The following is a 141,591-nucleotide window of genomic DNA, read 5'->3' as shown; positions in this document are numbered from 1 at the left end:
TTCCAGAAAGTGGCATGCAAATGAATGCAAAGTAATATGCAAATAAACCAGCCCAGGCTTGGCAGCTTTGGCTGGGAGGATGAGACGTCACCTCCTTCCATGTTGGCCTCCCACCCCTTCTGCCCCAGCCCCCGGGACAGCCAGAGTAGCCTGGTCTGCTGCTCTGAACACTCCAGCATGCCTGAACCACAGGACTGTGGCCTCTAGGGTTGGGGCCATGGGCTCCCTGTCAGCAGCCCCATCCTCTCGGGGAAGTAGATATATTTAGTAACAGGGATGTTTTCAACACATTTATCTCCCATTGTTCAGCTGCCCGTTCCCTGGGAAAGGCCAGGTCCCCAGGGATGTGACCCACTTCTTTAAGTCCCTGAAGTCACCCTTCTCACTGCCTACCCTGAAAAACAGGGAGCAGTGGGGGCTTGGTGCAAGAAGGGATTTCAGTTAGACAACTGGGAGGACTTCCCAACAGTGTGGTTGCTGAGATATGAGAACCCTGGGGCTTCCAGGCTGTCACTCTTTGGATGGCTATCTTGGGTTCAGAGGGGAGCTTTGAAAACAGGATTGAGAAGGTGGTAGACAGACATAGTTACCAGTTTCAGTAACTTTATTCTGTGCAGCCCTGGGTGACTTAACTTCTCTGAATCCCATGTGAATAATGGAGTGGGAATAACAGTACTTTCTTCAGGATGACTGAAGAATCTGGAAGTGGAGCGCTTAGCACCAGGCATGCAGCAGGTGCTCATAAAGGTTAGCTGCTGCCATTATGAAACACCCACATTCACCTACACTTTTAGAAAGATTCAATGAGGGGCTGGAGGGGGAGAGACCAGAGCTAGAGAGCCCAGAAGCTGTCATCCTGTGGGTGAGACAAGGAAGTCTGAAATGGAGCCGTGATGGTGGGAATGGTGAGAAGTGTGGATGCTCTGTGGGAGGAGCTGAGGGGCCTTAGAGACATGTAACCACCTCCCTGGGCTGCTTGGTCTGGGCCGAGATTAATCCCCAGGGAAAACAATGGCAGAAAGGGCTTGATGAGGGCTTAAATCTGTGGCCACGCCCATGACAGTCTGTGAGTCATTCTGGGAGTTGTAGTCTCGAGTGAACTTGCAGTGAGTATGTTTTGTACTGCCACCTTGGATCCAAATCCACGCCCTGCTGCTGAGGCTGGCTGGGGCAGACCCTGGTGAATGCTGGAACATTCGAGGCCCCAAAGGTGAAGCAGCCTGCATCCCTTCCCTCAGGGGTCACTCAGCCTGCTGAGTGTTGGCAGGTGCAGGGGGCAGGGATAAAAGGATTAAGCCACAATTATGACTCTTCACACGTTCACAGAGAAATTTACAGCTTCCAGAGCACTGTTTTCACATCTATGATCTCATTTAATCCTCACCACAAACCCAAGAGACTGCCATCTTCTAGATGAAGAGACAGAGGATCTGAGAGGGGAAATAACTGGCCCAGAGGTATTCAGCTAATCCCTAGAGCACAGATCTGTCATTGTTGTTCAGTTGCTAAGTGTACAACTGTTTGTTTCTGACCCTATGGACTGCAGCACACCCTGTCCTCCACTATATCCCAGAGTTTGCTCCAGTTCATGTCCATTGAGTTGGTGATGCACAGGTCTGTCTGCCCCTAAAGCTCCTGCCCTTTCCATGAATTATTGTCCCAGATGGCAAAGGCCAGGCTTCAAAGGACAGACAAGATATGGACGATTAGACATCTCAGCAGAGGAACAGCTGAGCAAAGACCTGGCTCAAAGGTGAGAAGGCCAGGGTTGGGCTCCTTGGGATGTGAGTCTAAGAGATGGACTGGTCAACCCCAGAGGCCTAGCTCCAGACTCAGTTTGGCCTTCTTGCTGTGGCTCACCAGGATTTACCCAAGGGTTTTAAGCAGAGGCAGGAACTGATTAGAGTTGGTCTTGGGGAAGCTTGGACTGATTGGATGGAGGTGGAGAAACCCGAGATGGCCTGAGGCTTCTGAACTCCACTCCTGGTGCTCCCAGAATTTTGCTCTTGTTCCTCTGGTATTCTTCTTCTCAACCTCTCCTTCCTCCTCCCGCGCTTCCTCTTCTTCCTCTCCCTTCTAACTGTTGCCCTCCACCGCAGCCTGGGGAGTGATGACCAGGTTACGTTAGAGCTGTGCTGTAATGCCACATATCTCCAGCAGGAGTGCTATCACATAAGTCCATTCTAGCCTGGGTCTTCAAGTTTAAAGGATAAGGAGTAGAGATGAAGGGTGGAGAGAGGAGAACCCATTGTTCTCCACTTGAGTTGTGTTGGAAGGTGAGAGGGCCCTGCTGAAATAACCTAGGGAGATAGGGAGGCTGAAGAGAGGCTGGATCCCATGCAACAGGGACAGACACACTGGAGTGGTTGAGCCTGGAGGCAAGAAATTTGTTCCTCACAGTTCTGGGGCAGGTTTAGATTTGGAAATGGATTTAGATTGAAATAATAGATAGTGTCTGGATTTCTACTGGATGGCGATTTCCCTGCTACTGATGTAAGGGTGAGGTTGGTTGCTTTCTTTGTGTTTCTGTGTGTGTTAAAGTGACCTTCCAGTCGTATGATATATGGCTCTGAGAAGGTGAGAACATTCAGACCAGTGTTTGTATAGAAGTGTGGGCATATTTATATATGTAACCATGTGACTGTCCATTCTTATGCCCGGTTTATTGTTAGATGGTTATATGCATGCTGGTGTGGCTTGTGTGTATGTGTGCCTGTGTATAGAGTGTTATGCACGTTGTTCTGGTAAAACTGTGTGTAGACGTCTGTGTCTGTGTATGTGGGTGTCCATGTCCAAGCAGGAGGGCACAGATGAGGGGGTATGTATGAAGGCTCAAATACCTGCTCTGCTGACAGCAAGGCCACACCCAAAGTATAGCTGCTGCTGCTGCTGCTGCTAAGTCACTTCAGTCGTGTCCGACTCTGTGCAACAACACTTTGTCTCCTGGGTACCACCTGTCTAAAGAAAGAGAAAAGATGTGTGTAGACTTAGGCTGAATGGACTGTCATGTGTGGGACTGGGCTTCCCTTTGGGAACTTAGGCCTGCTCCTAGTCAGTGAAGGCCCTGGAAGGAGAAGATTGTCTCTATATTCAGACTCAGGTAGGGAGAGCCACGATACTGAGCCATCATATTGACATGCTGGACATAGCCGAGAGGTGTCTAGCTTCCATTCTCCTGGGAACTCTTAATGGCCACACCTGTGCCCTATTAGAAAGTTTCAGGGACTCTCAGCCCAATCTTCTCATTATGTAAATGCAAATATTGAAGCCCAGAGAGAGGCTAGTGGTTAACCCAAGATTACACTGCAGGATCCAGGGAAAGGTGTCAGGGCCTAGAGCAGAGAGAGGGGTTATGTCTAGCCTGGGAGACCTCCCTCCCTCTAGCCTGGAGCAGGAGGAGAGCTCAGGGTAGAGAGTCAAGTCTGTGGCAGGAGGCCACCCCTGTACCTGGCATTTCCACCCCTCTCAGGCCTCAGATGCTGCCTTTGAAGTTTCTACCCAGAGCTTCTGCCTGCTGGGAGAGTCCTCCCAGGAACCTATGAAGTCTGTCTCTCTGCAGAGCATAGAGGCTCAATGGAGGAGAGTCCAGCAGTGGGGCAGGACCAGGGAGGGGTCTCCTCTAAGAAGCCTCAGTGTCCTCATCTTTGCATTAGACACCTTTTTAGGTTTCAAGTGTTCTAACATTCTAGGCTTTTCCTAAAATCTCTCCATGGGCTCTTAGTACTGAGATAGTGCTGGGCCCTGGGGGAGTCCTGGAGGCCCAGCTTGGCTCAATGTTGGGGGGCAGGGCAGCCCCACAGCGGGAGGGTCTGCCCTGGGGAAGGAAGGATGAGCTTCCTGTCCATGGGGCGGGCAGGTATGAGCAGGGGCTAGGCAGCCTGGTTAGGGAGGCAGCCAGTGAGACTCCTGTCCTAACAGGGAAGTTGGTGGCAAAGTCTCTGAAGTTCGTTCAGTCTGTAGCTGCCATGGAGGAGCCAGAGAAGGACATGCCTTTGCCCCTGCCATCAGGCAAGGGGAGGTTTTTGAACTCCAGAGTGCTCCCCCTGGCAGCCTGGGCAGCAGGAAGATGTGAGATGAGACCATCCAGCTGGTGGCAGAGAGCTCCCCTTCCTTGAGGGAATGTGAGATAAATCTGTCTTATTGGAGATTTGGGGTTGGAGGCAGGGGAACTGGCCATGAGGATGCTCTGGTGGAGATGGGAGTGCAATGGCTAGGGCTGGGCCACTCTGCAAAGGTTTTGTTGGTTCAGCACTGGTGGGGAGGGAGCAGACAGCAGGCAGGCAGACAGGAGGCAGCTTCCTTTGTGCTGAGTCGTGGGGAGTCTAGGGTGAGAGGCTGCTGGCTGGGGGCTCAGACTTTAAGCGAGGCAATGTGGAGGCTTCCTAGGGCTAGGGGCTGGGCAGGAATTAAGGTAGGAGAGGAGAGGAGCAGGCAGCCCAGTATTGCATCCTTCCAAAGCCAGAGAGAATGCAGAGCTATCTTAAAACTTCAAGTGGGATGGGGCTTGGGGGCTAGATGAAGAGAACTAATGTTTACAGAGTGCCCTTTGTATTCTGGTGGGGGGACGGTTCCAGGATCCTCTGTGGACACCAAACTCCAAGAAAGCTCAAGTCCCTTATCATTTTAGTTGCTCAGTTGTGTCCGACTCTTTGCGACCCCATGGGCTGCAGTATGCCAGGTTTCCCTGTCCATCACCAATTCCCGGAGCTTGCTCAAATTCGTGTCCGTCAAGTCAATGGTACAAGTCCCTTGTAGAAAGTGTCATAGTATCTGCACATAACCTCCCATGTATTTACTTTAAATCAGCTCTAAATTACTTACAGTACCTAATACAATGTAAACACTCTGTAAATAGTTGTAAATACAATGTCAATACTATGTAAATGGTTGCAGCAAGTGGCAAATTCAAGTTTTGCCTTGTGGAACTTTTTGGATTTTTTTTTTTCCAAATATTTCCGATCCATTGTTGGCTGAATACATGGATGCAGAACCTGCAGATATGGAGGGCCAACTGTAGATTTAAATCACCTTTAATCACCTCAACTATCCTTCATGGAGCTAACACTGTTTTGTGGAGGGGAAACAGATGACACACTCAGGTGGTTTAATTGAAGGCAGTTTGATGAAGCAATGCTTACAGAGGTGGGGTAGGATTAAGAGAATGAACAGGGCATGTGGAGGCACTTAAGACTAGCATCTGAGAGACCCAAAGAGGAAGGAGGCTCTAGACCCAGGCTGGGGTTCTGGATGAGGGCTGCCCTACAGAGGCCATCATAGGAGTTGGGGGGGTGAGGGTGTCAATACCATGGGTCCTCTTACTTCTCACCACCCCCTCCCACCCTCACTGGCAGAACCAGATTGGAGGCCAGAGAATAAGGGAGACTGTTGAAGCAGCACTGGACATCAGCCTTGGGGCACAGAAAATGGCAGGAAATGATGAAGAGTTGGAGGGGCAAATGGAAGATGGGAAACTGAAACCCAGAGACGGTGCCCACTTGCCCAAGGTCACACAGCCAATAGGTCTCAGAGCTGGAGCCAGAAACCAGGCCCTGCCTCTGAACACCCACTTTGTCATGTCCAGTGGGGCATGGTGAGTGACCTAGTTATCTGCTCTTGGGCTTGAGCCGCTTCCCTATCTGAGCAGCACCAGGGCTGCTGAAGAGTGTCATCCAGGCTATGGTGAACTTTGGGTTTAGGAAGTCCTAAGTTAAGGGAGAACTAAAGAGCCTCTTGATGAAAGTGAAAGAGGAGAGTGAAAAAGTTGGCTTAAAGCTCAACATTCAGAAAACTAAGATCATGGCATCCGGTCCCATCACTTCATGGCAAATAGATGGGAAAACAGTGGAAACAGTGGCTGACTTTATTTTTCTGGGCTCCAAAATCACTGCAGATGGTGACTGCAGCCATGAAATTAAAAGACGCTCACTCCTTGGAAGGAAAGTTATGACCAACCTAGACAGCATATTAAAAAGCAGAGACATTACTTTGCCAGCAAAGGTCTGTCTAGTCAAGGCTATGGTTTTTCCAGTGGTCATGAATGGATGTGAGAGTTGGACTGTGAAGAAAGCTGATCACCGAAGAATTGATGCTTTTGAACTCTGGTGTTGAACAAGACGTTTGAGAGTCCCTTGGACTACAAAGAGATCCACCCAGTACATCCTAAAGGAGATCAGTCCTGGGTGTTCATTGGAGGGAGTGATGTAGAAGCTGAAACTCCAATACTTTGGCCACCTGATGCGAAGAGCTGACTCATTTGAAAAGACCCTTTGCTGGGAAAGATTGAGGGCAGGAGGAGAAGGGGACGACAGAGGATGAGATGGTTTTATGGCATCACCGACTCGATGGACATGAGTTTGAGTGAACTCCGGGAGTTGGTGATGGACAGGGAGGCCTGGCGTGCTGCGGTTCATGGGGTCGCAAAGAGTCGGACACAACTGAGCGTCTGAACTGAAATGAAGGGAGAGTTGGAGGAGCCAGTGAGGAGACTGGTGTGGAGACCCAAGCGAGGGGCAAAAAGGTTGCATCAGGGGTGGCTGGACACATGAGTGGCATTGACAGGTCAGGGGAGGAGTGACAGCACCCACCCCCAGCTCACCTGCCTGAGCTAGGGCCCTAGTTCCCGTTGTCTGCCCACCTATGCAAGGATGTGTGACAACTCGAGATCCCCCTCCAGGAGAACTCCTCCCTGATTCATCCTGCCTGGGGCTTCCACACTCCACAGCACCCATCCATGGCACCCATAAGCCACCCCCTCAGACTATGGCCCCCCAGGAAGAAAGTTATGTCACTGCTGCCTCATCACTTAATAACACTGTGACCTGTCCACTGCCAAATCGGATTAAAGTCCTCCCATTTGAGACCTTCCTGCTGGAGTTTGATCTCAATCCTTCTTGCTGCTCAGAATCTGGTCCTTGGGCCTCCCTGGGAGATGAGTCAGTGAGATGGCCCCTCTTGGTGCTGGGATGGTGAGGGGCCTTGGCCCAGCCAGCTCATCTGAGTGCCCTGTACCAATGGGGACCCACTCTCAGCCTCTGCTGGGCCTCAGGCCGCTGACTCATTATCAGTGATAATTAGCATCTCCAGGGCAGCCTTCCACCCCACTAAGTGCTTGACAGTCATTAGGTGCTATTGTGAGCGGCTGCATTGCCACCCCCAGCCCCAGGCTGCTCCTCCCGTACCAAGTGCCCTGGCCACAGACACACAGCTCCAGGCCTAGGGGAAACAAATGCAAGCAAAGAGAAAAGCAACACAAGAAGCAGCAGACCACGGCCCACAGGCATGGAGAGCCCCACACAGAAACATCAAAATACACCAGGAAACAGACACAGGATGAATTTACAGTTTGACCTGAATGCAAAAGAAACCAGAGTGAACTGCAGTACCCTTGCATACAACCCAGGTATCCAGAGGCAGACACGCAACACAGATGTGGATTCAGCACACACACACAGAAACACTTGTACTCCGCATAAACACAGAATACCCGTCAGGTGGCCAGGTCAAGCTCCCTTGGGTTCCCCACCTGCCCAGCATCTCTCACTCTGGGCTGTCGCATATGTTGTTCCTTTTGTCTGGAACACCCTTCCTCAATGGCCCCTCCTTTCATGGCTAACTCCTATCATTTTCCAGGTCTCGGTGGCCCTTCCATACTCCCCAACCTTGGAGCTCCCCTCTGCCACATAGCATCACTGATGGTTTTCCAACCAGTCTTTACAAGTTTGGGGATGAAGGCTTTTTGCCTGTGCCGGGTGAGGTGATGACTAAATTCTGAGTGGGCGATTAGGGCCGAGAAACTTTGGGAAGAGTGAGTCAGGAATAGCCGTGAGAAGCCCTGGCTACTCAGGGCCTGAATAAGCATTTAACATACCAGCCAGCATAGCTGTATGCCCTCTATCTCATTTTTCAGATCCTGATTCCTTTTGCCTTTCTTCCAGGCTTGTTGCCTGACCCAGTTCCCTCCTTCCCAGAGCCGGCTCAGCCTCTTGCCACCTCTCTGAGCTCAGTCACAGGCTCATTTGCCATCTTCACTTGGGTGTGCTCCACCTCCACTTCTAATCCTAGTGAAAACCTCATTAATGAAGGCCTTGGGTCAGAGGCACATCCTCCGTGTATGGCTTCCTAACCCCTGCCACTTAGTGTAGGAAAGGGAGGTGGCAGAGACGAGTGATTATGAGCCCAAGCCTTGGGCACTGCCTCCTGGTTCAGCTCTCAACTCCTCCACTTCTTAGCTGAAGTTAGTGTGCTGAGTTCTGCCACTTTTGTTCCCTCTTCTGTAGAAAGGGGACAATAATAGAGCCCCCCTCATTAGGGCTGCTGTGGGGATGAACTGAGACAAAGCGTGTGATGCACCTGTGCTCAGTTCAGCTCCCTCCCCGGGGCCCGCGTGAGAGCAGGGGAGCTAATGAGATCAAGCCGAGTGCACCCAGGAGGTGCCTAGTGAGTCCTTGCTAATTGGAACTGAGTGAAACCAACATCTGTGGTGTGAACACCTACTGTGTGCCTTCTGCAGCTGGTTTTCTACACCTCCCTGCCTCAGTTTCCGCATGGTTGCCAGTTATGCATGGCTTTTACACTATGGCCCAGAAGGTGGGGGTGTGACTTCTTTTAAAAGTTCTTCACATCCATTTCATTGAGGTATAACTTATATACAGTAAAATCACCAATTTAAACTGTATGATTCCATGAGTTTTGCTGAATCTATACAGTCATATAACCATCGTTATTTCAATCACAAAAAGATTATTTTTATCATCTCCTGAGACTTTCCCTGTGCCCTTTGCAGTCAGTATCCCTTGGGGGTGATGTCTTCCAGGGCTGTGAGAGGTGCTGGGTTTTCCTTAAGCTGGTAAGCTGGGCACAGTGAGGACTGCTTCTGCATGCTGGGAGATACTGAGGACCGGCTTGCGCTCTCTGAGCCTTGGTTCCTGTGGATTGGTGAGGAGTCGGAGGTCAGGGAAGGGAAGGGATTCTCGGGCCACAGTGTCCTGAGGGTCAGCCCTGCGTCTCAGGGCTGGGTCAACTGGGAGTGGTGGCCTCAGAAATCCACAGTGTGGATGACAGAGATTAGGGAGTTGGTGTTCCGCAAAACCCTCCCCTCCTGGAATCAGACGTGCCCCGTGGCCCAGGTGGAAATGGCCACATATTGTCCACGCAGGGGCTTGTGCAACATGATTTCACTTCTTATCTCCCCCACCAGGGGCCATAAACCCCTCTGGGGACCAGAGATTCCCCTAAAAGAAGGGGGCTCTTTGGTTCCCCACTCTCAGAACCAAATATTAAAGCAATTATGTAACTAGCAATAAATTACTTAAAGTAGTGACTCACTCAGCTTAATTAGAGCACAAGCAGGGAGAGATTAAGGTATTTTTAGAGCACACACCTCACTCCCTCCTGTGGAGGGAGGCCTCTGAGCAAGGTGGGGGTGGAGAAAAGACTGGGAGCTCATAGGAGGACCCCAGGTGTCTGCAAGGAGATGAAAGCTGGTCCTCTGCCCACTGAGATCCCAACAAAGATAGGGCAAGTCAGAGCTGCAGCAGAAGGGATTCAGACGAGACTCAAGGAACACTTCCCAGTGGTTCTCCTTGAAGAGCTGGGACAGGTAAACTAGATTATGAGCTCTCTGAGGGTAGATACTATGTCTGTGAGCCCCTCTCCACCCAGGAACAGAATAAGAATGAGACTTGGGGTCAGACAGGGATTCCCAGGTGGTACAGTAGTAAAGAATCCGCCTGCCAATGCAGGAGATGCAAGAGACGCAGATTCAATCCCTGAGTCAGGAAGATCCCCTGGAGTAAGAAATGGCAACCTACTCCAGAATTCTTGCCTGGAAAATCCCACGGACAGAGGAACCTGGTGGGCTATAAGCCATGGGGTCACAGAATCAGACACGACTGAGTGACTGACATACTTGGGGTCAGACAAGTCTTGGTTTGAATCCCACCTTTACTGTGTACTAGCTGTCTGCCCTTGGGCAGTTCCTTTATCACCCCCAAGCTTCTATTTTCTTCACTGGGCATAATAATATCCCCCTTTGTATATATTGTAAGGATCAAATGGATTACTGTGACATGTGAAGCAAACCCCAGTACTGACTTTACAGGACCCAAACCTCCAAAAGGGCAGGAATCAAGTCTGTTTTTTGTAATGTATCCCACACTCCATTCACAGGGCCACACATAGTGGGCGTTCAATAAATGCTTATTGAGTGAATAGATGTTTCATTTCCATTGTCCAGATCCATATGGGCTCCTTGTTTTGAGGTTTTGTGAATAAAGGAACTTGGTGAGTAGAGGGCAGGGGTGCCTGACAGGTGGCATTTGGCCTTTCTCTCTCAGGCAGAGAGGAACAGGTGACTTCCAACAGAAAAGAGGCAGACTTCCAGGGAGAGGCCTGGGATGGTTCAGGACCACGGACAGCCCCGACCTGTGTCTCCTGTGTGACCAGGAGACTTGCTAGGATGAAAGGGTCTACCATAAGTGCCCTCCACAACCCTGGTGGGAGGAGGAGCCAGCAGTCCAGTCTGACTCGGGAGACCAGGACCTCCACCCACCGTCACTGGGAGTTCAGAAGAGGGGGCCATGTGGGGCGTCCTGAGCAGCCAGGCATCTGCAAAATGCGGTAGCAGTTCTGACTCTGTAGGCATCCTGGGGGGATTAAATGAGTTGCTTCTTAGGAATGCCTGGCACATGCCTGCCTGGAGAGGGCACCACGTGGGTTCCCTTCCCTCCACCCCTTCTCAACCCCTGTGGCATGAGGAGGGACGTCCCCCTGCTCTGTTGAGGGCCTGGACATCTGCTCACAGGCCCCAGGGTGGGAACTTCCTATTCCAGCCTGCACTGACCCCCACCTCTGAGGTTGGGCTGAGATAGGCACAGAGTAGGTGCAAAGGACAGCCCGGGGAAAGGTGTGCCCTACTCTTTCCTACCAGAGCATTGGGAAGCTGAGAGAAGGTCACAGATGACCCTCCCCCAGGCCCAGAGCCCCAAGGCCCCTGCCCCGAGTGACCGCTCTGATCAGTTCTGACCAGCTCTCCTCACACCTCGCTGGCCTTCCAGGGCTCAGGCGATGAATTAGTGATGACAGCATCTCAGCATCACTATGACGACCAGGCATGTCCTTAGCCTCCAGTCAGAGTGCAGTGGCAGAGGCCAGAGACCCCTTTGACTCTGGGCCTTGGGACTGGTGTGTGTGTGTGACAGTGGCCAAAGGGGAGAGAGGGTGGGGCAGGACCAGGCACGGGGCTCCATCTGGAGAGGACTGGAGTGCATTCAGATTGTTAGCTCCACAGGGACCTTGGAGACAGCTGTTTCTCTCTCTCCTTCCTTTCTCATCTCTTTCTTCTCATTCCTCCCTCCCTCATCGCTTCCTTCCATATCCCTAAGCCCCTTCTCTATCCAAGGTCCTGAGCTGCCCACCACCTTCACACACACCTCTCAGTTGGGGAATGAGGCCCAGCCCGACCCTCACCCGTGGGAGCTCAGGTGAGATGGGGACATAGACACTTCCTGGTCTAGGCTCCAGAGAAGGTGTGTTGGCCGCTGGTGGCTCTGTGGAGGGGCTGGTCCTGGCTTAGTCCCGCCAGGGTCTGTGCAAATGGCTTTGCAGAGGAGGTGATACCTCTTCCAGGCCTGTTGATTGAGGAGGGGATTTTTCCAATAGAGAGACAGAGGTCCAGGGAATTCCCGGGCAGTCCCTGGCAATGGTTAGGACTCGGTGCTTTCACTGCCAGGACCCTTAGTTCCCATTCTGCAAGTCACACAACTCATCAGAAAAAGAGGAGAGAGAGACATATGTCCAGATGTGAACTGGTTAAACCACGAGGTGTAAGTCTATAGGTGAAACATAAAGAGGGATGAGGGACTGATGAAAGTCCAGAGCAGCCTAAGTGTGGAGTCTGCCGTGGGGAGCACAGGAGGAATGGAGCCTGGGGAAGGATTGGGAAGGAGTGGATGCAGTGAGGAGTTTGCCGTTTGTCTCACAGGGTAAAAGGAGCCCCCGAAGAATGTTGTTGTTGTTGCTTGTTCCCATCCCATTTTAGGGATGGGAAAACTGAGGCCCAGAGAGGGAAAGTGACTGCATTCAACTCAATGAGGTCCTCAGGGACAGCCTGAGACTATGGGCTCTGCTAGGGTCCACTAGACCCCAGCTAGGGCTTCTTGCCCCAGACTTGCTGACCTGAATTTTCCCAGGTAACCACTACCTCCACTGGGTGGGGAGGCCCGTGGGTGACTTTGCCCTCCGATATAAGGAAATTTGCATAGGCATGGGTTATGCTTATGGCCCTTCCTGCCTGGAAGGATTGGGTGTGGGTGGGAAAGTAGTGGAGGAGGGCATCCAGGTAAGGCCCTGGAGGAATTCAGGGGCTTGGCTAAGGTCAGCAAGAAATTAGAATTAGAAATTGAATCAAGCTTGGGTCTTTGGACTCCCAGTCCCACACAGTGCCACGTCCCCTTACTTTACACCTTCAGGGATCTTCGGCTGAGTTGGGCACGGATATAAGAGGTAAAGGCCTCTCTGAGCCCATGCTCCCCTCAGGGTTCTTCCTGGTCCTGGCATCTGCTGAGGCTGGAACTCATCTGGGCTGAGAGGAGACATTTGGTTCCACTGTTCTGCTGAAGACACTGAGGTTCCAAGGTAACAGTGACTCTCTCAGTAACAGGTCAGAACCAGACTGGGCCTGACCGCCTGGCCCTTAGCTTGTCCACACTTCCCCCACCCAAAGCTGTCCCTTGCTTCTCTTTATCCCGCCGTGCAGCCTTGCTGGGCCTGCCAGCTTTGATGGATGGCTCCACGTCTCAGCCTCCCTTCCATTCCTTTCCGGATGCTGGGCTGTTAGCCTCCTAATCACCAGTCCTGCCTGTGGTTCACCAAGCCATCCATCTCTCCACAAAACCTCACCCAGTGCAGGTTGGTTTTTTGGGGTGCAGCAGGTCCCCCTTCCCTAAGGCCAAGCTGAAAGGGGAGTCAGGGGTCAGGAAGCTGTTTATACCCCGTTGCTAGAGGGCCAGAAATCCCCACCAGAACTTCCAAGGAAACTTGTACATGCATACACACATGTGAGCACACACACTTGCTCACAGTAACAGTATTGAAGGCATTCATGTATCAAAAAATACTGTGTGCCAAGCATTGTGCCAGAGCTCTGCAAGTATGATCTCATTCAGTTAGTTGACTTCTGTTGCTAACCCCAATGTACAGATAATGAAACTGAGGCTCAGAGAGGTTAAGTGACTTGCACAGAGTCACATATCCAGAAGATGGAGGAAATGGGATTTGAACCCAGGTCATATTGGCTCACTTTGGTATTTGCCACTTCTCTGTTCTACTGACTTATGCATGCACACAAGTGCACACACGCACATGAGCACATGCACACATGCATGCACGAACATCAGCCTCCGTGTGGACCCCTGCCCTGCCTGTCTCCCTGGACCTGGTTCCTAAGGAGTAGAGAGAGTGCTGGGCTGAGGAAGAGATGAGGGGTCACTACTTATTGTCCACAGGCTGCCCCCAGACTCTCACCTTGACAGTGACACTGATCAGTCATGGAGGCTGCATGGAGGAGGCAGTCTCCAGGCAGTAAGAAGAAGAGGCTGAGAGGCAGTCAATCAATTGATTACCCCTTCCAGGAACCTGGGCCCAGGGGAGTGTGGCGCCATGGGTCGATCATCTGGGATGCAGCCCAGGTTCCACGTGTGGGGGGTGTGAATGTGGAGTGAGGCTGGCATAGGTCCCCTGCCTGCTCTCTTCCCCCTACTTTGCCAACCCTATACCTTCTCCCTGCTCTCCCCGCTGCCCCCCACCATGGGCACTGCAGCTGGGAGTGCCGGTTCCCAGACACCTATGTGCACCCACTCCTGTGGGATTACTGTGCTCCAGAGGCTGATCCTGGGATTGCTGCTTCGAGGTCAGGAGAGGTCAGGCAGGGAGGTCAGGGGCCAGGAGTTGCAGCGGGTGGGAGTGAGCCTTCGTAGACCTCTATGGCCAATTTAATAAGATAATGAACGTAAAGTGCTTCATACCACTAAGGCATGCAATGGGAGCTTAGTCTTTGCTGGTTCCTCCCTCAGGAGTCTGCAGAGAGTGAGGCTGATGGGGGTGGATGGGGTGCCTCTGAGGGCACCTGAGCTCCCAGAGGAACTGTCGGATGCCACTGACAGTGTTAACAATGGCAGAAACGATTTGGCTCTGAGAGAGAAAGAGGGAGAGAGATTAGTACCTGACAAGTGACAGAGTCTAGCCAAGCATTATCATCTTTCTGACACAGGGAGGGGAACAGCTGGTGCTGGGAGGAGTGGTTGGGAACCCTCCCCACCTTCCTACTGGGAAGGGCCCCTGAACAGGTCTGGGTTGCCCCCTTCCTGGAGCTGCTTCCATTCTGGCAGAGGGACCTCCACCAGGCCCTCCAACTTGCACTGGTCCCCAAGAGACCTGGGTTCAAGTCCTGGTTCAGGCGCCTGCTGGTTGGTGCTGGTTAGGGCAAGTCACTTTCCACCTGTCTTCTCTGTGGCAGGCCTCTCTGGAGGCCTCTGTCTTCTCATCTGTGACAGGTCCCCAAGAGGATTAAATGAGATGTCACCTGTCCAGTGCCTGCCATTTCCCTGCCTACAAAGGACCATGCCCCCTGGGCTCCCCAGAGCCTGCCTTCCCTGTTCACAGCCCCAAGAGCCACAGCTGTGGTCCATCTCTACCCTGGATGCCATCCACTCCACCTTTGGTCCCCACTGTCCTGACACAGAGCCTGTTGTTGAGGAAGAAGGTAGTAAGGGGATCCCATCGCAGGCTCTTTCGTCTTCTCTCTTACTCTGGGGAGGACAGTGGACCTCTCTGTACTGATGGAGACCCCATGGGTCACCAAGGCCCGGTCTGACTCCAATAGGTGTTAGCACGGGGCTCAGGACTGGGATTCCCAGGGCCTGACTTCCTACTGTTCCAGACACTGCCTTACTGTACGAGCTTGGGCAAGACTTGTCCTGGGGGGTGGGGTAAGAGAGACATGGAACCTCTCTGACCAGCCTCTCTTCTGAGGGTCTGTACCTGGACGATTCTGTGTTCTGGGGAAGAGGCTGGGTGGTGAGGTGGTGGTACAAGGCTGGTGACCTCCATGCCACAGATGGGCAGACCCAGGAGGAGGGGCTGGGGCCTGGGGCCGGCCTAGGACTCCTGTGATCCCGGTGCCTTTTTTCCCCATCCTGCCCCTGCCACTGTCTGCTCTGCCCCCAGTCCCGGTGCCCCCCACCCCCCACCCCGCTCCTCCATTCCTAGTCGTCTCTTCCTTTATTATGTCTCTGTACTGCCTCCTGCCTTGGGCTTATCTCTCTGTCACACTTCCATCCATCTCTGTCATCCCCCTGCAGCTGCCTCCTGCTCCCTGGCACACCCTTTCCCTCTGCAGGAGTTGGGCTTGTCTGAGAGTCAGTTCCTCTCTACCACTCGCGTGTCTCAGTGGTCTCAGCCTTCCTCCGCCTTCCTGAATCTCCCTCTCTCTGATGGGGTCTCTGTCTTTTGCTGCCTCTGAACCCCCTTAGTCTGTCTCTGTAAGTCTCTCTCTGGCCTTGTCTCTGGGTCTCTGTCTCCTTAGGACCCGCCTGCTCCCGTCTTCTCTGCCTCCCTTCCTCCCCTCGCAAGCCCACCCAGAGCAGCGGGTACAGCCTTCCAGCCTGGAAAGTGGAGTGGTCCACCCTCCCTCTCTCTCTTGCTGGTTGCCTTCGAGGCCCCTGACAATTGCCCTCCGCCCCGCACCACTCAGGGCCTTGTTGCTAGGCCTTGGGCTGACAGCACCTGGCTTCCATAGCGACGGGTGCCTAGAAACAAAATGCCACGTCTGCCGGTCCCACACGGAGTCTTGGCGGATCGAGCTCCTTTCGATCAATCAGGACAGGAAACGTGGCCGTCTCTGGGCTGCCTCCAGCTTGAAGAGGCGAGAACAGGAGACCACAGTCTCTGCCTTCTGGAACTTGGGGTGCCACTGGGGTGAGATGAACTGCTCCAGTGTGGTCCTGAAGTCAAAGAGGGAGCCCTCTCCCTTCTGGGCTCTTCTCAGAGGCATGCGTTTGCAAGTCTACTATTTCTAGCTGTGTGACTTTAGACAAATGACCTCCTGTCCTGGGACCGCGGTTTTATCAACTGTAAAGTTGGACTAATAATATATAATGATGATTAAATAAGAGAATCACTTGTGTGGGCCTGGCACTTAGTAGGTAGTCCCTGACGGCATTGTTGTTCCTGCCCCTTCAAAGTTGTCTCAGATTTAATTAGCAGAGATGAGGGCGATGGAACTTTAGGCATGGATAGTGGTGTGAACAAAAAGGTGGAGGCTGGAAGGCAAGTGTGGGGGCTCACAGGGGCCCTCTCCTCACCAGTATTCACAGAGACACAGCCCACAGCCCAGCAAGCTCTGAGGGCTGTAGAAACCCTGGAGCTGGAGTCCTAGAGTCTTGGTGCTATAGGCAGTTAGAATAATAGAGTGTTAGGATCTTGGGTTCTGACCTTCTCAGGGCTCCAGGCTCTCACATTCATAGGGTGTAAAAAGCACAGATTTTTCTAATAAAGGGATTTACAATAGAAGCTCTGATTTTCTTAGATCACAAAGCTCTGGGAGTTCTTGGATCTGGAAGCCACAAACTGGGTCTCCCTCTATGACTGTGTCTGAACAGGCAGAGAGTTTTCAGAACATGGGGCTTTGGATTCCTGTTGCTTAGAATTTCTTGTGTCTTGGCACCCCTCATGGGCTCAGCTCTGAGCAGTCCTGGTGTGTGTGTGTGTGTGCGCCCACACTGGGATCAGTGACCAACTGCAGCCCGAGGCACCTCTGGAGAAGGGCCAGCCCAGGAATAGCTGGTGAAGGAAAGCTGGGCAGCTCGTGCACTGCAGCTGTCCAGGTGGTGCTGGGTGGGTCTCTGGAAGCCACCCGTGGTCGAGGACCTGCTTGCCTTCATCCACCCAGCCTGCCCAACAGAACTCAGGAGGAAGCATCCATGGGACATCCTAAGGTTGGAGTTATAGCAGCTCCTTGGGGTCCTGCAGACTGGAGGGCAGGAGGCACCTGTGAGGGGAAGAAATGGGGTAGGTGGGAGCTTGGGGGATGAGAGAAAGAGTGGGCTCAGTGAGGGGATAGTGCCCAGTGGAGTCTATGGTAGTGATTCTCAGCACGGCACTCTCTCTGCACTGCCCCAGGCTCCTGGGGATAGTGGTTTGGGTTGGGGGAGCCTAAGCCCCCTGAAGCCCCCTGCCTATAGTAGCCTGGGGTAGTCTCAGAGGAACGAGCTCCTTTTCCCACCTCTTCCCAAAGCTGGAAAGGCTGGTGGAGCTGTTGAGAAAGCTGGAATCTGCCTTTCCTTTTGCTCATCTTCCTTCCCAGTTTCCATGGGAATCATGGCTCAGGATGATCAGGATTTGATGGGATGGTGCTGTGGGAGGAGTCAGCATCAGGCAGAGCCATCCCACATGGGCAGGATTCTGCTGCCAGGAAAGCGAGCTCCCCGGAAAGCGAGCTCCCCATCCCTGGGAGCATGCAAGCAGAGGCTGGATTGCCAGCCTCTGGATTGTCTCAGGGTGACTTCAGAAATGAGCTTAAGTGGGGAAAGGTGGGCTTTGTATGATTGGCCCAGGTGGCTGCCCCTTCTAGACATCCCTGTGCTTCGTTAAGGCGTGACCACCATCTGCCCCCATCCCCTGCTCCTGCTCTGTGTTGCCTGGCCCTGTGCCAGAAACAGACATGGACACAGACACGTGGAGCTGAATTAGACCCCAGTCTCTTTCGGGTCTGGTGGGAGAGGCACTTAAGGAAACAAATACAGCTGGGCAAGTCCTTCAAAAGTGGCAGATCAGGCTGGGTGGAAGTTTCTACCACTGATCCCTGCAGTCCACAGATGTCTTTTTGAGCAATTCCTCTGGGTCAAGCCTTGTTCTAGGTGTGGAGCCACAGCAATAATCAAAACAGAGAGCCCTGTCCCCTGGAGCTGACAGCATAGTGCTGGCAAAAGTACAGAGGTGCTGGTTGGAGGATTGGTGAATGGTGAGGGGTGTGGCCAGAAGACAGAGAATGAAAGAATGAAATGGAGAATGAAAGGATGGTTTGGAGACGGGGTTAAGGAGGATGAAGGCCAGGACCAGAACTCCAACTTTACCCAATGGGCAGTGGGGAGCCATGTGGGTGTGGGTGAGGAAGAGTCAGACTTGAGGGATGAAAAGATCACTCCAGCAGATATGGACATTGGAGAGAAGACACAGTGGTCCCCAAAGGAGGCAGTCGGGCAGCTGTGCCCATTAGTGTTCCATGTGCTGGAGCCATGTGAGCATGTGTAAAGGGATGAGTCTGTGTATAGGAGTGTGTGTGTGTGTGTAGGAGTGACGGGAGTGTGTATGCATATCTATAAAAAGATAGGAATTGTATAGATGACTGTGTGTCTCCTGGGACAGCTTTGTGTGGCAGAAGACTCTTGGGGTTTGTAGAAATTAGGGGGCAGATACTGAGGTGTGCCAAGGCCCGAGTCCCCTGGATCTCAGCCCATATGTGAGTTGGCAGGTCCTGGACTAGTCTAGACTAGAATCCTTCAGGCTCCCTTCCCCCTCTAAGGTCATGGAGCTGGCCATCTGCTGCAGAGAAGACAAATGTGTATGGAAATAACATGGGGATGGATGAGACCTGTGGTTGACCAACCCCCCACCCCTTGTCCCTTGAGCCTGAGTTCACTCAGCCTGTGTTCTTTCCCACTCAGAGCTGCTGTGGGGGCTCTGGGAGCTGGGCCTGCCCACTCTGAACCCAGATCCACATTGTTCCCAGCACCTGCCTGTGGCCAGATCCTTTCTCTATAGGGGTCACCCCCACATCTGGGGCTAGTGCCTGTGGACACCCACAGCTGACCTGGGCTAGTGGACATGAGTGAATTTGAGTACACACAGACTCACACACTTGCACATACATTTATACATGAATGCATCTATGGGCCATATATGGACACTTGTGCACACACACCACTGTGCATATATACTTGCATGTGTTCATACACACACGCCTGTGCACACATACCTGTCTGCATACACATATATGCATATTTCTGTAGACACACATCTCTGTACACATACAGGAGTTCGTCTCTACCTTGGAAGCACTGCACATCCTTACAGATACAAAGTTACAAACCTGTACTCTGCCTCTTCTGCCCTCACCCACATCATGCTCACAGCCTGTGTGCACACAGTGTGTGTGTGCACACACCAGGGCTAACCAAGGGTGGCTCACCAAGGTGTGCCTTCTCTGGGCTGAAGCACTGAGGGCGGGCTCTAGCTGGATGCACAACCCGCAGGAATGTCAGTTCCTTCAAGATGCCTCTCGGATTGTTCCCTGGCAGGGCCCCTGGGGTGGTGGAGCTCCCTGTAAGTCCATGGGCTCCACCTTCAGTCACAGAGAGACTGAGTCTCGCACATTGCCTCCTGAGAAGCCCCCATGTTGGGATCTGGCCCTTGCTCACAGTCCTTGGGCCTAGCATGACCAGGCAGGCTTGCCTGCCCCAGAGAGCTGCTTTCTGCTGGCTAGGCCTCTCTGGACACTGCCTTCCTCCACCTGAACTGCCCGAGTCCTCAGAGAGAACCAGGCCAAACTTCACAGGGCCAGAACTCTGCCTGAGGTCACCCAGCACTCTGGACAGGGCTCAGCTTGAACATGGGGCTTCCAGGAGTCTGACCACACTCAGCAACCAGAGGATAGATGCATGTCAGGTGCACAGATGGGCTCCTGGAAGCCAGACACATGGTCCTGGGGGATGGGAGCAGATTTGGGGTCTATTGAGGATCTGCTGGCATCACACCTGAAATGGAGAGATGGTGAGGAGGAAAGTCTGCTCTTCAGACCCAGGTGAGGAAGTGCTTTGTAAGTGCAGTGTCCAGAGAGGGGTCATTATTAGGAACAGAGACGGGCTGGTTCTTGGACAGGGCCTGAGGTTGAGAGGCCCAGTACTCAGGCTGACAGGCTCTCAGCTGAGACACCTTGTCTTAAAATACCCAGTCTGAAGTAGCTGGGCCCCTGGGTAGCTTAGTGTGACCTGTAAGGTAGAGAGATGAAAAGAGGTGGCTGCAGGTCTGGGTTGCTGCTGCTGCTGCTGCTAAGTCACTTCAGTCGTGTCTGACTCTGTGTGACCCCATAGAAGCCCACCAGGCTCCCCCTTCCCTGGGATTCTCCAGGCAAGAACACTGGAGTGGGTTGCCATTTCCTTCTCCAATGTATGAAAGTGAAAAGTGAAAGTTAAGTCGCTCAGTCGTGTCTGACCCTTAGCGACCCCACGGACTGCAGCCTACCAGGTTCCTCCATCCATGGGATTTTCTAGGCAAGAGAACTGGAGTGGCTTGCCATTGCCTTCTGCGAGGTCTGGGTTAGGCACCCCTAAAACTGAGCTTCCTCATGGCAGAGGTGGGCATAGGGCTCAGGGCCTGGGAGTATAGGACCCTGACTTCATTCCTGGGAACAATAGGAGAGCCGGGAAAATTAGATTTTCTCTCATGCCATTCCTTAAGAGACAGCATGAATATAAAGCACAGATTGGAGCCAGATGGCCAGATGGTTTGACTTTTGGCTCTACTACTTATTAACTCTGCGACTGTGGGCAAGTTACTTAGTCTCTCTGTGCCTCAGTTTTCTTTATCTGTTAAATGTGACTAATAATGGGTCCTGCCTTCTAGCATTGTTGAGAAGACAGACTATGAGGCACAGAGTAAGTGCTCAGCAAATGTTAAAGCCCAAGAGATGCTGGCTGTGCCAGGCCAGGGTTGGCCGTTGACTCTGGAGTCTGAAATATCCTTTCCTGAAGAACAGATAGCTCCGGCCTGTGGCTGTAACAGATATCTTCCTGGATACCTTGTCCTACCTGCACTGTCTGGAGCCCAGGATTGAGTTGATAATAGATGGTCAGGATTTACCAAAGGATTTGTGTACTGGTTTCAGACTCAGTCCTTATAATAGCCCTTACATGAGTCACCTCCCTAACAGAGCAAGAAGCTGAGGCCAAAAAAAGAGAAGGGAGGCCTTCTCTTTTTGGTCAGAACCTTTGCACATCTTAGCCCATGTAATATTTTCTACAGCGTTAATAAGTAGGACAAGTTGCCCCCAGTCTGAAGATACAGTAACAAACACTGACTTGGCCTGGATTACTTGGTGACAAAGGAGTTTCCCATCCCTCTCTGTGCCCCTAGACATGACTCCTAGGAAAGAAGCAAGAAGGGGGACCCAGAGGACTAAGGTAGCACCCAGGGAAGGCCTACTGGTGGAGGTGGCATCTGACTGGCCCCTGAAAGATAAGCAGGCCCAGAGGGCATGGGGGTTGGGGTGGTGAGTTAAGGCCTGAAGGTGAGAATGAGTCAGTCACCCAGCTGAATAGAGAAGGCAGTATAAATTTGAGGAATGGTGGTGAGAGGGTCAAAGCCGAAACAGCAAGTTGGCCCTAAGTTATAGAGGGTCTGCCATGTCAGACTGAGGATTTGGGCTTTACTGTGCTGCCAGCAGGGAGTCACTGAAGGTGTGTGAGCAGGGGAAGAGGCATGTCCAGAGATGGACCACAGAAAGAGAGGTGGGAGAACTCTTGGCTCCCCCTGAACTGGTGGCACAGCCGGGGCTCTGCCCAGCCTGTGTGCCTGGTGCCTGGACTGTGTCCAGGACTGGGTTCAATGACTCAACCTTGAGGAAATCACTCCCCAGGGAGAAAGGACCCAGATGAATCAGCCCCGTAAGGTGGGGAGCTGGGAAGCTGGGGGTTCACTGAGCTACCCTCCAAGAGGGGCCAGGGGGGTGGGGGATAAGGGGAGAGTTGCAGAAAGAGGGGACTGCAGTGCAGTGGGAAGGATTCAGGTCAGACCACAGCGAGGGCTGTCAGGGGACTCTGGCTGCCTTCCCACCATTGTGTGGTTGATTCTCCTGGCAGTCTTGTGAAAGAGATGGGAAAACTGAAGCCCAGAAACCAACTGGGGAGGGGATCTGACCAAGGTCATGCAGTAAGCAGCTAGCTGGCAAAGGCGAAGAGAGACCCAAGAGCACCCTCCAATCCAGACACGTCCCACCGCCTCAGCCGTCCTCGTGCCAAGCGGAGGCTAGGAATGGGGTGGGTCCAGGCAGGGAGTTGGCCCAGGTGACCCCTTCCCCCTCGAAACACCCCCACACCCTTCGCAGATGGCAAATCGGGCCGGGCCGCGCCGCCGCGATGGGACAGCAGAGGGCGCAGGAGCGTCACAGCTGCCGCAGGCGCCTGAGCGCAGAGGCCGCTCTGCGGAGAACTGCGCTCCGAGCTCGCAAGTCCCAACGCGGAACCGTGGACTGTGTGGCCCTGGGGCCTGCACCCTCTCCGGCTTGCGGGGACGCTCACGAAGACCTACCTGACCAGTGCTGGGGGCCCAGTGCCTCTACCCTCGATTCAGGAATGGTGCGCCTATCTGTGCGCTCGCGTGTCGGTGCACACGTGTCTCCCTCCCAGATTTGCTACTGTTCCCAGAGCCTGTCCGGCTCTGAGCGACCTCTAAAATTTTCCCTCATTCCCCTCTTTTTCCTGGAAGAAGAGCAAGCCCAGGATTCCGTATGTCGTGCCAGTGGTCCCTTCCCTTCTATCTCCCCTTGCGGACCGCCCTCCACTCCCTCACTGCACTGGTCTTTCTGCCTTGGGGCTGTGGCCCGGCTCCAGGACTTTATAAGTAAGTGGTGGGGGGTGTGGTGGAGGATGTGATCAGCCAGAAGAGGGGCTCAGAGAAGCGACCCCTGAGAGGTAGTGAAAGGAGTAGCGGAGGAGCAAGAGAAGGGAGCGAAGGAGGAAAGCCGGCTACCTGGCGGGGGATCCCAGTAGCTGGAAGAATCTTGAGAGCGGAGAGATTAGGGAAGTGACAGCTGGTGGGGGGCTCTGATGGGGGTCCGAAGATCGGACAAGCTGAGAGGTGCTGTCCACGGATGCGCGGAGGTGGGCGGGGCCGGGGCGGTCGAGGGGCGGGGACGTGGGCGGTTCGGGGCGGGGCCCGGCGGTCGAGGGGCGGGAAGTGGGCGGTTCGGGGCGGGGCCGGGGCGGACACTCGCGCGGACCCGGCGAAGCTGTCGCGGACGCGCCGACCGAGCGCAGCGGCCGGGCCGGCGGGCGGGCGGGCGGCTGCGAGCATGGTCCTGGTGCTGCACCACATCCTCATCGCTGTTGTCCAATTCTTCAGGCGGGGCCAGCAGGTCTTCCTCAAGCCGGACGAGCCGCCGCCGCCGCCGCAGCCATGCGCCGACAGCCTGCAGGTAGGGAGCGCGGGCCCGCTCTGGGCACGAGGGGAACCGGGTGCTGGGTAGCGCCCGGCCCGGTCCTCCGCTGAGCGTGCTGTCGCCGGCCCCATGGTCCACCCTGCTCCTCAACCCTCCTAGGGTGATGAAACCCCCACCCCCACCCCGCCCAGTTGTGAGTCCCACTTCTGTGCTGGGACTGCAGCCCATACCGAGACCTTGAATGCCCAGCTCACAGTTCAAAACCTCATACCAGACTCTGAACCCGTTTCAAACCTGGGACTCCACCCCAAGCACTGAACTCCCAATCCACAGTGGGACCCCCTGGCACACCCAAGAATTCTGCCAGAGCCTGGAACCCCCTGACTCCCGTAATAGTAGAGGACCCCTGCCCATACCCCTGGACCCCCAATACATTTTCAGATTCCAGATACACCCAGAACACCTGGATCCCAACTGTCAGCCAGGACCCCACCTCAGAGCTGGAGCCTCACCTCGTGGCCCTGAGCCCCTACTCCACGGCCTCATCTATGCCCCCATCCAGGTTCCTCCTCAAACATCTGGACTCAGTCCTCACACGAGACCCCACCCCTGAGTCTAAATGCCCTTTCCATCTCGGTTTCTCTCTCCTTCTCTGCAGGGTCCCCCTCCCACTCTGCTCCTGCTCTCCCTCCTCCCTCCTGTATCAGAGATCTTGGTCTTTTCTGGCTTGTCTGTCCCTCTCCTCTTGTTTCTCTCTGGGTATGTTGGCTCCAGTTTATTCTCCGGTTTCTTTTCTGGCTTCTCCGAGTCTTTCTGGGCTTCCTCTCTCTCTCTGCCCCTCTGCTTCTCTCCTGTTTGGTCTCTCTTGCCCATGTGCCCACCTCTCTCGGTCTGCCCATCACTCCTCCAAGGTCTCCAGGTCTCTATCTTCGTTCTAGGGCCTTTCCATGTGGTCATCCTTCCCCTTATGTCAGCCTCTGATTTTGGGCGGTGAGGGGACTGGCTCAGAATGCCAGGCCAGTGTCCCCGGAGCCTCCACCCCTACCCATGTTGTCATGGTGTGGGTGCTGGTAGAAGGGGCTAAACATGTAGCACACAGCCCTTGGGCGGTGCCCAGGGATTTAAGACGGGTGGGGATTGTGCAGTAGGGCACTGGGGTTCACGTGAATGATGAGTATATGGCACTGCATGGCACGAGCAGCTGGGGAGGCTGAGCTGTGAGTGTGGAGTGGTAGCTGTTCATATGACTGTTGAGTGTGTGGGGAACTTATGGGTACATGGTGTGTATCTGTCTTCATGGGGTGGAGGAGTAGTAGGGGCCACTTACACTGGGGACTGTGTGTATATATATGTTATAAACTGTTGTATGTAACCAGGAAAAGCCACTGCTGGGCCCTGATGAAAGGTTTTACTGGATGTCTTACTTGAAGGGGGTGGGGAGAGGGTCGCTGTGAATGTGTGAGTATGTTTGCAGCCAAGGTGACTGGCTTCGAGTCACCAAGTTACATCCTGGTGTTGGTCAGGAAATATATGGGGACATGTGTGTTGGTGTTTGAGTGTCATATGTCTATGTGATGGCTGTTGGTACAACTCTGGGTAGGAAAGAGTGCAGTGGCCAGGGCCCAGGGGTCCAAGGCAAAAACTTGTTGACTAAGTGCATGTGTGTATGTGCACACACAAGTGTGTGTGGGGAGGAGGCAGTGTGCAGGCAGGACTGGTGTGCTAAGGAGCTGTGTGTCCTCATAAACATGTGATATTTTGATGTGACATTAGGTATGCACATTATTTATGCAGGGTGTGTCTGTGTCTGGTGGTATGTGTGTGTTGAATTTAATTGGATGTGTTTGTGCTTGGAGAGGTGAGTACAGGGTGTGAGAGGTGCGTGTGGGAGGTTGAGTGTGAGTGTGGTGTGAAGTGTGGGTGTGTGAGCTGGATGACTTTTCCGTGTGATGTGGATTATGTGATCTTTTCTCCCTGTGAGCTGTTTATGTATGAAGGGTGTCCAGGGAGCGAGGGTATGTGTGGGGGTGAGGCAGTGTGGAGGCCTATGGAGGGTGCTGCAGGGGGTGAGGGAGTGTGTGTCTAGGTGTTTGGGGTGAAGAACAAGATGTGTGATGTTCAAGTGTGCAGAATACAGCAGGTGTCCCAAAAATGTGTGTGTATGAGGAGGGCTTGACTGCCATCCTGTCCTTGCTTTCCTCCCAGTTAGGTCCCCAGAGATGCCCAAGCCAGGCTGCCTCTACCCTTTGCCCTTCATGCTCCTCGCTTTCACCGGGGCCTTTGTCTTGGGTTTCCGGTCAAGCAGGCGCTGGACAGGCGGGCGGCGGGTGATGTCGAGGTCCAGGAACCTTTGTTCTTTTCCTCTTAGCCTGTCTCGTGTTTGGGGCCGGGATTGGAAGGGGTGGAGAGAGGATGCACATGTCTCGGGGTCACTGTGTTTCACTACCAGCTCACAGTGTTCTGCAGAGGGTGGGGATTCAGGCACAGGTACTGAGGCCAGGGTGATATCCCCCGTGGTGCCTTCTAGACACAAGAGCAGCTGGGGCTGGGTTGGAGTTGCACAGGTTTGCCAACTGTGAGGTCTTAGTCCCGAGCATGGCCCAGTGCCCTTCCTGCTCACGTCATCTCCGGGGTGCTGAGCAGTCCTGTTCCCTCTTCTGCAGGCTGGCTGGTCCTCTTCCCTTCTCTGTTTGGTGCCCGGAGAGGGTTCCCGGGCTGGGAGACAACCAAGAAGACCTCCACCAATCTCCACCCATACTGATCCCACATCTGATGGGGGAATAGTTTCTGTCTGCCCCGGGGATTTAATCTAAAAAAGGAGGCCGGGTCACACCTTTTTGGGATCTTCTTGTTTGATGGACCCAGTAGGAGGATCCAGGTCATACTCTCCAGAGAAAGCTATGGGGAGACCTTAGTGGGCAGCTTTCCAAAAGGGACTCGAGAGGACGAAAAGACAGGGCTCCTGATGGTTGGGAGCCACAGAGACCTTCAGAGTCAGTCAGGGGATGGGGCTCAGGGCCACTGCCTCAGCACCACATTCCAGAAGGTTCTCTGAAGTGAGTGAGCTTGAGCTGAGCCCTGGAGGGGATGTAGAGAAGTACAGCCTAAGGCTGAGGATGATTCTGGCCCAGTTGGAAGAAAGGGATCTTGAAGGCTGTTGAACATTCCCAAGCAATCCTGTCTGACTTCAGGTGGCCATCTCTGGGCCTCCTCCCTTCTCAAGTTTTCAGGTCTGGCCCATCCCAATTGTCTTTGGCCAGAATCATCATTGTCATTAGCTTCATCATCAGCTTTAGGCAGCTCTTTCCAGATTCCAAGCTCCTTTCACAAATGTCTCCTTTAACAGATGAGCTCATTCCATTGTCTGAAAGCATTTATTGAGCGCCTGCTAGGCCTCAGGCAGGCACGGTGTTAAGTGCTGGGGGTATAGCAGTGACCAAATGGGCCTCTTGGGGCTCCCATTTTCTGTGTCTAAGGAACCCCGTCTTTGTGGCCCATCCACACTGTCAGCCCCTCCAGCCCTGGGCAGACAGCCCTCTTTCTGTGTTTTCCCGCAGCCTGATGTGTGCTTGATGTGCTGCAGGCAGGCATCCCGTGGTGTAGGGGTCTGGCTCCCACTAGAACATGAGCTCTTCAGAGGCTGGGCAGGGTCTGCCCATCCCATGTGTCCTGACCTGAGCTTAGCCTAGTCCAGATGCTCATACTGATTATCAGAGGTCCCAACCCCCTGTAGGGTTGGCAGCTCTGCTGCCATCTAGGGAAACTGAGGCCTAGAGTGGGGAGGTCTTTAGGGAGCCTCCTCTTAAGACCCTCCTTTGCCCAGTGTTGCCAGAGACCGAGAGGTCAGGTGACTTTTGCAGGTTTCACAGCAAGGTGGCAGGGCTGGTCCTAGAATACAGCTCTCTGGCTGCCAGGCTGGGCTCCGGCCCCAGCACCATGCTGCTCCCTGGCTGGCCTCTGGGCTGCCTGTGGCGGGTAAATGATTATTAATGACCCCCCTGGCAAGGAGACAGGAAACATTTCCCGACCACAGCTGGGGACCTGCTCCCTGCCAGCCTCAGCCATCCATACCCGCCCTGGCCATGGGTCAGCATTGATGTTATCACTATGCCGCCTTGGCCTTTTGTCTGTCTTCCTGCCCATCTGATTCCCACCTCCCTTTCCTCTAAGGGATAAAGGACAAGACGGAACAGAGCTTTCTCTTTCACATCTCTGTCTCCAATTTGCTTCATCTCCACCTTCTCCCTTGCCCCAAACCAGCCAGAAGTATTCTCTCCTCCAGGAAGTCTTCCCTGAATGCACCACCAGCCCCTTCTTCCAGTGGCCTTGTCCTGGGCTCTGGTCACTGAATCTCCCTCATTGCAGACTCTGGTCTCACTCTGATGGTTTGCTCTGATGGTCCTAATGCTGGACTGGTGACTTCCTGTGTGGCCTGTCCTCAATTGCTGTCTAAGGACTGACACGTGGAGTATTGTCCCAGATGCTTTCTCCAGGAAGTCCCAGCCCAACCCAGGGACTCTCACTTCCTCTGACTATCCCAGTGCTCCCTGTCTGTGCCACGACTTTGTACTGCCAGGCCTTTATGAGCACCTACTATGTGCCCAATAGAGATGGTAGGTAGACAGAACACAGTGCAAACCTTAAACTTCAGCCACACATTGCCCCAAGTCTGAGCAACAAGGCATCTGCCTCTTGGCAGGTGGACAGACCCAGGTACCAGGGCCAATGGTGGTCTGGTGATGGGGTGATGGCGGGGCACAGACACAGATGGATGCTGATAGATTGTGTGGGGAGGGCAACGCTGGAGAGAAACTTGGGGGCCATGGTGGGACAGGGCAGGGGCCCCTAATTCAGCCCAAAGTTGCAGGGGAAGGCAGGTTGGGGAGCTTCCAGGAGGAAGTATAGCTAAAGCGGGAGCTGAGGGATGAGCCAGGAGAGAGTTCTGGACAGAGAGAGAAGGAGAGAATCAGAATGTGAAGGCTTGCTGGTGACAGACAGAGGGAGGGAAGCGTTCTGTGGAGCTGGGTGCTGGACTGCCAGAGCGGCTGAGTGATGGGATGGCTGGGGGGAGGGGTGGTGCTGAAGCATCAGGAGATGAGGCTAGTGAGGCTGGCAGGGGCCAAATTGTGCAGGACTTTTATGCCATGTCAAGGAGTTTGGACTTTCTCCAGAGGGAACTGGGCACTAGGAGAAGAGTTGAAAGCAGGACAGTGACTGCTCAGACCTGCGTGTTCTGAAGCTCCCTGGGCCAGGGTTGGGGAGTTCATAGAAGGGGTGAGGTGAGAGGCTGGGGCAGTTCCTTCAGGTGTGGGATGATGAAACTGAACAGGGAAAAGCCTGAGTTGGAAGGGAGGGGACAGACGAGCAGAGGTGAAGGAGGAAGCCGGTCAGCTGTAGAAGAGGAGAAGAGAGAGCCACCCTGGGGTCTGGGTGGCCCAGTGAGGGAAGACAGGGCTTGAGAGCACATGACTGGGCCTGGGTCAGGGCCCTCTGTGGAGCAGAAGGTCTCAGGATGGCTTCACAGGTTAGGAGTTTTGAGGGTAAACGGAGACCAGGAGACCTGGATACCACTGGGGGTTGTCACATCCTTGTCTGTAGTGTGGGGACTTGGGATCTGCCCTGGGCAAAGAGTATTCAGCATTCAAAAATTAAAACAATCTGTAAAATGTAATATTTAATAAAATTCAAATTCAAAAATATATGAGTACATTCGAAAATGAGTTAAAATGTAAATTTATGAAAATGCTAAGCATACATCCATGAGGGTTCTAATATCAACTGTATGCCTTCACTGCTTCCCACCCCTTTGGATCCAGCTTTCTTGAAGCTACTGCTCTGGTGTCGCAGGACACCCGCCCCGGGGTAGGGTAGGGGGTGGTCTAAGACCCTCTGGCCTCTTGTCAGGGCACCTCCGCTGGGAAGTCTGCTCACTGGCTGGTGGTTTCCTGCGGCAGGTGTTTTGCTTTTCCCGTCCCTCGTGAGGGACGTGACCCCTTGAACTTCACCCATTTTGGGGAGGGGAGATGGTGAGGGAGTTTCAAGAACCAAGGCGAGGGTGAGGGGTCAGAGAGAAGAGGTGTCCGCTTTAGGACCCAGTAGGGGTAGGGCGGGAAGTGGGGGAGGTGGGTTGGGACAGGGGTGGGGGGTGGGGGTGGGGGCTGGGAGGCAGGAGATGTGAGCAAAGCTAAAAGAACAGCATTACTCCAACTTGAATATCTGTATTTCCTAATGTAAAAGTTGCACCATTTCTGGAAGACCAGATGTTGAGGGCACATCTTACAATCTCAGGATTGGCCATTGCTTGGCTCCTACTGTCCCATGATCTTGCATAGCACCACTTTTTAGGCTGCATTTTCTCACCTGTAAAAAGAGGAAGTCGGGTGAGATGAGCTCTCAGGAGCATCTGGCATTGTCAGTGTGTGGGGTTCCAGCTTTTCATGGCTCTCAGCTCCCAGCCAGGGCTGTGTGGATGCCTAGCTGTGTGGTTCTGACATTCTGTGACTTTAAGATGCTGAGACTCTAGGAGCCGAAGAAGCAGACTTTCTGTGATGCTAAGATTCTAGGATTTGATGATTCAATGATTCTAAATGGGGTTTCTGGGAAGAGCTGCAACCACCTGCCTCGTTAATGTTGATGTTCAGTTATTAAAAACATAGCAAGAAGCAATGGAGACAGCTTGGGGCCAGGGGCAGCCCCTACCCCCAGGGAGGGAGTGGAAGAGGGGCTGGGTTGGTAGTTAGTGGGGAAGGAGACCCTCTCAGTCTGGGTTGCACAGACCGTTTCTCCTGCACCAGCAGAACTGGTGTACCTGCACATGCGAGATCCACCACTCCCTAAGCTTGCAGGGTAAAGGGTCATTTCCTTCATCCCTCTGTCCCTAATCATTTCAGACTATGGCAGAGAGAGAAGTGCCCTTTCCTCCCAATGCCTAAAGCCTGTGGGAGAAATGTCCACAGTGGAGGAAGGAGAGGCCTGCTTACCCCCACCCCCTCCTTCCCTGGCAGCCCCGGCCTGAGGGGGAAAACAGGACATGAACACTTCCTGGACACAGACATGGGAGTGCACGAAGCTCTGCCTGTGAGGCTCAAGTACAAAGGGCCTCTGACTGGGGCAGAGGCCAAGCAGCTAGAGGGGCAGTGTGGGCATCGGTTAGGGACCCATCAGCACCCCTTGAGGACAGGCCAAGGAGGGTGGACCCTGTTTGTGCCCTGGGAGTGGCTGTGAGAAGGACTTAAGGAAGGGAGGTCCCAGGCTAGGGGGTCTGAAGGGCTAATGACTGATGTGGGCTCAGGCCACCAGCCCAGCACAAGGCCAGCTCATTGGTCCAGCAGTTCGTTGCCTCTTGGGTTGTGCACAGTCTCAGCACCCACAGCAGAGGTGGAGAAATAACCTCCAGGTAGGGGAGAAAGATCTCAGCCCTCTAGACAGCCCACCCTGGCCAGGTCCCTCAGAGCTTAGTACCCCTGTCCAAGACCCAGCCTGGTGGGTTCACGGATCCAGTGACAGAGGCTGGGACCCAGACCCATCACACAGCGGGGCCTGAAAGTACAGGTAGGACTTGGGTCCGGGGAAGAGTGCCTTTGTCTGTCACCTGCCATCTTTTTCCTCCCACAGGCCAGGAGGCAGGTGGGGTGGTGACAATTGCTCACTGTCATCTACGAGGCTACATGGTCTACCACAGCCTGTCCTGGCCCTGCGGCTAGGGTCCCCAGCAGGAAATCCCTCCCCAGCTGCCCGACCCACAGGCGGCCTCCCTGGGGTTCTCCTCCCTCATCTTCCTGCTGCCACACCCCTCACTCTCCTCTGCTTCTCCTTGGACTCTCTCCCCATCCTTATAAGTTTCTGTCTCTGGCCATCTTTGTATGTCAGTCTCTCCAGAAGATTGTTAGACTTGGTAGGGCCCTAGGAGATCATCAGGTCCACCCCTTTTATTCCTCAGGTGAGGGCGGTAGCTCAGAGAGGGGAGGGTCCTGTCCGAGGTTGCACAGTAGGCTACAGTGGAGCCCAGGTCATGAAGGCACAGTCTTGGCATCAGGCATCTAGGGTTTCAGGACTGCCTGTGTCATGGCTAACCCGACAGGCTTCTCTCCTCAGGTCTGAGCTGTTCTCCCTTCTTTTCCTTTGCCCTCTTCTCTGCTGCCTGGCTGACCCCTACCTTGGGCAGACACTGCCAATGGAACACAGACCAGAGCCTAGGACTCTATGACTGGGGTGCATACCCATGCACATATGGATACACAGACACTTGCAACTGTATGTAAGTCCCAGGGGCAAACCTCTATTATGTAGTTGGGAGGCTGTCCTGGAACCTAGTTTCTCTTCCTGTGAGGCACTGCACACCTCTTCCAGGAAGCCCCTGGGGACTTCTCTGCAGAGTCCCTTTCCCACCAGTCCCTTTGTGATAACTGAGTTCTGTTGCACCTAGGTTCCTCCTCTGTGACCCCAAGGGCACGGCTGAGTCTCCCTCTGGCCCTGGAGCCCTTCCTTCAGTGTTCCCTCCTTCTGTCTCCAGGAGGGGCTCGGCTTCCTGTGGCTGGGTGGGGAGAGTCCTGAGGTCCCTAGAGGACAGTGGGACAATGGGGAGGCGGTGACAGATGAGACATTGCGTCTTTCCCAAAGTAGGCGCCACCCTCCCCTGACCTCCTGGCCGGTGTCTGGGGCACAGCCCTGGCCTGTGGGTCCCTTAGGACTAGGGTCCTGGTCTGACTCTCCCCCTCCCCCTCCCTCTCTGAGCAGAGGTCTCAGCATCAGAGCTCCTGACCCAGCAGCAGCTCTCTAATTGGAAAGGTGTGGAGTCCTGGTCCCCAGAGTGGCAGCAGCACATTAACAGGATGGTGTAGACTCCTGGGGCCTCTGGTAGGGGTGAGCTGGACTGCTCTGAGTAGGAAGGTGATAAACATGAAGTTTGGGGTAGGATTATGGAGGCACTGTGAATGCCTAGCTGAGACTCCCACCCCCAATCCTATCCACCTTCCTTGTGCTTGAGCTGGGTGACGGGGAACCAGAGGGCATGGGGCAGGACCCTTTCCAGGGAGTGGAGAACCTGGGGTGCAGTTAGAATTGAGTGAAACTACCAGTGCCTCTTCTCAGGTGGGGGAGGGGGCTGCCCCAGGGCAACTCAGTGGTGGTGGTGGGTGGACCATCGGAGGCCAGGGTGGAAAAGAAGGCTTAGGCTTGTGGACAAAGGGATGGGCCCTTAGGTCAGACACTTATCTTGGCCCGCGTCATTTCCTCTGCCGGACATGGCTGGGTTAGCGGGGTCATCACACAGAGGGAAGGAACAGGCCGAGCCAACGCACATGAAGCCCTGCACTAGACTCAGGCACATGGGTGAACTTGTCACGCCCTGGGCTGCAGTCAGTCCCCCATCGAGGCCCAGCCGCGGAGCCACAGTCACCCTGGGAGTTGGCGCCATCTAGACCATCACCCCCTCAGCCTCTAGACCCAGGCATCCTTGGCAACACTCGGGCCCAGCTGAAGGCACTGCTGAGGAGGGAGACCCCACGGGACATAGGGACACGTAGGACAAGCAGACACTCTGCCAGAGCCCCCCCACCACAAGCGTCCACACACCAGGTGCAGCTACTGTCACCCCGAGGGTGACCCAGGCAGAGCCACAGATTCCAGCAGGTGTCCAGAGCCTGAGTGAGATGAAAGGAGCAACAGGCAGGGAACCCAGAACTGCCCCCTGCCCCTACCCCGCGCTGACTGTGCCCTCCCCACCAGCTCGCTGAGTGCCCGAGGCTGTTTATTTCCTAGCAGGGATGGGTGTCTCATCCCCACCCGCTCCCCCTCCCCACCACACTCTTGCCAAGCTGCCAAATCAAATCAGCCCCTGCGCGCGCGCCAGGCGGGCACGGCGGCCAGCAGCTGACGGGAACGAAGCCAGGCTCAGAATATCCCGCCGCCTGTGCCTGTCCGATGCCTGGGTGCGCTTGTGGGTGGGGGTGGGGAGGGACAGCCAGCCCCTGGGCAGCGCCTCCCAGAGTGGATCTGATTCTAGATGCCCCCCTGGGTGGTGGGCACCCACGAACGAGTAAGCAGGTCCTGGTGTGTCTTCCAGCCCATGAGGAGTTGTGGAATAGAGCTGATAGGATGCAGGTTGGGGGTCTGATTGGAGCCCAGACGTCTGGGCACTGGGCTGGGCTTGAAGACTCACATGTATGATCCCATTCACTTGCCAGCAACCCCAGCTGGGAGCACAACCCAGTAGCTGTGAGCTGGACAATACAAACCCCATTTTATAGATGGGAAGCCGAGGCTCAGACAGCAGAGTAAAGGGAGAGAAGCAGAAGCGGAGGGGACCTCAGGAGGGGTAAAAGTGTGGTCATGTCCACCCCTGAGGAGCCCCAGGCTGAAGGAAAGCATTTGGCTCTATTCTCAGAGTTGAGCCAGATGCACCCATGGGAAGCAGGGGCCATCACAAGGCTCCCTGGAGGTTCTGGGTCTACTGGGGGTAGGGGCCGCCTGGGGAGACGGGGGAGGGCCTGGCCGGCCTCAGCCCCTGGCTTTCTTGTCTCTGCAGCCAGCCAGGACCTCCTTGCACAGGAGCCGGTGTCCCCCGGGAGTGGAGATGGCACACTGCAGGTGAGAGCTCAGTGGAGGGAAGGACGACTGGGGTGGGCTTCAGGGTGGGGATGGGGGACACAGGCTGGGGGCCAGTCTGAGTGCTACCCCCACCCCTGGGAGGACTGGGAGGCTGGAGCTGAATCCCAGCCCCACCCCCTCCAGTCTAGGGTCACCCCAGATCAAGACCACCTCTCCCTCCCTATTCCTGCCCAGTTCTCTCCCCGTGAGGATTCACCCTCCTCCGGAGTCACCTGGGTGTCACTGGGGCTCCTCCCTCATCCTCCCCACCCTCACCCAACAATTCCCTGTTGATTCTCTGCCCTGAGTATCTGGTGAACTCCTCTCCAGCTCCCCCACTGCCTACCTGGGTCTGGGACGGGTCACCTTTCCCCTGGATGGCTTACTGGCTGTCTCCTCTCAGTTGCCCCCTTCTCCAAGTGACTGCCAGAAACATCTTCCTAACACACAAACCTGAACTTGTCACTTTTCAGCTTAAAAATTCTCCTTGCTCCCCCTCCCCCTGCTCCCTCTGTAGCCCTAGCCAGGTCACAGTCCCCCCTTCATTCACCCCTGCCTCCATAGCACCATTCTGGCTGGCCTTTTCCCCTTTCAGCTTCCCAAATCCTTCTGGGCTCAGCTCTAGCCTCACCTCCTCCAGGAAGCCCTCCCTGCCTTTCATGCTCCCTCCTCTGAGCTCTCCTGCTTTGGCTGTCAGCTGCTAGGACATTCTGCTGCCTGTGCCATTAGCACCCTATTTTCTCCATCTTGTGACTGGGATGTCTCCCACTCTGAACTGTGAGCACCCTGAGCCTAGGGATGTGCCTTGTTCATTCCTCCAAAGGGTGCCTGAGGAGGGCTCAGTGAGTGCCTTTCCTTTGAGATGAGGGGTGCCATCTCAGTCCCTGACCATGCCTTTGCAGGGGTGCTTCATAGGAACTGTCAAGTGTCTGTGGGATCCTGAGTCACAATGGGGTGGGCTGGGGTTGGTGAAGGTTGGCACAGGGGAGGAGTGTGTGTGAGCTCAGAGAAACTTGGATGAGCCTCCCCTGTGCCCTGGGGTCCTGGCTGAGAGGAAGGGGAGACTGTGGCTGTATCAGCCCCTCCTCTGGGCCAGGAGCTGTAGATCCACTTCCCCATTTAATCCCCACAAGGATTAAATGGAAGGCAGGGGCTGTGATTCTTCTACTTAGGGGAAGCTGAGGCCCAGCGGGGTCACACAGGGAGTGAATCAGAGGCAGAGCTGAAAGTGGACCTATGTCATGTATTCAACCTTGGCTCTCTCCCTGCCCTTGGGTGAGATGGCCGAAGATGCCCACGCGGGGCCTGATGCCCAGTGGGATCAGCATGGGCTCACTTCTGGACATGGAGCCCAGCCCTGAAGATGTGCCTGCAGCTGGGTGCTAGGCGAGGGAGAGGGGGGGGCCTGGAGAGTCATTATTAATTTATTTCTGGCTGTGGCATTCCCCGTGGGGCGGGGGCTCCCCCGGGAGCTGGGACAGATGGTGTTCCTGGGAGCCAGCAGTGTCTCGGCAGCCGCTGCCACCCGTCAGGAAAGACTGGATTTGTCATCCTCCCAGGAAGCTGAGAGGGGAGAGGGCTTTGGAGAAGCTGAGCCCGTCCTGGGCGATGGGAGTGGGGCTGCAAGGGCAGGAGCCGGGCCCAGGCTTCTCGTTTCTTTCTCTGTGCACAGCCCCCTCTCCTTTGGCCCTTGGCTCTGCTCCCTGCAAGTTCAAGTTCTGCCTCCTTCCTCACCTTCCCCAGAGGCTTCCCCAGATCATCCACATTTTTTCCTGCTGCCTTTCCTTTTCCTGGGTCCCGCTGCCCCCTCTCTCAGCCCGAAGATATGGGCTATGAGCCCCCCAGGGTCTCAGTTCCTTCCCCCTAGTCCCACACCCATCACGGAGATGGCAGGTGTCTGCCTGGCCTCTGAGTAGCGCCCGCTGTGTTTCTGGGTTCACTTAGCACTCCTTCCTGAGTGCCCAGACCCATGCTCAGCCCTGCTGGAAAGAGACAGGTTGCTGCCCCTGGGGACCCCCTAACACAGAAAGGCTAGGATTGGAGAGAGTAGGAACCCTAGGGTGTGGCTCAAACTATTGGGACCCCTGGAGGGAAAGAGGGATGGGAGACTGATGAGGAGCCTCCTGTGAGGGTGGAACCTGGGGAGGTGAATGCACTCATCCAGTGGACAGACCATGGGGTCAGGTGGGCATGAGTTCAAGTACCAGCTTCACCACTTCCTAGGGGTGTGACCTTGGGCCAGTCCCTTAACCAACCTGAGCATCAGTTCCCTCACCTGTCAAAAAGGGATAAGAAACTTCACCATCATTGGACATAATCACTATTATTGGATGTAATAATCTTGGCAGTCCTGTTGGGAGAAGTTACAAAGATAGTATGTGTGAGGCACCTGTCCAAGGCCTGGCCCGCAGAGAGTCCCCGAGGGAGTTTGCAGCCTCCCTGCTTCCCTCAGGGTTGAGATCCTTGGAGCCAGGTCTAGATGGCTCTGCTTTGTGAGACCAGGTGCCCCAGGGGGCTGGGTGGGCACAGCTCATTCTCCTGCCGCTGGCAGCACAACAACCACGAGAGCAGGACTGCCAGCTCCCATGCCCTCCCAACGGATGTCTGTTCAGCACACCTTCTTTGGATGGCTCCCTAGCCCCTGTGCCAGCTGGCTGGCTTGGAGGAGGGGCTCTTCAGGCACCATCTGGAATCCTCCTTAAGCGCCAGGGCCATTACTCTCTCTGGATGTCAGGGTTGAGGCAGTTTAAGCAGTGAGCTGAGCACTCTGGGTGAATGCCCTCTCTGTGCTGGGTCTCAGGGCCCAGACGAGGTTTAGGAAACCCAACTGGGGCAGGGGCTGGGAAGAGGCAAGCATGAACAAGTGCACGGATATCCATACCAAGCGCCCTAATGCTCTGCCCAGCACTGGCTCCTCTATGGCTTCCCGCTGGATAAGGAAAGACCACACCTTTGCCATGGCATTGCCAGCTGTACCTGCTGGACCCCCTCGTGTCCACCCCTTGCCCCCAGACATGGCAGTGCTCACTTCTGAGACACCTGCTCTTCCCAACCTCCCTGACTTTGTTCACACTGACCCCTTTCTCTTCAATGCCTTTCCCTTTTCCCTCTACCTATTCCTTTTGGCGCTAATGGTAAAGAATCCGCCTGCCAGTGCAGGAGACATGAGACTCAGGTTTGATCCCTGGGTCAAGAAGATCCCCTGGAAAAGAGCATGGCAACCTACTCCAGTATTCTTGCCCGGAGAATCCCATGGACAGTGGAGCCTGGTGGGCTACAGCCCACAGGGTCACAAAGAGTTGAATAAGACTGAAGCAACTTAGCACGCAGGCACACACGCACTTTTTTTTCAAGCCCCAGATTAGGTGCCACATCCTTTGTGAAGTCCTCTCAGATTGTTCCCTCCAACTCAGGTCAAGTTGGCCTTCCCCCCCGCTCCTGGGCACTCACACCTCCAAGCTTCCCCGAACTTACAGTCAGACAGCTTGTCACACCATGTGGTTATATGTCCTTTCCCATGTAGTTGTATCTGGCTGGTAGGAACCAAGGCTGAGTCTTCTTAGTCTCTCCTGGGCTCATGTGGGGCCTGGCATAGGCCTGGTATATAGTAGGTGACCAATAAATGCTTCTTGATCCAAAAAGAATGGCTATGAGATGAGGGTGAAGTAGTTCTAAGAACTGTATTGCTGTATTGGGTGCAGTCTTGGAGACTTCCTGGAGGGGGCACCTTGGAACTTTGAAGGATGAGGAGGGTTCAAGTCAGTGACTAATGAGACCAGAGATCAGCTGGATGTCAGGGAGGTCCTCGTGGCTGGCTTCTGAGAGGACCCCCTGAGGGCAACAAAGACGGGGATCAAGCACACAGAGAAGCCTGGAACAAGGACGTAGAGGGGGCTGCAGGAGGCTGGCTCCGTGCTGAGAACCCAGCTCCAAAAACCTTTTCGCCCTTGGATCCTGGTCTGAGGAATGCTTGATCTCCGAGTCTAGAGTGAGGCTGAGACTCGCAATGGTCAATAAATGGGCCCCGGTGGTGGGCTAGCTATAGGCAGGGGCAGGAGCCAGGGTGGTCCTGTTGGGTAGGACTGCGGTGGGGGTTGGGAAAGGCTTCGGGCGTGAGATGAGCGGCTTGTGCAAGGGCATGTGGGTAGGATGTCCCTGGGTCTGCACGGGAGAAGGCCGACATGTCAGTGGAGGTTACTGTGCTGGGATCGTTTGGGGTGAGGCTGGAGGGACTACTGCAGGCAGCTCTTCCCATGCTCGTATTTAAGATTCTTAAGTGACTGCTCTGAGCTGGGAGACCTGCCAGCCTCCTCCTGGATTCCGCACATCAGGAGCAAGTGGCCTCAAAGCTGCCCTATGGCCCGCAGGGAGCCGCTGCCAACAAGTTGGCCGTAGCATCTGGTGTCCACAGGGGCCCCCAGGCCCTGCCATCTGTCTGCGCCCACCTGTCAGGCTGCACAGGCCCAGGGTGTGCAGGGACCTGGGCCAGGGAGGCGATTTCAGCTGCCACCCCAGCCTGTCTGTCGGTCTGTCCATCCATCTGTCCACATCCCTGACTGACCAAGAACGAGGCAGAGATGGGCAGATGCAAGTCCTGCCGTTGGAGAAGCCTAGTCTGCAGGGGTAGGCATCAAGCACTAGGCATTCACACCCAGGGAAGACACAGCTGAGCCTGGGCCAGACTTTTTGGCCAGCTAAGTCTCCAGGTGGTCCTCTCAAGCGCTTGAAATGGAGGCTCAGAGGAGGTGGGGAATGGCTGTGAGGCAGACAGTAGGTCAAGGCCGATGCTGGGCCAGATGCTGTGGCCCCGGGCTGGAGGCTTCTCTGGCTGGCCCCTCCCCCACCGCCCTGCCTGGCCCTTGGCTGTAAACATAGAGAGAACAAGTTCCGTTTCCCGGGAAATATTTATCTCAGGCCGTGTGGGGAGCGTGCGCTGGCCTCCGCCTGTCCTTCCTGCGGGCTGGCCTGGGGCAGGAGGTGAGGGGGCTTGGTGGCCTTGGGGGGCAATCTGTGGGGCCCCCGAAGCCTGAGCCAGGAAGGGTGTGCCCTGCGGCTCCCACCGGAGCTGGAGTCTGAACGCTGGCGCGCGCGGGGAGAGGAGGCAGCTGATAGGAGAGAAGTCGCCGCATAACCTCCCTTCTGTCACGTTCCTATTTTCATCCCTGTCAACCCGTCTCCTCCGGTTCCTGCCTCCAAGCCTTTGCTCCTGTCTGCTGCCCCCACCTGGGATGCCGTTTCTTCCACTTCCTTGTGTGTCCCAGCTCTCAGCTGGCTTCCTCTGGGAAGTCTTCCCTGACTCCCTAAACCCCTAACCCTATCTCCCCCGCCCAGGAGCCTGTCCTTCTGCTCTGGCTCCCAGCAGCTTCAGAATGAGCCCCACAGATCAGCCAAGGTCTTGTTCCAAGCCGCTCAGACAGTCCAGACAGCTGTGTCCAGGCTGCCTAAGAGTCCCCTTCCTAGGAAACACAGGTCTGGGCCCCCTGGGGGTGAGGCAGGGCCCAGAAGTCACTTTTCAGTGATTCAGGACAAGCCCAGGCACACCGGGGAGCCAGGCTGATTGAACAGGGTGCTGGAGAATCCCACATGAGCCCAGCAAGGATGGGGGCAGGTAGAGGGGCCCCAGGTCCCTGCCGGGGCAGGGGCCAACTCTTGGGCTTTAGGCTGTGTATCCCTGATGGGGGCCCTGACAACAGGAAATCCTTGAAGGAACAGGCAGTGGCTGAGGACTCTGAGCACAACAACAGGAAACAGCCTTGACACGGGGCAGCAGCTCTGGTGACGGGACCTGGTGGGGTGGGGGCGGGGACAGCGTGTGGGTCCCAGGGTGATGCCGAGGGTGACACTGAGACACTGGCAATGGGACAGTGGGGGTTCTGCTGTGTGACAGCAAGTTTGTGAAATCATGGGACACTGTGTGGAGAGTGGGTGAGTCATTGAGTGTGACACCAAATGGCACACAGCAAATGTGTGCCACCACTTGTCCAAGCCTGTGAGACAGTGGACGTGCTGCTGATGGTGTGACCCTGTGATGCTGACTGTGTGGTGCTGAGTGACACTACGCGTGACGCTGAAGGTGTGACACAGTGAGGATCAAATATGTAAACACGGGTGAGTGACACTGTGCAGTAACAAGTGTGGTCCTGAGTTTGGGGGCTCAAGTGTCTGCCACTGAATTGTCAGTGTGGGCCCTACGCGTATAGGGGAGGCTGAGTGTGCAACCAAGGGTGTAACGCAGAGTGACCTCGTGTGTGAAAACCAGCGTGTGACACTGTGCAATCCTGTAATGCTTGTGACACTGTGAGCTGTTCGCACACAACCCTGTGTAAGATGCCGTCATGGGAAGACCCTGATGGGTTCAGGCAGGGAAGTGACATGGTCTGATTTGTGGTTTTGAAAGAGTCTATACTTTTGTTGCAGAGTGTACGATGGGGAACCAGTTGGAGGGGCTGAGAGGAGGTAGGCAGAGACTTGAAGGCTATTGTAGCCACCCAGGCTGGAGATGGTGGTGCCTGGGCTAAGGGGAGGGCAGAAGAGTTGGAGAGAAATGAACAAACTTTGGAGATATTTGCAGGTAGAAATGACAGAACTTGCTGATGAATCAGAGGATGAACCAGAAGGAAAGAAGGAGAATGGCTCCCAGGTTTCTGATTTGAAGACGCAAAGGATGGTTGGTGGAGATGTTACTGGGAAAGGCATGGGGTGGGAGAGGACAAGGAGACAGAAATTGACAGACCTGTTTTGGACATTAAGTCAAACATCCAGGTGATGGGCGGCTAAGGCCAGGCTGGGGATATATTTGCGAGCCAGCGGGTAGGGCTGATTTATGAAACCGCAGACCTGGCTGGGATGACCTAGGGAGGGACAGTGAGAGAAGAGGTGAGGACTGAGGACTGAACCCTGAAGTGAAGAGCTGCAGCGAGGCAGAGCAGGAGCGGCCAGGGAGGTGGAGGAGACCAGATGGGGTGAAGCTGGCAGTCAGGGAGCGGGAGAGGTTCAACAGGGTGAGATGCTGCCAAGCCGTCAGGTAAGGTGGGAACAGGGAGATCGTGCTGGGCTGGGCCTCGTGCTCAACTGAGCCAGACAAGAACCCTGTTGGTGACACGGTGGGACCAGAAGCCAGATGGCCTGGGCAGGTGATGAGTGGCCGTGAAGACAGAGCGAAGTCAGTCCTCTGGAGACCTTTGGTTGTGAAGGGATGCAGAGAGGACGTGTGGTCGCTCCAAAGGGGTGTGAGGTCAAGGGAAAGTACAATTTTTTCTTATTATGGAATATTTTAAACACGCAATGCTTGGGAGAATAATACAATAAGCTGGTCATATACCCATCACCCCAATATAAGGGTCATTAAGATTTAGACATATTTAGTTCATCGATCCCTCCTTTTTATTTTCGTTTTCCTTTCTTGAAATATTTTGAATTGTGGTAAAATATCCATAATATAAAATTGACGATCTTAACTATCTTTAAGTAGAGAGTTCATTGGTGTTAAATATATTCGCAGGGATGTGCAACCATTTTCCAGAACATTTTTCATTTTGCAAAACTGAAACTTATACCCATTAAACAACTCCCTCTCCCTCTAGCCCCAGGTAACCACTATTCTGTTTTCTGGCTCTATGAATCTGACTATCCTAGGTAACTCATATGAGTGGAATCATATAGTATTTGTCTTTTTGTGATTCTCATTTCATTCAACATAATGTCCTCAATTTTTCATCAAGGCCATGTCATAATATATGTCAGAATTTCCTTCCTTTTTGAGGCTAAATAATATTCTATTGTATGAATAAACCACATTTTGTTTATCAGTTCATCCCTTGATGTACACTTTAGTTGCTCCACCTTTTTGTGAATAATGATGCTGTGAACATGGATGTACAGATATATCTTTAAGATCCTGATTTCAGTTTTTTAGATACATACCCTGAAGGGGAATTGCTGGATCACATGATAATTTAATCTTTAATTTTGAGGAACCACCGTACACTTTTCCGCAGCAGCTGTACAATTTTACATTCCCATTGACGGTGTACCAGGGGTCCAGTTTCTCTGCATCCTCACCAACACCTCTTTTCTGTTTGTTTGTTTTTTAAATAGTGGTCATTTCAATGAATATGAGGTGGCATCTCCCTGCAGTTTTGATTTGTGTGCCCTGATGATTAGTGATGTCGAACATCTTTTCACGTGTTTGTCAGTCATTTGTACACCTTCTTTAGATAAATGTCTATTCAAGGTCTTTGCCCATTTAAAAATCAGGTTGTTTATTTTATGGTTGAGCTATAGGGTTTCTTTGTATATTCTGGATACCAACCCCTTATCAGACATATGATTCTCAAATATTTTCTCCCATTTTGTAGGCTCTTTTGCTGAAGTATTTTAATGCAAATCTCAGAAATAATGTCATTTCATCAAAGGTGGATATTTTTAAGGTCCTGGATGACATGAGACAGTGCAGCCCAGAGCCAGCTTGGAACTGTGTGTGTGTGAGTCTGTGTGAGTGTGTCTTGGGGACCTTGGGAACACGGTGTGTGAGTGACACTGAACGTGGGCCTAGCCCTGAGTGAGGACCAAAGGGATAGTTTCACTGTGTGTGGCCCCGTGGACACCAAGAAATGATTGTGTGTCACTGAGTGTGTGGGACGTGCCATGTGACGGCAGCGGCGATCGTGTCCTCCCTGTTGTCACCCTGAGCCGATGAGCGTGACATACAGAGTGGACGCTGCATGGGATGAGAAGGGTCGCAGGTGTGTTGTGAGTGATGGGGGGGTGTGATTGTGTGGGATCAGCCCAGCCTCGGCTGCTGACCGTCAGACAGGACAGACAGCGCAGAGTGGACGAGCAGGAGCACTCAGTGGGGACAGAAATGGTGTCTGGGCCCAAGTATGAGCTGGCGTGAGGCCTCCTTTCTCTGAGCTCCCCAGGAAGGCTTCCTGGAGGCAGGGTGGGAGCACGGCACTGGGATGCTGTAGATACCCGGTAAGAGCAAGGGCTATGGTGTCTCACCTGACATTTAGCAGGTCATTTTCTCTCTTAAGCCTCAATTCTCTCAAGAATAAAATGGGGCTGGCGGGAGGATTACGTGAAATGGTGCTTTTAAATGAACACAGTGCCTGGCCCTAAGTGAATGCTCAGTGGTCCCTTGGGGAGACCATCTCTTGCATCCCAGTGTCCAGGTACCTGGTGTGCTGTGAGCATCAGTGTGTGTGCAGCGGGGCTGAAGGGAATGAATGAGGTGTTTTGTGTTCACAGCCCTCCACTTTCCCTCTCCCATCCCTTCTGTCCTCTGCTCAGCGTTGTCAGGACCTCCCCATCCCATATTGCTCCCACACCCTCCTCTCCCTGGCTCCTGCCATCCTCACCCGCTGTCAGCCTCCAGCCCAGGCTCCTGCAGCCTCATTCAATTAGGTCGATGCAATTTGCTCAAGAAAAAATGCCATAATGTGGTTATCACACCAGTGGGGGATCTGGCCAGGGTTGCAGTGGGGCGGGGGGGCGGGTGCTGGTGGGTAGGAGACCCACACTCACAGCTGAGGGCTCAGGTCTGGAAGGGCCTTTCTCTTGGATCCCCACCCACTCCCTTGGGCTCCATTTCGGAGCCCACAGAGTCCAGAGCTTGGATCTCCCCAGCTCCAGGTCCAGAGATCTTGAGACAGAAGCTTGCAGTGATTAGGTTCATTGTGTCCATGGAGGGTCCCTGGTCCTCTCCATGTCTCAGTCTCCCTGTCGGACAAGGAGAGTTGTCTCTGGTGAGGGTGGGGGTGGAGTTAGGCGCAGGGGTGGTCTCTGATCCTCTGACTGGCCTAGATCATCTCTGCATCCCTGATCTGGTCAGTCCCCCTCATGGCTTCCGGAGGGCCTTCTCTTAGGCTTTGAAGAAGGCAGGGTAGAGTGTGGGTGACGGGGAAAGAAACCCAGGGGGAGTTTGGTGGGAGTGGGAGTCCTCAGAGCCTTATCTCTGTCCAGAGCCAGAGATCCTCTAGTTCAAGGCTGCACACCTGGAGTGGGGGCAGGAAGAAAGGGAGCTTCTGTTTCCTGGTCACCTTCAGGGCCACAGCTTCTAACCTCACAGGTTGAACTTTACTCACACAGGGTTCCAACAGCGCTGAAACCCAGCGTACACTCGCCCCTGCCCCCTGCCAACCCTTGTCCCTCAGGCTGCATTTGCCCAGAGGGTTGGGATCACCTCTTTGTAACTTGCACAGAAGTGCCCTAGCCCCCTGGTTGGGAGCCACTTAGGCAGGACCGCAAGATTCCTCTTGAGTCTTCTCAGTGGCTCTGGGAGAAGTCACGATTTTATAGATGAGAAAACTGAGCCCAGGGAGATGAAAAGCTTGTCCAGTGCCACACAGGTGACGTGTGGCAGGGAAGACTTGTAAGCCCAGGTCTGCCAGAGGTGATGGGGTGCGCAGGGCAGGTGAATTAAACCCCCCACAGGCACAGATGCCAACACTCAGCCATAAACTCATTCATTCGTTCAGAGACAAGACCAGCCACCGATGCACTCACAGTTCCACAGACAATTACACACTTGCTGTGTGCACCCAGGCCCACATAGACATCACCAACCCACATCACACCCACACAGGCCCCCGCATGCACAGATGGCTTACACACAGACATGGCCTCAGGGGTGTGCTCACACTCCCAGAGTCCCAGACTCACATGCTTTCACACAGACATCCTCCTAATGACCCGAGGGACATATTCTGCTATGGTCATATGATGGTCCATAGGGACATGCATTATGGACAGCTGAGGGACAGGCCACACGTGTGCTCAGATCACCAGCTGAGGAGGAGCTCCCCATAAAGTGGGGGGAAAAGTCAGGTGGGATGAGTGTATCTGGAATTTTGCAGTCAGAAAAGTTAATGCAAAAACAATTCTAGTGTTCATTTCCAAGACAAAATTTAGAAGGTCTGGAAAGGGCATGGCAACCCACTCTAGTATTCTTGCATGGAGAATCCCATGGGCAGAGGAGCCTGGCCGGCTACAGTCCATGGAGTCCAAAGAGTCAGACACGACTGAGCGACTAACACACACTCTGGTGAGGCTGGGGGACAGTCTCATCTTTTTAGGGTTTGGGGGCCTCTAAAAGACCTGCACAGATAGATTCTCACAGGCACAGCAATAGCGCAAGATCTCCTGAGTTCACTTGTTTACCCGGCCCTGAGCTGTGTGTGTGTGTGTGTGTGTGTGTGTGTGTGTGTACACATGCGCTCAGTGGCTCCCGGATTCTTGGGATATGAGGAGGGAAAGTAGGAGAAGTTCCAGAGACTCCGGATGTTTGTTCTGTGGCTTCCTGGGCCCTCCAAAGGCAAATACTTTTGGATGCCAGCCTGCCTGCCGGTGGTGGGTTGTGTGAAGAGCCTGCCTCTGGAGCCCCACGAATGGGGACCCTGCATAACGATGCAGCATGACCGAGGCCCACGGCCAGCTTCCCGTGGACTCGGGGGCCCATCACCTCCCCTCTCTGGGGCTCGGTTCCCCCATCTGAAAAATGGAGGCAGAGAGGAGGTGAGACTGGATGGGCCTTCCCCTCGAGACTGAAATCAAGAGACATTCCAGGCCCAGGGTGCAGAAGAGAAAACCAAAGCTGGTGGGGAGATGCTGGGATCAGGGGAGGGTGTGGGACCCCAGAGCCTGCAGCGTCTCCCCACCAATGACCCCTTCCCTGGAGAAGTGCAGTGCCTCAGAGCTTTGCTCAGGGAGTGGAGGGGGAGGGAGGCCCAGCCCGTGCTGATCTGCCAAGGGGAACAGAGGAGGCAAGGTGGGGGTGAGACTCCCCTGAACCCTGAAGGACTGGATGGGGAGCAAGAGAGCACAGCAGGGGTGGGACACCAGAGCAGACCTGGACTGAGCCTGGAAGGACAGGAGGGGAGAAGTGAGGAAATGGAAATGGAGGAGCCAGGGCCTGGAGGCAGGAGGATGATGGGGTGGTGGGAGGAGAAGGTTGGAGAGTTGGAAAGAGGCTGGAGTGTGGAGCCTGGACCCGGGTGTCAGTAGGAATAGCAGTGGCCTTGTCTGGGGTGCTTCACAAACAATTCCAACAAGTCCTGGAGCTCAGAGCCTATTCTGGGGCCCCGGGAGCCATGGCAGGTGTGTGTGTGTGGGGTGGCTCAGAAAGGCCCCTGCTCTGGGAAACAAAGTCATTGGAAACCCAGAGGCAGGGGCATGCCTGAGATGAACCCTGCCCAGAAGATTTCTCATTCTAACCCTCAATACAGTGGGACTATTTTTAGGAACAATGAAAATGCTCACACATTCCTGCAGGGGCAGGGAGAAGGAAGGGGGGCCAGGAGCCAGTGCCGAGGGGAAGGGTGGACCCCACCCCTCCCTCCAGTTCGGGCTTCATCCTCAGGGCCAGCGAGGTTTGAGGACCCTGGCCAGCCCTGCCTCCCTGGCCCCAGCCCCAAGGCCCCCTCCTGGCTCTTCTTTTGTTCCTCTGCTTCTGAATCGGTCCTTATTTCTGTCCCAGTCTCTTTCTCATACTCACCCTCCCTCCCACCCCCGGTCCATGCGCAGGGAATTGGGGAACAGCTGAGATGGACCAGACCCTGAAGACAGAGCCAAATACAGTCATGGGACCCAGCAGTGAGGCTGTGGGAGAGATGCATGCCAGAGAAGAACAGACTCAGAGAGAGGGACAGACGTGGAAAATCCAGGAAGGCTGGGAGGGAAACAGAGCTCAGGTCAGAGCCTCGAAAGTCCCCTCTGCAGCCTGCTGTCGGCCTTGTGCTGGAGGGGACACCCTGCCTGGCCTGGCCCCTTCACCCCCAGCCCCTCCCCAGGCCAGCCCTTCCTCCCTGCCCTCTGCAGGCCCACACTAACCCTGTGCCAGGCCAGTGCCATCCGTTACTGACTTTCCACTGTGGGCACTGTGCCTGGCACAGGGAGAAACCAGGGGCCCTGTCCCTGACTTGGAGGAAGACACCCAGCCCCTCCCCACATCTGAGAGGGTCTCGGTCCATCCACCAGCCAAGATGGAACCTGAGGGGCAGCTGTGCTCAGCAGGGAGGGAGCCTAGTGTGTCCCGAAGGCCTCTGGCTGGAGCAAGACCTCCTGACTCCAGGTGCATGCATGATTAGTCGCTCAGTCGTGTCCAACTCTTTGTGACCCTGTGGACTGTAGCCCGCTAGGCTCCTCTGTCGATGGGATTCTCCAGGAGAGAATATTGGAGTGGATTGCCACGCCCCCCTCCAGGGGATCTTCCTGACCCAGGGATCAAACCCATGTCTCTTAAGTCTCCTGCATTGGCAGGTGTGTTCTTTACCACTAGTGCCACCTGGGAAGCCTGACTCTGGGTGGGAACTGGGCAAGTCCTCTCCTGCCTCTCCTGGTCAAGCTGGGGACTAGGTTCCATGGACCTGAGGCCCTGTAGACTCTGGTCCTGTGTGAATTCCCAGGAGGGCTCAGAGGAGGACAAGTGACCCACCCAGGAAGGCTGCCTGGAAGAGGCAACCTCACTCATGAAAAGAGGTGATAATGTTAGTGCTCCAGGGAAAGGGCCCCTCCCTCCTGACATACCATCTATCCCCTGCCCTCTCCGCATGGGGAGGTGATCCTGAGGCAGAAGGGCCCCCCAGCCTGCAGAGATGTCTTGGAAATGTTGCCAAAGTCCTCTGTACAAGGTATTCTCATTCCTTAGGCTCCTCTAAGACAGTAACTGTGCTAGACTTGGGAGACTTTGAGAGGACTTAGCTGTCTTCCTGGCCCAGGGTTCTCCAGAAGTCATAGGGTTCACCCCTCTTGCTTGGTAATGGCATATACCCTTCACAGCCCAACAGCCCTGGGCACTTGGGAGTCTAACTGATCATTTGATAGCTCAGTGAATAAATACCTCCTGACACCTGTGATGGGGGTTTCATGATACAGGGGTCCCCAGGAGGAATAGGATACAACCTCTGCCCTCTAAGAGCCCCTGATCTGATGGGGGAGCCAGGTAGACTGTAGTGGGAACTCTGCACGCCATGCCATCATGGGGAGCACAGGCTGTCAGAGCCCTGGGTGGGAGACTCAGACTGGCCTGAGTGAGGGAGCGAAGACAAAATGTTCCTGGAGGGAGGCCCAGAGAAGGGAGTCCAGTTGCTCATTTATTCAATCATTCATGGGTCCAATTGTTCCTTCAACCATCGTTTCCCGAGAGACATTAATTCGTCTCTGACGCTGGTCTCAGCGGGTCACTCGGCTCCATCCTTCTCTCCTGCCTGGGCCACTGTGTCTGCCTCTCAGAGGCTCCTGGACTTGCTTTGTTCAGCTTCCAACCCACCCTGAAGGCCATGTGACAGGGTGAGGCTGAGAAGTGTTCAAAGGCATTAAGGGTCATGGGACCCAGAGGTGAAGGCCAGCCGGGTTCACCCAGTCCTTTGTTGGGGCACAGACTCACTGGGAGGGCCTTGTCCTTGCCTACACACCACTGGGGCAGGCAGCGCACCTCCCTCTGTCCCAGGCTTCTCTTTAGTGGTATGACTGACTCATGGCCAGCTTATACCTGTCTCCCTGGAACTCCCGGGCCATGCCTCGCCTTGCCCGCACGGGCCCTTGGCCAGGAGTCAAGAACAGTAGAGGCATCAGGTGTTGGGGATGGCAGTGATGAGGGGCTGCTGCTGGTGTGCTTGAGAGGAAGGCTGTGACGCTGAGGAGAACGTGAGCAGTGGGGGTGGAGGTCGCTGTTGGCTCTGCCATGAGAACGAGGCAGAGGGGCATGGGGGGCATGCCTAGGCATGAGCCTATCCTCAGCCCCTGACCCCCGCCACAGGCCATCTTCTGCCTCCCCCACTTGGCTCTGGCCTCCGTCCCTCTGCACACTCTGCTGTTCCCTCATCCCATCCTTTCCTCACCCCAGACCCTGTGCTAGAGACTGAGGGGGCCAGGGAGTCAAGAACACAGAGAGCCGACTGGCCGTACAATTCCTGCCTGGCTGAGATGGGCTTGGAATCGGCGAGGGGCTCGTGAGGGGCTGGTTGTGGATGTCGGAGGCACAGAGCCCACGGGATGGGGCTGAGCTCATCAGGGAGCTGCGAAGGGAGTCTCCGGGACTGGGGGTGTGGGGGTGTGGAGGGGGTCTCCAGGACCGGGGGTGTGGGGGTGTGGAGGGGGTCTCCGGGACCGGGGGTGTGGGGGTGTGGAGGGGGTCTCCGGGACCGGGGGTGTGGGGGTGTGGAGGGGGTCTCCGGGACCGGGGGTGTAGGGGTGTGGAGGGGGTCTCCGGGACCGGGGGTGTGGAGGGGGTCTCCGGGACCGGGGTGTGTGGAGGGGGTCTCCGGGACCGGGGATGTGGAGGGGGTCTCCGGGACCGGGGGTGTGGAGGGGGTCTCTGGGACCGGGGTGTGTGGAGGGGGTCTCCGGGACAGGGGGTGTGGGGGTGTGGAGGGGGTCTCCGGGACCGGGGATGTAGAGGGGGTCTCCGGGACCGGGGGTGTAGGGGTGTGGAGGGGGTCTCCAGGACCGGGGGTGTGGAGGGGGTCTCTGGGACCGGGGTGTGTGGAGGGGGTCTCCGGGACAGGGGGTGTGGGGGTGTGGAGGGGGTCTCCGGGACCGGGGATGTGGAGGGGGTCTCCGGGATCGGGGGGTTTGGAGGGGGTCTCTGGGACGGGGGGGTGTGGAGGGGGTCTCCGGGACCAGGCTCAGGTGTATTCTACAGTGCACGTGTCTCCAGTGTGGCTCGGAGGCTGGAGACGCGGCCCTGTTGGAGTAACAACTGAAGCCAGAGTCTGCAAAGGGCAGGGGAGGGGCAGAGAAGGGGATGGTTGGGAGAGAAGGGGACCCAGAGGAGGGAGGAAGGAGCAAGAGAGGGAGGGGAGAGGGCAGGCCCTTCCTTTAGGCCCGGGCCCCTGAGCTCTGAGGGGCCCCCTCCACACACCCTGATCTCTTGTCACCCCCCGGCCCCACCTCACTCTCCTTCCAGGACCTCCGCCTCTCCCTCCCCTGGGAACCTTCTCTGAGGAGTCCCCCTCATATGTGGAAGTGGCATGGACTTGCCAGAAGATGGGTCATTCTCACCCGAGCAAGACCCCTGCCTTCTGATCCATAGTCACATTACCTATGAAACAAGATGGTCAAAACAATCACCTCCCACGGTTCATGGGAGGACTAAAGAGAGTGTGTGTTGCTGGGTCTCCAAGTGTGGTCCCTGGGCCAGTAGCGGGGAGTGTGTTGGAAATGCAAACTCTTAGCCTCATCCCAGACCTACTGCATCAGAAACTCTGGGGGTAGGGCCAGCAACCTGGATGCTCACAAGCCCTCCAGGGGTTCTGGTGCATAGGTTTGAGAACCACTGATGGATGCCCTTAGCACACAGTAGGTGCCTTTTCTTCCCTGAAGCCTGATGCCCGACTCAAGTAGGACTCTGACATGTGAACTTGTCCAACTGAGGCCCAGGCCTCTCTTCTGCCACTTCCTCAAATCAGGTCTCCCAAGGATCACCAAGCCTCTTTCCTCTATTTTCTTGACTCCGATCCAGCTCAGCTTTGTTGAGGGGAGGTCTGGGGCTGCAAGATCTTAGCACTCTTGGGCAGCTCTCCTCTGTGTGTTTAAGGTACCAGATCCATTCAAGGCAGCTCCTTGGGTGCACACCCAGTCTGGGTGGGCAGGAGGGGAGAAAGGAGGAAGGGCCGCCCCTCCTGCTTCCTGGCTGTCTCCTGACTCTATGGGGTGAGCCATGCTGCAAGGACTATGAGAGTCACAGAGTAAGTTCCGGGTGCTCGGTCTTGGCTGGGGTCTGAGGCCCAGTCCCCAGGGGCTTCTCTGGCCTGAGCCCGGGGGCAGCCTCCTTTGGGGGAGCTCTGCCAGTCATGCTGGTGGAGCAGATGGGCTTGCAAGTGCCAGGCGCACGCTGGGTGCAGAGACAGATGGGCTCCTTTGTCCCTGAAGGCCCTGTTCTCTGGGAAGAGGAGAGTACGTGTGTGATGCCCACCAGAACAGGAGGCAGGAAGCGGAAGAATAGATGGCATCTGCCCTGGCACCCCTGACTTCTCCCATCATGGCCACCTTCCTGGGTATCCTCATTCTGGGGATGCCAATCTTGGGTCAGACACTTTCACAAGTTCTCAAGATGACCACCTGGGGGGGTTAGGGAAGGAGTGGGCAGGAGAGACAGGAGTTGAGGGCAGGGAGCAGGAGTGTACAAAACAGAGAGAGGGCAGAGGCCGTCTGAGAGGAGAGAGGATTTGGAGGTGGGAAAAGACATTGAGACTCAGAGGTGGGACACGAGAGCAGCCTGTGACAGACATGGCCCGAGGGAGGCAGGGCAAGAAGGGGAGACCCGCTCGGAGAGATCGGGGAGACACAGCCTGAGAGAGACACACAGGACGAGAGGGAAGGAGAGAAGAATAGAGTGAGAGGGGTTCCGAGGTCCTTGAAGGCCCCTTTTTTAGAGAAAGGGATACCAAAACCCAGAGAAAGAGGGGGTTCCCCAACCTCAGACCACCCAGGGGACCTGGCACAGGGAGAGGTGCATAAATCAGCATGTATGGCCAGTCCCAGTAACGCAGCTTGCTTCAGGAGGAACCTTGCCATTGGCTTTGATGTTATTGCCTTCTTCTAGGTCATTGTGGGGGCACAAGGAGGCTTCCCTCCGGAGAGCAAGGGGTGGGCTCTAGGTTGCCAGCAGCAGGGAAAGCAGTGGGATGGTTGATGGAGGTGACGAGAGACAACGAGACTCACAGAGACAAGACAGGAGAGCAGCATGTGACACTGACCTTGACCTTCAAGAAGGCCATCAGTGCCTCTGCTGGTGGCTCCAGAAAGGATAAGACCAAGGTCTCTGGCTTCATATAATCCGTTAATGAGTTAGAATCATTTTGCCCAGACTCTCTCCCTACTCAAATTGAGTGCAGAAAGGCTGATCCAGTCCCAATGCTGGCTCCAGGGTAGACCTCACTCCAAACAGGCCCCACTTTCTTGCTATCTAGGGTACTTTCTAGAGTGTGTGGGGAGTGGCACCATCTACAGTGCTGAGTGGACCTACCTCCAACCATAGAGCTGCAGGTAGGGAGCTGGGGAAAGTATGAAGGCTCCATCCACCCATCCATCCATTCTTCTACCCATTCATCCATCCATTCACATATCCACTCAGTTCAGTTGCTCAGTCATGTCTGACTCTTTGCAACCCCATAGACTGCAGCATGCCAGGCTTCCCTGTCCATCACCAGCTCCCAGAGTTTACTCAAACTCATGTCCATTGAGTCGGTGATGCCATTCAACCATCTCATCCTCTGTCATCCCCTTCTCCTCCTGCCTTCAATCTTTCCCAGGTTCAGGGTCTTTTCCAATGAGTCAGTTCTTTGCATCAAGTGGCCAAAGGATAGGAGTTTCAACTTCAGCATCAGTCCTTCCAATGAATATTCAGAACTGATTTCCTTTACGATTGACTGGTTGGATCTCCTTGCAGTCCAAGGGACTCTCAAGAGTCTTCTCCAACAGCACAGTTCAAAAGCATCAATTCTTTGGTGCTCAGCTTTCTTTATAGTCCAACTCTCACATCCATACATGACTACTGGAAAAACCATAGCTTTCACTAGATGGACCTTGGTGGGCAAAGTAATGTCTCTGCTTTTTAATATTCTGTCTAGGTTGGTCATAGCTTTTCTTCCAAGGAGCAAGCGACTTTTAATTTCATGGCTGCAGTCACCATCTGCAGTGATTTTGGAGCCCAAGAAAATAAAGTCTGTCACTGTTTCCATTGTTTCTCCATCTATTTGCCTTGGAGTGATGGGACTAGATGCCATAATCTTAGTTTTTTGAATGTTGAGATTTAAGTCAACTTTTTCACTCCTCTTTCACTTTCATCAAGAGCCTCTTTAGTTCCTCCTCACTTTCTGCCACAAGGGTGGTGTCATCTGTATATCTGAGGTTATTGATATTTCTCCCAGCAATTTTGATTCCAGCTTGTGCCTTATCCAGCCTGCCATTTCGCATGATGTACTCTGCATATAAATTAAACAAGCAGGATGACAATATGCAGCCTTGACATATCCATTCACCCATTCTCATTGAATTAAAACACAAAATGGTAGAACTATGTGTTGTTAGCTGGAAGCTGTTGTTAGTGAAGAAACAAACTCAGAAGAGGAAAGGGCCTACTAAGGCCACACAGAATTTCCATAGTCAATCTGGGACACACTGGAAACAGCTGCTCTTCGCTATACACCACAGATTCTCCTCTGGGGTCTGGGAAATTGCTGGCTGTCATGCTGATATTTACACTGATGTTTGTTCACAAAAGCTGCAAGGGCAGGAAATGTGACCTCTTTCACCCCACCCTGAGCTTGGCTGTGTGTGAGTGTGTTTATTTGTGCGTGTGTGTACATGCTTAAGTGTATGTTTATGTGTGCATTGTATATTGCGTGCATGTGTGCTCAGTCATATCCAACTCTTTTTGACCCCATGAACTAAATAAAGCCTGCTAGGCTCCTCTGTCCATGGAATTTTCCAGGCAAAAGTATTGGAGTGGGTGGCCATTTCTATAGGGTTGCATTTTTATCTTTGTGTGAGTCTGTTTTCAGGTGTGTGCATGGCAATGTGTGTATGCGTGACACGTGCATGAGAGCAGGATGGCTCTGTCTGTACTTTTCCTCTCCTCATCCGTTTAAGATTTCTGGGGTTTAAAACCCTTTGACTTGAGCCTCAGTACCATTGACTCTTCTCCCTTCACTGGGGCAGCCACTCTGACCTCTGAGCCTCACCTCATGGTCTGTGGAATGTGAACTATTTCCTCCCTGAGTTGATCCAGGAGGTGAAATTGCTTTGGGATCTTGGCAAGATTCAAGAAGGCAGCATGTGAGCAAATCTTGAAGGCCAAGTGTGAAGTGGCCCTTCCCAGCTATGTTTCCTACACTCAACGCCTGCCATCTTGGGGCAGGCAGGCAGGGCAGGGCCAGGAGGTGGGTGGACAGAAGGATATCAGGCAGAGACCACCCAGGGCTTCATCACCATGCTTCCATCCAGCCCACTGGGCCCCCTCCCTACTGCTCCAACTGTCTTTAAGTTTCCTTCCCAATTCCCCTCTTGCGCCATTATCTTGCCCTTAGCCTAAGGAGTCACAGAAAACTGGCCAATCCAAGCAAAGGCCAGATAAGCATCCACCAATCTCAGTAAAGGACAGGTCAGGGCATTCCCCAGTCCAAGTAAAGGGCAGGTCAAGGAACCACCAGTCAGAACAAAGGACAGACTATTCTCTCTAAGGCCTCTGGGGAGGGAGCTGGGGGTCAGTCCAGAGCAGGAACAAGACAGAGGCTGGAGATCCAGAGAGGTGGGTTCTGGACCTGCCTCTGTCCTGACTGGCTGGCTGACCACAGATGGGGCATTGCTTTCTTTTTGAGCCTCAGTTTCCTCATCTGTCAAATGGGGAGACTTAGCTGTCCTAAGCCTGTGGCTTTGAGACACGTCTCCCCTGACATCAGAGCTCACTCTGTCACCTTGGCCCCTCTTCTCCAACTTCCACACTACACACACAAACTCCATTAGAGGGCAGGGCCCCCCACTTAGCTTATCCTCCCCCACTGCCTCTAGGCAGGAACAGACCTAAACCAGCACTACCTTCTGGGGCCAAGCCCTTGGAACCACTGTCTGAGGAGCCTGGGTTGGCAGACTTTATTTCAGGATTATCTGGGACATCAGCTCTTCCTCGCCTCTTTAGTCTGCAGAATTGATCTAGAAAGGCCATAGTGACCAACCTGTTGCTGAGTCCTGGACCTGTGAATCCATTAGGAATTATCTGCACCTGTGTGAACCTATATGTTTACTTGGAGGGTGTCTGAAGGCAGGCTGGGCTGTTTCTGTGAGAATATGAGGGTCTATGACTGGGTAGCCAAGTATGTGTGGTGCTGAGAGTGTGTGAGCTGTGATGAGGAGTGCCTCGGGATCAGAGGAGAGTTGATCCAATTTGGGGAATTTATTGTGGAGTCGGCAGCTCCTGGTGTCCTAGGGTGGAGACACATCTTCATGACTGAAATATGTCTTCACTTGAGCAGTGGAAGGGATCAAAGGGAGGTTGGGGGTTGAAGAAAATAATGCTATTTGAAGAGAAAACCCAGCATTGCTCCCTCAACCTGGAACACAGGACTGGGTGGGAATGGGAGTAAGGGTAGGGAAGAAAACTGGAGCCAAGAAGGTGCAAGGTGAAATCTGGAGCTGAAGCCCAGACTGTAGGCTTCATCTGGACCCCAGTGCAGGGCTCCCCTCTGTAGCCTTTCTGAAAAATGGGCATCTAGCCAAATTTTGCATACCCCCAAGTATGGGAAGCTCAGTTCCTCGCCTCTCTTCTAGTGGCCTCTGCCTGTGTAGCAAGGTTCTACCTGGAAGAAGATCTTTTACCACTGCCCCACCACCCCCTGGGCCAAGGTCAGCCTCCTGTGAAATCCTATGAGTCTTCAGGCAGTCTCTGGGGCCACAGAGTCCAGTTGCCCTGCCCAGGACAGCCTGAGATATTGGAGTCAAATACTGAGACCCCTGGATCTGTTCTGCTGCAGGCAAGGCATCCCCAGGTTCTCCATGCAGGACTTGGTTTCTTATTCTCTCTTTACATACGTCACCTCCTCTGAATGAGTCTCTTCTTGTCCTTACCTGGGACATAGTGCACTGGGGATGATCTAATCAGCCCACGGACATGGAGGAACTCTCATCTTCCCTAGATAGGGTAACAGATCTTTATTAATATGCCCTGCAGTCTCATCTTTTTAATATATTACCAGCCACATTTATGCTGTGGGCTCATACTGAGCTTGTGGCCCAATAAGAGCCTCAAGCTCACATCACTTTTACAGGAACGGGGGCCACGCCATGTGTCTTCCATCCTACAATTAATCACTTGGCTCTATGAACACAGACCGAGCCATCCACAAGGAAGACATCAGAAAAAACTTGCAGGGGTTAGTGGGGAGGGCCTGGCTGAGTGGATGGTATGAGTCACAGTCCTGCTTTGGCCCTGGATGCACTGTTCTGTTACCTTTCTCTTTGATCCCCATGGTTTTGGCCAAGTTAATAGAGCGAGAAGCAGGGACCTTTCTTGTCTTGGTTCCGGCTCTCCAAGGACGAGGCCTGTTCCTGGGACAGGAAGGCTGTGAGGCAGTCAAGGCTGATTTCTCCTTCCCCTTCTGTCTCACCAGGGGCTGGCCTCACTGTGTTTCTTGAATCTTGTGGGCTCATGTACCCCGTGGACTCTTGCTACTCCCAGCCCCTCACTAGGCTAAAAAATGAGACTGTGCGAGACCACCTCCCTCCTTGGGAAACTGAATGGGACCCAGATTCAGCAAATGTTTCGCTGAGCACGTGTGTGTGTGGGCACTCAGTTTCATTTCATCACCACGTCAGCCTGTAGGGGGAGATAGCCTCAGTTGCCCCCAGTTTACAGATAGAAGACTGAGGCTCAGTGACTTGACTAAGATTCACACTGCTTATAAATAGTGGAGCTAGAATTCAAATTTGGAACTTTTTGTTTACTTGTTTTGTTTTATATTAATGCAGAAGTTTGTACTTTCCCTGCTATGCCTGAGTTGTCCTTGGCTGAAGGACAAGAGACCTAGGGTCTAGATGAGACTTGACCTCTTGACTTACTGTGAGTTCTTTGCTAAGTCCCTGACCCTTCTCTAAGCCCCAGACCCCTCATTGTAAGTTGAAGGGACTTGGACATTTTAAGGCCTTAAGACTGGTTGGGGAAATAAAAAAAGATTGATTGGGGGTAAAAAAAAGAAAAGACTGGTTGGATTCTGAATTCCTAAGATCCTGGGATTCAAGTGTCTGCTAGCCTTGGCCCTGATTTAAGCTGAGAGTTTGTATTCCCAGCCCCTTGGGTAGGGGTGCTGTCCTGGCCTGCCTGGCACAGGTCCTCACTGCCCTTTTCTCTCTTCCAGGATGCTTTGCTGAGCCTGGGCTCCGTCATCGACATTGCAGGCTTGCAACAGGCTGTCAAGGAGGCCCTGTCAGCTGTGCTTCCCAAAGTGGTACGTGCCTTGCTCCATACTTTCCTGCCCCTTAAGCCTTTGCTCAGCTCCTCTTAACCTACAGGGTTGAGAAGGAAAGAAGAAGCAGGGTCTCTGCCCAGAGGACTCTCATGGGGTAGTGAAGGGTTTGGGTGAGTGTTTAAGAGGGCTTCCTGGAGGAGGAGGACTAAAACTAAGCCCCAGTGAATGAACTGATATAGGAATTCTGGAATGTCTGGGACAGAAGGAGCATTAGAGCATAATTGGAAAGATCATGTCTCAGATTATAGAATGGATTCACTTAGGATAATAACCTAATGGGTTCACTAGGTAGGACCTCGTGAGTCTCATGAGGTTTGGAATACATATAGCAGGAAGGATTGAGAGTAGACATGCAGAAGAACTTCCTTGGTACCGGCCATGTGCTGGAATGGGGCTCGGCCTTGATGAATAGATCTGTGCTGAGTTCAGGTGTCCTGTCTAGAGTCAGGAGCCTGGATAGGATGTCCTCTAGAAGCCTCTAGAAGCATTTAAGCTTCTCTCTGACCCATCCCAACACCACAGATGAGATTGCACACCAGGAACAGGTGGAGGGTGGCTGCTTGGGCTCCTGGTCATCTGGTCAGCATGGTTTCCTGGGCCTGGAGTGCCTGGATGAGGAGACTGTACTCCTCTTCAGTTGCCCCAGGCCACTCCTCAACTCAGCTCCAGTGGTCACTATGCATCCCTTATGCAGTAGGGTGGATGAACTGGCTCTCAAGACACAAAGCAGCAGGGTATCAGTTGTGCCAGATAGAAGGGAGCCGGGGACTGTCAGTCTGGGGAGGGGGGCTCTGACACCCTAAGAGGCATGGGAGACTTATCGGAAGAGGAGATGCCTAAACTGAGTCCCCATAGCCTGGGGTGTTCCCCCCTCTACCCTAGACACCAGCCACCAGCAGAGCCCACTGTGTCTGAATCTGCTGGGTGAATGATCCACCCAAGGCCCAGAGAGGGAGGACACTTCCCCCAAGGTCACACAGCATGACAGGAACAAATGGGATTGGCACCTAAGCATCCCCATTCTCTTTCCTCAGCTCTGTCTTTTCAAAACCTCCTGGAAGTTCAGAGCCCAGGAGGAAGACTAATGAGTGAGCTTTATTGAGCGTGAAATTGGTAGGAAGTGGGTGGTGTGTTGGCTCCCAAAATAAATCCTCCCGGAGATGGGATTGAGGCAACATCTGGCCTGGGGTGGAGAAACATCTGGAAAAGAAGAGGTGGGGAGGTTGGCAGGTCAGCATCCACGAGGCTGCCCTGGGAGTGGGGAGGAGGAGGGTCTTCATAGGCAGGATGCTGGTGAATGCCAGCATAGATGCCCTTGTACTGGATTAATTGTATCCCCAAAGCAGGGGACCGGGAAGACAGCTCTGGTCCAGGTGACTAGATCCCTGGGACAGTGGGAAATGTCTGTCTTGGTCCACCCCAAAGACATGCATGAGCTAGGGAAGCCCTGACTTTGGGGAGGGAGCCCTGTCTTGACTGCATGAAGGAGCTCAGCTCTCCAAAGAGGGGTGGGGAGACGGCAGGTCTGCTCCGCCCCTAGGGAGGGGTGGGGAGATGCCAGGGAGGGGAGCTGCTGGCACCTGGCTCCCTCATCAGCACCCATTGTGGCAGGCAGCCGCAAATGCAGATGGGACTGATGTGTCTGAAATGATTCCTCTTTCTCTCCAGTAAACTCAGCTAATTTTAACCCAGAGGGCTTCGAGTGAGGGGGTGGAGGCAGATGGACATCCGGAAGTGAAGTGAGGATCTGCGTGCCTGCCTGCTCCCCACCCTCGGATTGCCCACCCCTCTCTCTGCCAGGGCAGGACTCTGGGTGCTAGGTAGCATCTTAACCTCTTTGGGGGGCCAAATCCTACAGGCCCCTCCCAGGCTGCATAAAGGTTGGTTTACAGGAAGAGGCTGAATGTAGATGAAGCATGAGGGCCTCCTTCCCACCGATTTCTTCATCCCTGAACTCTCCTACTAGACCCTCACCCGGGAGGACAAGGGGGCCCGGGGCTTCCTGTGTCTACCCTGCTCACTCTCCTCAGGCCCTATCATTTCTGGCCCATGCCACTTCTGAGCTTGGCTCAGGTCCTCTGGAGGCGGGACTGAGGCATCTCCTGCGGGTTGGGAGAAGGTGGGGGCTGGCTGGGGACAGCCCAGGGCAACAAGAGTGTCTGACTCTGTGGGTTGTGGACTCTCACGGCTGTGAAAGGCAATGGCTTCCGAGAAGGACTCCATGCTTACTTACTTTAACATGGAGCTTCAGTGTCACCTCTTCCAGAAGCCCTCCCTGATACAGTCAGCAGAGAGGAGAGCCCTCCATTCTCCCACTGAGAAAACAACACCTCTCAGGAGACTGAGCCAAGCACGTGGGTACCCCCTTGATGGGGTGTAGGCTCTGCTGAGCACCTGGGACTCCCTCATCACATGTGCCTCCAGCAGTGGAGACGCTCTGCAGACAGGTTGGCTGTGGGTCTCTAAGAGTGGCCAGTCCTGCTTGGAGAGAATGTGGATTTTCTCTTGTGGGTCAGTGAGGGCAACTGCTTCTGCCAAGACATGGTCTGCAACTGAAACCAAGACTGCTCTGGGGGGCAGTTCCTGACAGTCTAGTGGTTAGGGCTCTGTGCCTTCACTGCCGAGGGTGCAGGTTCAATCCCTGGTCAGGGAACTAAAATCCTGCACACTGAGTGGCATGTCCCCCCACCCCCCAAAAAAGGACTACTCTGGGTCCTTGGGAGGGAGGATTGGCAAGCTGCAGATTTGGTATGCTTCAAACAGAGCTTTGATCTCACTCCAGGGAATGATCATTCCAAAATACAAATCAGCTCCTGTCTCACCAGCTCCTCCCTCCCCAGTAGCAGTCCCTCTCCTCAACAAAACCCTCCCCAAGCTCCCTTCCCACTCAGCACCGCTGATCCCAAACCCACCTCCTGTGCCCCCTCCCTGGCCCCGCCACTGTCGGTTCCATCAATGCTTTGGACTCTGTACACCTACTTACCTATTATTAATACTTGGCCCAGAAGGCATTCTCACCCACTCCCTTTTGTTGTTTAGTTGCTCATTTGTGTCCGACTCTTTTGTGACCCCATGGACTGCAGCACACCAGGATTCCATGTCCTCTACCATCTCCATCTCCAACCTACTCCCCGAATATGTCTAATTCCCATGTCAGTTACAACTTTAAAGTCACTTCCTCCAAGAAGTCCTCCTGGCTTGGCTCACAGTGTGTGATTTCTTGGTTGTGTATCTGAGGTAGGAGGGAAGATTCCAGGGTGTTCAGAGCCTCTTCTGCAGTACAACCCCGAGTGGACGCTTATTGTTTGTTGAGGCTGCAGTCTCTGCAGGGAAATATCTCATGGTTGTGGGGTATTGGCGGATTGTGGTCTGTTCCTTCAGCCCATCAGACCCTCCCCAGAAGAGAGTGAAGTGCTAAGATCACAAGGGAGCTTTCCTACCCTGGCTGCACTTAGAATCACCTGGGGAGTAATGACGGACAAACAGATGCTCATGATCTTGTCACCCAGACCTGTGTCAGACTGGAAGTGGGTGGTGGGAGGGCCTCTCCTCTGGATCTCATGAGTGCCTTCTGTTCTAGGAGACGGTCTACACCTACCTGCTGGACGGGGAGTCCCGGCTGGTGTGTGAGGAGCCCCACCACGAGCTGCCCCAGGAGGGGAAAGTGCGGTGAGCTGCTCTCCACCCATTGCCCTCTCACATGGTCAAGGGAGACCACCAGGTCTGGTCTCACACTCCCCATCTGACCTTGACCTCAGCCTCCCTGCTAGCTGGGGTTCCCGGCCGACTGCAGCATAGAGGGGAGATGCACTGTCTTCTCTTGTGTTGTGTTTGGGGAGTGGATGACACAGGGAAAGTGCCAACTGCAGATTTCCTCCTGGAGAGCTATTCTAAACCACTGCAGCCTCCTCAGCCTGAGTCTCAAAAGGTCAGGGCTACAGTTTGTCAGCTAGAACCCCAGCAGGTTACGAGAACTGCCTGCAGGTTCTCACAGAATCACAGAACTCGGAGTCACAGAATGCCGGACCGATGGTGTCAACTCTGAGAACGGGGAGATCACAGACCACGTCCCGCTGTGGTTTCTGGAGCCCAGCTGCTTGGGTTCAAACCCCAGCTCCAGTTTACTATCCAGGGCAAGGGACTCAGCCTCTCTGTGCCCCGGTTTTCTTGCTTGTAAACTGGCGATAATAATAGTATTCATTTTGTAATACTATTATGGGAGGATTCTTGGGAGGATTAAATGTTTAACACATGTAATACCCTTAAAACTGTATCCATAATGAGTGCTAAATGTCTGTTTTTATTTTCATTATGGTAGAACATTGGAATCACTGACTTCAGGAACACGGGCTCAGTGCCCTATGGTCCCTTGACACCTCTGAGCCTATTGAATTTAGCCTCCCTGTTTTCCAGATGAGCAGACATCATGAGACGTGTCCAATGCCACATACTTGGTGTGAGGCACATCCGGGTCTGGGACACGCTATCCTAGCTCCTGGCTGTCCAGGGAAGAGAGAAGGGAAATGGAGCTTGTCTGATGAGAAAGTGTGGATGGGCAGGAACTCTGGTCCAGAGGAGGGCAGGCCAAGGAGGATATGAGCACTGCCTTCTGGGCAGTGCAGAGGCGTCATGGACCCAGGGAGCACTGGGTCGGGAGCTATAAGGCCTGACTGGACACCAGTGGGGGTGTTACCAGGAGGCAGCGCTCCACTCCAACAGGTCAAGCAGTCAGGGATGTGGCTTTTTCAGGTAGTAGCTGAGGTTGGCAAGACACCTGTCACAGAGGCCATGGAAAGAGCTGCTTTTGGGGGATGCCAGAGGTCCTAATACTGGGGGTGCTGGTGGTCCTGAGACCTCCCCCCCGGCACATGGAACCCTGGCTTCTTTGAAGCTGTTCTATCCTCTGGCACTTCCCCGTGGAAAGGGCTGGTGCCTCTTCAATAGCTCTGAGCCTTCCCACTTCCTTTTCTCCCATTTGATTTTCCCACAGGGTGGGCACGTAGGTGACACTGTCCCCTTTAGCATCGTTTGACAGCTTCTCCGCTAGAGGACTGTGTGAACTAAGGCAGCCATGCTCTTCTCTGGCTTCCAGTGTCCCATCTGTAAGATGGCAGGATAGGCCTGGGAGGTCTTCAGAATCTTAAGGAAAAAAATGCTATAATGTCCCCTCTTCTCCTCTGAGCCTGTACCCCTTACCCCTAATCCTCAAGAACTTTATTTAATATGAGCTTGTCTGATGCAGGAAGTTTCCTTGAGGGAGCCTGGGAAGGCTCTCCTAGGAGAGGGATGCAGGATCATAGACTCAGACGGCAAGAGGGGAGCATCCTTCAGGGTCTGCACTGCTCCTTCTGAGCCTGCGTGAGCTGGAGTAGAGGTGGGGGGCTGTGGTCCAGGCATCTTTGAGGGGCTCAGATCCCCTGCAGCATCAGAAGCCCTTTCAGTATCCCCACCTCCAGCCACTTCAGATTCAGTAATGCCTTTGGAAAAGGTACTAAAAAAAAATAATAATAATAATTAAAAGTAAATGTTCCAATGCAATTAGCCCAGAGTTGAGTGGAGAGGGGGAAGACTGCTGGGACACGAGGCTCAGAAATCCTAGGAGGCCGAGAAGACAAGGCTGGTGAGGCTGGTGGGGTGTCCCACCAGCAAGTAGGGGGGTGAAGTTTCAGGCCAGTCCTCTCTTTTGAAATCTGTGCTCTGCCCACCCAACCACTCACTGTGTGTCTGGTGGTGAGCCCACCTCCTCGGCTTGGACTGAGAGACAGAGGTTTGTGGAAGAGGCAAGGGCACTCAAATGGGAGTCAGACAGGCCTGGATTCTAGCCCTGCCCCATCCCTGCCCCACTGGGGCCCCTTCCAGACCTGTTTTCTCATCTATAGAATGGAGATAACAGTGGGCCCTGCCTATGGGCTTAATGAGATCATAGATGTCAGGGCTTAGCCCAGGGCCAGCACACAGTAGGAGTTTAATGATTGCTGATTGGCCCCCACCCCCAAGTCCCAGCGCATTTACTCACTGGGTGACCTTGAGAAAATTACTTCCCTTCCAGGGCCCTTCTGAAGGTGCCCTCTGTGGCTCTCTGAAGGGCCCTCTGGTGCGCCATCGGGAGACCAGGCACCAGCCCCAGCCCAAGGTGGAGCCTGAGTGCTGGCCATGCCCAGTGGAGGGGGTGCTCCTCCAGGAAACCCTGGAGGGCCAGCAGGGCTAGCAAACAGCAGCAGGTGTGAAGTGAAGGTGGCTCATAAAGACAGATAAGGGCCCAGGGTGGTGTGGGGAGGCAGGGTGGAGATGGGCCGGGGGGACAGGCGGCCCCACCAGCTACCCAGCCCTTCCCGTGATGGCCCACCCCCTCCACGGTCTCACAGGTGCCATTTCATCCCCTCGTGCGTCCCGGGCTCCCTGCCTCCTCGCACTTGCCATGCTGTCTCCTCCCCCCGCAAAGTCCTTCCGTGTACCTTCTCCACCTTGCCGGCCCGTTTCCCTTCTCTGCCAGGGCCCAACCTGAGGGCCACTAGGAAGCCTACTCCATCGATCCCCAGCACTAAGGAGGATTCAGTTTTCAAAAAAAAGGTGTCTGGGCCTTGGCAGCCTCCCTAGGGGATGGGTCTGTCCACGAGAAGAACGCTGGGCTGGGAGCCAGGGCAACGTGGCTGCCATCACAAGCTCATGCTGTCTCCCCGGGCCTCAGTCTATGCTTCTGTGCGCTGATAAGCTGGGGCACTGTGACGTCTGAGGGCTGCTGCTCGGAATCCTGAGGCTGCAAGGGGAAGGGCGGGGAAGGGGGGGTGCTTCAGGGCTGGAGAGGGAGAATCCTGGAGGGCTGCCTGGGTGAGAGGCTTCCTGGAAACCTCTCTTCTCCGTGCCCCGCCTCAATCTCAATCAGCCTATTTCAGTCCTCATTGTGTCTCCTGCCATCTTAAAGCCTCTGATTACTCCCTGCTGAGTACAGTGAAAGCCTTTCTGACTACAGCGGAGACACCGCCCACCCCAGTCCCAGCTGGCTGTCTCCCTCTGCCACAGTTTGGGGGGGCCCAGGGGCCCAACCTTGAGAGAAATTTCTTTCTCAGAGTTGACCGGGTCCTTACTCACTGGAGAATCCGTCTGTCCCTCTGATTGATCTCAAGGGACACAGAGAACAGTCTGTTCCCATCTCTGTGGAGTCTCACTTTCTGGGGGAGGGAGAGAGAGACAGAAAGGAGGGTTGGGGTCTTGGCCTGAATCATAATTTGTCTCCAAGAGGGATGAAAGATGAGAGTGAAGATGAGGCCCCTGGAGGTGGGGGGCTCCATCAGGGGAGGGGGGCCTGACCTAAGAAGGGGCTCAGAGTGGAAGAGGGCCTGGTGCTCTTTCCAGGCCATTGACCCCACCAACAGAGAACCTTTTCCTCTACCCTCCACTAAGCAAATAGTTGTTAACGGGACGGAACCGTCATAAAATCCACGCCCGTTCCTCTCCCTACTCTGTATCCATCTGTCTTTATCTTCACTGGGGCAGCCCGTGACCACCCAGGCACCAGGGCTGAGTCATTAGCCTTCAATCTGGACAGCTGGCCCCGGGGCTGTGGCCTTCCCTCCCCTCCAACATCATCCTGGTTGGAGGGGGCAGTCAGGAGGGGAGAGGAGGCAGGGCGGGGGCGCTGAGTTGAGGGAACGTCATGGGGAATGTGGGGCTTCCCCGGTGGCACAGGGGTAAAGAATCCGCTTGCAATGCAGGAGCCACAGTAGACACGGGTTGGATCCCTGGGTCAGAAAAATCCCCTGGAGGAGGGCACGGCAACCCACTCCAGTATTCTTGCCTGGAGAATCCCATGGACAGAGGAGGCTGACTGGCTATAGTCCATAGGGTCTCAGAGAGTCGGACATGACTGAGTGACTTAGCAGGCAGACAGGCAGGCAGACATGAGGCGGGGACGTGAGCAGTAGATGAAGCCCCAGCCCCGACTGGGTGAAGGAGACACAGCCTTGGAGTCCCCTACCCTCTTCCAGCATCTTTGAAACCTCTAGGGGGACAGCAGTTATGGGAAGGGTGAGGCAGCAGAAAAGGGCTCATAGCAGGGTGGGTTGAGGTGAGCATGGCCTGGCACAGCCCTGCCCAGGGCTCTGGAATGTGACCGGCCAGGAGAGGGTGGGTTACAGAGCAAAGTTCCAAGGTGTGGGGGGACTCCTGAGGATGGAAGATCCTTGGAAGGCTCAGTGCTTGGTGGAAGATCTGGACTCAGTCAAGGCTGACCTGCCTCAGTCCAGCCTCCCTTTTGCTGTTCCAGGGACCTCTGAGACTACAGGCCCTCACTGAGACCCAGTTTCTCTCTCTCAGATTCTCCCTCTCTAGTGAGAGTTTTACTCAGCAGCCAGCATGATCAGCCTGAAATTGAACCTGACCTTCACCTTGTCCTGTTCAAGACCCTGGGTTCCCACTGTCCTCAGGATCAAGCCTAGCTCCTCAGGGTCCTGGCCCTCTGCAGCCGTCAGGCCGGTGGAGCATCCAGCAGACACACATTCTTTCTTTCCTCTGAGCCTTTGCCATGCGGTTCCCTCCACTGCACTTCCTTTCCTGTCTGCCTTGATAACGTCTGTGTGTCCTCTAAGACTCAACTCAGGCATCTCCTCCTCCAGGAAGCCTTCTCCTTTTCTGATCCCACTTCTGTCCTGCACCTGGGTCAGCTGGGGCCTGCTCTTCCTTCATCAGGGCTCCCATCTCTGCACTCAGGTGGGAGTCTGTACTTCATTTGCTGGACGACACCATGACTCCTCTTCTTCTCTCGGTCCTCGGTACCAAACCTGACCCAGAGGGACTCTGTGGAATAAACAAATACTCTGTGGAGTGGCTTTAAGCAGAATGTCCCCATAGTTAGGACATCTGCCCTGACTCTGGTGGGGGCTGGATTTAAGGGACCCGACAGGAGGCAGGAGGAAAGGAGAGAGGCTGCTGCAGGTCTAGGGGAGAGGTGTCTATTTGAGCTGGGCAGTGGTTTGGGAATGGAGAGCAGGGGAGAGTTATGGGGATGCAGGGGCAGTGACTCACCCATTGGATGGGGAGGTGGGAAGAGGGAGACACCCAGGACAGTTTGAGGATAAGCTGCAGGGGACCTTGTGGATGGTTGTGCTACTTCCGGGGAAGCGGTGGAGAGGATTACTTCCGGTTAAGACTGGAGGGGGGGAGTGTCTCTGACTATTTCAGGGACACCCAGGGCAGGCCTTCAGCCGGACTTTTGAGTCCTGGAGCTTAAGAGATTGGGGGCTGGAGAGTCATGAGACCATGAGCACAGAAGGGGAGTTTTGTGCAGAAGAGAAGAAAAGCTCGGGGCAATTCCTTCATCAGGGTCCTGGCTTGGGGCAGAGTGGGGAGGTAGAAGGAGAGAAGCCAGGGCAGCCCACAGTGAGATGAAGCTGCAGCACTTACTGACCAGCAGTGCAGGTACCAGCGCCACCTGGTGGCTGACCGATAACTAGCTTATTTGAGGCCAAATGATTGGGTGGGGTCCACTACAAGGGGTCTGGCTGAGGGTCAACAAGGCCAGTCCCTGTCTCCAAGAAGCCCCAGCTTTTATCAGCTTAGTCACTTGGAAACGTGGCTGCCATTGCCTCCTGCCACCCTAGATCCCTGTTCCTTCCTGGGGTGACTGGCACATTTGGACAGCTCAAAACTGGAATCCGGCCCTCCTAAAGGTCCAGAAACCTAAAGGTCCAGGTGTGAGGGCTGGAAGGTGGGAGACACTAGGTGTTATCGTAGAATCTGAACCGAGGAACCAGGAGCGAATGGGTTGGATTCAGAATGTTGCATAACCCTGATTGAGGCATTCAGCCTCTGGTCCTTAATTTCTCTAGCTGCTGTGACCTGATCTGGGGACTCACAGACTACCCCTCTCGTTTCCTCACCTGACCTTTGCCGGGCTCCCATGAGTGACTCCACATGCACACACCAGAGTCTCAGCCCTGCAAGCGTCTCTTCTCTCCAGGCCAGGCAGTTCCTACAAACACAATTAAGTGGAGGCAGTATGAGGGATGAAGAACCCAGGACAATTAATCATCAGGGAGTGACATTTGGTGAAAACTCAGGCGCTTAATTAAGCAAGAAGAGCCAGAGGCTAGGTGGGTGGGGATGTGTGGTGAAGGCAGAGAGAAGCTCATTCTTCCTACCACAGGCTCCCCTGTCTCAGTTCCCACCCCTACCCCCATCACACCGAAGCCCTATGCCTCCTTGACATTCACATCAGTCCCCATTGGAACCTCAGTCCCCTCTGGTCTTTAGGAAGACTCAAGTGTACGGGTTAGCAGTATGGGCTCTGGTGCCAAATGCCTGGGTTCAAGTCCAGGCTCTACCTCTTGCTAGCTGTGGGACTTTGGACAAGTTACTTAACCTCTCAGCACACTAGTTTCTCCACCTGAAAAATGGAAAAGATAATAGTATTTAATCTATGGGCTCATTGGGAATTCATCTGTGCAGGTTGACTGGACTTCGTGGGCACATCAGTTCAGTTCAGTTGCTCAGTTGTGTCCAATTCTTTGCATCCCCATGGACTGCAGCACACCAGGCCTCCCTGTCCATCACCAACTCCCAGAGTTTACGCAAACTCATGTCCATTTAGTCAGTGATGCCATCCAACCATCTCATCCTCTGTCGTCCCCTTCTCTTCCTGCCTTCAATCTTTCCCAGCATCAGGGTCTTTTCCAATAAATCAGTTCTTTGCATCAGGTGGCCAAAGGATTGGAGTTTCAGCTTCAGCATCAGTCCTTCCAATGAACACCCAGGACTGATCTCCTTTAGGATGCACTGGTTGGATCTCCATGCAGTCCAAGGGACTCTCAAGAGTCTTCTCCAACACCACAGTTCAAAAGCATTAATTCCTCGGCGCTCAGCTTTCTTTATAGTCCAACTCTCACATCCATGCACGACTACTGGAAAACCATAGCTTTGACTAGACAGACCTTTGTTGGAAAAGTAATGTCTCTGCTTTTTAATATACACATAGGGATGCCTAATAAACTTCTGGAGTCCCCCTCCTGTGCTTAGCACCAAAAGTTGCTCCAGATGATTTTCTGAAGATTCTGATGTTTCGGTTTCTACTGTCCCCACCCCAGATCTCCCTTGAAAGCTCAGAGAGATTAGGCCACTTGCCCAAAATCAAGTGGTAACTTTGGCAGGATTTAACCCAGACAGCAAGCCACTCCAGTACTCTTGCCTAGAAAATCCCATGGATGGAGCAGCCTGGTAGGCTGCAGTCCGTGGGGTTGCTAAGGGTCGGACACGACTGAGTGACTTCACTTTCACTTTTCACTTTCACACATTGGAGAAGGAAATGGCAACCCACTCCAGTGTTCTTGCCTGGAGAATCCCAGGGACGGGGGAGCCTGGTGGGCTTCCATCTATGGGGTCACACAGAGTCGGAAACGACTGAAGTGACTTAGCAGCAGCAGCAGCAACCCAGACAGCTTAGCCCTGAGCCCTGGCTTTTACTTGCTGTGTGGGATTTGTGCTGTACCCTGAAGGTACCTTTCCCATATCTACCAGCAGGAGGCACCAGAGGCCAGACTGTAGCTGCTTGCTCCTCTGCATGGGGAGGGCAGAGTCAGGGTCTGAGACTCTGATTTTTTATTTATTTATTTTTTAAGTGAAAGATAATTGCTTTACAGAATTTTGTTGTTTTCTGCCAAACCTCAATATGAATTAGCCATAGGTATACATATGTCCCCTCCCTCTTGAACCTCCTTCCCATCTCCCTCCCCACCCCACCCCTCTAGGTTGATACAGAGCCTCTGTTTGAGTTTCCTGAAACATACAACAAATTCCCATTGGCTATCTGTTTTACATATGGTAATGTAAGTTTCCATGTTACTCTCTGCATATGTCTCACCCTCTCCTCCCCTCTCCCCGTGTCCGTAAGTCTGTCATCTATGTCTGTTTCTCCATTGCTGCCCTGCAAATAAATTCTTCACTACCATCTTTCTAGATTCCGTATATATGTGTTAGTATATGACATTTATCTTTCTCCTTCTGACTTACTTCACTCTGTATAATAGGCTCTACTTTCATCCACCCCATTAGAACTGACTCAGATGTGTTCCTTTTTATGGCTGAGTAATATTCCATTGTGTATATGAACCACAACTTCTTTGTCCATTCATCTGTCGATGGACATCTAGGTTGCTTTCATGTTCTATCTATTGTAAATAGTGCTGCAATGGACATTGGGGTACAGGTGTCTTTTCAGTTTTGGTTTCCTCAGGGTGTATGCCTAGGAGTGGTATTGTTGGGTATATGGTGGTTTTATTTGTAGTTTTTTAAGGAATCTCCATACGGTCTTCCATAGTGGCTGTATCAATTTACATTCCCACCAACAGTGCAGGAGGGTGCCCTTTTCTCCTGAGACTCTGTTTTTGCCTTCATCACATCCACCATGCAGTGGTTCAACTTCTCCAGATCCTCACAGATGTGCGGGGTCTAGCCCGCTGTGTGTCCCCAGGCTGGGACCTGTTCCTCTTTGATCCAGAGACTGAGTGTGCATGCTAAGTCGCTTCAGTCATGTCCGATGCTTTGCAACCCTATGGACCATAGCCCTCCAGGCTCCTCCGTCCATGGGATTCTCCAGGCAAGAATACTGGAGTGGGTTGCAGGGCCTTCTCCATGGGATTTTCCCGACCCAAGGGTTGAACCCTCATCTCTCATGTTCCCTGCTTGGCAGGCGAATTCTTTACCACTCGCACCACCTGGGAAGCCCAGGGACTGAGAGGTAGAATCGTATCCTCTTTTCAGAGAGGCTGTGATCTCCCGGAAGCGGCTGGGCTGCAATGGACTGGGCCCCTCAGACCTGCCTGGGAAGCCCTTGGCAAGGCTGGTGGCTCCACTGGCTCCTGACACCCAAGGTAAGGGCTGGGAGCTGGGCAGGGGCAGGGAGGGACTGTGGCCCCTGCTCCCCAGACCATATCTGTCTTCTATCCCTGTCGCCATCTCTCTGTCTCCTTCTTTCTCTTGCTCTGTGTTTCTAGCAAACCCGTCATCTAATTCTCTCCCTATTGTGCTACTAACCTCTCTGAGCCTCAATTTCCTGGTCTGTAAAATGGGAACAACAGAACCGACCTCGAGGGGGTGTTGCTTGTGCTGGTGGTTAGATGGGCTGTGGTTGCCAGGCTCTCTGTCACTCTCTGGTTCTTTCTTCCTCCCCATGCCCCCGTCCGCATGTCTCTGCTTCGTGTCTCAGTCTCTAGGTCTCTGTCCTCTGTCTCGATGTGGAAAGTGCACAAGACTGGGAGTCAGGAGACCTGACTTGCTGTGTGATCTTGGGCAAGTCACTTCCCCTTTCTGGACCTCAGTTTCCCAATCTGTAAAATAGGGGTGCTCAGCCTTACCTGCCTCCCTCCATCCCAGGGTTGCTGGGAGGATCATGAGAAAGCTGCCAAGCGCGGGGGTTTCCTTCTCTGCAGGGGTTGTTGCTGTGGTCGTTTTTGTCACTGCCTCGGGACCCACCTCTGTCTTTCCGGGTCCCTGGGTCACTCTGTGTCTCTGTCCCAGCCTCTCCCTGTCTGTGTTTTGGCTCCCTCCCTGGGTCCTGGCTCAGCCCCTCTGAGCCTCACTGGCCCCACGGGACCACCTCATTGCCCTCTCCCCCTCAGTGCTGGCCATACCGCTGGTGGACAAGGAGGCCGGGGCTGTGGCAGCTGTCATCTTGGTAAGAGCAGCTGTGGGTGGGATGGGGAAGAGAACAGGGGAGGGAGCAAGGGAGGGTGCACTGGATGGAGCCCCACCGGTGTGTGTGTGTGTGTGTGTGTGCTGAACAGCAAGCTGGGGTGGAGATGGGGAAACGGAGGTCTGGGAGGAGTCTGGGAGGAGCCCTCTGCCCCACCTTGAGTGGGCAGGATGAAGCTGCCTGCCCATCAGTAACTTGTGGAGGGATGTGGGAGCCCCATCTGGACTCTTACCTGATGGAGTCTTGACACAGCCCTGACCAAGACATCCTTCAAGATGGCTTGGGGGCAGTGTCCCAAGAGGCCATGCATACAGCCACGTGGGAAAGGACCGAGTGACCCTGAGGAGGGATGTGCAGATACCACCTGACCGGACCGAGAAATGTGGGAAACCCAGTCAAGATGGGGGTGACTGGGGCTGAGAGGCTTCAGGAGAGGAGGCCCCCGGAGCAGGGCTGCCTGGGAAGGCATCCAGCCCCAGCCAGACCCACATCCGAGGCTGGGAGAGATGCCAAGCTACAGGGCGGGCTTCCTGGGGCGGGTGACTGGAGGGGAGCGGGCCTCAGCTGGAAGGAGGGACGCTGCTGGGTGGAGGGAGTTGGGCCGGCAACCAGAGCCAGGGCCCCTCCTGCTCTCTGCTGCCCCCTCGCGGAGCTCCCCGCTTTCGGCTCCCCCTGTGGGGTTGGGTGAGCTTTGCGGGGTCCCGACTCTGTGTTTCCTCCAGTCTCTTAGGACTGGACACAGGTTTTGAGGGTCCGTGGGGAAGTGCACCCTCAAAATCTGTGTCCAGTCCTAAGAACCGAAGGGTTAGCGCCCTCAAATCGCCGTTATTAGGGATCGACTTCCGCGGAGGGGACCACCGCCTCGGTAAAGGGCGCGGACAGATAAATGAGCCGGTCTCTCGGAGCGCCCGCCCGGGACTCCTCCTGAGCTCATTAAAACGAAATTAAAGGTTTCCGAGGCGCCTGACCTTTCCCGAGCTGCTGGCGGGGGAGGGCGGTGGGCGCGGGGGGCGGCCGCGGGGAGAGGAGAAGAAGGAAGGGACACTTGGCTTGGTCTCCTCGGAGCCCCATCTGCCTGATGGAGGGGGAGGCGGCCCCCTTGGCTTCTCCCGCAAGCTGCTCCGCCACCCCCAGCTTCTGTTCCCGCAGGGAACGGATCTGCCGTTGGCACCCAATTCTCAGCACCGCTTGCCTCCCTCCTCTGGTCCCCATCTGTCCCAGAGCTGGTCGCTTGGAGGAGGACCTCGGTTAGGCACACTGCAGAGTTGGGGTGTGGGAGGCGAAGCCTTGGTCGCCCACCTCTATTGAGGGAAAGGGGTCTGGGGTGCCAAGTTCCTGGAAGGACTTCCTGTTTCGGGGGCTGTGAGGGCTGGGCCAGTAAGGAAGCAGCTCCTACAATGGCAAGATGCTTGGAAGGTTGTCTTGTGGACAGGCAGAAGGATGGATGCTGTGACCGCTGTTCACCGTGGCTCATGTCTGACCAGGAATTCAGGCTTCAGCCTTCTCGTGGGGGTAGGAAAGGCTCTGTGTGTTGGCAATGGGAATTGGTCAGATCACTTAAATTTATGGCACCCAAGCAAAACTCCGCTCTGGGCCCTGCCTGCCCCAGGACAGATGCTGAGGCAGAGGGAGGAGTCGGACTCATTCCTGCCTTCTAGAAGCTCAGTCCCGGGGAAGGCAGGGCCATCCTCAGACCACCACTGGCCAAATGAAATAATGCTGGAGCACCAAGGGGTGCCTCACAGTGGAGACAGTATTTGAGTGGGACTGTGGGACATGGGGAGGAGAGAACAGGCAGAGAAGGGATAGAATATTCTAGGAGTAGCATGAGCTGAGTCAGGGTGCTGGAGTGTGGAGGGGAGCAAGGCTGAGGAGAGGGGTGCGTGCTGGTGAGCAAGATGCTACCTGTGGCTGCCAGGAGTTCCTGACTACTGTCCGCTCACCTCCTCAAACACCCTGGGCAGTGAAGAGCTCTTGAAAAGTATTTGGATTATTTGCAATCTTCCTCTCCTCCAAGCCTGCCCTTCCTACTCAAGTGGAAATGTTCTTCTCTGGGACACCCCCTCCCCAGAGCATACAGGTCTGACACATCCTGTCTGGCTGCTCCCTGCCCCTCCCTGCCCTATTCTCCTGGGGCCACAGGATCTCACATCCTCTGAGAGGCAGCATAGGCATCCCCAGACCTCCCCGCTGCTGCCAGATCCCAAGGACTAAGGTTCTAGAGGGTAAAGGGAGTACCCAGGGCAGATCACTTGGGAGGGCTGACTCACCAGTTCCTTCCTTAACAAGCCCCACTTCCCCTTTCTGGGTCTCTGCTCTTGTATTCATCATCCCTCCATCCATCCACTCACCCATCCATCAATTGAAGGCATATTTCTTGAGCATCGCCAGGCACTGTGCCATGTGAACATAGCAGCAGTGACCGAGACAGACCAGACGGGCCCTGCCTTCACAGATCATACAGTCTGGAGGGGTGAGGGCACTGGACATTAAACAAGTGAGCAAAACAAAGAGAGAACTGCAAATGATGGCAAGTGACAGCAAGGAAACCTGGGAGCCCTTCAAGGAATATTGGGGCCTGATAGAGATGGGGTCAGCAGAGGGCTTTCTGAGGGACATGCTGTCCTGTGCAGAGCTCTGGGCTCCTGCAGCTCGCAGCTCGGGTGACTTGATTGCAGATTCTTTGCAGAGTCTTTGGCTCTGTTCTTCGATTCTGGGATAATAAGTCCCATTGAGGGGCGGGGAGCCTTTGGTCTCTGGCATTTGATGTGTGATTTGTGCCCACTCTTTCCCTGAGCTGTGCCAGCTGTACCAGTTCCTTACTTGGGGGAAGGGGTGTCCTTTAGCTCTGTTGAACTTGGTGAGGGGGGTGGGCCTTTGCTGGGCTTTCAACCTTCTCTGCTGCCCCAGTCCCCACTCTGAGAGCTCCCACTGGGTTGTAGACCCACCCCCTAGTTAGCAAGAGTAGGTACAATTGTGCGTTCTGTTGGTGGGCAAGGAGCCGTCTGTGTGTGTGTGTGTGTGTGTGTGTGTGTGTGTGCGTGCGCGTGTGCACGCTGCTGATTATGTTTGCTTATCGGGAGGGGAAAGGATGGGCAGAAGCGTGTGCATGGCTCTCCAGTATGTGAACTCAAGTATCCTGTGTACAGATATGAATGTGCGCGTGTAGATGGTAGTCACTGTGAGTGTGTGGATGTCTTTGCACTGTGTGTGTGCAGGTATGCACATGCCAGATATCTCTATGGAACAGTGAGTGAGTGTGTGTGTGTGTGTGTGTGTTGGGGGGCACTGAGGGTCTCCATGAAAGTGTGTCCTGTGTTTGTGCATGTGCTGGCTGGGATGGGCTGAGGCAGCCCAGGAGTGCATGCAGGGAAGGGGCAGGCCCAGCAGGTGGAGACGAACGACTCCATGATTCCTTCCTTCCCTCCAGCCCTCTGCGGCTCGTTCAACCTCCCAGCTCTGTCCTGGGACCAGGCTATTTTGCCAACTCCACAGCCCTAGAGGGGTCGCAACCTTCCCTTTTTCTGAGAGAAGAGTTCAGGTGGCAGGAACAAGAAGGATGTCCTCCCCCACCTACTAATAGTAAAATGCCAACCTGTTTCTGTAAACTATATGCAAATGAGCCATGCCCCCAGCCCCTTTCAACAACCTGTCTTATGGGAATCCTAGATGGAGCCTCATCTGGAGCCTAACCTTCCACACCATCCTTGGTGGCCCAGGCCTCTTCCGGGTCTTCCTTCCTCCAGTCTTGCTCCGTCCAGTTCTCCCTGCCTTGTAGACCATGGTCTGCAGATGCTAAAGTCTGCCCTGAATCCCCAGTACAACCAAGCTAAAGTCCAATTCCTTGGCTTTGCTCTCCCCCTGTATCACGGACGGCACCCCTGCCTGGGTCCTCAGCTCCCATACCACCTACTACCCAGCACTGTCAGCACAGCCTCCTGCCTGCAGCATCCTCTCCAGGCTCGGCTTGTCTTCCCAGACTTCAGTGCCAGTTTAGGAAGCTCCCCAGGTGCCCTCCCGCTCTGAGCTCCCACCGCCTTTAAGTTCCCACCCACTCCGTCTGCCCTCTCCTTCCCCAGGTATGAAGTTCTACGCCCCCCTCCATCACATCGCCCTCCTCCATCCCCCCCAGCCAGGCTGTGAGCTTCCTGAGAACCTGCTGGTCTCCTCCTCTCCATCTGCTCCTGGCAGGGGACCTAGAACAGAGGCAGGCAGGCAGGGGTTGCTGCGTGGAGGGGGGGAGGATGAAGGAGGGGACCCCAGTGCAAGCACTGTGGGAAGTCCCGCAGGTGGCGAGCAGCTCTGAGTAGGTGCCCGGAAGCTGGTGACGCAGGTGGGGAGCTTTGCTGTCAGGGCCTGCAGTGCAAACGACCGCCCCCACCATTTTCTTCACCAAGCACCCAAGCAGAGGTGGGAGAAGAGACTTCACAGAGCTTGAAAGATGGGCGGAGGGGACTCCAGGTGGCTGACACAGAGAAGTTGGAGAGGGACAGCACAAGGGGTGGGCTGATGAAGATGGATCTGCAGAGGGGAAGCTGTGGGCAGAGAAGTGGAGGAAATGGGCAGTGCTATCCCAACTCTGCCACTTTCTACTCTGTGACCTTAGGCAAGTCACTCAGCCTTTCTGGGCCTTCCGTCTGAAAGATGGAAGCTTGACCTACAGGCTGGTGAGAATCACATGAAAGGCAAAGTACCTTGTCACTCCATTCATTGACTCCTTCATTTAGCCATCCATTCTCCCGAGTTCTTTAGGCACAACAGATGTATTGTAAACGGTGGACTTCTTCCCCTATCCCAGACTTAGGGTTGGCTCAAATCCCAACTCAGAAAGGATGGAGCTGGGAGGCTGAAGTTAATAACACTGATTATATCATCAGGGCCTGAAAAGCTCCATAGACTGAGAGATGGAGAGGGGGTCCAAGGTCACGCCCTGTCCCTCACTATACAACTGGTTTGTGCTATAGATGGGACAGTGGCTGAAAAGTTAGAGATCAGAAAAGTTCCACTTCTTTGGATTAGCCCTTGAAAGCTTCCTGGAGGAGGGGATTTCCCAGCCATCTGCTTGGTCAGAGGATGGACTTATCATTGAGGCCACAGATTGGAGTGTGTGTGTGTTGGTGGGGACAGGTGTGTGCCAGGCATAGGGAGGGCGATCTGGTAGAGACAAGAGGCTGGGGAGGTCACAGCTGGTTCCCCTCTCCTTCCCCTCCAGGTGCACTGTGGTCAGCTGAGTGACGATGAGGAGTGGAGCCTGCAGGCCGTGGAGAAGCATGTACGTGGGGGTAGGGTTGGGGTAGGATGGGGGCTGCTGAAGACCCTCATCATAACTGATGGGAAGATGATCTGGCCAGGGAGATGGATAGAGCTGGGTTCCAGGGCCGCACTTTCGGGCTGTGTGACCTTGAGCAAGTCGCTTAAGCTCTCTGAGCCTCAGTTTTACATCTGAGAATCAGGATAAGGATAGCACTGACCTACTTAGAGTACTAGTGACATGTGTGTGTGTGTGGTATTAGTCACTCAGTCATGCCCGACTCTTTGCAACCCCATGGACTGCAGCCCTCCAGGCTACTCTGTCCATGAGATTTTCCAGGCAAGGATACTGGAGTGGGTTGCCATTTCCTTCTCCAGATAAGGGGAGTCAAATACTTTGCCACCTGACTCATTTGAAAAGACCCTGATACTGGGAACGATTGAAGGCAGGAGGAGAAGGGGACGACAGAGGATGAGATGCTTGGATGGCATCACCAACTCAATGGACATGAGTTTGAGTAAACTCTGGGAGTTGGTGATGGACAGGGATGCACACCTGGCATGCTGTGGTCCATGGGGTCTGGAAGAGTCAGACACGACTGAGCGACTCACTGAACTGAAGAAGAAATATCTACATAATGATACTGAGGCTCTTCCTTGAGATTATGATTTTGTGACTTTAACAAGAACTCAATGACAATGACTCCCCATGGGTTCTAGAGACAGAGCAATCTGACCCTGTTCTTGCCTTGGAAGAGTCTGGGGGCCAGGGGTGGAGACAAACCCAGTATTTATCTGATCATGGACCAAGGGACGCTCCGGGGAAAGGGGGAGCCACGGGAGTGGGGGTGGAGGGCGATGGCACCGCAGGCAGAGGGAACTGCTCAAACCAAGGCTAGAGGTCCCAAGGTGGGGAGGGCGATAAAGGTGGGGCGTGTGGCTTGCTGATCGCTCCGCCCGCCCCAGACCCTGGTGGCCCTGAAAAGGGTGCAGGCCTTGCAGCAGCGCGAGTCCAGCGCGGCCCCGGAAGCGACCCAGAATCCTCCGGAGGAGGCGGCGGGAGACCAGAAGGGTGGGGTCGCGTACACAGACCAAGACCAAAAGATCCTGCAGCTTTGCGGTGAGGACCCGGCCGCGGCGGGGCCATGGGTGGGAAGGGCCGGGGTGGGCGGGGCCTGCGGCGGGGGCGCGGCCGGGGGCTGGCAGGGGCCGCCACTGAAGAGGAGATCCTGACCTGGGTAGGAGGTGGAATTGGAGGACGCACAGCCTTGGGGGAAATCTGTGGGCCCTCTGTCTGACTCCTGCCCCGCCATTGCAGGGGAGCTCTACGACCTGGACGCCTCTTCCCTGCAGCTCAAAGTCCTCCAATATGTGAGTCCCTGTACCCCTCCTCTGTGTTCCTCCCGGACGGAAGTCCCTTGAGCCCTCCATCTCAGTACAGATTCAGATGTCCTGCCCCTCCACTCTCCTCCACCTACCTGCGGAGCCTCAGAAAGGCAGAGGGTGGGGAGTGGGGATCTCCGAGATGCGAGGTCAGCCCCTCGCTGTGTCCCTCCCTCTCAGCTGCAACAGGAGACCCAGGCATCCCGCTGCTGCCTCCTACTGGTATCCGAGGACAATCTCCAGCTCTCCTGTAAGGTGAGGGCCCAGAGCCACTGTGGGGCAGGGCGAGGGATCTGGGTCTCTGAGAGGAAAAACCTCGCCTGTCCTTTAACCAGTCCCTGTCGTTCTGCCCATCAGGTCATTGGAGATAAAGTACTGGAGGAAGAGATCAGCTTTCCGGTGAGTCCTGCGTCTGTCGCCTGTGTTGGAGTCTGCAGAAACAGTTAAAGCGGACCAGGCATTCCTGGGATCTGCCCAGTGAGACTGGAATCTACTAGAATCTCTTGGAATCTGATGGAATTATCTGGACCTTCAGATCTACTTAGAAACGTTATGAGAGATCACAACCTCTCATGATCAGGATCCCTTAGGAGAAATCACTCACAATCTACAGAAAGGTTTACTTGGGGCCAGGTCACTTCTGTTGGAGTATCTCTGGGCTTGGCTCTCTTAGAATCCATTAGGATCAGTGAGAATCCTTTTACTTTTCTTTTTTATCTCCTAGTTAGGGAAGACCCTTAAGTCCTCCAAGGAGGAGTCTGGTCAAGAGCCTACTCCCCCCACCCCACCCCCACTCCTCAGTGTTGGCTCCATCCACGATTGGGACTGACTGAAGAGGTGGTTGAAACTTCCAGACTTGAGTGGAGAGGTCTGACATGGCCTGATCTTGGGAAGAGTTGGGCCCTGACTCTCTCTCCTCACTCCCTCAGTTGACCACAGGACGCCTGGGCCAAGTGGTGGAAGACAAGAAGTCTATCCAGCTGAAAGATCTCACCTCCGTAAGCCATGGCCTGGCTGGACCAGGGGAGGAGACAAGGGGAGAGCTCTCTGCCCAGTGTCCAGGGCCAGGTTCTCTGGCCTGGGCAACTTAGGAATAGGGGAGACAAGACCTGGGAACTTTCTCCTGGCCCACCCTGTGTCATAGCACTTCCCACCCTGCCTGAGCCCTTCAGACCCTCCTGTTGCAGAGTGTGGTGGAAGGCGGGGGAGGGAAGCATGTTCTTCCTTCCCTGCCCTGACTTGCCTCCCCTCTTGCTTCTCCTTTGCAGGAGGATGTGCAACAGCTGCAAACCATGTTGGGCTGTGATGTGCAGGCCATGCTCTGTGTCCCTGTCATCAGCCGGGCCACTGACCAGGTCGTGGCCTTGGCCTGCGCCTTCAACAAACTCGGAGGAGACTTGTAAGTCTGGGTGGAGGGATGTGGGTCAGGAGATGGAGCTGAGAGGCTGGGCAGGGCTTGACTTGGGTAACAGTGTAAGAAGGGTACTGGGAAGAAGGTACTATTCTAGCAGTGGTGGGTTGAGTGGTTTCTCTGTGCAAGAGATTGAGATTATGGGAGCAATAGACCCTTATTGCTGCTCCATTGGGCTTTGTAAAATCATGCTGAGGTCCAAACAAGTTTCCCTTCTCGTTTCCACTTCCTACAGTGTGGATTATCCATGTTTTGGTACTGGCCCTCCCCCGACTTGCCATCCCTATATTAGCATTTCTGCTGGTAACTGATGGAGGACCAATGTGCTCTAGGATGGGTGAACTCTCTGGGACCCACAGAGCATCACTGATGTTGTGGACAGTGGCTCAAGGGAATAGGCATGGGGGTTGGGCGAAGCTGAGGCTCTTCAGAGGCATTGATAAGGCAGCTGTTAGAACCATGTGAAACAGAAGGGTGGGCAGGACAAGACTCAGGTACACAGGCTTAGTCAGGAAGTATATCTCAAGACCTGAGGTCAGATTTGGGGTATAGAAGTGGTATCACAGATTTCATGTCCTACACCAACTTATTAATTGCTGCCTGAAGCACTGTTTTAGTTTAGTGAGAAACAGTGCTGTGATTAGCCACATCTGTCCTGGGGGCATATTCAGGATGCGAATGCTGCCACACTTGGTCCAGCATGCCCAGCAGCGGGGAGTAGTGGGCAGGTGAGGGGTTGCATTCTGATTTCAGGATGCAGAGAGATGCTGACAAGATGCTTGGCCTCTGGGGCCCCAGTTGGCAAGCTGGGTTTGAGGCCTCAGAGCTCCTGCAGGAAGTGGAGACTGGAGATGTTGGGACTAGAGTGGTGTCAGAAGCGCAAGGACAGTGTCTGCAGGGGTGGAGCCGAGACCTGAGAGTCGGGTCTGAGTAGCAGGACCTGCCAGCATGGAAGCCTGGGGGAATGAAGGCGGGGACAAGGCAGGACTAATTGAGGCAGGGAGGATGGGGGTCTGTGTCATGGGGAATTGGTGAGCATCCTCGTGTGGGAGTATTTGTGCCATTCGGTAAGCACACACTGAATACCGAGTGTGTCTGACCTTGTTCTGGCTGGCCAGCCTCGGGTAGGCCTTTGGGGAGGGAGAGTGCCGAGTGGGAAGTCCAGCAAGGGTTGTGGCCTCTGGCTGCCGGCCTGGGTTCTGAGATGGTCCTGGACCTGGAGGAAAGGAAATATCAGAAGGGAAACGAGATGGGGACTGGGTGACAGCCTTGAGGCTCAGGGCAGAGACAAGGTCATCTCGAGGTTCCACATCTTTCAGGGAGTGAGTGCTGAATAATTACATGAGCCAAGGTGGTGCTCAGCTCAGAGCAGGCACTGTAGAGAAGCAGTCTGGAACCCTGAGAACATCCCTTCATCTAGGAGTGTGATGAGGCTGGTGGCAGGGGAAGAGGTACATTTAAGACTTTAGCAAACACTTTGCAAACATCTCCCCTGTACCAGGCTCTGCATTGGACAGGGAGTGATACAGTCAGGGTCCCTGGCTTTGAGACTCGATGTTTATTTTTAGGGCACAGAGCAGGGACGGTGGGAAAGGTATTCTAGGCAGAGCGAACAGTGTGAGAAAAAGCATGAAGTATGAAAGAGCCTGAGGTTTTCTCAGAATGATGAGGATCTTACTGTGGCTGAAGCTGCAACGCCCATAGAATAGGGGAGAGAGGTGGGTGGGACCAGATGAAGGGGCCTCAAATGCAGTGGGAAGGAAGGTGGGGAGACAGACACAGTGCGGTGGGGATTGGGGTCTAGACCTGAGTCACTGGATGGTAAGCATGAGTGGGGGATACCCCAGCAGAGAGGAGCACTGCATGCAGCCCCCAAATGAGGAGGGGTCTTGGCAGGGAAATCTGGGGGCTGAGAAATGGTCAGTCTCTGAGGAATACTCCATCTACTCATGATCCCCATCCAGAGAGGCTTACACACGTCTGCAGCCCAGGTCCCGCCCCAGCCCAAGTCCCACAAAGCTCCCTGGTGACAAATCATTGGGTGGCCAGATTGAATGACCTCCTCAGGATTTCAGGCCAGTCTTGTCAGATGCCCACGAGCTCTGAGAATATGATATAGGCACTGCCCTGCCCACAACCACCTCAGGACTTGTGGAGGCACCAAATCGGGGCCTGCAGTTTCCAGAGAAGGTAGAACAGTATAGGAGCTGGATGAGACAGAGCAGTGCCACCGCCCCTCCCTGAGGTTGGAGGAGAGGGGCAGCCTGAGGTTGGGCGAGTCTCCAGTCTGAGGGAAAAGACTCAGCCTCAGTCTGGGTAAATCTGAAGTCAGAGGAGGGAGACTCTGAGAAGTCTCTGGCTTTGAGAAGCAATAGACTGAGGAGGAAAACACATATGGGGCAGAAAAGGATTTGAGCCCGCTCCCCAGAAGCTCCCCCAGTCTGAGACAGAAGCTGGCCCAAGCCACCTGGGTGGTGAGCGGCCCCAGCAGAGGAGGGTGAGGTGAGCTGGTGGGTTTCTGGGTGGGCTTCCTGGAGGGACGGAAGTGAGGAGGAGTGGGGAGAGCAGACTGTGGTCTGTCCCTCTGCGGTGACCCCCGCCACCCCACCTGGCAGATTCACAGACCAGGATGAGCACGTGATCCAGCACTGCTTCCACTACACCAGCACGGTGCTTAGCAGCACCCTGGCCTTCCAGAAGGAGCAGAAGCTCAAGTGTGAGTGCCAGGTGCGTGGCCTGCCCTGACCGCTCTCGGGGACCAATTCCCCCAGCTCTCAGCCCAAGAGAGTCATCCATGAGAGAAAAGCCCATGTGTTTGGGGGCCAGTGGAGGGGACACTCCCTAGGCCCCTGGTAGTCTCTTAAAGAGGAGAACTGGAGCTCCTCAGGACTGCACCTCTGGCTGCAGGCCCAGTATGCGATTGCCCTCTAGTGTTCGGTTTGGGCATCACAACAACGTCTGGATGGCTAGAGTCCGAGGGGACCGCACATGTGACACTCAGGTTTCCTGCTCACCCTCCCTGGGGCTAGAACTCCCACTCCTTCCCTTAGAGCCAAATGATACAGTTAGACTCTCCCAGTCTCTGGCCTGTCCCACGAGCCCTAGGGAAAGAATGAGAAGACCCTCGGGCTGACGGAGGCAGGGGGCTGGAGAGGGTGAACCCCTGCAACCTGATTCCCTGTGATCTCCTTTTTCTCTCTTCTAGGCTCTTCTCCAAGTGGCGAAGAACCTCTTCACTCACCTGGGTGAGTGCACTGCCCTCCTCCATGCCTGGCTGTGGGCTGGGAGTCGGGGGACTGGTGTTTCAAGGAGGGGAGGCAGGCAGGCTTGTCAGCACTCCAGCCTGGTCTCACCACAGTCCCCCATGCTTCTCCCTCCCGCAGATGACGTCTCCGTGCTGCTCCAGGAGATCATCACAGAGGCCAGGAACCTCAGCAATGCTGAGATGTGAGTGAATCCACCCAGGAGTGGGGAGAGAGAGAGAGGCCCTGGCCCCCAGTCATCACCTCTCTTTTCCTCCCCTCTTTTTTTCCCCCTCTGTTGTCATCTTATTTGGCTTGCTCAGCATGTGGGATCTTAGTCCCCCAAGCAGGGACTGAACCCATGCTCCCTACATTGGAAGCATGTTGTCTTAACCACTAAACCACCAGGGACATCCCCTCCATTGCCTCCTTGCAGGACCCACGTCTTGCAAGATTTATTTCATGCTTGTGTCCCTCACTAGCTTGTAACATCCAGTGACAGCAGGCGCGCTGCTTGCTTTGCAGGCTGTGGGTCCTCAGCTCTTAACACAGTGTCTGGTACATGGTAGGTGCTAGCAAAAAAAAAAAAATATATATATATATATATCCATCTGAACTAATGTCTGGAGTCAGCTAGCCCTGAGGAGAGTCTCACCATCGATCACTCCCTTCAGGCCTCAGAAATCTAGGCTTCACCTCAAGTCCTGAGATTTGAGGGGTGGTCACAGAGGGGTGTCACGGCCCTGTGGACCAACACCATCTCTCCACAGCTGCTCTGTGTTCCTGCTGGATCAGAACGAGCTGGTGGCCAAGGTGTTCGATGGGGGTGTGGTGGAAGATGAGGTGAGGCAGGGCTGCGTGGAGGGAGGGTGTGGCCTGGGGGCCGGGAGTCCGCTCTGTGACCGGCCACTAACCCTCCTCTCAACTCCATCCCTGCCCGGGCAGAGCTATGAGATCCGCATCCCTGCTGACCAGGGCATCGCGGGTCATGTGGCGACCACCGGCCAGATCCTGAACATCCCAGACGCTTACGCACATCCGCTTTTCTACCGAGGCGTGGATGACAGCACCGGCTTCCGGACGCGCAACATCCTCTGCTTCCCCATCAAGAACGAGAACCAGGGTGCGGGTTGTGGTGGCTCCAGAAGAGGGCCGGGGTGGGGCCTGAGAGGACTGGGCGGAGCCGAGCAGAAGGTCCACGGGGCGGAGCCGAGCAGAAGGTCCACGAGCCGTCTCTACCACCCTAGCATCCCCGGGCCGAAGGGGCGGGGTTTCCCAAGCATGTGATGTCCCTTGAGGACACCCTGGAAGGACAGATCATCGGACACGTCCACTGGCTCATCCTAGCTCCTCTTTGGTCCCCAGAGGTAATCGGTGTGGCCGAGCTGGTGAACAAGATCAACGGACCATGGTTCAGCAAGTTTGATGAGGACCTGGCTACAGCCTTCTCCATCTACTGTGGCATCAGCATTGCCCATGTGAGCGGGACGGGGCAGGCCCATGCAGGACCCTCTGTTCCCTCCACAGTGGCTCTCCTTGCTCTGTCCCGATGGGTTTGTGCCCGCCCCTGGGGCTCAGCGCCCTGCTGCTGGGTTGCTGTGCAGTCTTGAGTACCTACTGGTCACTTCTGGCCTCAGTTTCCCATCAGAAAATTGGGGATACTATTTCCAGTCCTGTCCAGTTAGCCTCCTAGGACTATGGGAGACCTGTTTTATTTCCCCCTTTTCCGAAAGCAACCTCAACCCGAGCCCCTGTTTAGCTTCTTGTGGGGATGTGTTGGGTCTCATTGTTCACAGCTGGCAGCTCTGACCCGGGAATCCAACCCCTAGATCCCTAATGCGATCCCCACCCCTTGCTTCTCTTTCTCCATTAGGGGCCTCAGGCTCCATCACTGAAGCTGGGGCAGGCTCAGGAGAGCATGAAAAGTGCTAGATCAAGTGCTAAGAGGCCCTGGGGAGGAGGAGCGAGGGCAGGTCCGGATGAAAGTTGGAGAGGGCTCCCTATTCTGAGCTGGAGCTTGAAGGCTCAGACTGGGCCCAGCATGGGACAGGAGTTGGGGGAGGTTCTATCTGATCCCTTTGTCCCAGTCCTGGGTATTTCACAGCCACCTTGCTTGAGCCCTAACTTTCCCTCTCTCCCCCACAAGTCCCTCCTATACAAGAAAGTGAACGAGGCGCAGTATCGCAGCCACCTCGCCAACGAGATGATGATGTATCACATGAAGGTGAGCCCTGCACAGAGCTTCTACCCTCTTTCTCAGGGCCCCAGGGTCCCCTGTAGTCCCCTGTTCCTCCCCTAGCTCCATGAATCCTGTGGTGCCCAGGATCAGGCTGGGCTTTCTGATCACCCTCTCTTGAAGATAAGAGCAGTGCCTGGCCTTTTGCTCTCCTGCTCTCCTTCGGGGCAGCCTTTCTGCAAAGCAATTTCTGGTTCATTCCCAGAGCAGGCAGCAAGACTCAGCCCAGTGGAGAACATGGTTCAGCCAGGTGTTCCCCATGTCCAGGGATAATTCCCATCCTGGGAACTGCTGACAGCTGGGAAGCCCACTCAGGGTCCTTCTGCAGCTCCCATAGATACAGTGGTCCTGCAGTCCTAGGCAGTACCATCCCCAGACCCTGTGCAAGACAAGCTATCTGGAACTTTAGTTCAGAGTATGTGATGGTCATCGTTAATTTGAACATTTCCTCTTCTCTGTGTCCAAACCAAAAGGCCCCAGACTTTGTGGCTGGGGTCAAAACTGTAGCAGGAAGGATTGGCTCTGGGATGGTCCTCCCCAAAGAAGGAATCTTTGAGTTATTGTCTGTGAAAGGCCACCATGGTGTCAAGAAGAGGTGCCTTTAGCAAAGAGAGGCGGTTAGAGACGAGGGTGGGCCCAGGCAAGGAGGCACAGTAGGTTGGCTGCAGGATGGTGAGGGGATGATGGTGTTCTCCTGCCCAGTGACAACCCATGGAAGACCCAACTGGGGTGCATTTGAGTGGGAGGTCCCCGCCACTGTGGGCATTTGAGGTTGAAGACATTGGATGGGGTAGAGACTGTCTTCTAATGCCCTGGCTGGTCCCCTCCAGGTCTCTGATGATGAATACACCAAACTTCTCCACGATGGGATCCAGCCTGTGGCTGCCATTGACTCCAATTTTGCCAATTTCACCTACACTCCTCGCTCTCTGCCCGAGGATGACACTTCCATGGTGAGCTGGTTCACCCTGCTTGACTGTGGAGGATGGACAGCCAGAGATTGAAGTTTGATGTGCATAGGAAATTCCTGGCAAGACAGAGTCATCAAGAGATGGAGGGGGCATATGGTCTGCCAGCATGGGCCACAGGGCCTGTCCAGGGGCTGGACTCGAACCAATGATGGCCTCAGGATTGGCATCTCCCTCCCTGTTTTTCTAAGACTTTGTGTGAACTTGGTTCCAAGAGTTCTTAGATCTCCTATTTCTAAGTTCATGGCTCCAAGAATGCTTGGCTGTACCATTTTTTGGTTCTCAAGTTTAGATCTAAAAGTTCTAAGACTCCAGAATTTTGGAGGCTTCAAGAAGGGCCAAGGTAAGGGGAGTAGGGTGCATCTTGAAACTGACAGTCTCTCTGATCCCTCCTTCTGCTCTCTCCAGGCCATCCTGAGCATGCTGCAGGACATGAATTTCATCAATAACTACAAAATTGACTGCCCGACACTGGCCCGGTGTGTACCCCCAGCCCTCCCCTCTGTGTGCCGGCAGCCCTGTTTCTGCCTCCCTTTGTCCTCTGCTCTCACGTCCATTGCTCCCTGGGCTCTGGGAAGGACCTCTGAGGATGTCTAGGGGAGGCCCAGACTTGTAACGGTGGGAGGATCTACCAGTGAGAGGCAATTCACAGACACTGGGGACCTTGAGAAAAGGGAAGAAAGGGGCAGGACAGAGCCTGGAGGGCTTGCTGGAGGAGGAGAGCCTGAGGCCCATGTGCCGCCCTCTCCCCACCCCCAGGTTCTGTTTGATGGTGAAGAAGGGCTACCGGGATCCCCCCTACCACAACTGGATGCACGCCTTTTCTGTCTCCCACTTCTGCTACCTGCTCTACAAGAACCTGGAGCTCACCAACTACCTCGAGTGAGTGGCTGCCCTTGTGCCCATCTGGCAACTGCTGGGGTCCCCTTCCTGGGGACAGAACCGCACCTCCTGTGTGGCAGACTTTCCATGCATTGCCTCACAGGATCCTCTTAACAGCCCAGTGCGAAAGGTACAAGGCCTCTTTCCAAGATGGGGACCCAGGGTCCTGCGCCCCTGTGCAGGTGGTTCCGAGACATGTGCAGTCAAGAGCTCAATCACTGACCACAGAGCAGTTCCCTTTCTCGTGGCCATCTCCTCCAGCCGGCCCTCCTGTGGAGGAGGGAGCTGTGGCTTATCTCCTTGTCCTCTGTCTCCTCCCAACCAGGGACATGGAGATCTTTGCCTTGTTTATTTCCTGCATGTGTCACGACCTGGACCACAGAGGCACAAACAACTCCTTCCAGGTGGCCTCGGTGAGACCCTGCCCTCCTTACAGTGGGCACCCTCCCCAGAGTGTCTGGGAGCCTCACCCCTCCAGCCTGAGGGGTGGTGGGAGCTCATGAGACCAGGAGCCAGTTGAGAGATGGGAAGAGGCTCTCCCAGGCTATGGGAGACGCGGGAGTGCTGAGGGGGTGGGAGGAGATGGGCTGTTCAAAGCCTAATATGCCTCTGGATGTCAGGAGTGATGGAGTTTTCTCTGGTCTTTCCAGAAATCTGTGCTGGCCGCGCTCTATAGCTCAGAAGGCTCTGTCATGGAGGTACCACCATTCTTCCCAGTATCCCCATCCCCATTGTCCCCTTAAGGCCAATGACTTATTAATATGAAGCTAGACTGTAGCCCGGCTCCTCCCCATGCCAAGCCCTGCTTTCCACCCAGACTGGGAGAGCTGCGGCGCCCCCAGGGCACGTCTGACTCTTGTTCCCGATGAGCTTGGAAGGGTACCCCTGCTGGGGTTACCAGTCAGGCTGTAGGTTCTGCCCAAGCCCAGGTTTGCCCAGGGAGGCCTTGTAGTTAGCCTGTTTCTCTTTGCATGTCTAAGGACACCCTGTGAAACCCCCTCCACTCCCAGCCTGGCATGGGCTCCTTGTCCTGTCATGCTCAGCTTTGCCTGAGACTGTTTGATTTGTGTCTGCCCAGCCCCAGTGGGAGCTCCTGGAGGCAGAAACAAAATCGGAGATATCTCTGAGTTCCCTGCATCTGGCACAGGGCTTGGCATGAGTGGGAACCAAACTTTCAAGGTTGCCTTGCCCCACCCTGGCCCCACAACACCCCTCTGGAACTGCTCCTGCTTGCACACCCCCAGAGACGAGGGGCTCGCTTCCTCCTGGGAGGCCTGGTGGCAGCCTGGCTCCTGCCCTCCACGCCCTGGGCTGAGTCAGCCCCTCCTCTGAGTGACAGCCCTTCAGCGTCAGAAGACAGGGGTCTTGCCCTCGCCTCATCACTGCCCTTCCCTGTCAGCACACAAATGTTTCCTGCATGAATTAGTGTCGAAGACTCCAAGGGATCATTTCAGAATCATTCCAGCTTGAGAGGCCCTTAGAGCTTACCTTGTTGTGTCTGCCCGACTGACAGCTGAGGAATCTGAGGCTCAGACATGGCCGGGGACTTGCCCAGGGTCACATGGAAGGTCAAAACAGAGCCCAGAAAGGGAACTGGCCCCCCACCCCCGACTCCCCAGTTCTACCTGCTCTACTCAGTTTGGGGGCCAGGGCTGGGCTGGGCTTGGCTTGCTTCCTCCCTTGGGGTCAGTGAGGAGGAGCACCCCCACCCCAGCTGGGGCCCCACCACACCTTTCCCCACAGAGGCACCACTTCGCTCAAGCCATTGCCATCCTCAACACCCACGGCTGCAACATCTTTGACCACTTCTCCCGGAAGGTGATGGGGCTGGGGGTGGGGGCCAGGGAGTGGGAGCTGGGAGCTGGCCTGAGATGGGAGAAGAGGTGGAGCTGAGGGGTGGAGGTTCCTGAGGTTTAGGGGAGTAGGGGGTGGGCTGTCTGGGCCTTGACCCTGTACCCCCACCCCCACCCAGGATTATCAGCGCATGCTGGACCTGATGCGGGACATCATCTTGGCCACAGACCTGGCCCACCACCTCCGCATCTTCAAGGACCTCCAAAAGATGGCCGAAGGTGCCTGCCTCTAGCCTGGGTCTCAAGATTGGGGAGGGACCACCAAGAGGGGGACTCTCCTGGAGAGCATCCCCAGGGTCCAGACCCATCCCTTCCAACATCAGCCCACCAGGCACACCCAGCTCTGCATCCCTGGCTCCCATCCAGGGTGCTGAATTCCCTGCGCCACTTTGGGATGGGCCCTGGGGCCCTGCCCTCAGGGACCCAGGATGCTGAGTCCCTCTCCTTGACCCTGTTTTCTCCCCAACAGTGGGCTACGATCGAACCAACAAGCAGCACCACAGCCTCCTTCTCTGCCTCCTTATGACCTCCTGTGACCTCTCTGACCAGACCAAGGGCTGGAAGACCACGAGGAAGATTGCGGTAAGTGCCACTCCTTCTTGGGAAGGCGCAGGCTGTACACCCTGCCTGGCTCTGTGTGGCTCCTGCAGCCTGCATGCCCTCCCAGTGCTGAGCTCAGCCTGTGGGGGAGGCAGAAACCTAGACCACCTCAGGTGACAGTGGAGAGATTCAGACGGGCATGGACTCACTGAGGGGTCACAAAACAAATCAGTGAGTGGCTGGTGGGAAGCGGGCCAGAACCCAGCCACCGTCCTCCTCCCAGGCCAGGGATGGTGAGGACAGGTCCTGAGGTCCCAGTGCTGCAGTTTGCCCCCTTGGGAATGGGCTATGGAGGAGTGTGGGCGGGTGGATCACACTCACAGGAGATAATCAGAGTATTGACCTTTCAGGAGCTGATCTACAAAGAGTTCTTCTCCCAGGGAGACTTGGTAAGTGGGGTGTGACCTCGGGGTGCCCAGGTTGGGGAGGGTTCCTAGTCTGGGCCCAGGAGGGGCTGGGTTAGCCTGAGCCAGATGTTTCTGGAGCATGGAGAGGACCAGACAGGCCTGACAAGTTGATGCCTGCAGGAGAAGGCCATGGGCAACAGGCCGATGGAGATGATGGACCGTGAGAAGGCCTACATCCCCGAGCTACAGATCAGCTTCATGGAGCACATCGCAATGCCCATCTACAAGTCAGTGAGCTCACGGGGCCTGCTGGGGACATTGCCCAGGGATGCTATGGGAATGGGACGGGGCTGGCTGTGGCCATTACAGCAGACACAAGCGCTGTGCTGGCCTGCCCTGCTCCACCTCATCCACTCCTTGTCTCTGAGCACAGCCGTCTCTTGCTTTGCCCCTAAATGGGCCGTTTGCTTCATCCTTGGTCCTTTATGGAAAGAGATGGTCAAGCTGTCCTTGAGCTTCCAATGCTCTTGTGGAAGTTCTACCTGTGGTCCAGCCCTAATCTTTCTTGCTGCTCACAGTCTGACTTCTGACCTCTAAACCTGTCCCCATCCATCCCCAGGCTGCTGCAAGACCTATTCCCCAAGGCGGCCGAGTTGTATGAACGCGTGGCCTCTAATCGTGAGCACTGGACCAAGGTGTCCCACAAGTTCACCATCCGAGGCCTCCCGAGCAACAACTCGTTGGACTTCCTGGACGAGGAGTACGAGGTGCCTGACCTGGATGGCGCTAGGGCTCCCATCAACGGCTGTTGCAGCCTTGATGCTGAGTGAGCCCCTCCTGGGACCCCTCCCTGCCCAGGCCTCCTCCCTCAGCCCTCCATGGGCCTGGCCGCACGCCCTGGGACCAGAGCCAAGGGTCCCGACTCTAGGCCAGGACTTCCCCCATGACCCTGGGCGAGGTCTGACCTTCCCGGGCCTCAGCTTTCTCGTCTGTATGATGGAAGACTTCCAGCCTCACTGAGACGTTGTCATTTGTCCTCTGAGAGCACAGGGGTAACCAATGAGCAGTGGGCCCTGCTCTGCACCTCTGACCACACCTTGGCCAGTCTCCACCCTCCAGGCCACTCCTCTGAGGCGGCCGGATGGTTTCTTCTGGGCCCCATTCCTGCCCTACCAGATCTGTGCCCTTTCCTCTGGGGGCACCCTCACTGGCTCCCAGGATCCTCAGGCAAGAACATGAGACATCTGCATGGGCAAAGGGTGGGTCTTAGAGACAGTTATCAGCCTGGCTGGAGGACTAGAAATAGCCATGGGGCCACCTGTGGCCCTGAGGACTGACTGCTTTTGTACTTATGGTTGGGACCGGGACCTGGGAGGATAGGGGTCCCAGGAGGAAACTGCCAGGGGGCCAGCGCAGTGCTCTGGGAAGAGGGAGCTTAGGAAGAGAGCAGGACAAGAATAGTGAGAAGGAAGGATCCCTGGGCTGGGAGGCAGGCCCAGCGTGAGTCAGCCATGTTCCTCCTGGCTGTGTGACCCTGGGCAAGTCCCTTCCCCTCTCTGCGAAACAGGAGGGTGAGACAATCCTCTAAGACCCCTTTTAGATCCAAGTCCCCATAGGTCTGTGGAGTCCCAGGAGAGGCCACCGAGGGTCCCTGGCCCGCTTGGGCACAGAGCTAACACTGAGTCCCTCAGTGGCCCCCTGAGTATACCCCCCTTAGCCGGAGCCCCTTCCCCGTTCCTACAGCCAGAGGGGGACCTTGCCTCAGCCTGGCAGGGCCTCTCTCCTCTTCAAGGCCATATCCACCTGTGCCCTGGGGCTTGGGAGACCCCCTAGGGCCAGGCCTCTGGGGTCATCCTGGCCACTGGCTTCTCCTTTCTCTGTTTTGTTCTGTATGTGTTGTGGGGTGGGGGGAGGGGGGCCACCTGCCTTACCTATTCTGAGTTGCCTTTAGAGAGATGCGTTTTTTCTAGGACTCTGTGCAACTGTTGTATATGGTCCCGTGGGCTGACCGCTTTGTACATGAGAATAAATCTATTTCTTTCTACCAACCCTCCCCCATGGGGCTGTCTGCAGACTTTGTGCATGAGGTTGGTGATGGGGGAGAAACAGCACTGGGGGAAGTAAATGCCTTTAAGAACTCCCAGGCTACTAGAACTCCCATCCCTGCTGCCTAGCCCCTCTTCTGGGGGAGTTCTGGACCTGTCAGGGTACCCCCAGACCAGTCCTGTGCCAGATACTGGGTACTGAGGTGGAGATGGCAGATTCAGAGGCCTGAGCATGAGGCATTCATCTGTGGACTGGAAATGGAGAAATGAGAGACTGAAGCAATCAAGGATGCTGCCTGGAGGAGGTGACCTGGCACTCTTTCTAGACCCTCTGTCTGCTGGTCTACCTTAGTCATGCATGCTCTTACAGCCAAGGCCTGAGCCTCGGAACCCTCTCCTAGCCACAGGGACACCTGTCTGTGTCCCTGTAAATCCAGCCAAAGGGGTAGCCCTGAGTCTGACTGTGTATCAAATACAGCCCTGGGTTGTGTCTGTGGGGTTGATTCCCTGTTCTCCTGGCTGTGAGAGTGTTTGCCTCTCCACAGACAGGGGGGCAGACTCCAGACTGGTGACCAAGAGGAAGCTCTGATCGGCAGTCTCCAGACTCCACGCCCGCCTTGCCTGTAACCCTCACATCTTCTCTCCCGCTTCATTTCTCCCAGATCAGTAAAGGCTGGCATGTTGAGGGGCTGGGCACTAGGATCTCCCTTCCTGGTGGAGGAGGGCTGGGAGGCGACGGACAGAGCCGTCCTGTGTTTGCCCACAATGGCCTCAGGGTATCAGCCTTGCCGGTTGACACCTCAGGGTGTCCAGGACCATAGAGCTTGTGTGCCTCTCATGCCTGGCAGTTTATTCTGGTTGAAACCTGTTTCTTTGGGATGAACGGTCCCAGGGCTTCTAGCCTGCCCGTGGGGCTGTGGGGTCCAGGCCCCTCCCCTGCTCAGCCCCTGCTTTGGGCTCCCCCAGTCTGTCCTCTCACAACACAGATTCCAGGCCAGTCAGTGGGCCCCCAGGTGGGGGTGAGTCATTTCCTGGCTCCCGGCTGACAGAAGAGGATTACTCTAATTGTGCCCAGCTGACACCAGCGTTGGTGTGGGCTAACACAGGTGCCTATGACCCTCAACCCTGAGTGTGTGTGTGTGTCCTCTTCCACAGGCCGTTGGGCAAAGTGGAAGCACAACCTAAGTACCCACCTCTGAGCCTTCCTCCCCTTCCCCCTGTGCCTGCCCTCCCTTGTGGATATTCTGTTCAAGGCCCATGCTGTGACACATCCCTCCTTGCCTCCAAATTAAACAACTCACAGATATCTTCTCCTGCACTGCAGGACCCTATGCTGAAGCCCAGAGCTAAATTCATCCTCGACCCTGTTCTGGAGGGTCTAACAGCCTGGCAGGGGAGACACAGGCCATGATACCTATGGCCCCAGGCAGGGTCCTGAGAAAACCACAGCGAGGTTTGGAAGATGAGCAGGGGTTTTCCTGTGGGCAAAGGGGGCAAGGCACTCCTGGGAGAAGGAACTGCTCCTACAAACGCTGCTGCTCAGAGAAGGAGAGTGGCTGACACACGAGAATGGAGAGAGCTAAGGCCAGATCGGGGGGCCATGAATGTCCAACTGCGGAGTTTGGCTTGACTTTGTGGGCTCGAGGGAATGGGGGCTCAGGCGTACATTTTAGAAGGTCCTGCAAGAAGGCAAAGCAAGGACTGCAATAGAGCGGTTGGGAGGGGATCATCGTAAAGTGGATGCTCAGTGCCCTAGGCTGGGCGAAGGAGGAGGAGTTCAAGACGCTTTGGACTCACAGAACTTGCGCTCTATTGGATCGGGGTGGAAGCTGGATTGGCAAGTGCCCTGGAAAAGGAACCTGCTCTTGAACAGCCCTGGGCAGCTGCTCAGGCGCCACCCTCCCGGGCTACCAGGTGTTGGGTGGAGCCTCTGGCAGGAAGTGAGTCCCCGGGGAGGATGGGCGGGGCAGCTGTTTGGGGGCTGCCAGGAGTGGGGGCCGGAGAAGGAACGGGAGGAGGACCCTGCTTCTGCAGAGACTGCGGGCAGTCCTCATCCAGTTGGAGAATACAAGCCTAGGCCCCCCCCAGGGCTTCTGGCAACTGCCCTGTCCTCCCAACTTAATGGTTTCATTTTACAGGAAACTCCACGATTCTGGGCGTAGACACTATTGTCTCATTCTGCAGACTAGAAAGGTGAAGTCCAGGAGGTTAAGTAATCAGCCAAGGTTGGGATGCGAACCTGACTCCTCTCCAAGAGCTCTTTCTCTGGGATAGAGGAAGGAGATTCAGGAGCGCAGGGTCTCCGTCTGCCTCCTCAGGACTGTGGCGGGAAGGAGTGGTGAGCAAGTGGATTGGGGCCCCAGAGAAGAGTTCGGGATCAGTGTGCCTGTGTGTCTCGGGGGCGGGTGGGGCACGAGAAAGGGCGTCAAGGGGCTGGTGGCGTGTGGCGCAGCTTACGGCCACCAGGTGGCGCCGAACCCCCGCTGGCCTCACCTCCCCGGAGGTCTGAGAAGGGCACGTGGCAGGTGTGTGATGGGAGCTAACCTCACTCCTGTCCGCGCGCTCTCTGGGGTGATGACTTCTCTGGAGGCCTTCAGGGTACAGGAGGGTATGTTGTGTGAGTGAAATCTGCTTATAGATGGCACAGCCAGATTGTTCTCTTAGGGCGTGCTAGGACGGGTCCCTACCAGATGGGAAGTACACCCTCAAGTTTGAAGATTGGCGGGGTAGACCCGAGAAAGAAGGTGTTGCTACTCCCTGACAAGATGGCTGCCACCCTCCATTCCTAAATCATCCCTGGAGAAGCCATAGGACTGAGTAGGAAACGGGAAGCATGGGATTCTGGGAACTAGCAAAAATAGCCTGGGGTGCAGTGGGATGGGAGTTGGGGAGAGGTAAAAGTGAGGTGCTGGGTTGGCAGAAAGCACTCGCCTCAGGCCTGTTGCCCTGGACAGTGAATCATTGCCTGTCCCCTCACTTCTGCACAAACTCCTGGGGCTTCTTCATCTTCTCTTGGCAGTAGCTGGAGGGAAAGAACAATCTCTTGATTGCGGGGCTATCCCAAGGATGGACAGGATCATTGTCCCCTTTGTGGGCAAGAGAAACTAAGGCCAGAAGCCCAGCTGATGGGAGCCTCCCTCAGAGTAAAACCAGCTTAGCTCCCCAGGGTCAGATGAGGAAACTGGGACCGGGAAATGGCAGGGACCTCTAAGTCCACACAGAGATCCACAGGTAGCATAGAGACGGGCACCGGCTCCCACTTCATGGCCCGGGGCTCCCCACCACCTTTCCCAGGGATGGCAGTCTTTGCTTCTTCAGGTCCCACCTAGAACTCACGTTTCAGACGAGACCTGGAGAGCTGGTCTGTGTCTCCCACATCACTGCCCGCGCATCAGCCCTGGGCTGGCGACAGGGTTGGGGAGGGGATGGTGTGGGTTAGAATCGCTGACCCTCTTTTCTCTTCACATTTGCCTCCTGAACCTTTCTTCTGGCTCTCAGCTGAGACTTCCCTGGCGGTGTGTGCCTTCTGGGTGCGTGTAGTTTCTCTCCTCAGTTAGACAGGAAGCCTGGTAAGGGCAGGAACAGATCTGCCTCAGCTTTGGTTTCCCACATCCCTCCTCAGTGTAGGCATCCCAGGTGGCACAGTAGTAAAGAATCTGCCTGTCAATGCAGGAGACTCAAGAGGTGTGGGTTCCCTCCCTGGGTTGGGAAGATCCCTGAATTAGGAACTAGCAACCCACTAAGGTATCCTTGCCTGGGAAATTCCACGGACAGAGGAGCCTGGCAGTCTACAGTCCATGGGGATCACAAAGAGCCGGACATGACTGAGGGACTGAGTACACACAGGAGCTCAAAACAGGTGTGTTGATTGATAGACGGTGGCAGTCAGGATTCCAATGCATGCATGAATCAAAACTCAGTTGAACAATGAGGGAGGCCCTCTGAAATTCTCTAGAACTATCCCTCTGCATCTCTTTCATCTCTGGTACTCCACCCTGAAAACTCTTGCCAACCAGCCTCTTCAGACTCACAGCTGCATCTCCTTAAGGGGACTTCCAGGGCTCATCCTGCCTGCATGGTGGCCTCTCCAGGCAGTGTGCGCAGTGGTAGTGTATACATGTGCCTTCTGCCCCTTAGGATCCCAATCATTACCTGATAACCAATGCCTTGAAAACCTTTCTTTAATACATTTTGTCCAGTTTTGTTGTTATTTCAAGCAGGAAGCTAAATCTAGTCTTTATTAGTCTGTCATTGATGAGCGTGTAAGTCTGTTTTATAACTTTCCTTGCCATATAGAACACCATGTCGGAATTTTGACAGACATCATTATTATTACTGGCAGTACCGCATGGCATGTGGAATCTTAGTTTCCTGCCCAAAGATCAAACCCGGGCCCCTTGTATTGGAAGCTCTGAATATTAACCACTGGACCACAAGGGAAGTCCCTTGATAGACATTTGGATATGAATGTCTTGGCAATTAGAAACACTGATCCTGGACTTCACTGGTGATTCAGTGGTTAAGAATCTGCCTGCCAGTGCAGAGGAGACAGGGTCGATCCCTGGTCCAGGAAGATTCAACATGCGGCAGGGCAACTGAGCCCATGTGCTGCAGCTACTGAGCCCAGGCTCTAGGGCCCGAGAGCCGCAATGCCTGAGCCGGCAAGCCCTAGAGCCTGTGCTCCACAGCGAGAGAAGCCGCTGCAGTGAGAAGCCTGCACACTGCAACTAGAGAAAGCCTGCCCACAGCAAGGAAGACCCAGTGCAGACAAAATAAAAATTAAAAAAAGGAATCCCATGACTATTCTTGTGTATGTGTATATATTGAGTACTCCATTGTATGCATATCTCCGTCTACCTCTATTGTTGATATATATAGCTTCTAGCTCACAACTGAGACCATTCCTTTCTATGTGAAAATATTCTACTTCCTTTAGAGTAGGTCTGCTGAGATGAGTTCTCCTGGTTTTTATTAGTTTAACAATGTCTTCATTTTTCCTCCCCCTCCCCCTTTATTCTTGGAGGATTTTTCTTTCTTTCTTTCTTTCTTGGCCTTGCTTTGCAGTTTGTGGAATTGTAGTTCCCTGACCAGGGATTGAATCCACACCCTCAGCAGTGAACATGTGGAGTTCTAACCACTAGATAGCCAGGGAATTCCCTTGAAGGGTGTTTTTGAAGATATTGAATTCTAGGTTAGGTGGAATTTTCTTTTAGCACTTTGAAGATAACATTCTGTTCTCTTTCTGACTTTCATTATTTCTGACAATGTTACAGCTGACAAATCAGCTATCAGTCTTACTGTGTCTTTGAAAGTAATGCATCTCTTTCTCTGGCTGCTTTTTAGAATATCTTTGTTTTTGTTTTTCAGCAGTTTTACTGCAATGTGCTTAGGTATGGTTTTCTTTATATATAGTCTACTTGAGATTCATAATGTGTCTTGAATCCATGATGATTTTTCCTTTCTTCAGTTCAATCCTCATCAAGTGTGATAAGTCATTTCTCATAATTCAATGCATGCTAAGAACGTTCTAGAAATTTTTACTGAAATCCTGGAATAAAAAGAAAGAATGATGCAGCAGTGGGGAAAATATTTTTAATCAACCATTAGATTCTTGTCCTTGGTCTTCAAATTCACTCCTCATCAGGAGAGAAGGGTAGCCAGTGGTGGTCTCTCTCCTTAGCTCCTAATCTGTAACCAAGGATCTGTCCTGACCAACATCCCTACCTGGAATCAAGACTTTCCACCATTTGTCTGGTGACTGATGAAAAGGAAAAACTTCTTCTTCTCTCTAAATTTTGCCTCTCAGCACATTAAAAAAAAAATTTTTTTTGGCAGTGCCACTCAGCTTGTGGGATCTAGATCCCCGACCAGGGATGGAACCCGTGGCCCCTACATTGGAACTGTGGAGTCTTAACCGTTGGAGCACCAGATGTCCCAATACTGACATTTTAATACAGAACAGTTTAGTATCTCATTGTTTAGGACTTCTGCAAATCAGAATAGGAATTTGGATTTACCACTGAAGGAAGTCCCTCCATGATAGTAAGTATCTTCCTAACAGATGAGTTCTAGCCCAACAGAATAAAGAAGGACCAGTGGGCAGCCAGGGTTCCTCTGCCCTGGCAGGTTTCTTTCTCCTTGCTCTGACCATTAGGCTTCAAATGCACCTGTATGAGGAGGTAGGGGAGCTTCAGGGAGCAACCTTCACACTTGTATCTGTGTCTACTGGCTCATCTGCACCTGGGCAAAGCCTGTGTGTGCTGACCCAGCTCACTGGTCCATATATCTTCCCTGAATATAAACATCCAATTACCCAATCCCTTCTAGATAGCTTTCCTGTGTTATAGAGCCTTGGAAACTAAAGTAACATTTCCCACACTCCACATAGGTCTCCCCTGTAACCTGGGCCCTATATGAAGGTGTTCCCAATGAGACGTGGAGGTGGGAGGAAATTACGAGCACCGATGGCTGCATGAAGGTAGATAAGATCACCTGGAAAGCGTCTGTGATGCGGGTGTCTGGGTGCTTGGGGCACATCTGTGGAGGAGTTTTTAACAGCTAGCGCCTCATGTAGGTGCCAAGCAACAGATGGCAAGATGGTGATATTTTCACCAGAAAATTCCCCTGATGTGGATGGGCATTTTGGCTGGCTGCGTTGGCACTGACTTTTAATGCTGTGTAGCATTGAACCTGATTCCCCTCTTCTGCTTAATCCTGTATAGTTTATGGTATAGACAACTAAGAACCTCAACTGATGGTTCTTGAAGCACTGGTCCCATTGGTTGTGATCGTCCATCTTCCCCAATAAAAAGTGAGCTCTCGGAGGGGAGTGACTAGTACCTAACACACAGCCTAAGACAGAGTAGGCACTCAGTAAAATTTATTGATGGCTTAAGTGAAATGTTGTTTAGTCACTAAGTCATGTCTGACTCTTTTGCAACCCCATGGACTGCAGCCTGCCAGGCTCCTCTGTCCATGAAATTTCCCAGGCAAGGATACTGGAGTGAGTTGCCATTTCCTACTCCAGGGGATCTTCCTGACCCAGGGATCGAATCCAGGCGTTCTGCAATTAGCAGGCGGGTTCTTTACCACTGAGCCATCCAGGAAATGTTAGGCATTAAAAATCCAACCTGAGAGACTTCATCCTCTAATGGGTCTGGGGCTGACCTGCATATCTTGAGGGGTATCTCAGTAGTGATCATGGGCATGTAAGAGTTATCACATTCAACTGAAGAATATAGTCTTCTCAGTAAAACCATGCTGGCGTGACGAACAGTCAGACTTCCGATAAGAGGAGATCATGTTCATAGTGGAATCAGGCTTGCGTGACCAGCGCTGAACATCAATCAAAACAAACTGATTTCTACAACACCAGCAGGCTCCAGGACGCAAAACAACATTCACTGAGCATAAGCATACAGAAGTAAGACAGAGAAAAATATTTATATTATACCATCATCAAGTCAATTAAAAACTATCACCAATGGAAAATTTCCTCCTAAAGAAATGTCACCACAAACTGCACTTTATTTTCATCTCTTCGGGAGACCTGTGACTTCTTAGCCCTAGGTCCTTTTAACAATCAAAGCCAGGCCCCCAGTTTTATGTACTTTCTATCTCTTAACAACTCTTCTAAGTTGCTGGGTGGGTTTACCCAGACCCTCTCAGCGACTGGCAGATGTTCTACCAAGGGAAGCAAGGGAAGTAACACCAAGGGTAGAGCACGGTGGTACGGGATGTGGTATCTGGCATCAGGCATACCTGGACCAAGTCTCTGCTCTGTCAGTTCCCTCCTGTGAGACTGTGTGAGGCACTTACCTTCGCTGAGTCTCAATGACCTCATTTATAAAATGGGAAGAAGAGTAAATCTTCCTGAGGCTGTTGTGAGGCTTAACTGAGAAAAGAAGACAGGAGAACCTTTGCCCACTGTCAAAACTGTCAGCTGTGAGACTGCAGGGCTCTATCAGGGTGGATTTCTGGGAATGAGGAGCATGAATTCATCTTTGACGAAAGCTGAGCAATCAGGAAGCTTCCCATCAGGAAGCTTCCATATGCCTCTTATCCTTCTCCATCGGAGGGCAGACAGAATGAAAACCACAATCACAAAAAAATCTAACCAATCTGATCACATGGACCATAGCCTTGTCTAACTCAATGAAACTAAGCCATGCTGTGTAGGGCCACCCAAGGTGGATGGGTCATGGTAGAGAGTTCTGACAAAACATGCTGTACTGGAGAAGGGAATGGCAAACCACTTCAGTATTCTCTCCTTGAGAACCCCATGAATAGTATGAAAAGGCAAAAAGTATGACACTGAAAGATGAACTCCCCAGGTTGGTAGGTGCCCAATATGCTACTGGAGATCAGTGGAAAAATAACTCCAGAAAGAGTGAAGAGATGGAGCCAAAGCAAAAACAATACCCAGTTGTGGATGTGACTGGTGATGGAAGTAAAGTCCAATGCTGTAAAGAGCAATATTGCATAGGAATCTGGAATGTTAGGTCCATGAATCAAGGCAAATTGGTCGTGGTCAAACAGGAGATGGCAAGAGTGAATGTCGACATTCTAGGAATCAGTGAACTAAAATGGACTGGAATGGGTGAATTTAACTCAGATGACCATTATATCTACTACTGTGGGCAAGAACCCCTTAGAAGAAATGGAGTAGCCATTCTTCTAAGATGTCCTTTCCATTATAGGGGACTGGAATGCAAAAGTAGGAAGTCAAGAGTTACCTGGAGTAACAGGCAAAATTGACCTTGGAGTACAAAACAAAGCAGGTCAAAGGTTAATGGAGTTTTGCCAAGAGAACACACTGGTCATAGCAAACACCCTCTTCTAACAACACAAGAGAGGACTCTACATATGGACATCACCAGATGGTCAATACCAAAATCAGATTGATTATATCCTTTGCAGCCAAAGATGAAGAAGCTCTATACAGTCAGCAAAAACAAGACCAGGAGCTGACTGTGGCTCAGATCATGAACTCCTTATTGCCAAATTTAGACTTAAATGGAAAAAAATAGGGAAAACCACTAGACCATTCAGGTATGACCTAAATCAAATCCCTTACGATTATACAGTGGAAATGACAAATAGATTCAAGGGATTAGATGTGATAGAGTGTCTAAAAAACTATGGGTGGAGGTTTGTGACATTGTACAGGAGGCATTGATCAAGACCATCTCCAAGAAAAAGAAGTGCAAAAAGGCAAAATGGTTGTCTGACAATGCCTTACAAATAGCTGAGAAAAGAAAAGACGCAAAAGGCAAAGAAGAAAAGGAAAGATATACCCATTTGAATGCAGAGTTCCAAAGAATAGCAAGGAGAGATAAGAAAGCCTTTCTCAGTGATCAATGCAAAGAAATAGAGGAAAATAACAGAATGGGAAAGACTAGAGATCTCTTCAAGAAAATTGGAGATACCAAGGAAACATTTCATGCAGAGATGGGCACAATAAAGGACAGAAATGGTATGGACCTAACAGAAGCAGAAGATATTAAGAGGAGGTGGCAAGAATACACAGAAGAACAGTACAAAAAAGATCTTCATGACCCAGATAACCACAATGGTGTGATCATTCACCTAGAGCCAGACACCCTGTAATGCGAAGTCAAGTGGGCCTTAGGGAGCATCACTACAAACAAAGCTAGTGGAGGTGATGGAATTCCAGTTGAGTTATTTCAAATCCTAAAAGATGATGCTGTGAAAGTGCTGCACTCCATATGCCAGCAAATCTGAAAACTCAGCAATGGCCGCAGGACTGAAAAAGATCAGTTTTCATTCCAATCCCAAAGAAAGGCAATGCCAAAGAATGTTCAAACTACTGTACAATTGCACTCATCTCACACACTAGGAAAGTAATGCTCAAAATTCTCCAAGCCAGGCTTCAATAGCACATGAACCATGAACTTCCAGATATTCCGGCTGGTTTAGAAAAGGCAGAGGAACCAGAGATCAAATTGCCAACATCCGTTGGATCATCAAAAAGCAAGAGTTCCAGAAAAAATCTACTTCTGTTTTATTGACTACACCAAATCCTTTGACTTTGTGGATCACCACAAACTGTGGAAAATTCTTCAAGAGATGGGAATACCAGACCACCTGACCTGCCTCCTGAGAAATCTGTATGCAGGTCAAGAAGCAACAGTTAGAACTGGACATGGAACAGCAGACTAGTTCCAAATAGGGAAAGGAGTATGTCAAGGCTGTATATTACCATACAGAACGTACATGTACTTATATGCAGAGTACATCATGAGAAATGCTGGGCTGGATGAAGTACAAGCTAGAATCAAGATTGCTGGGAGAAATATCAATAACCTCAGATATGCAGATGATACTACCTTTATGGCAGAAAATGAAGAACTAAAGAACCTCTTGAAAGTGAAAGAGCAGAGTGAAAATGTTGGCTTAAAACTCAACATTCAGAAAACTAAGATCATGGCATCCGGTCCCATCACTTCATGACGAATAGATGGAGAAACAATAGCAACAGTAACAGACTTTATTTTTCTGGGCTCCAATATCACTGCAGATGATGACTGCAGTCATGAAATTAGAAGACGCTTGCTCCTTGGAAGAAAAGTTATGACCAACCTAGACAGCATATTAAAAAGCAGACACATACTTTGCCAACCAAAGTCCATCTAGTCAAAGCTGTGGTTTTTCCAATGGTCATGTATGGATGTGAGAGCTGGACTATAAAGAAAACCTAGTGCCGAAGCACTGATGCTTTTGAACTGTGCTGTTGGAGAAGACTCTTGAGAGTCCCTTGGACTGCAAGGAGATCCAACCAGTCAATCCTAAAGGAAATCAGTTCTGAATATTCATTGGAAGGACTGATGCTGAAGCTGAAACTCCAATACTTTGGTCACCTGACTCATTTGAAAAGACCCTGATGCTGAGAAAGATTGAAGATGGGAGGAGAAGGGGATGACAGAGGATGAGATGGTTGGATGGCATCACTGACTCAATCTCATGAGTTTGAGTAGGCTCTGGGAGCTGGTGATGGACAGGGAAGCCTGGTGTGCTGCAGTTCATGGGGTTGCAAAGAGTCGGACATGACTGAGCAACTGAGCTGAACTGAGCAGTCAGGCGAGTGGTCCCAGGAAGAAAGTTTCAGCCTCAAATCCAGAAAGGCCACGTTCAAAAGAGTTTGAAAGAGGTGGAACTTCCCTGGTGGTCCAGTGGTTAAGCCTCCACCCTCCCAATGCAGGAGACCCAGATTCGATCCTTGGTTAGGGAACTAGATCCTGCATACTGCAACTAAGGTCTTGTGTGCTGGCGTAGCCCCATTTAAAAAAAGGAGTTAGAAAGAGGTAACTGGCTTTCAGGGTTAGTATATTGAATTGTGTCCCCCTCAAATATGTGTTCAAATCCCAACCCTCAGTACTTCTGAATATGATCTTATTTGGAGAGAGGGTCTTTGCAGATGAGATTAAGTTAGGATGAAGTTCTTATGAGAAGAAAGAAATTGGACATAGAGACATACAGGAGAAAGGCCACGCGAAGACAGAGGCAGAGACTGGAGTGATGCTGCCATAGCCGAGCAACAGCAAGCATTGCCAGCAACCACAGAAGCCAGGAGAGAGACAAGGGAAGTCCACCCCTAGAGCCTCTAGAGAGAGCAAGGTCCTGCCAACACTGTGTTTTCCAACTTCCAGCTTCTAGAATCATGAGAGAATACATTTTTGTTGTTTGAACCCTCCCCATTTATGGTACTTTGTTGTGGCAGCCCAAGGAAAAGATACAATGGGTGAGGCAGAGAGCACGGTTTCTCAGCTCACAGGGGACAGGTGGACTGGAGGGAGGAGGGGACATAGCTGACCATCATTTTCCAGCTTTTGTGTCTTGGGGCCACCTGACAGGACACCAAATCCCTGAAGACTCTCTGGGACATGCACACAAAGGCCTGACCATCTTGCCTCAAAGTGGGACAGCTCTTCAGTACAGCCCATGATTTATGCTCCAGACCCTTTCTTCTGTACCAGGCTAAGGCCTGGGTCCCTTTAGACACATCTGTCCTCAGTTCTTTCTCCTCGCCTGTCCTGCTTGCCTCACTCCCTTAAGGTTGTTTCTGATAAGCACTCCCGGTCCCTGTAAGCCATGTGGTCACAATCGCTCAGAGTGTTCGGTACACACTTGCCCAGCCCTGTGCTGGATGCCAGGAGTCAGGGGATACAGAAAATTTAAGACAAGGCCTTTCCCTAAGGGATCTCACAGTAACGAGGGTGAAACATTTTTTGTTGATTAATCAACTAATTAATTAAACAAGCACACATTTGTTGAAAACAGACTATGTGCCATCCCTGGCTGGGCATTGGAAAGGCTGCAGAGAGAGTAACAGAACCAGACAACAAGCTTGTAGAGGGCTAGTCAATCAAACTGAGATAGGCTGGGGCCTGGGACCCTTTACTGGAGTGCTTGCACCTGGATAAAGTTCTCCTTGAACAACAGAACACAAGGAAAATATAAGGGACTAAAAGTAACTACAAGCAGTGCAGTTGGGGCAATTAGGAAGAACAAGCTACAAAAAAGCCACAAACCAGCTGCCAGCTGGGAGGTGCCAGGAGCTAAAGCAGGAACTCCACTATGATCCCTGCACACAGCACCACCAAGGGGGTGGGCTGCTGCTGCTACTGCTGCTAAGTCACTTCAGTCGTGTCCGACTCTGTGTGACCCCATAGACGGCAGCCCACCAGGCTCCCCCGTCCCTGGGATTCTCCAGGCAAGAACACTGGAGTGGGTTGCCATTTCCTTCTCCAATGTGTGAAAGTGAAAAGTGAAAGTGAAGTCGCTCAGTCGTGTCCGACCCTTAGCGACCCCACGGACTGCAGCCTACCAGGCTCCTCCATCCATGGGATTTTCTAGGCAAGAGTACTGGAGTGGCTTGGCATTGCCTTCTCCTAAGGGGGTGGGTAGACCACCTCAAAGTCACTCCTCTGGCCCACCCCTGAGCCCGCCCCTACCCTCACCCCATTTAAGGAATAGCCCTTCACTCCTTGGAGAGCGAGCAAGAACACCTGTTATTATTTTTGATCCATTGTGCTGTAGCATAGGTCCCAACCAAGCCTTGCTTGAATTCCTCGTCTGGCCTCCCATTAATTCTACTGATTAAAGAGTCCAAGGACTCTGATTTGTTAACAAATTCACAAGCAAATGTGGACCTGTAAGAGTGTCAACCGGGCCATTAAGGAAAAGTAGATGCTGCTCTGAAGGGAGGGGTGGGGTGGGATTTGACCTAGTCACGATGGTCAGTGGGGTCTTAACAAAAAGGAGGCTGGGCTAAGACCTCAGGTGAGTAACAGTTAACTAGCCACAGAGGAAGGGAGCAGTGTGAGCAGAGATCCCATGGCTAGAGGAAACACACAAGAAGGAGAGGCTTCAACAAGGCCAGTGGAGGTGGTGGTTGGGGGGTTATGAGAGGGAAGGGGATCATGTGTAAGCCCAGGTGAGGGAGGCAAGCAGAGGCCATGCTGTGTCAGGGAGTTTGGGCTTTGTCCCCAGTGAATAAGCATTAAGGGTTTTCAGTAGGCAGGCAACCTGGTGGGAAATGGAGGCACCCACTCTGGCTGCGGCATGGGGAAATGCTCAGAGGATAGCTTCAGTGCAAAACAGTGAGGGAGCTCTTACAGCAGTTCAGGTAAGAACATGACACTAACAGAGGATGGACAGAAATGCATAGGTCTGAGAGACAGCCTTGGAGATGGGTTGGATATGATGTGTGGGATGGAGAGAGATGGATTGATGGTGACTTCTACTCTTTTGGTTGTGCGGATAGAGAGATGGTGGTGCCATTTGCTGGGAGGCGGATCTCTGCAAGAGGACTGGATTTGAAGAAGAAAATCCTAAATTCAGGAAAAAATTCTTTGTAAACCTCTATGGTTGAGGGATGTCAGCTGTTACCATTTACTTATTAAAAAAATATTTAATGTTCTTGCTGTTTGCTGGGCCCTGTGCCAGGTGCTGGAGATTAAAGGGAAGGAAAATTAGCATTGGGTGCACAGCTCTACCAGGCAGTGGGGTGGAGAGATTAAGATGGCCATCAGGTTAGACAGATTTGGCTTCAAGACCTGACTGTAAGCTTTGTCAGTTGTATGACCTTGGGCAAATCACTTAAACTCTTTGGTGACTCAGAAACCTCTGTAAAATGGGATTTATGTCCCTATCTCCTAGAAAGGTGTATGGATGTGGTGACTACACATGTAATGCTTTTAGCACAGTGCTTGACATACAATAAGTGCTTAATGAAAAGATGCTATTATTGGTTCTCTGTGTAAGGCACTGTCGTCATGTCATTCTGTCTAATCCTTCCCACAGCATCACAAGGAGAGAATTATCAGTATAAGGAAGTAGGTTTCATCTTTCCACCCTCAGGAAAGCTGGCTTCCTCTCTTGTCTCAGGGTGTAAATCCTGATTAGTCCAAAGTAATCCTGTAAATCCACTCCCCTATCCAGTCATTGATTTAGGCAGTCATAGGGTCCATTTCGACCCAGGTGTGAACTCCCTTCAAGTTTCCCTGGAATGTCCTGGTTTTAGTATTATTAATGCTGATTCCCAGGAAACACATCAGTCCTGGGCAGACTGGGTTGGTTGGTCAGCCTGCTTGGCCACTGAGACCTGAGGAGGAAACTTCTATAGGTGTGGGGGTGAGGTGGGGGAGTGGTGCGGGGAGAGGGAGGGAGAGAGAGGTGGGGCATCTGGAAAACTCTATTTGCTAAGAATAAATGTTTAAGGCATATGTGGGAGGACACACCCTTCTTTCCTGGGTGTTTTTGTTTCTATGTGCTATGCTTGGGGTTGCTGTGGCCATCCTGTGACCACGAAAGAAGATAAGCAATATGCTGAAGATGGCAGGGAGAAGATATGGAAAACACCTGGGTCCTTGAGGACACTGCTGGGCTGGAAATGCTTAGCTCAGGAGTTGTTGCTATGAGAGTGATAAACTACAATGTCCACTGATATCTGTTCAGTTCAGTTCAGTTGCTCAGTCGTGTCTGACTCTGCGACCCCATGAACCACAGCATGCCAGGCCTCTCTGCCCATCACCAACTCCCAGAGTTACCCAAACTCATGTCCATCGAGTTGGTGATGCCATCCAGCCATCTCATTCTCTGTCATCCCCTTCGCCTCCTGCCCCCAATCCCTCCCAGCATCAGGGTCTTTTCCAATGAGTCAACTCTTCCCATGAGGTGGCCAAAGTATTGGAGTTTCAGCTTTAGCATCAGTCCTTCCAATGAACACCCAGGACTGATCTCCTTTAGAATGGACTGGTTGGATATCCTTGCAGTACAAGGGACTCTCAAGAGTCTTCTCCAACACCACAGTTCAAAAGCATCAGTTCTTTGGTGCTCAGCTTTCTTCACAGTCCAACTCTCACATCTATACATAACCACTGGAAAAACCATAGCCTTGACTAGACGGACCTTTGTCGGCAAAGTAATGTGTCTGCTTTTTAATATGTTGTCTAGGTTGGTCATAACTTTGCTTCCAAGGAGTAAGCGTCTTTTAATTTCATGGCTGCAGTCACCATCTGCAGTGATTTTGGAGCCCAAAAAAGTAAAGTCTGACACTGTTTCCACTGTTTCCCCATCTATTTCCCATGAAGTGATGGGACCAGATGCCATAATCTTAGTTTTCTGAATGTTGAGCTTCAAGCCAACTTTTTCACTCTCCTCTTTCACTTTCATCAAGAGGCTCTTTAGTTCCTCTTCACTTTCTGCCATAAGTGTGGTGTCATCTGCATATCTGAGGTTATTGATATTTCTCCCGGAAATCTTGATTCCAGCTTGTGCTTCTTCCAGCCCAGCGTTTCTCATGATGTATTCTGCATATAAGTTAAATAAGCAGGGTGACAATACTTGCAGCCAAAATCATCCTGGTGCAAAATACTACCCAGATGGAAAGAGGCAGACCTGAGAATGAGCTGGTCTCTATCCTGGTGATTTCCTATCTTAATACTAAATACTAGGACAGAGATAAGACATAATCTGGTAACAATTCCATTTGCCTAGGTTTCAATGTTTCTGAAGGTAAGTGACTTCCATGAGATGCTCTCTGCACAAGAATTCCATGGTCAAATCAGCTTGGAATACTGGCATGTTGCATTCTTACCAATACATATTGTAAGTGTAAAGTGTGGGTTGCTCAGTCGTGTCTGACTCTTTGTGACCCCATGGACTATAGCCTGCCAGGCTCCTCTGTCCATGGAATTCTCCAGGCAAGAATACTCCTACCTACTAATCTTGGGTTAACTCAGAGTTTCTCAAAATCGTTTGAATGTGAAATTTTTAGTTTCATTTTGTTTTTGTGAAACTCTGTTGATGTTTCCCAGATGCTCCACAGAACAGTCTGTCTTTTCCCTCACCATTCCCCAAAGAGGCATTCTGGGGCACCTGACCTCCTCTGGAAAGGTCCACACAGGTCTTGGTTTGCCTGTTTTCGATGTGATTGTCCACTGTGCCTCCTTTCTTGCTTCACCGTGTCCCAGTTTGGGATGATCGACTGTGTGATCACTCGGCTCTGGAGGAGTAGGAGGGCTTCCCAGGGAGAGGAGGAAGTGAGGGGCCCCTTAGGTTGAGGGCAGGATCACTGCTTTTCCCTGGGAAGCAAGGTGGTGTGGCCAGACTGTGTTGGCTGGGGTGATGGCATAGCCTGTCAGGAAGAATGAGGAGGTAAGAAGCTGAGCTCCAGCACATGATATACATGTGATGTAGAAAGGGAGGTGGGCAAAAAACTAAAAAGCAAAAACAAAAAAATGAGACTTCCCTGGCAGTCCAGTGGTTGGGACTCTGCACTTCCAATTCAGGGGGCAGGGAACAGATACCATGTGACAGGTTCAAAACACCAAGCCAACAAACAAAACCCCAGAAAAGGAGGTGGTGGTGGGGGTGCAGGGTGATTTGCTTGGTTGGAAGAAAAGAATTGCACTTTAATGTATGGTATTGTACATTTTGGCATGGACCTTTCCAGGTTTCAGTGTATGGTCAGGTCTGTTCTTCATGGTGTATCTTTGTAATAAATAAGATAGTTCTGGCAAGAAAAGAAAGAGAGATAGAAAGGAATGGCGGAGGCTTGCAGGCTGCAGCAACACAGGGGCGGTCTGGGCACAGAGGCCCCACAGAAGCTCCCATGGGGCCGTCCTCCCTGGCTAGTATTTCCTCCAGGAAGCAGGATTGCCAAATGAGTCACTTGGGCCAAGGAACCAGAAGTGTAACCAATCTGGAGAGGCAGAGGCCTAAAAGAAGGGACTGAGTTTGTTCAGCCCGCCCCTCCAGCCCTGAGTGCTTCCTTGTCACCTGCCTGCCTCACTGGAACAGAAACCCTCTGGGGTCAGGTTCTGTATGTGTGCTGCTCACAGGTGATTCCGTAGCACCTGAGACTGTTCCTCATCCATGGTAAAGGCTCAGTGTGCCTAGTCGTTCATTTGTGACCCCATGATCTGTAGCCTACCAGGCTCCTCTGTCCATGAGGATTCTCCAGGCAAAAATACTTGAGTGGGTTGCTGTGCCCTCCTCCAGGGGATCTTCCCAACCTAGGATGGAAACCAGGTCTCCCGCATTGCAGGTGGATTCTTTACTATCAGGGAAGCCCAAGAATACTAGAGTGGGTAGCCTATTCCTTCTCCGGGAATCTTCCAGAACCAGGAATTGAACCAGGGTCTTCTGCTTTGCAGGCGAATTCTTTACCAGCTGAGCTACCAGGGGAGCCCAAAGTCTCAATAAATACATGTTAAATAAATCAATCTGAGAGGGAGAGAAGCGTCTTCCTAAACCCCTTGTATGGAGAACCAGAAGGCCAGGGGTGGGGTGGGGGGCAGGGAGCAGGGGGCCTTGTCATCAGGTTTCCCGCTACAGCATCCTCACTCCTGGCAGCGCAGGTCACGGACGGGCTAATGATGTCACCAAATCCCAATGATCTTCTGAGGTTCAAGCCCTTCAGCCTCCAGGAAACCTTCCCCTTCTGAACCACTTCCCCTTCACTAAGCCTCCTCTCCTCTGAGCTTTATAAAGATCTGGCTCTTGACTGCATGCTGTTCAGTGTGGTATTTCATCACTGCCTCCCACTTGACGGTAAATACTTTAAGAACAGAGGCTACATCTCTTGTTTCCAAGACTCCCCCACAGAACCAGGAGCTGAGCTGAAAAACAACCACCCTCTGCATTCCTTAGTTGATAGGTTTATCTTTAACACTGGTTCCAGCACCACCTTGACTCGGAGTTCTCTTCTGTCAGTTAGTTCCTGCTGCTCTGTGTATTATGTCTCAGTTAGGACTGCTTTCTGCTCTACCACAGAACACCCGACAAGCCGGTGTCTTAAGCAATCAGATTACTTAATTATCTCTCATATGGAGAGGTCTGGAGGCAGGCAGTCCAAGACTGGGGCCAGTGCTTCTAAGATGCCATCAAAAGCTCAGACTCATGGCGGCTTCTCACTCCATCCCCCAAAATGGGCTGGCTGGTTGCCTCATGGTGCAAGGTGGCTGACAAAGTCTCAGGCTTCACCACTATATTCTCAGCAAGAAGATGGGTGGTAGAAATGAAGCCAGCTCATGTGTCCTTTTGATCAGAAAAGCAAAAACTTCCCCGGAAGCCTCTGGTAGACTTTTGCTTTACCATATTAGCCATGCTAAATATAAAGAAGCCTGAGAAAACAATTGAGGTTTTTCAGCCTCTATAGTTAACGAGACAAAGGGAAAGTGGTTTGAGGATGAGTGTTACATTAACCATAAACAGTGATTGCTATTTACTCTAGAGAAAAAAGAGAGGAAAAAAATCATCAGACTTGTCATTCTCACAGACTGGCCATTCTGAACTCTCCTCACACTAAGCAGAATGCTGTTTAGATTTATTTGTTCCCAGAGAGACACTCTGTTCTTGATTATAAATAAACATAAAAGGCACAGTCCACGCCCTTCAGGGTCACAGCGGCAGGTGGGGAGGATGTGAAGGGCTGGCAGAGATAAAGCAATCATCTCTATGATGTGTGTTCCATGATTTGGGATGAGGAGCATCTACCTTCTGCTCAGGGATTGTCAGGGAAGGCTGCCCAGAAGTCGTGACCTATGAGGGTAAAATGGCAGGTAAATATATGAGAATGGGACTAGAGAGAATATTCCTGATAGAAGAAAACACATGGACAAAGTCACACGGTGTTGAAAGGAAAGAATACATAGCACATGTGAAAAGCATCAGGTAGTCTGTTTTGCTGGAGTATAAGGTGCCTGCAGGAGAGAGTTGACGTTGGTGGGGCCAGGTCATGAAAGGCATGAAGTCCAGCTTGGTGCCTGTGTATATGGTGCTATTTTTAAAAAATATTTATTTATATTTGTTTATTTGGCTGCACCAGATCTTAGTTACAGCATATGGGATCTTTAGTTGTGACATTTGAACTCTTAGTTAGGGCCTGTGGGATCTTAGTTCGCCAAGCGGGGATTGAACCCAAGCCCCTTGTGTTGGGAGCTTGGAGTCTTAGCAACTGGACCACCAGGGAAGTCATGATGGTGCCATTTTCTGAGGTAGGAATCACTGAACTTAGTTTGGTAATGTTGACTCTAGGGGTCTCAAGCTGTTCTTACTCTACATGACTTCTCAGGATAGTCTCACCTACTGCCTTGACTTCGGTTCCCATCTTCTGTCTCCTAAATCTATATGCCCTGTTGAGATTGCTCTTTACATTCCCAGCCTGCATATCCAGTGCAGCTTTTGCTACATGACAACCGTGTCCCAAATTTAGTAGCTTAAAACTAGAACTGCTTATTTAGTTCCTAAATCTGTAGGTTGGCAATTTACTTGGGCTCAGAAGTTAATATCTCCATGAAAGACTTAAAGGATACAGAGGTGATGGCTCCCTAATGGGGGCTATAATTAGCCCCCATTGAATCCACCTGTATTAAGTATCTGCGAAAACCATTTGGATCATGTTAGATCTGTCCACGTGCTCTTTTCAATCCCCATTAGTAAGGAGAAGCAAGAGCATTTCTGATGTATACGGGAAGAGCAGTCATATTCATGGGAATGCCTTGAGATGATGGTAACTGTCCTGCTCTCTGTCACAGTGTAGTCTACAAAGACCTCATCATCTTGACCTTCTGCAGAACATCACTTTGGTCTACTACGTTGATGACATCATGTTACTTGGACCTGGTAAACAGAAATATGGTGTTACTCTGAATATCCTAATAAGGCACATACGTGGGACTTCCCTGGTGGTCCTCTGGCTGAGACTCCGTACTCCCAATTCAGGGGGCCTGGGTTTGACCCCTGACTGGGAAACTAGATCCCATATGGGGCAACTAAGAGTCCACATGCTGCAATTAAGACCCAGTGCAGCCAAATAAAGAAATATATTTTTTAAAAGACACATATATGCCAGAGGATAAGGAAATAAAGTCTACAAAGATTTAGGAGCCTGCTACATAGGTAAAGGTTCTAGGTCTGAGGCGTGCTGGGATGTTCCTTCTGATGTAAAGAACAGGTTATTGCACCTTATACTCCTCATTGCTAAGCAAGGTACACATGTTTGATGGGTCCTTTGGATTTGGAAAGTTTGCTACATTGAGACTACTATGCCAATTTATTTAGCAGTCAGGGGTCTAACAATTTCAAGTGAGGCCCAGAGGAAAAGAGAGGCCCAAGAGGCTCTGCTACTTGGCTGTAGGGTTAGAGATGTCCCATGAGACAGGGATGCTGGGCAGAGTCTCTGGCAAGCCCCAATAGGAGATGCACGGCACAGTCCTCTAGGCCATGCCTTTTGCATCAAGGAACTATTCCTTCAAAAAGAAGCTCCTGGGCTTCAGTAGACACTGACCAGTGGACGGGCACCACATGATTGTGAGACAGGCGCTGCCTATCATGAGCCTGGTATCGTTAGGTCTGTCAGGTCATGACAAGGGCAGGCAGGCACCATAGTGAACCGGGGTGGACCCGTGGTGGAAATGGCACCTTCAGACCTGAGGAAGTTCAGCGGGCACGAATGGGCCACACGCGTAGGTGGCTCAGAGGTGGCCCGTGTCACAGATTCTGTTGCACTGATGCCTCTCCTGCAGCTCACACTTATGGTCTTGTGAGGACTTCCCTATGACCAGATGATGGAGAAAGAACATCTCTTGGCCTGCTTCATGTATGGATTAGCTCACTGATAGGATGGTGTGAGCTACAAGTGAACTGCAGCCACACTAAAGCCCTAGGCAGTGGTGGCCTTAAAATGCAGTATAGAAGCAAAGTCCTCCTGGTGGGCAGAGCTCTGAGCAGGAATTTCAGTTGTGAGCATTTGATGGAGTGACAAGTGTCTGAAGATGGAGATATATGCTTCTGAGCAGCAGTGAATCACTGGCTGGTTGGTCAGGGGCCTGGAAGAAGCACTGCAGGAAGATGAGGGAAGAGGCATGCGGAGGGGCTGACGGAGTGGGCACAATGTGAAGATGTTTATGTCTCACATCCGTGTTCACTAGGAAGCATATTCCTTATAGGATGCACGTGGTGGCTTGGTGGACAGGATGGCTTCCCTGGGGGATGGTGGTCAGACTCTGCCTTTAGCTGCCCCAGTGCTAGAGCAATGGAGCCCTGAGTGGAGCAGTCACTGGCAGGGATGGGGGCTCTGCACTGGCCCAATAGCGTGGGGCTGCCGCTCACCGAGGCCCTTCTGCCTGCTGCCTCTGCCTAACTTGCCACCCACAGAGTCCCCAGTGCGGCTCCATCCCTCAAGAAGCTTAAGCAAGCTGATTGCATCAGATCCTTTCTAATCTGGAGAGGGAGTGATTCTTCCTCTTGGAGACTTAAACTAGTTGTGGGTATGGGTTTGCCTTCCCAGCCTACAGAGTCTCTGCCAGCGCCAACACAGGGCTGCCTGATTTCCTGACAAAGCATTCTGTCTCATCGCCTCACCCTAACCGCCTCACCTAACGTCTCACCCCATTTTATGATGGAGAAGGTATGTCAAGGGGCACATTCCCATGGGATCCACTGGGTCTCCTAAGGAATGTTTCACCCTGAAAGTACCTGGTCTGAAAGTCTTAGTGAGGATACTAGCCTAGGGGTGACTCCATGTGGGGTCGAGTGCTGGCCTGGAGGTTGTACAGTGTGTATTGAACCAATGGCTGTTATGTGGTGCTCTCTCCATCAAGAAACCGAGGGTAGAAGGAGAAGTGGCCCCTCTTACCATCATTTCTGGCAACTCACTTACCATCATTTTGCACTGTGTTCCTACAACTCTCCGATCTGCCGGAAAGAAGACCGTGTTCCCAGGGAGGGGTGAGCTCGTCACCAAGGGCACAGGAGGGTTCCATGGAGCCTGAGGCTCTCACTGCCACTTGATCACTTTTGGATCTCTATACCAGTGGTGCAGAAGGCAAAATGGGTTTGTGATTGCAGCAGGGTGTAATCAACCCTGATTGTCATGAAGAGAAAGGGTTGCTGGCGCTTAGTGAGGCAGAAAGGAAGGCATTCGGAGCTCAAATTCCCTAGGACACATTACTTGAGCGCTCAGTAATAACACTGCCTGGGCAACTGAGACATCCTGGGCCTAACAAAGGCAAGGCCGCCAAGGGCTCAGATCCCTCAGGGACAAAGGTCTGGGTCATCTGCCTGGCAAGCAGCCTGACGGTGAGGGAAATTTAGTACAGGCTGCACCAGGGAGAAATGCTAAGTATCAGAAATGCAAATTCACACCACAGCAAGAGACCATTTTTTCACCCATCAGATGAGAATAAACCCCACAGTTGGACAACAATTTCTCTTGATGAGGCTGTGAGGAAAAGACACACTCTCACATTACTAGGGGCAGCGGAAAATGCTTCGACCCCTCTAGAGGGGACATGGCAACACCCAGCAGAATGACACGTGCGTTTATCCATTTCTAGGAATCCATCCCAAATACACACTGGCAAAGACCTGAATTGACATTGGCACAAGATTACTCACCGCCACACTATTTGTTTTTGCAAAGGACCCAGAGGAGCATCATCAAGAGGGCTGTGCTTTGTGGCAGCTGTTGGGAAGGGCTGGAATCCAGACAAAATGCTGGGTGATTTATTTGTTTCTAACAAATGTGTACTGAGGGCCTGCTCTGCGCTCGGTAGCTTACATATGTCACTCCATTTAAACCCAACGATCTTTCATACTTTCTGGAAACAAATTTATAGCTGCAGTCTCTAACACAGAAATTCTAAGAATATGTCATGAAAACATAAGCAAAAATGGCAACCATTTTTTTATGCATAAAGATGTCTACTGCGGTATTATTTTTCAGAGTTGCTTTTTACATTTTATCAGAGTTATGTCGGCACATGGTTCAAAAGCAAAATAAAAAGTCTAACTATACAAAAGAGCTTATAACGGTATCAGCAGTCCCCAGCTCTTCATCTTCCTGTCGCAGCCTGACCTCTGGAGGCAGCCCCTTTGAATCATTTCTGGTTTTCTATCTTTTGAGAGGTTCCTGCTATATCTTTAAATACTGTGTGTGTTTGTGTGACTCTGCTTTTAGCAAGTTTAGATAGTATATATTGGCTTTTTGCTATAGATTACATTAGGGCTTGTTCAAGAGCAAACACTATTTTTTATTCTCTTTAGAGCCCCAGGACCTGGCCTTAGGACTGGCAGGGAATGAGTATTAAATAAATATTTGTTAAATAAAGGAATAACTTGGGTAGTCAAGGGGTTGGGGCTGGGGCTAAGGGGAAGGCATTAGAAGCAGAGAGAAAAACATGGGCAAGAGGACAGAGGCCCCTTCTTCCTGACTAATAGGACCTGGTTCTAGTTCAGGGTGGCTATGTTCCAGCTAAGACTGCTCACCTTCCATACTCCCTTGCAGAAAGTAGAGACCACACTGAGTACAGCTTCTGGGAAAGGTTTCTGAAGGAAATCTGAGGTAGTTGGTGTATCATAGGCTCCTTCTCGCTCTTCCTCAGTTTTACTTCCTGGAACAAGGATGTGATTTCTGGAAGCTTGGCAGCCATCTTGCAATCACATTCTAAAGATGGAAGACCAAAGCAGTAGAAGGAGCTGAATTTGGGGGGACACCATTCAGTTTGACAGCAGCCTGGACTACCAGTCTCTGGACTTTCTGTTATCTGAGACAAATAGTGCTTCTATTTGTTTAAGATCATATAGTTGGTTTTTCTGTTTCCTGATAATTCATGCACTCTTAAGAGAGAGAGATGGAAAATGGCCAAAAGTTGATGGTTGTTGAGATATCAAGGGGATTCTGAAAATTTTAGGTAATAAAAAGTTTAAAAGAATGATGGAAATAAAAAATACATATAAATCATCCTTGTGATTTCCAAAAAGTTTGGCAAGACATCTGGGCTTCAGAGGTTGTTGCTATGTCTTATAAGTGTGCTGTAACCTCTAAAAAGTATGTGATTGTTTTCTTTTTTTTTGGTTTCACCACACAGCTTGCATGGGATCTTAGTTCCCTGACCAGGGACTGAATCCTGGGCCAACAGTGCGAAGGCACAGAGTCCTAACCACTGGACTGCCAGGGAATTTAAAAAGTCTATGATTTTGATTGGTTGTCTTAATGCTTTATTGGAGAAGGAAATGGCAGTCCACTCCAGTAGTTTTGCCTGGAAAATTCCATGGACGGAAGAGCATGGTAGGCTACAGTCCATGGGGTCTGAAAGAGTCGGACACGACTGAGTAACTTCACTTAATGTTTTATACTGATGATGACATTTAAATTGTCATCTCTGTTTTGGAGAGTCCAACAATTACCTGTGAATTCTCTCTTTCACCTGAAGGGGTTCATGGGCATGGCCTCTTCCTCAATATTGTACATGAGGTAAAATAAAACCACTCTGCAGAACTTCTGAATTAAACAAAGAGTCTGAGAGTTTTATCTCATTTAAATTAATAAACTCTGAGAAGCTAAGAGCAGGGCTTGGTGACCCCATGCAGAGCTCAAATGAGTTAACCAAATGGAAGCAAAATTAATCATCACATATTGGACTCTTGTGCTCCACCTCACACCCTGTCAGTCCAATTTTGACTCCAGCCAAATTGCTGCTGCAACCAGATCTGTGTAGGCATCACCCAGCCTGCTGGGCCTCAGCTGCATTTTATTGCTCTCCCTTTCTGCTCAGGGTTTCTTTGAAGCCGCAGTGGGACATGCCTTTGGGAACTCACAGGCCCTCATGCGTATGATCCCTGAATGTGGGTGGAATTAACACTCCAAGAGGCAGTGCTTACCTAGTGAGGGGTGAGAAGTGGCAGATAAATGCTCCCCAGTTCTGAGATGGTCTTAACAGATCCAGTGGGATCAAACCAACTCCTCAGCTCAGCTTCGTACTGGTCTCCCTCCTCTAGGGCTAGCTCTCCATTCCCCATAGTGACCAGCTTGTCCCAGTGTGCTTAGGACTTTCTTGATTTTAGCAATGAAAGTTTCCCCTCGAACAAGGGCTTTGAGCAAACAGGCATGGCTGGTTACTCCACTAGTTCCTCACTCCTGTACCCTGGGGTCACCTCCCAAATAAATCCTCTCCATGCAAGTCCTTGTCTCAGACTCTGTTTTCAGAGGGAACCCAGGCAATCACCACCCATTTGGGTCTCCTTGGGGTACCTGCCTGTCTCTGAGATATCTTTCCTTCCTTCTTTTTTTTTTTTTGGAATAAGTATCAAATCCCTTTATTTTCTTCCAAGCAGCTTAATTTCAGCAGTAACTATCCCATGCCACAATTCTCAGAGCTTCCCCAGCCCTACCCAAACAGGTTTTCTCCTAGCACCAAGGTTTTGGGAGGGCCCCTCATCCCCCAGTCCTTCCCCTGATTCCCCAGCATGTACAAAAGCTGTGAGTCACCAGACTACACTTGTTGCCATGGAGACAACACATCCTCCCAGTCTACCGGTTCCTTCAGGTCTGGGGCTGCTGCTTCCACTCCACCCATGGAGCTTGGGGGATCAGGTGAGGAAGAGTGAGCCCTTGCTGTGCTCCTCAACCCTCTGGGTCTGGGTCCTACCAGGGAATAGGGTGCTGCTTCCCGAATCTCTGGGACCTGTTCTAACTGGTTCAAAACAAGGACATCAAGTTGCAGCTGTCTGAGAACATCTATAGAGCATCATGAAGTGAAAAAGTGCATTTTCTGTTTCCTGCTGTTGTGGATTATTGTCTTGTGGCTTTCACCAGATGTTCACAGGTGGACTCTTATCTTTCAGTCTGCGGCAGTCAGAGCAGATGGAAGGGCTCAGGTGCCTCTGTCTCTTGGAATGAATATTTCTGGTTTCTAGGTTAGAATTTTGTCTGTTTCAAAGCTGGAGTGTTTTCTTTCTGTTCGAATTAAGGCATGGCTAAGTGAATTTTCCCTAGAGGCTCCAAGAGACAAAACTCGAGTAGAGAAGGTTGTTTTCCCCCAGAAACAAGGAACTACCGCCCTCTAGAGGATAAACATGTATATGATGGTTCAGGGAAGTTCGGAACAGCAGTTTTTCTGAATTTGTGCATGGTTTCTTAGGGGTTGTACTATAAAGAAAGCTGAGCACCGAAGAATTGGTGCTTTTGAACTGTGGTGTTGGAGAAGACTCTTGAGAGTCTCTTGGACTGCAAGGAGATCCAACCAGTCAATCATAAAGGAAATCAGTCCTGAATATTCATTGGAAGGACTGATACTTAACCTGAAACTCCAATACTTTGGCCACCTGATGCGAAGAACTGACTCATTGGAAAAGACCCTGATGCTGGGAAAGATTGAAGGTGGGAGGAGAAGGGGATGACAGAAGATGAGATGGTTGGCTGGTCTCACTGATGCAATGGACTTGAGTTTGAGTAAGCTCCAGGAGTTGGTGATGGACAGGGAAGCCTGGTGTGCTGCAGTTCATGGGGTCCCAAAGAGTCGTACACAACTGAGCGACTGAACTGAACTCTCCTCCTTAGAAGGAAAAAATGCCATTGCTTAATCTTTAGGTTATCTAGTAATTTAATAACTTCTGTTGTTTCAGTGAAAGATTGGTTCCACTTGTAAAAGCCCAGCTGCATTGTGTTTGAACTGGTATGAGTTGAAGGATTGGGAGTGGGGAATCCAAGGGTTGGAACCCCAATAGATAGTTCAGTTTGGTTGTTTCTGGAGGACTGGTCTTGTCATTTCACAGATGACCCAATAATAAGTTTAATATCAAAAGTATTTCTGAACAAATTAGGCCCCCTCTGTAGATTTGTAGAAAATAGTTCTGTAATATCTCTCAACCTCCACTGAGGTTATAATAGTTAATACAAATTAACTATTTGTATTGGTTTCAAGAGATCCCTGAGTGCATATTTTAAGACTAAAATAAAGGGATTCAATGTCTGGGGTGGGGTTAAGGCCTCAAGCCACAACTCCATTAATTTAAATGTGCTAGCTCTTTATGAAAAGCCCTCCAATATGAAAGAAAAAGAAAAGAAAACCTTCCAAACTGCAGAACACTGTGTTTACAAAGAGGCTGTAAATTGCATTCTGTAATTTATGTTAATACATGTAAATAAATTAATTAATCTTCAAAAGAATGAGTCTTTTAACAGTTTTTAAGTTAGAAAAATGGCTTCCAATGGAAAAAAATGAAACTACTCAACTGAGTATTTTAAGACCTTTAGGTAAAAGGTAAATTTTATATTCTTAAAGAATTAAAACAGAATATGTGTAAATAACCTTGGAAAATGAACTAGGTTATTAATACAACTTCAAACACTATTCCTGTTTTCAAACCTAAGCCTTTTCTTCAAAATGTTTTTGGATGGGAACCAGGAAAATCTAACTTTGGTTTAACAGCTTCATGGTTCCTGCTGAGTTACAAAATAAATATGCAGATCAGGACCAGTGATATGCAAATTCACACCAGGTCAAAAATGGGCAGTCACAAAGGTTTTAAGAACTGCTTCAGTACTAAGATTTCTAATAAGGTAGGTTCTGAGAATTCCATTACTCTGTGAAATAAACATAAGGAGGCCCTTGATCCCCTCTGCCAAGCAGCCTGTCCACAGCCACAGCCCAGGCCCTCCCATGGCTGGGAAGTATGGGATTTCCTTTTGCTGCTTTCACAGATGACACCACCACCCAGCTGATAACTTTACTGAAAACAAAGAGATTCAGCATAGTCTTCATTTGAATTCTCCTGTTGGGAACCCCCAAGCTCCCTCATTTCCTCTCCAGAGTTTCCTATTTTCTAATGTAATTTGTCCCTTGTTCAGTTATCTGGAGCACATTACCAGTAAATGACTATGTGTACATAAATCACTGATAGTGTTCTTTAACTTCTTGGTTTTAGTCTCTTCAAGGGTGTTTTCCCCTTATTTATGTTGATGACTCATCTTTTCCCCCCCCCCAGTCTAGGGAAACAAGCTACAAGCCTGCCTGAGAGTTTCAGATCCACGTTGAGAAACTTGTGTTGAACGCTCTGGGAGTTGAGAAAGGACAGAGTAAATGTACACACTACGCCCCCTGGTGGCTGCACTTATCTAGGGTTTGAACCCATAGTGGCAGGTTCCTGTATTAAGTGTTAATTAACTAGTTCTGTTGCAGGCAGAACATGCAAGAGCTCCTAAGTGACTGGATAAGGGCTGGACCTCTCTCACTTTTCCTCATTCAAATGAACACCCTGGTGAGGCAGGAGATAGGTCAACCCCAAGCTGAGCAACTGGAGTTTGTTCCCTGTGGACAGATACTCTAAGATGAAGATAATAGCAAGAGGATAAATAGAAGAGGCTGAGAGCTGTATATTTTTCTGAATTTATGCATGGCTTCTCCTTAGAAAAAAAAATGCCCAGTAGTGGTGTGGATCAACTACTGCTTCTGTGTCAGCAACTCATACCCTCACTGTTAGGCAGTGTTCTCTGAATGTTGGTTTTGTTTGACCAAGAGTCTTGCCAGAATCTGAAATCTTAGACTTGTGATCTGCATGAATCCCTGAGAATCCTTGGGTTTTAAGAGAAAAAATGTGTTCCAGTTATGAATGTTTATTATATATGATCATTCTCAGTTGGGGAATTCGTCTTAAACAAGTGTAACAGAAGCCCTCATGGCCAGAATGGGGCTGGATGGAACAGATTAGGCTTTGAAATAAGCTGCTTGTGATTTGGAGTTGAGAGAAGAAAGAAAAAAGCAGGAAGGAACAGCCATCTAATCTTGCCCGTGTTCATCCTTTATCAGATGGAGTTCTGCCTTATTGGTCTCCCAGGTATTTTGTAACAATGTGCCTTTATCAACTATGAGTTTTACAGGCAAAGTTCTCAAACAAACAGACATAAAACAGAAAAGTAAATAAATACCAGGAAATTAAATTCTAATACATACGCCCTTAATATTTTCTGTCAAGGCAAACCCTTTGAGAAAATAAATTATACTGTGAATTTTGTTAAAAGATGACTGTAGGTCTTCTCCTTGATCTTACCACAGTGGGAAATGAAAATGCAAATGTGGTATTTTAGTTCCTGCAAGACTTCGAATTTAATTTCTTAATCCCCATACCCCAAAATCTAAATTAAGTGGAAATTTCAAGTTCCCTGATTATTATTACTCACACTAATATTTGAGTTTGTAAATGAGTATTAAACTAAATTTAATTATTTTACAGAACCAGTATTTTATAAATTGGTTCTTGTACTTGTGTAATATTGTACTTTATGTAATATTGCAAATTTTATAAATCTACAGTTTTCACTTTTGTTATCACATTCCTCTTATAAATTATTATAATCAATAATTATTGATTGTTTAATGTTGTTGTTTGAGCGACTGAACTGAACTGAACTGAAATGTTGTTTAGTTGCTAGGTCATGTCCAACTTTTTTGCCACCCCATGCACTGTAGCTCACCAGGCTCCTCTGTCCGTGGGATTTTCCAGGCAAAAATACTGGAGTGGGTTTCTATTTCCTTCTTCAGGGGATCTTCCTGACCCAGGGATCAAACCTACATCTCCTGCATTGGCAGCTGGATTCTTTACCATTGAGTCATGAGGGAAGTCCCTCCTTATGCAGGCTATACTCTAATAAAACATTTAAAAGATAACTAAGACTCCCTTGATACTACATTGCCCTAGATAACTCAAGGTCTGCCTCTTTTGGCTGGGTAACTTGAGGTGGCATCCTATTATATTAGTTTTTCCTCTAATAGCTTTCCCATTCATAGAATGAAAGCAATTTATTCAGTAAAATTTTCCTAAGCTCCTAATACATGGCAGGCATTATTGTCGATGCCTGGGATACATCAGTGAAATAAGCATACACAGATCCCTGTCCTCTTGGAGCTTAAGTTTTAGAAATGAGAAAGAGACAGGCAATAAACAAACACATGGGCAAATGATACAGGATGATTGTAGGTAGTAACTTTTTGTTATGGCAAAAAGAAAACTAAGAAGGACAAGAAGAGCCAGGATTATGGAGGGAGCAGGATGCAATATAAAATGGCATTGAAAATACATGTACAGTAATTTAAATTGTGACCAGTGCTAAGTGGAAGCATAAAGCAGGATTAGGAGAAAGAGAGATGGAGTGTTTGTGACAGGGAGGCAAGAGATCAGATGAGACGAGATCACAATGTTTACGGCATAGCAGATTGGATATGGCCTTTTCAGGGCACTGTAAAGACTTTGGCTGTTAGCCATTCGAGGATTTGAGCAGAGAAACACTATGATTAGGCTTAAGTTCATAGTCATTCTGGTGGGTGAGAGTAGAAGGAGGAAGATCAGTTAGGAGGTTGTATCAGTCAGGGTCCTGCAAAAGAAAGAAACTGCTCAGGTGTTTTAAACAGAAAGGGATTCAATATAGGATATTTGGAGCTTACAGAATTGTTGGAAGGGCTGAAGGAGAAGTCAGGTGTCCTCACTAGCATTGGTCTTCAAAGTCTCACCACTGTGATGAAACCCAATTGTAAGAAAGATGATTCTGACTCCTGCAATTAATGTTATACTTCAAACTGGCTCTCACACCCATGAAGCTGGTGGAGAGACCTTGGAAGGAAAAGGGATCCAGAATCCAGTCACCAAAATAGTCCTGTTTGTTTCCCTTTGCTTGCCAGCATTCACATCATCAAAAAGATGATTCCATTTCCCACCTTCTGTATTTTGTTTGTGTGATTATAATCAGGAACTAATTGATAGACCCTAATTGCAGTGGGGGGCTTCCCTGGTGGCTTAGTAATAAAGAATCTCCCTGCCAATTCAGGTTCCATCGCTGGGTTGGGAAGGTCCCCTGGAGAAGGAAATGGCAACCTACTCGGATATTCTTGCCTGGGAAATATCATGGACAGAGGAACCTGGTGAACTATAGTCCATGGGGTCGAAAAATAGCTGGACACAACTTGGCAACAAAACAACAACAACAAATAGCAATGGGCTCTGGGAAATGTGGCTTTTAACTTTCCAACCTCTCCAAGAGTGAGGAGAGCAATGAGAGGGGTTAAGAAAGACAGTCTGATTACTATCTGCAGCAGAGGTCACTGAAACAATCTAGGTGACAGACAGTGGGGACCGAGACCGAAGTGGTAGCAGTGCAGTGGTGAGAGGTGATTGCACTGGATTCAGTGTACAGTTGAAAGGTAGACAGTACATTTTGTTCATGGCCCAGATGTGGGGTGTGAGGGAAAGAGAGGAGTCAAGGCTAACTCCTGGTTTCTTAGTCTGAGCTTTGGGAGAATGAGGCTAACATGTCCTCATGAGGGAATGTCTAAGTTAGAGCTAGAGGGTGAAGGCCACATTTAGACAGAGGTTGATGACCTGTTTCTAACCATTCACCATGAGTTCCAGGGGCACAGTGGAAGCATTTCAGAAGGTAAAGAAGTGTGAGATAGAGAATGTGTGGAGCCTCATAGAGAGGACCCAAAAGACTTGGGCTTCATAAACAGGAGCAAAGGGCAAAATGAGATTGGTCCTTACGATCCTTGGGGAAGAAAGTGGTGGTAAGGTTATGAATGCTGGGATGAGAGAGGGGTAGGAGGTCTATTAAAACATACCGTTCTGGGGCTCGCCCTTAACCCTTGCTGCTGGATCATCATGAACCGGGATTTATAATCAATACCCTCAGTTCAGTTCAGTCGCTCAGTCGTGTCCGACTCTTTGCGACCCCATGAATCACAGCAAGCCAGGCCTCCCTGTCCATCACCAACTCCCGGAGTTCACTCAAACTCATGTCCATCGAGTCAGTGATGCCATCCAGCCATCTCATTCTCTGTCGTCCCCTTCTCCTCCCGCCCCCAATCCTTCCCAGCATCAGAGTCTTTTCCAGTGAGTCAACTCGTCGCATGAGGTGGCCAAATTATTGGAGTTTCAGCTTTGGCATCAGTCCTTCCAATGAACACCCAGGATTGATCTCCTTTAGAATGGACTGGTTGGATCTCCTTACAGTCCAAGGGACTCTCAAGAGTCTTCTCCAGCACCACAGTTCAAAAGCATCAATTCTTCGGCGATCAGCTAGGTCTTCCTAAATTAAGACCCTTGTAAATATGATGTCACCTTGTCCCTAGATAAATAAGAAGCCTTGTCTCTGCCTCACGATCCTGGGAAGCAGTAGTAGCAGTAAGTACCTAAAGCATCCTCACTCTCCCACCTGGCTCTCCAGGCCACCATTGGTGAGTCCATAACAACCAGCAAGATTCTGTCACGAACTGGGCCAAACTCCCACAAGCATTTTTGCTCAAGAATATCACAACCTTATTTCATCAAGCAGCCTCCAGCTGTCCCCCTATTACAGAAGTATGTTCTGTGATAGAGCCAGAATCCTGCTTCCCTGTGTGACTGTGAACAGAACTCTGTTACGGCCTGAATTAAGCAAGAAGTAAATCTTTTCTTGCCTGGAGAAGCCCAGGGACAGGGGAGCCTGGTGGGCTATCGTCTATGGGGTCGCACAGAGTCGGACACGACTTAGCAGCAGCAGCAAATCTTTTCTTTGTTTGCTTGTAAGAAATATCTTCCTTCTCTGAGTTAAAACAAAAAACTCCTATGTCTTTGGTGATAGTTTTAGAGGTTTATTTTTCGTATTTAGACATTTAATTTCCTTGTGATTACTTAGGTGTGGTGCAATGTAGGCATCCACTTCTTTTTTTTTTTATCTTTCTCATGTGCAGAGCCAGTCATCCCAATACCATTCATTGACTCATCCTGTAAAAGGGAAGAACAATCTGACTCTGTATTAGATTTATTTCTTTTATTTTAATCTTCCTATTCTATTGCTTTTGCTACAAGTTAACTACTAAGTTGCCAAAAGCCTGAGCTATACAGGATAACCCATTCTCAGCTCTTACACTTCTGGCTCAGTCAATCAGGGCTGCAGGGCAATCTGTGACAAGTATAAGACATGAACCTCTTCAACTGTGAAAATAGCAGCATCCTATCTGATTCTCTGGGAGAATTTCTTGAGCGAATAATATAGCCTGCAGAAATACACAGTTACAGAAAAGCAAAGTGTGATTATAAATGGTTTATTTCTTTAGATTATAACACTCATCATAATGAAATTGCATTTTTAAGACTGTTACTACTGACAGTGCATAAAAACATTGCTTTCTAATCATAGCAAAGTATCAAGAGATTAGAGATTTATCTCAGGTAATAAATTTGAAGATGGAGCACACACTTTTGCACTCAGATCCAGCAGACCCCTCAGATGTCTTAGGGAACATGAGAACTAATGTGGGCATTGAAAAAGATCCTGTGTCCCACCTTTCCTAATATAGTACAGTTGTCCGAAGGTATTTGTGGGGAAATTGTTCCAGAATCACCTGCGGGTACTGAAATTCAAGGATGCTCAAGTCCCTTATATAAAATGACATAGTATTTGCATTTAATCTATACACACGCTCCCATATACATTAAATCATCTCTAGATTCCTTATCGGAGAAGGCAATGGCAAGCCACTCCAGTACTCTTGCCTAGAAAATCCCATGGATGGAGGAGCCTGGTAGGCTGCAGTCCGTGGGGTCGCTAGGGGTCAGACACAACTGAGCGACTTTACTTTCACTTTTCCCTTTCACACATTGGAGAAGGAAATGGCAACCCACTCCAGTGTTCTTGCCTGGAGAATCCCAGGGACGGGGGAGCCTGGTGGGCTTCCGTCTATGGGGTCACACAGAGTTGGACACGACTGAAGTGACTTAGCAGCAGATTCCTTATAATACCCAATACAATGTAAATGCTATGTTGCTGCTGCTGCTAAGTCACTTCAGTCGTGTCCAACTCTGTGTGACCCCATAGACGGCAGCCCACCAGGCTCCCCCGTCCCTGGGATTCTCCAGGCAAGAACACTGGAGTAGGTTGCCATTTCCTTCTCCAATGTGTGAAAGTGAAAAGTGAGAGTGAAGTTGCTCAGTCATGTCTGACTCGTAGCGACCCCATGGACTGCAGCCTACCAGGCTCCTCCATCCATGGGATTTTCCAGGCAAGAGTACTGGAGTGGCTTGCCATTGCCTTCTGTAAATAGCTGTAAATACCATGTAAAATTCTATGTAAATCACTACTGAGTCTGTGGTAGATTCAAGTTTTGATTTTTGGAACTTCCTGAACTTTTTTTCCAGTATTTTCAACGCGTGGTTGGTGGAATCTGTGGATGCAAAGGTCCAACAGTACTGCCATTGCTGGCAAGCCAGTCAGCCCCCTGCCACGCTGCCTTCCTCCAACAGCCCTGTTCACAAATCCCTGCAGAACCAGGCCCCATGCAGGCGAGGGCTCCAGCTCAGCCAGGAAGAGGAGCAGGACCAAGCGGCCCGGCAGCAGCAGCAGGAGTTAGGACTTTCTCTCATTCCTGCAGAGGGGCAGAAGAGAAGGAAAGGTTTCCATATGGGGTTGCTCAAGATGTGGACCTCTCAAACTTCCTTAGCTTTACATTACAGTCAGAAAACCAAGAGAGTAGGCTCCAGGGGCTCCATATACTTGGCCGGCAATTAGACTCTCCTCTTGCCTTTCAGAGGGGCTTCCCAGGTGGTATTAGTGGTAAAGAACCCGCCTGCCAATGCAAGTAAATGTAATATATAACTTAAGGTGCATATATATACCGTAAATATATTAAAAATATATATTTGCCAATCTGATGAACCATATTGCATTACAGTTTTAGAAACCACTTTGTGCTGTGCTGTGCTTAGTAGCTCAGTCACGTGTGACTCTTTGGAGCCCCATGGACTATAGCCTGCCAGGCTCCTCTGTCCATGGAATTCTCCAGGCAAGAATACTGGTATGGTTAGCTGTTCCCTTCTCCAGGGGATCTTCCCAACTCAGGGATCGGACCCAGGTTTCCCACATCACTGGTGGATTCTTTACTATATGCTATTTATTATTTATGTCTTCATTTTGTAAATAAAGCAGTTGATACACAGGTTACTAAGGTAACCTGACCAAAGTCACAGAGCCAGTGGTGGTTGAGCCTGAATTATCACTGAGGTTGTTTGACACCAGACCTGTGGCATAGATCACAAATTTTGCCTGAAAGTATCAAGGAAAGCTCAACATTGGAAGTGATATTTGAGATAGGTCTTAAAAGACAGTTACTAAAATGATACTGTTTTAGACTGGATAAAATATGACATGAAATCAAAGACTTCAGACTAGAAGGAACAATGAGTGTAAATGCACAGAAATCTGAGAGCCAGGACCCCTTGGGGAAGGTTGCTGGAGGTTGATCCAGGTGACACTTCTCACCCATCTTGGGGATGGAGACATAGCAGTCTTTCTCTATGCCCTCCCTTGCTCTTTCCAGCAATTCCTAATACGCCTTCCCAGAGGTTTGTGTCCTCTGGTCTTCCTATCTCTAACCTTCATCAGGCCAGGCACCATGCCTGTGTGTGGTCTCCTACATGGCCCTACTCCTGCAAAACCTTTCAGATCTTTGATCTCAGCTCCAACACTATTCACCTATTTTCATTCTAGCCAGCTACTTTGCTGGGAATGTCTTCTAACCTACTCAGAAACTGCAAACTCTCCATACTAGAAATCTCAAGATTCATCATCCTCACCCTCGTTTTTTACCAAACTCCTCTGTCTGTCCAGCTTTCACTCTCTTTCTCCTGGAACACCTCCTAGAAACACCAATTCCCTGGCCTCCTTTGATCGCCATAGCCACTGCCTCAGTTCAGGCACCTGGATTTTTGCCTGGATTTCTGCCTAGAACTAGGTCTCCAACTCCCCTGACTTCACCACCACACGTTCTGGAACTTTTCATGAGTCGTGTTCCCTGGTACCCAGCAGATCTTTCTGATCTTTTAATGTAGCAGAGAGATGGAGAACTTAGCAAGACTAGAAATTGCCATGGGTCTCTAGGCCTGAGGTTTGATTTCTATTTTGGAACATTAGTACTCTGCTCAGGGACCAATGCTCCTCAGTTGACTGGAAGCCTCCCTGTTGTCTGTTCTGGGTAGCTTCTCCCATCTCAAGCACAGACCCTGACTCACCTGAAGAGACTTCGTAGAAGTGGCACGGACTATTCCAATTATAAGAGTAGTTTGTGTCCATACTCCTATTATTTTTCAAGCTATGATCGAAGCAGTTGTAATTGCTCCTGTCATTTTTGGGTTTCTCAAGTGTAACTTCAAAGTATTTTTCCTTTTCAGTGACATTGACTTTCTGATATACTTCCTACCCTGGAATGAACTAACACACATACTTCCACTTCATGTGGATAGTAAGAATCTTCTTTAATAGGAACGCCCAAGCAAGTGGTGATTTTAAACATGTTCCACTGCCGTTTTTGTGAAATAAAAGGACTTATACCTCTTCTTTTAAACAAAGTTGAGTCGATAAATCCCCCTAAGCTTACATTTCCAGTCCCATTGTAATGAAACCTGGGGACAGAGCATTTATATACTGTATAACAATCTCCTTGATTAAGAAGTTGAAGAGCTCTTGTCAAATAATAATGGAAGGCTTTGAATTGAAAATTGTCTGAATTGCTGCGAAATTCTCTTATGGCTCTATTAAAATTTGCAATGTCCCCATTAGAAGAGGCCACAAGAGCTGTTCCATGAAAATCATTGAGTTTCTTTGAAACATTGTGTTCTTTATGTCCTTGTTCCATGTCTCTGATGCCCATTTCCATTCAACTGAAAATTCTTTGTTTGCCTCCAGTTCTTTTAACAGCTGGGATGCCGTTTCCTCCTTTTCTTCAGTACAGCTCATATACTGATCATCAAATGCATTGTCAGCCATGTCTAGGTCAACCTGGTCAGACACCTATAAGGAAGGAGCAGTGTCCTTGGAAACTGCAGGGGAGCAGAATATGCCACCCCCAAGCATTCCACTTTGGCATGCGGATTATTTTGAGGTGAAGGCAATCAACAACCAGCAGACTCAGGAAAAAATTTTACCTCCCCCGTCACTGCCTAAAAGAATTTAGACAAGGGGCCTCTACCAGAGAAAAAACTATTACCAGAGATAACATTTTTTATCTGAAAGCCTACATCTACTTTGCACGGCAAACATTTTGATGGGGACCATTTTTAAAGTCTCTACTAAATTTGTTACAATATTGCTTCTGTTTTATGGTTTTTGTTTTTTGGGGTGTTTTTTTTGGCCATGAAGTATTGTAGGATCTTAGCTCCCCAGCCAGGGGTTGAACTCACATTCCCTACATTGGAAGATGAAGGCCTCATCACTGGACCACCAAGGAAGTCCCAGGGCAAACAACTGATTATCAAATATCTGCTCTTTTTTATCTTCCTGTGAATTACTCTCCTCCCCGTTGAAGCCCCAGGCCCCTATCGTATTTCTTAGCTTGGGATGGCATATAAGCCTCAACTGTGTGACTTTCCTTTGAGTCTCATGTCTTTGTTGACTACTGTATAGACATAAATAATGTGCTTTTCTCCTGTTAATCTGTCTTATATCAGTTTAATTATTAGACCAGCCAAAGAACCTAGAGGGGAAGAGAGAAAAGTTTTCTGCCCCTCTGCCCTCATCATATTGACTGAGGAACTGGCTTGTACTTGGCACTCCATACTACCCAGTTTATGTACTCCTTGCTCAGAATGATGTACAAGTCATGTGACATGGCCACGTATGTCATGAATGATACATGCATGCATGTGTGCATGATGGCTGCACACTAATTACATTCTGAAATAATTAAGTTTTGAGCTTTTATTTAGCTTCTCAATTTTATCTGTAAAATTTTTGAGATTCACAATTTCTAACAAGCCCAATGTATGGAGCCCATCCTTGGAGGCCTCTGGCCTATGTCTGCTATGAGAGAGTAGGTATCAGCAGAGGTGAGGACTCATGAGCAGGAAATGTCACCTGTACTTTTAGACACCAAGTTAGGATCAAAAAGTGAACCACTGCACCGAGAACAGATGCCATCCTCAAGGTCAGTTGGGACTGCAAAGAAACACAAGACTGTGAAAGTAAAGTATGAACATGTAGTTTAATTGTAAATGTGTCCCTGAATCCCTTCAGTGTTGTTGCTGTGTTAGTCGCTCAGTTGAATCCGAATCTCTGTCCCCATGGTCTGTCCATGGAATTCTCCAGGCAAGAATACTATGACTAGGGGGTTGAATAATGGCATACTAAGAATAATGGCAACATAGTAGGTTGCCAGTCCCTTCTCCAGCGGATCTTCCTGACCCAGGGATCGAACCTGGGTCTCCTGCATTACAGGCAGATTCTTTACCATCTGAGCTACCAGGGAAGCCCCTCTTTAGTGCTAACAAATCCTAATTTCAAATCTGTGATGTCGTATTCCAGACTCTTAAATTTCCCCTCCATCTTAAACAACTAATCTTGATGTCCTAGAAACCATTGTCTGAATCTTACCCACACCAGTTAAGTGAACCTGGCTTTGGTGCAGCCTGAGAGAGGGCCCCTGATGAAAAAAGTGACCCTCCCAATCAGACAGCTTTCTGTTGTGCAGACTACCATTTAGAGGAAAATATAAGATTTCATCGACCCTATAAAACCTCATCTTTTCCCCTTAGATGAATACCATGACTCTTTTCAAAAGTATGGTATCAATTGTCTTTAAAAGCAGTTCTTGATATATGCTAGTCCAGGGCACAAATTAATTTAGGGCCCCCAAATATTTCTCAGAGTTAGAAGCTTTCACCATGACCAGCTTGCCTCATTATGTCTTATATCTCCAGCAAAGGTGTTATTTTTCACTCTCCTCTTCTGGTTATAAAAAAAAGACATGTTTAATAAGACTAGTCAAGCAGTTAAGGTGAGTTAATCATTAGTCCTTTCTTCATGAAACAGAAGGGGAACAGAATATACCACTTAGGTATACTGATTATTTTGAATTATTGTTCCTGAAGAAATATCCAGTGCAAGAAAGACACTCTGACCTCCTTTGTCCCCCTGAGCAATAGAAGTTATGCTTCCTATACCAGGAGAAAGAGAGACATCCTTATCACCAGAGATAGGGAATTTATGGCCAAGAAGACTGTATAAACAAACCTCATCAGCCCTTTACCAATTTACTACCCCAAGCCCAAACTTCCTTCTCTTACCAATTCTTTACAAATTTACTGTTTCTTTGTCTAAAAGGTATAAAAACTACCTGCTTTGGTCACTTATTTGAGTCTCATATTTTTATGGATTCCCATACATGCAAAATCTAATTTGTTTTTCCCTTGTTAATCTGTCTTCTTGATTTAATTATTGGGCCAGCCAAAGAACCTAGAAGAGAAGAAAGGAGAATTTTCCTCCCTCACCCAGCTCTTAGTGAATAATAAGATCCTAATTGTGAGTATGTTTTTTTTCTTTCCATAGAAATGTTACCTGGCCTTGGCAGAATATGGAGCAACCCAGAACTCGAAAAAGACAGGGGCAGGAGGGAATGCTAATGTAATGGTCCTGCCTCCTCTCCATTGGGTAGGACTACCACAGGGAACTCTGTTTTGGAGCTGATTTTGATTCCAAAGACTTTGTTGTTTCAAGTAGGGATCTAAAACTGAGCCTTTCTGTTTTTTCCTCATAGAAAAATACCACGACCCCTTTCAAAGGTGAGTTATTAGTCTTCACGACAAATAGTTCTCAGCATTTTCTAATATATGGCTTTGATTTTATGTCAACACCACGGAAAATGTTTCAATGTTGTAATCTCTTGCTCAGACCCAAACTGCCTGTGATTAACTGCACCTAAATAAAATTCATTTTTCCTTTTTTAAGAACACAAGCCACATACGTAGCAAGGTAAGCCAAGGATCTTTGGAGCAAGAGCCACCCAGCTTCTTCTTGGTGAGCCCAGACTTTATTCCTTCCTGCATATCCCTCTTAGCAAATAACGGATTTTAACTCTCACCTTTTGTCTGTGATCTTTTATTTTCCACGACAATCTAGTTTGTTCTTGTCGGAATCTGGCAGAACACAGAGCCTGTGATTCGTGGAGAGGTGTGCAGTGTAAGGGTTAAGCACACACACCAACTCTTGCTGCCTGAATTTCAGTTCTTCCCACTTCGTTGAACGGTTCCTTTACCTTCATTTTGGAGAGTTTTGCCTTTTCTTGTAAGGATTTTAAACTGAGTCTCCCCACATTTTATCTTTCCTATATAACTCAAAACAACATTGGGAGGAGTCTGCAAACAGAAGAAGAACAAATAGCATTTTGCTCACCATAGCGTTTTGCTAGCCAGAGACTAATCTACTGCCATCACTGAACCAACTTTGTGCTTCAGACAGAAGAGATTAAGGCATTGTTATAGGATGAAGTACTCTGTGCTTCAGAGTAAGTGGAAGAAGATAACTGGATGCTCTGGGCTTGGGGCAAGCAGGCCTCATAGATAGTTAGATGTGTCTCAGGAAGAATTTTAATGAAACCAACTTCTTGCATCTCTCCACACACACAGAAAACTACTATAATCATTAACTTGAGATATCTGTTCTTTGTGACTAATAGTACTCTTCTATCAAGATGTATACTTGACTGCATGTATTTCCCAGCAAAACATAATATACAAGCTAACCTCCCACATTGCTTTGGAGCAATTTCTCAGTGCTGCTGGAAACTGTCTCCTGGGCTATAGTCCTCAGTAAGACCCTGAATAAAGCTTAACTCTTACATTGTGCATTGTTTTCTTTCAGTTGACAAGTAAGGCAACTGTGGTCCCTGGTGTTTAAAACTTGTTTAGGATAATGGAATTGGTATAAAATATGAAACTGGTGTCAAAATTAGAATTTGCCCCGTGGTTTCCTTCTCATGGATAAAATAAGAAACATGTTTATTCTTTCATTCCCCTTCCCAACCCTCCCACCCAAGAGCTCCTAAAACCCTTGGAATTTCCTGAATGATAGGAGTGTCTTTGTTATTTGTAACAAGCCTCTTTCAATCACAATTATGAGGTAACTAAGGATGAGGTCCCTTAGGATGTGGCTGAGAAAGACTAATTGATTAGTGGGATGAAACTTTCAGCCCTATCCCTTGCCCTCCAGAGATGACGCGGTAGAGGTGAAGGTAGAGTTTGGGTTATAAAACTCTGAACAAAGAGACTTAGAGAGTTTCCAGGTTGGTGTCCTCATCTGTATCACAGGAAGATGGTGTAGTCCAGCTCCACAGGACAGAAGTTACTGGACTTGGGACCCTCTGGACCACATCACCCAGTGTCTCTCCGTCTGACTGTGTAACTGAGTAGGACCCTATGAGACCTTCCCATTCATGCATGCATGCTAAGTTGCTTCAGTCATGTCCGATTCTGTGCGACCCTATGGACAGCAGCCCACCAGGCTCCTCTGTCCATGGGATTCTCTTGACAAGAATGCTGGAGGGGGTTGCCATTTCCTTCTCCAAGGCCTTTCCAGGACTGGCCTTTTCCCCATATCTTTTGCGTTAGCACCTCTCTGAGGTTCCTGGATAACAGTATCTAATGTACATTTCCTGAGTTGTTTTACAGATGTGAACTCCCCCACCCCCAATCAGTTCAGTTCAGTTCAGTCGCTCAGTCGTGTCAGACTCTTGCGACCCCATGAATCACAGCATGCCAGGCCTCCCTGTCCATCACCAACTCCCGGAGTTCACTCAAACTTATGTCCATCGAGTCGGTGATGCCATCCAGCCATCTCATTCTCTGTCGTCCCCTTCTCCTCCTGCCCCCAATCCTTCCCAGCATCAGAGTCTTTTCCAGTGAGTCAACTCATCTCATGAGGTGGCCAAAGTATTGGAGTTTCAGCTTCAGCATCAGTCCTTCCAATGAACACCCAGGATTGATCTCCTTTAGAATGGACTGGTTGAATCTCCTTGAAGTCCAAGGGACTCTCAAGAGTCTTCTCCAGCACCACAGTTCAAAAGCATCAATTCTTCGGCGATCAGCTTTCTTCACAGTCCAACTCTCACATCCATACATGACCATGGGAAAAACCATAGCCTTGACTTGACGGACCTTGGTTGGCAAAGTAATGTCTCTTCTTTATAATATGCTATCTAGGTTGGTCATAACTTTCCTTCCAAGGAGTAAGCATCTTTTAATTTCATGGCTGCAGTCAGTATCTGCAGTGATTTTGGAGCCCCAAAAAATAAAGTCTGACACTGTTTCCACTGTTTCCCCCATCTATTTCCCATGAAGTGATGGGACCAGATGCCATGATCTTCGTTTTCTGAATGTTGAGTTTCAAGCCAACCTTTTCACTTTCCTCTTTCACTTTCATCAAGAGGCTTTTGAGTTCCTCTTCACTTTCTGCCATAAGGGTGGTGTCATCTGCATATCTGAGGTTATTGATATTTCTCCCAGCAATCTTGATTCCAGCTGGTGCTTCTTCCAGCCCAGCGTTCCTCATGATGTACTCTGCATATAAGTTAAATAAGCAGGGTGACAATATACAACCTTGACGTACACCTTTTCCTATTTGGAACCCCCAATGGAAGATGTTAATTATGTGATGATCATGAGTACCTAGCCCCAGGCCTCCTGGAACCTAAGAACTAGAAATGTTAACCCCTGTGACACCACCCTGTTACTTCACCATCAGCCAGTCAGAGAACTGTACAAGAATTGCAACACCATCACTGCCATCCCACCCCTACCTGGCTTTTAAAAATGCTTTGCTAGGGTCTTTTCTGGTGGTCCAGTGGTTAAGACTATACTCTTCCAATGCAGGGGGCACTGGTTCAGTACCTGGTCAGGGAACTAGGATCCAACATGTTGTGCCATGTGCCACCCCACCCCCGAAAAGTGCTTTGCTGAAAACCTTCGGGGGAGCGTTTTAGAGTTTGAGCCAAGTCTTCTTGCATGGTCCTGCCATAGCCTTCTTTGTTCCAAACTCCAACATTTGGCTTGTTTGGCCTCACTGTGTGTCCTTTCATGATTGAGAGTCATCCTTGTCTTCCTGGTACAGAGAGGGAAACAGTTGGCAAATGGAGATTTCCTTTATAAATGTAATTGTCATAATTTTCATCCCTGACAATGCGACAACTTCCACTCTGCCTGCTGTTTCTTAAAAATAATCAGCTCAAAATAATCCTTATGCCAAAGAGCAATTATTTTGGGAAAGCATAGTCTGTTTCCCTTCATTTATAAAAGGAAGGCCAAATCCTTGACTGCCACCCACGTAAGTACCTAAGAAAGGTAAAAAAAAAAAAAAAACAACCACACAAACAACCATGTTAAGGACCTCAATAAAAAAAGAACTCAAATTGAAGTCTTTTACAATATCCTTTTTTTAAAAAAAATTTTATTGGAATATAGTTGATTTACAAAGTTGTGTTAGTTTCTGCTATGCAGCAAAGTGAATGTTACACACACACACACACACACACACATACATATATATCTCCTCTTTTTTAGATTCTTTCTCATATAGGATATTACAGAGTATTGAGTAGAGTTCCCTGTGCTGTACAGCAGGTTCTTATTAGTTACCTATTTCATATACAGTAGTGTGTATATGTCAATCCCAATCTCCCAATTTATCCCTCTCTTCCCCTTTGCCCCCCACCCCGTAACCAAATTTGTTTTCTACATCTGTGACTTTGTTTTTGTTTCTTAAGTAACTTCATTTGTATCATTTTTTTCTTAGATTCCACATATAAGTGTTATTACATGATATTTGTTTTTCTGTCTGACTTACTTTATTTAGTATGATAACCTCTAGGTCCATACATATTGTTACAAATTGCATTATTTCATTATTTTTATGACTGAGTAATAGTCTATGGTATATAAGTACCACATCTTCTTTATCTATTCATCTGTTGATAGACCTTTAGGTTGCTTCTTTGTCTTGGCTATGGTAAATAGTGCTGCTATGAACAGTGGGGTGCATGTATCTTTTTGGATTATGATTTTGTCCAGATATATGCCCAGGAGTAGGACTGCTAGATTACATGATGATTCTATTTTTAGGTTTTTTTTTTCTTTATTTCACTTATTTTTATTGGGTTTATTTTCTTTTAAAACAGGGGATTGACATCACCAAATATATCTGGATTTTCCAGGATAAATAAATATATATTATGAACTTATAGGGAAACAAATTTCATGTCTTTTAAGTATTTATTATATCTACTGGGGAATTTCCCTGAACGTTGCTATAACAGAAGGCTTTAACAAAAAGACCTTTGTTTTTGAGGAAAATATTAGGAAAAATATTCTGTACAGTTGTCTCTACGATATGCAAGTTTAAAAGTTGATCATAAGCATGAGATAAAATTTCCTTCAACTTCAGTAATATCTAGAGTCTTCTTACTCATTATCCCAGATTTTGTGTGTGTGCGCGCGCGCACGCGCTTGCATGTGCGCATGCTCGCTCCCGCGCGGGGGTGAAGTCACTTCAGTCATGTCCTACTCTTTGTGACTCCATAGATCACAAAGAGCCAGCCAGGATTTCCTCTGTCCATGGAATTTTCTAGGCAAGAATACTGGAGAGGGTTGCTGTACCTTCCTCAAGGGAATCTTCCTGACCCAGGGATTGAACACGCGTCTGTTACATCTCCTTCATTGGTAAGCAAATTCTTTACCGCTAGTGCCACCTGGGAAGCCTATTCCAGATTAGAAGTCATTTTAAAGCCAGATTTTAGTCCTATACTAATAATGATGATAATAGTATGTAATACATGTTAGGCATTTTGCTAAACATTTCACGTGTTCTACCAATTAGTACTTACCATTCCAGCCCCATTTCACATATTAGTAACTTGGATTTAAAAAAGCTATATACCATGGGCTTCCCTGGTGGCTCAGAGGTTAAAAAAGCTATATACCAGATTTCACTGGTGGTTCAGTGTTTAAGAATCTGCCTTGCAATACAGGGTACACGGGTTCAGTCCCTAGTCAGGGAACTAAGATCCCCCAGGCTGTGGAGGAGCTAAGCCCACAAGCCACAACTAGAGAGTTTGTGAGCCTCAGCAAAGATCCCACATGATGCAACAAAGATCCATGTACATTGACCAAGACCTACGGCAGCTGAATAAATAAATAAATGTTTAAACAAAATGGCTGTGTATTTGGCCCAAATTATACTGTTAGGAAATGGCAGAGCAGATCCTTGCTAACTATGGAGTTATGTGCTAGTCTGCCAGTCCATTTCTGTGGGTCTCCATTTCTTCATCTGTAAAACAGACTGGATTGCCTTTTCCTCTAAAATGTCACAATTCTGAGATTTTGGGAAACTCTCCAAAATTATGCAGAACCAACAACATAGTTTGATTTACTAATGACTCTGAATAAGAGAGTTGTCAGTTTGATTTACTGATAACTCTGGATTTTTATCAGTATTTTTTGCAATACTTTTTTTTCATTTATTTTTTTTTAAATTAGAAGATATTTGCTTTACAATGTTCTGTTGGTTTCTGCTGTACAAAAACATGAATCAGTCATAAGTATACATATATTACCTCCTTCTTGAACCTTCCTCCTCCCTCTAACCCATGCCATGCTTCTAGGTCGTCACAGAGCACCAAGCCAAGTTCCCTGTATTATACAGTAACTGCTCACTAGCTATCTGTTTTACACATGGTAATGTATATATTTCAGTGCTTTTCTTTGAATTCATTCCACCCTCTCCATCCCCCACTATGTCCGCAAGTCCGTTCTCTATGTCTGCATCTTTATTCCTGCCCTGCAAGTAGATTCATCAGTACCATTTTTCTAGGTTCTATATATACAAGTTAATATACAACATTTGTTTTTCTCTTTCTAACTTGCTTCACTCTGTACTAATAGACTCTAGATTCATCTCCACCTCAGTTCAGCTAACTCAAATTCATTCCTTTTTATTTTGCTCTTTAAGGATCCTCCATACTGTTCGTTATGGAGAACAGTAGTGATTGCATATTTATATTTCCACGATAACCTTTGATTGTTCATTCCCCACTGCCTCTTTCAAACACGGGCTTCTAAGACTATCTCAATCTGTCTACCCTGATAATCTGCAAGCATCTCCTGGCCAGTCGAGTTTTTTCTCTTCCACTGCTCTTGAAATGACTTTAAACCACCTTGTTCTATGTCTCAGTTTCACACCTAGGAATGCTGAGAACTCTTTGATCAGAATGTCTCTGTATAGGAAGCTCTCAAATCATAACCAGAACCCATGAGCATGTAGGATACAAACTTGAAAACATAATAGATTTAGAATATCTATCAGTGTCATCATCTTTTGACCCAATCAACTTGTTCTTGAAGAAAGTCCACTATCTTTTGCTCTCTTTATTAGATATAAACCATGTATCTAGATAGGAAAATAAAGTCAATGGAGTCTATACCTTGGTAAAACCCATGCATTGCTCAGGTTAGCTCAGGATAGAAAAGAATGATTAAATTTCATAATAAAATAATTGTCATAATTTTTGTTTAAGGAAATTAGTTTCAAAGCAGTCTTTAGTGTGTGTGTACAATTACACAAAATACTTATATCAATGTGCCATAGAGGATGGGCTGTACAAAAGAAATAAAACATATTTTGCATTTAGTAAAGAATATTCAGAGACAAAAGAATTTTGTTTGCCTCATAAAAGTAAGTGGAGAAGGCAATGGCAAGCCACTCCAGTACTCTTGCCTGGAAAATCCCATGGATGGAGGAGCCTGGTAGGCTGCAGTCTGTGGGGTCGCTAAGGGTCGGACACGACTGAGCGACTTCACTTTCACTTTTCACTTTCACACATTGGAGAAGGAAATGGCAGCCTGCTCCAGTGTTCTTGCCTGGAGAATCCCAGGGATGGGGGAGCCTGGTGGGCTTCCGTCTATGGGGTCACACAGAGTCGGACACGACTGAAGTGACTTAGCAGCAGCAGCAGCATAAAAGTAAGGCATTTTAAACTAGAAACTTATCAAAATGGATATATATATATATATTTTTTTTTTTTTTTTGACTGAACCTGGTCTTAGTTGCCGCATGTAGGATCTAGTTCCCTGACCATGGATGGAACCCAGGTCCCCTATATTGGGAAGTCCTTATAGGGGATTTTTTTTATGCATATGTGGAGCTTATCTTGGGTCAGACACTATTTTAAGTCCTTTACAGGGGATTTCCCTGGTGGTCCAGTGGTTAAGACACCAAGCTTCCACTGCAGGGGTCATGGGTTTGATCCCTGGTCAGGGAACTAAGACCCCACCCACATGCCACATAGCACAGCAAAAAAAAAAAACAAAACTTTACAAACATTAAATCACACAATCCTCAATACAATCCTATAGGATAGGCATTATTGGTATCTCCATTTTAGAGATGAAGAAACTGAGACCCAGAGTTTAAGTGACTTCCCCAATCACAGAGCTGATGTGGCAGCTTTGGGATTTGAACCCATGCAGTCTGGCACCTCAGCCTACACACTCATTCCCTATACCATGCCATCCTCCTAGAAAGGTACATAGTTGTAAACAACTCAGTTCAACTCAACTTGACCAACAGTATCTCTCTTTTGGTAATGTATACAAATATAAAGTTATTTAATTTCAAATGGTGTTCAGGGATTTCAGAGTTCCAAAACAATGGTCTGTTTGAGTAAGCATTTTCCAAAGAAATATGTGTTTGAGTTGCAACTGTAAACCAACCTTGATTAATGAGAATAGTTCCTGTTCGGGAACAAACAAACAAGGAAGGTTTGAACCAACCATCCTTTTTATTGTCAGTGAAAAAATTCCAAATCTCGTTGTTTTTCTAAACCATTTACTCTTGAAAAATGTAGTGAGTACTTCTGTTTCTGGGAACACAGTAGACCACAACCTGGATCAGCTCATCCACTGACAACAACTATCAAACCTGGGAAATATTTGTTTAAAGAAACCAAAAAACAATCAAAACAAACAAAAAACCTTACCTTCATTACAAGCATTGGGGGTCTGGCCAAAAAAAAAGGAATTCTCAATCTAGGGAACACAGTCAGATAGGTAAGTGGAGTGCTGGAACTAGCTTTGACTCTGAAAGCTTTTGCTGGACCAGGTGAATGGGAGCCTCTGTTTCCACACTTCATGGTTTGTGGGGGATAAAGAGATGAGGGCCTCCTGTAGTAAAGACTGCAGGAGAGCCTCTCTGCCGGAAGCTGGGCTGCACCCTCAGTGAGGGAAAATTGAACCTTTGTGGCTGTGGGAGGGAGAGGATATTGCAACCAAGAATTTGGAAGCATTTTTTAAAAAGAAAAGAAAAAAGAATTTGGAAGCAAAGCTACTTTTTAAAAAAATGAATTTGTTTTTTACTGTGTCAGTCTTAGTTGGGCACCTTTTATTGCAATGCTCAGGCTTCTCTCTAGTTGTGGCATGTGAGCTCAATAGTGAGGCATGTGGGCTCAGTAGTTGTGGTGCTTGAACTTAGTTGCCCTGAGCCATGTGGGATCCTAGTTCTTCAACCAGGAACAGAACAAATGTTCCCTGAATTGGAAGGCAGATTCTTAACCACTGGAACACCAGGGACAAAGAAGACCCCCCCACCAAACAACCTCTTCACACTATCTGAATGACCAAAAAAAACCCAACTCCAACCTGAGAATTTCATTTAGAGTGATCCATTTAGAGTGATTCAGTGGTCTTTCCCTGAGGCAGAAGTAACTTTAAGTCCTCTCTGAATAAAAGAGTTTGTCCATTTCTGTTTTGTAAATAACTTCATTTGTATCATTTTTTAAATTCCACATATAAATGATATCATATATTTGTCTTTGATTTCTGATAGGGACAGAGTAAAGGAACAAAGTAGTTAATTAAATAGTTAATCACACTAAGGGACTGTAAGTAAAGAAAGAGTATGGGAGACCCCTATAAGTTAATGATCACTAAAGAAAGCGGGTTTGTTTAACTGCAAAGCCAAGCAGGCTTACTTAGTAACAAAACCACACAACAGAAGTATGAGACGTGCCCCCAAACAATAAAACAATGGTGGCGTGAGACCCACATCCTGTCCAGTAAACTCAGTAAATTAAAGATTCCTAGGACATGCTCCTCTGGACACATTAGAAACAAAAACATAAGGAAAGGGTGACATTATACTGAGACTTGAAATATATGCTAAAGCATATATGTTACCACTTTTTGCTCATTTCCACTGTGCCAATACAGTCCTGTCTTGACCATATAGGGACAAGAAAATTCACCACCTGACATGGAGGAGAAGCTGATGATGGAAGCATGACATTCATTCAAGAGCGAGGAAGAAGGTGGTCTTTTCCCCCTCCCCACTTTTTCTTTGATTATAAACTGTAGCCCACTAAGTTCTTGGGGTGTAGTACCCTCTCACCCTCCTGCTTGTAAGCCTCAAAATCATCCTATTCTAATAAATCATTTCTTGTCTATCACTTTGCCTCTCGTTGAATTCTTTCTGAGCTGAAACACAAAGGACCAGAGCTCCTCAGAGCCCCCAGAACAACCACCTAGCAGTTTCAAACCAACTATACTTCAATTAAAAAAAAAAAAAAAGAGGTAGGTTGCTTAGGAAGCCAACTTGGCATAGTGGGAATTAAAGAGCCTCTTGATGAAAGTGGAAGAGGAGAGTGGAAAAGTTGGCTTAAAACTCAACTAAGAAAACTAAGATCATGGCATCCAGTCCCATCACTTCATGGCAAATAGATGGGGAAACAATGAAAAGAGCAGATTTTATTTTCTTGGGCTCCAAAATCACTCCAGATGGTGACTGCAGCCATGAAATTAAAAGATGCTTGCTCCTCAGAAGAAAAGCTATGACCAACCTGAAAGTGAAAGTCGCTCAGTCGTGTCTGACTCTTTGACTCCATGGACTATACAGTCCATGGAATTCTCCAGGACAGAATAGTGGAGTGGGTAGCCTTTCCCTTCTCCAGGGGATCTTCCCAACCCAGGGATCAAACCCAGGTCTCCCGCATTGCAGGTGGATTCTTTACCAGCTAAGCCATAAGGGAAGCCCATGACCAACCTAGACATCATATTAAAAAGCAGAGACATTATTTTGCTGACAAAGATCCATCTAGTCAAACCTATGGTTTTTCCAGTAGTCATGTGTAGATGTGAGAGTTGGACCATAAAGAAAGTTGAGTACCAAAGAATTGATGCATTTGAACTGTGTGTTGGAGAAGACTCTTGAGAGTCCTTTGGACTACAAGGAGATCCAACCAGTCAATCGTAAAGGAAATCAGTCCTGAATATTCATTGGAAGGACTGATACTTAAGCTGAAACTCCCATACTTTGGCCACCTGTTGCGAAGAACTGACTCACTGGAAAAGACCCTGATGCTGGGAAAGACTGCATGCAGGAGGAGAAGGGGCTGATAGAGGATAAGATGGTTGGATGGCATCACCGACTCATGGACATGAGTTTGAGCAAACGCAAACTCAAACGGGAGATAGTGAAGGACATGGCATGCGTGTCCTGGCATGCTGCACTCCATGGGTCGCAAAGAGTCAGCCATAATTAGAGACAACAACCACAACCCTCTTTGCGTGAGTGTATTGAAACTTTTCTTTCAATCAAAGCAAACCCCCATGGGTTTAACTTCCCCAAGGTGACAGTTGGGTTGCTGAGGAAGCCACCTGCCACTCACGTGCAGATGGCTTGTGCCTCCTTATTGAGCAGGTCAGGGTTATAATCTGCCTATTCTTAATTCAATATACCAGTTTGTGTTTCTCAACACAATTGGCAACAAGGAGGATAGGATGGTGGGAAGTTTGCACCC

The 141,591-nt window shown here is 51.1% G+C and overlaps 1 protein-coding gene and 1 long non-coding RNA gene across 6 annotated transcripts; both read left to right on the top strand.

The window, feature by feature from the left end:
- The first annotated feature begins 23,049 nt into the window (after positions 1-23,049).
- PDE2A (phosphodiesterase 2A) lies at positions 23,050-90,672 on the top strand. 4 transcript variants are annotated; one of them, XM_088843168.1, is made up of 32 exons: positions 23,050-23,245; positions 33,735-33,795; positions 46,307-46,485; positions 56,644-56,733; positions 60,335-60,423; positions 69,505-69,614; positions 70,362-70,417; positions 75,648-75,707; positions 76,652-76,805; positions 77,004-77,056; positions 77,249-77,323; positions 77,426-77,467; positions 77,998-78,066; positions 78,337-78,467; positions 81,095-81,206; positions 81,685-81,724; positions 81,863-81,926; positions 82,492-82,564; positions 82,667-82,844; positions 83,087-83,199; positions 83,868-83,945; positions 84,788-84,910; positions 85,334-85,404; positions 85,685-85,807; positions 86,133-86,220; positions 86,458-86,505; positions 87,551-87,625; positions 87,780-87,879; positions 88,130-88,242; positions 88,611-88,649; positions 88,788-88,894; positions 89,227-90,672. In XM_088843168.1, the coding sequence occupies exons 1-32, from the start codon at positions 23,123-23,125 to the stop codon at positions 89,435-89,437; spliced, it is 3,048 nt and encodes a 1,015-aa protein (XP_088699294.1). In that variant the 5' UTR covers positions 23,050-23,122; the 3' UTR covers positions 89,438-90,672. The 4 variants fall into 4 exon arrangements, with proteins under 4 accessions (XP_088699294.1, XP_055279575.2, XP_055279576.2 ...); XM_055423601.2 differs by lacking the exon at positions 46,307-46,485 and having other exon boundaries at positions 23,091-23,245; positions 33,735-33,796; positions 89,227-90,670; XM_055423600.2 differs by lacking the exons at positions 33,735-33,795; positions 46,307-46,485 and having other exon boundaries at positions 89,227-90,670.
- A 2,212-nt stretch (positions 90,673-92,884) lies between these two features.
- On the top strand, positions 92,885-130,772 carry LOC129554021 (uncharacterized). 2 transcript variants are annotated; one of them, XR_008685550.2, is made up of 3 exons: positions 92,885-92,990; positions 130,305-130,537; positions 130,704-130,772. It is a non-coding gene; the product is annotated as an uncharacterized LOC129554021 (long non-coding RNA). The 2 variants fall into 2 exon arrangements; XR_008685549.2 differs by lacking the exon at positions 92,885-92,990 and adding an exon at positions 112,473-112,589.
- Positions 130,773-141,591: the final 10,819 nt, after the last annotated feature.

This window comes from Moschus berezovskii, chromosome 14, assembly GCF_049115385.1.
Source record: "Moschus berezovskii isolate FMDL1 chromosome 14, NW_MosBer_1.0, whole genome shotgun sequence".
Lineage (NCBI taxonomy): Eukaryota > Metazoa > Chordata > Mammalia > Artiodactyla > Moschidae > Moschus > Moschus berezovskii.
Note: the sequence above shows the minus strand (reverse complement) of the source record. Positions and strands in the feature narration are given on the sequence as shown.

Excerpts from the sequence above, each read along its gene's own strand:
- PDE2A (XM_088843168.1), top strand. The coding sequence starts at position 23,123 with ATGGTCCTGGTGCTGCACCACATCCTCATCGCTGTTGTCCAATTCTTC. Across the intron at positions 78,067-78,336 it reads AGCTGAAAGATCTCACCTCC|GAGGATGTGCAACAGCTGCA; the intron begins GTAAGCCATGGC and ends TCTCCTTTGCAG. Across the intron at positions 81,725-81,862 it reads GAACCTCTTCACTCACCTGG|ATGACGTCTCCGTGCTGCTC; the intron begins GTGAGTGCACTG and ends TCCCTCCCGCAG.